This window comes from Sitophilus oryzae, unplaced genomic scaffold (genome assembly GCF_002938485.1).
Source record: "Sitophilus oryzae breed Bouriz unplaced genomic scaffold, Soryzae_2.0 scaffold_169_pilon_pilon, whole genome shotgun sequence".
Taxonomy (NCBI): Eukaryota; Metazoa; Arthropoda; class Insecta; order Coleoptera; family Curculionidae; genus Sitophilus; species Sitophilus oryzae.
The window spans coordinates 624,265-757,809 of NW_022146390.1; the positions used below are offsets into that span (position 1 = coordinate 624,265).

General features: G+C 33.5%; 5 protein-coding genes and 1 pseudogene across 6 annotated transcripts; 2 read left to right on the forward strand and 4 right to left on the reverse strand.

Annotated features, from left to right (window-relative positions):
* Positions 1 to 5,213: 5,213 nt before the first annotated feature.
* Positions 5,214 to 5,981, reverse strand: LOC115881147 (annotated as a pseudogene).
* Positions 5,982 to 13,835: 7,854 nt separating this feature from the next.
* On the forward strand, positions 13,836 to 15,518 carry LOC115881148. Its single transcript, XM_030898525.1, has one exon. It carries the CDS (start codon positions 13,836 to 13,838, stop codon positions 15,516 to 15,518), a length of 1,683 nt encoding a protein of 560 aa, XP_030754385.1.
* Positions 15,519 to 17,251: 1,733 nt separating this feature from the next.
* Positions 17,252 to 17,698, forward strand: LOC115881149. Its single transcript, XM_030898526.1, has one exon. The coding sequence runs from the start codon at positions 17,252 to 17,254 to the stop codon at positions 17,696 to 17,698; it is 447 nt and encodes a 148-aa protein (XP_030754386.1).
* A 15,882-nt stretch (positions 17,699 to 33,580) lies between these two features.
* On the reverse strand, positions 33,581 to 43,672 carry LOC115881169. The gene is made up of 2 exons (XM_030898551.1): positions 43,544 to 43,672; positions 33,581 to 35,011 (listed from the first exon to the last, which is right to left on the reverse strand). Exons 1-2 carry the CDS (start codon positions 43,559 to 43,561, stop codon positions 34,628 to 34,630), a joined length of 402 nt encoding a protein of 133 aa, XP_030754411.1. The 5' UTR covers positions 43,562 to 43,672; the 3' UTR covers positions 33,581 to 34,627.
* Positions 43,673 to 49,751: 6,079 nt separating this feature from the next.
* On the reverse strand, positions 49,752 to 67,225 carry LOC115881166 (uncharacterized protein YMR317W-like). 2 transcript variants are annotated; one of them, XM_030898548.1, is made up of 4 exons: positions 67,067 to 67,225; positions 58,346 to 58,901; positions 58,189 to 58,237; positions 49,752 to 51,046 (listed from the first exon to the last, which is right to left on the reverse strand). In XM_030898548.1, the coding sequence occupies exons 2-4, from the start codon at positions 58,899 to 58,901 to the stop codon at positions 50,872 to 50,874; spliced, it is 780 nt and encodes a 259-aa protein (XP_030754408.1). In that variant the 5' UTR covers positions 67,067 to 67,225; the 3' UTR covers positions 49,752 to 50,871. The 2 variants fall into 2 exon arrangements, with proteins under 2 accessions (XP_030754408.1, XP_030754407.1); XM_030898547.1 differs by having other exon boundaries at positions 49,753 to 51,046; positions 58,189 to 58,901.
* A 7,415-nt stretch (positions 67,226 to 74,640) lies between these two features.
* LOC115881124 lies at positions 74,641 to 121,256 on the reverse strand. The gene is made up of 6 exons (XM_030898506.1): positions 121,121 to 121,256; positions 106,586 to 107,268; positions 102,971 to 103,171; positions 99,835 to 100,323; positions 95,698 to 96,277; positions 74,641 to 75,601 (listed from the first exon to the last, which is right to left on the reverse strand). Exons 2-6 carry the CDS (start codon positions 107,142 to 107,144, stop codon positions 75,592 to 75,594), a joined length of 1,839 nt encoding a protein of 612 aa, XP_030754366.1. The 5' UTR covers positions 107,145 to 107,268; positions 121,121 to 121,256; the 3' UTR covers positions 74,641 to 75,591.
* Positions 121,257 to 133,545: the final 12,289 nt, after the last annotated feature.

Genomic DNA, 133,545 nt, shown 5'->3' on the forward strand with positions numbered 1-133,545 from the left:
CTTAACATTTTACATTTAACCGGTTAAGTACTTGCCTTCAGCATTACTTTAACCTTTAATTTATAAAATTTAACGTTCTGTTATATTTTATATTTTTTTAACACTTTAAGTATTTGCCTTCAGCATTGCTTAATTTTTACTTGTATTTGATTATTAAAATAATCATGTTATATTGATTGATTATTCAGATTTAACATCTATTTATGTTAACCTTTTATAACATTACGATCTTTGACCTGTAAGGGCAATCTTGGATACAGCTTTTAAACTTTTTCCCTTAACTACATATAAACAAAAAGGTTTATGAATCTTCGTATTAAGTCAATTAAAATTTAGATAATTAATATTCGAATATAACCAAGACCGTCTCTAAAAGTATTCCTTTTATATTATAATTGTTTGAATAATATTTGAAAATATATAATTTAATTTTATACAAGTTTTAAGATAGAGTTTCTTAAATATAATTCTTGTATATTAATGTACATTACTGCTATGCTGAATAGGTACCAAATATTTCTAACAAGTAATAAATCTTATCTTTTTGGGTATTTCAATTGGTTGATCCAGTCTCTCAAAATATTTAATAGCTATACTAATTTTAGTTTCTATTCAATTAATACACTTGTACAAATTTTCTTATTTCAGTTTGTACTATCCTTTGTAAGTATTAGCATCTTTTTGAAATAAGTGGCGCCCTTTGGTATGCAGTGTAAGGTATAGGTAGGTATCATATTTTTAGCCAAGTGCAGAAGCAAAAGCTTGTTCCCACCGTCTCCGATATAAGAGTAGCCGTTCGCAATATTTTGACTTAAATTTTCAATAAAAGGAAAGTTTTTGTCACGGTATTAGAAAAAAATGGAGTTTTATTAAGGGAAAAGATATCATATTTAAAAGAAAAAATTAAATATTTGGAAAACAAGAGCGAAAAAAACATTGTAACCAATCGTAGAATAAATAATAGTACTCCGAAATCTCCTGAGAAAACGATGAGGTATAGCTTGGCTGTAGCGAACACTGTAGTCGGACAGGCAAATAACATATCTAGTATATCACAGATGGCGTCCAGTTCGTCAAATAATGAATAATGAAGAAATAAAAATAAAGAACAGAGTGAATCTTTTTTAGAGAAAACAAACCGAATAGGTTCACAGGATTAACACAGCGAAGTGAAAATTCAACATCTGAAAACACCATAAAATTAGTTCATCAAAATATGCAGTCAGTAAGAAATAAACTCGATGATAACATATCAATTCTTCACTTGAACATACAGAGCATTAACCAGAAGATCCTTGAGCTGGAGGTATTACTCTCTGATATATCCCCTAGTCTGGTATGTCTTTCAAAGCACTGGTTGCAGGATCTTGGCATGGAGAAGATCAGTTTAACAGGATATCAACTGGTGAGCTACAATTCAAGAAGTAATTTTCGTAGGGGAGGTACAGCTATCCTCTCAAAAAATCCTCTCATATCCTGCTATTCTTCTAAACCGAAAGACAAAGATAGGTGGTATACAATTTAAAGTCGGTGGGGAGTACGTTAAACCAACTAATACAGTAAAATACCTCGGAATAACACTAGATAGAGGGCTAACTTACAGTCAACATATAAAGGATGCTTGCGGAAAAGCCAACAGAACTGTCAAAGCTATATGTGGACTACTTCCGAATTTAAAAGGACCGTCCTCAAAAAAAAAGAAAAGTTCTTGCGGTATCAATGCAAAATATAATTCTATACGGCGCTCCTGTATGGGTCGAGGCACTAAAATTCCAACGGACGAAAAATATATTGCTTTCCACATCGAGAAAAATGGCCCTAAGGATCTGTTCAGCGTATCGTACGATATCAACAGATGCCGTGTTGGTTATAGCTGGGCTGATCCCGCTGCATTTAGCAGCTGAGGAAAAGCGACAGTTATATGTCAAAGCAGAAATTAACGATGAGGTGAAAAACCATCAACGACGAGGTACCTATCAAAAATGGCAAGAGGAGTGGGATGCATCCGACAAGGGAAGGTGGACTAGAAAGTTAATACACAACGTGGAGGACTGGACAAGTAGGAAACATGGAGACGTGGACTATTACATTACGCAGTTTCTTTCCGGGCATGGAGTCTTCATGGACTTCTTGCACAGAATAAAGAAAATACCAAATAGCAACTGTATGTACTGCGACAAAATCGACGATGCCGAGCACACCTTGTTCTGTTGTCCGAGATGGGAAAACGGGAGGTCTGCCTTATTTTCGGATGTAGGAATGTTAACTTTGGACACCTTGATTATGAAAATGACCAAAACTAGCGAAATATGGGGAAAGGTAGGGGCATTTATGAAAGAAATAATAATAGAGAAAGGAAAAGATGAAAAGGCAAGAAATGTGGAAGTATCCTAAAAATAAATAGAATAGAATATAGATAAAAAATAACATAGATGAGATATAAACCCCAAGATCACGTATGAACCCGAAGTAATGCCATGCGGCGGTTCCGGGTAAGGGGAGAGGAGGAGCTGACTCCTCGGAGGTGACAATTCGACTCCTACACTGTTTGGAGTTCGTCTCTATGATCGTCTCTCTCGAGATGGTGATGGGAACGAACACCACTCGCCTATAAAAGGTTTTTTACCACCCCCTCAAAAAAAATCCTCTCAAAGTAAGAATACCAATTTACTGGTCTGGACTTGGGCGTATCGTCAATGGAGAAAGTCTGTGAATACTCAGCTTGTGAAATTGCAATACAGAATATTAAATATGTAATTGTTACTTTGTATAGGTCACCAAATGGTGACTTTAACACATTTATTAGTATGCTTGATATAATTTTGAATTGTATATACTCGCCAAATAATTTTATTGTTGTGTGTGGAGATTTCAACACCGATTTTTCTGTCACTGGGGATAATAGTAATTCCTTGGCTCAACTTTTCCGCAGCTTTGGCATGGGGCCCTTGGTGAATTGGATGACCAGGGTAACGGCGAACTCTGCTAGCAGAATTGATAACGTTTTTACCTACATAGACCAGAGTCATTTAATGTGTAGGAATGTGACGACATTCATATCTTACCATTATGGTCAATTAACAACTATCCAAACTCCTACTTCCCACTCCAAGGTAAATTATAAGCGGAAGAGATTCTTCAATGATACCAACATTTTCGGTTTCTGTTCATATCTGGAACAAGAGAGCTGGGCCGATTTGGAAGAGTACTTGGATGTAAATTCTTCTTCTTCTTCGTGGTCTCTTCATGTCTGAAGAATCGTGACATTATGGCTATGTGCAGTTGGTTATTTTGATCTTCCATCGTTGGCGATCTTCCGCCTATCGGAGATTTGATTGAAATGGATGACCTGTAATATGTGCTATTTGGTCAAGTCATCTCGATGGTGATCGTCCTCTGGGTCTTCGACCTTCTACTTTGCCTTGTACTATGATTTTTTCAAGGTTGTCTTCACCTCTGCGAGTGACATGACCGAAGTATTGCAGGATGCGTCTACGGCAGATGGTGGATAGTCGATCTGTGATGCCGAGTTCATTAAGAATTGACTGGTTCGTTCTTCGAGCTGTCCATGGGATACGGAGCATTCTCCGCCAGCACCACATCTCAAATGCATCTATACGGTGTCTATCAGCGCTTTTGACGGTCCATGACTCAGACCCGTATAGGAATATGGAGAACACCAAAAATCGAACAAGGGTTTTTTTGGTGTTTTTAGTAATGCTCCTATCTGTCCATATTTTTCTTAGGCTCATCATAGCCGTCCGTGCCATAGCTATACGCCTTCTTATCTCTGCTTCACAGCCCCCTTTATTTGTTATTAAAGACCCTAAGTATATAAATTGATCTAGTCTTTCTATATTAGGGAGGAGGTTGTGTAATCGAACTGCACCACTTCTATCAATCAGCATGAGTTTGGTTTTATCAGTGTTTATTTCTAGACCAAGATTATTGCTTTCGATGGTAACTCTTTCCAGTAACCGGGCCATTTCTTCCTCACTTTTCGCTATCAGGGTGGTATCATCCGCGTACCTGAGGTTGTTTAGGATTTTATCGTTGATTAGGATTCCTCCTTCCCCGCCCTCAAACAATCTGGGTGACAGTATACAGCCCTGGCGTACCCCTTTTCTAGGTTTGAAAGGTTCCGACGTTTTGTTATCTAGGTTGACAATTGCCGTATTATTGTCATATAAATTGTTAATAAGAGCCACTAGATGATTCGGAACTCCCATTTAGCTCAGAACCCTCCATAGGCTTTTCCACCTCACACAATTGAAAGCCTTCTTGTAGTCTATAAAACACAAGAACCTAGGCGAATTAAATTCTCGGGATTTCTCTATGAGCTGACGTATGTTAAATATTTGATCTCTTGTGCCTCTTCCTTTCACGAATCCGGCTTGTTCAGGAGGTATTTCAGGCGTCAAGTACCTCTGAAGTCTTCGGTCAATTATCCTAAGTAAGATCTTGCTTGTATGTGACGTTAGGGATATTGTTCGATAATTCTGGCATTTTTGTGTGGATCCTTTTTTGTGAATTGTCTAATCTTTAGGCCAACGTCGAGACTGCCATACTTTATTGCAGATGTTATGTACTATTTTCACACCTTCCTCCCCTATCAACTTTATCATTTCAGCTGAGACACCGTCTGTTCCTGGGGTTTTGTTTAATTTGAGGTGAGTTATGGCCTCTTCCACTTCACTCTTCAATATATTTGGTTCCAGTTCGTTTATTATGTGAGGTACTTGAACTTCGTTTACTATGTCTACTTCGTCCTTGTATAGTTCTTCGCAATATTGTTTCCATCGTTGCAATATGTCCTCGTTGTTCCACAATACTTCTCTATTTTCGTCCTCGATAGCAGTTGTTTTAGGTTTGAATTTCCGAGTGAGTAGTTACTTTCTTGTATAAATCTCGTGTTTGGTTTGAATTTTGGTGTTCTTCAATTTCACTGCAGATTTTCCTTACGTAATTAATTTTATCTTGCCTGTATTGTTCCTGGATCTTCTTGCATAATCTTCTGTAGGTTTCTTTCGAATTTTGTGTTGTTAACCCTTTCCTTCCGAAAAACTTCCGTTCCTCGATTGTGTCGAGAGTTCTTAGTGTTATCCAGTGTTTATTGGGTCATTTTGTGTTATATAACTGAATCTGCTGTTTCTTTCATGAGACTTTTAATGTTTTCCCATTCTAGGTCTGGGTCTTGTATATTCATGATGTTATTAACATAATTTTTGCTGTATTTGCCGTTGGAACGCCTCTTTAGTAGCGTCCGTAATTGCAGCTTTTGTTTGTGGTTTACGGATATTCTTTAGACGTAATCTAAATTGCATTACTAGCAGTTGGTGATCCGACCCGCATTCAGCACCAGGGTATGTTTTGCAGTTTAGTATGGACGACTTCCAGCGAGATCTAACCATGATATAGTCAATTCGATTTCTGTATGGAGACTTCCAAGTGTACAGTCGCCTGACATGGTGATGAAATAGGGTGTTTGTTACCGTTAGATTGTGTTCCTGGCAGAACTGGAGCATTCGTTCTCCTCGCTCATTTCTGCTGCCCAAGCCGAAGCGGCCAGCCACGTCTCTAAATTGCTGATCTATGGCGGTTGTTCCGTCAACTTTCGCATTCATATCTCCCTGCACAATAAGAACTTCATTCGTGGGCAGATCATTGATAGTAGTCTTTAGTTGCTCGTTGAATGATTCAATGATTTCCTCCGGTGATTCTGAAGTCGAGGCGGACAATTGTATAATATTAATGTTGAATGGGTGTGCATTTATTTTAAGGACCATAATCCTGTCATTGACAGCCCTGTACCCCAGAACAGATCTACTAGCCGCCCTGGGCATCATAAATGCCACTCCATTGCGACTATCCGAGTCATTCCCCGCAAAGAATATGGCGTTTCCCATGGCTGTAACAAAATGCCCATTTCTCTTCCAGTGCGTTTCGCATAATCCTATTATATCCAACTTGTAGGATTGCATTTCTCTCTCAATTATGTGTAATTTTCCATTTTGTAGAATTCCCCGGGCATTCCAGGTACCAAACTGAATTTTCTTGCGCAGATGAGTCTTGTCTCGTATGGTATTATTCAAAGCAGCTCCCCTGGAGATCCGATTGGGGAGCTATTTATAACTCCGGAATATTTTACATTGAACAAAGCCATAATGTTCTCTTGGGAAGTGTAGTGGAGGTGGTTTCCCGTTTCCTTCCTCCTCGCAGTGCTGAAGCCGTTAAAGCAGTTCTTGCCACGCCTTCAACTGTTGTAAATAGTAATTTAAAAAAAATAAATTAAATAGTAATTAACTGGATGTAAATAGTAAGTACGAATGTTTTTTCCGAATTTTCTCTTATTATTTTGAACAAGGCTTTCCTTTGTGTAACGCTAGGGCGAAGGCGATCCCAGATTGGGTGAATAACGAAATTAAGCACTACTCCGGCACATATTAAAGATCTTTACGTTACATACAAACAAACCAATAGTCCAATAATTTACTCTCGTTATAAACAAGAAAGAAATATAGAAGGTATGTATCTAATTAGAAAAAAAGTCTTAATGAGAACAAAATTTTAAATGCAAAAAATAAATCAAAAACTGCATGGAATATTATAAATAAGCAAACTAATAAACCAAATTCGCATAAAGATATTTCAATAAAGTACAAGGACACTGAGGTTCGTGAGCCGAAGGCGGTGGCGGAACTGTTTAGTAAACACTTTAACCTCCCCTTTTCTTACAACGATACTTATGTGGATGTTGGTGAATCCACTACACCCACAATTTTTCTCAACGACAAAGGTGACAAGGTAGCAGGTATATTCTTTGATTTATCCAAGGCTTTCGACACCTTGAATCATGGCGTTCTGTTAAATAAGTTGAATATATATGGAATAAGGGGAGTTGCCGCGCGGTTGCTCGAATCGTATTTATCTGATCGTCAACAACAAATTTGTGTCACTCATGATAAGTCAGAATACTTCTCTCAGTCCGTCACAGTAAGCCAGGGAGTTCCACAGGGCTCTAAATTGGGACCGCTTTTGTTCCTACTGTATGTGAATGATCTTCATGGGGAGTTTGTTTCGGGGCTGGTTTGCCAGTATGCAGACAACACCTCTCTGGTGTTGACAGACCGAGTTTTGCGGGGGCTCTCTGGACCTTGTTCGCAGGCAGTGGGGGCGATGCGGGAGTGGTGTAGGAAAAATAGCCTACAATTGAACACTTCCAAGACCGGACTTCTTACTTTTGGTAAAACCAGAGATAACAAGTCCTTGTATGTCAGCTGTGATAACAAGTTTATACCACTGGCCGATTTGTATAGTTTCTCGGTGTTTACATTGATCCTACGCTTCACTGGACAAAGCATATAGGCATTTTGACTTCTAAGTTAAACAGTAACTGCGCGATAATACGAAGATTAAGGGACCAATTGTCTCTGGACACCATTCGAACTCGCCACTTCACAATCCTTAATTATGTATAGCGTTATGTTTTAGGGATCTTCGGCTCTAGCAGAGCAGATCTTCAGGGCCTAAAAGAGAATGATCAGGTGTATGTTCGGCTTACATCCGAGGACATCTTGTAGGCCATATTTTGGAAAAATTCATGTCTTGACTGTGCCCTCTTTGTATTTTTTGTCCCTGGTGACGTTCGTTAAAAAGCATTCCGCCCTTTTTGCTACAAATTCGAGTCACTATGGTCCAGATATGGAACGGATTACCAGGGGGCGGGATGATTTAAGCATACCTCTGCATAGCTCGTCTTTTTTTCGGAGGGGCCCAGGCTACAGGGCGGTCAAGGCCTTTGAAATGCTCCCAGCAAATATTAGGGCTTACAATAATATAATTAGGGGCAAATATTAGCGATTACCACTTTAGGGGGCCGGTGTTGGAATTTTTACACACACGCGGTTTTTATAGCTTTAACTTTGAATTCTAATTATGTCCTTTGTCTGAATATTGTTGAATTTTTATTATTGTTATATTTGTGTAATTATTACTATGTTTTAATGTTCTAAGATAATATACCCTGTAATGGGATAATATACTCTGTTCTGTGACGTTGCTTTGTGTTCGGGAAGATCATTTTGTCAGCAATAAAGTATTTGTATTTGTATTTGACCGTAAAATGATATTTTAGGAAAATTTTTACACACGAAATTTATACAGGGTGATTTAAATCTGGGGTAAAAAAACAACTCGATTAACCCTGTATAATATTCCAAATACTAAAATTTGTAAAAAAGTGAGTTTACGAATTGAAACTGATATAATTATATACAGCTCGCTAAAAAAAATGAAAATAGGGCTAAAATTAACAAAAATATAACACTTTAAATTTGACCAAAAAGTTATCCTTTGCGTTTTTTGCATCTGAGTGTATGATCATTTAAAAGCTATTTTTTCAATATAAAACATTTATAAGGAATCATCAAATAAAATACGATGTTTAATCGATGATTTATCTAGGCATTTAAAATCCATAAATGAACTAGGGCAATATATTTCTAAGTGGGACACAAGTTTAATATTTATGCTTAATTTAAAATTAGAACAGCCATGGATTGCGAGAGATTCTTAGCTAATATAGTCGCTCCTACTCTTGGGGATTTAACAGGATTCTTGAAAAATCGCGCAGATATCTTGGAAACTATTGAATATAGCAAACCCAGATTATAATAAGCCTCGCAAAAAAATTAGTAGGCGCGGATATTTTCTGGATCTTGCTAGGTAAAAATCGCATATCGTGTGGAAAACACATGCCACATCAGAATATTAACGAAAATAAAAAAAAACATTATGCTCCGAGGCAGCCTCGAACTCGGGCCTCCCAGTATACTAGCGGAATACTTCCGCGCACCGCTATCAAACCTTGCACGATATATGTTCAAGCCTAGCATTTAACATATTAAACTAAAAAAATAAATAGGGACTTCATTACAAGTTAAAGTCTGACAAGAAAAAAATCATAATCCTTGAATTATTGTTGGTACATTGATATACAGGGTGGCCGATCGAAAACGTTCCGCAAGGCATAACGGCCAGGGTAATTTTTTTTCAGAAAATTCAAAAACACGTCAATTTTGTTTGTGAGGGGGACAACTTTTGCCCCAAAAATGATTCCAAAATGTTCAACCCTCTAAGCGGGGGTGTCATCCCCCAATTTTTTTCAAATGGGAAGGGGGGTCAAGTGGTATCGCAATGAAAAGGGCTTTCTATTCTCTATACTTTCCCGCTTCGTTTTTGAAAATCGATCGTGTCATTGAGAAAATATGAAGGATTGAAATTTGAAAAGTTTTTTTAAATATTTATCAGAGTAAATGATATGGATAAATTCCTTCGACCAATTTACTGTTTTTTCTTATTATTTCTAGATGTTTACGCATTTTTTCACTTGCCACAAGGTTGAACGATCAGGTGCGGTAGTTGCTAGATAGCTGTTCTGTGACTTATGCGTTAAAGTTCTTCTCAATATCGTCAAACTTTTTAACAATTTTGGTGTACTCACTTGCAGAAAAAGTAGAAATAATCGAACTTTATTTTAAAAATAATGTATGTGGCAATAGGGTTGCGCAGATATTCAATGAACGCCATCCTGACAAACACCTTTATGGCAAACTTGTTCGCGAGTTAGTAGCAAAATTTCGCAAAACTGGTTCCTGTAGTAAATGAAGCTATGGAGGTATTCGTATTGGGCCAAGTTGCCATGGATAGTACAAGAAAATTAGCCAATGAGACCGGCGTAAATCGTACAAGTGTCTAAAGGATATTAAAAAAACACAAGTTACACGCGTAAAAAATTCAGTTGGTACAAGAAGTCAACGAAGACGATTTTGATCGTCGCTTGCAATTTTGTGAAACTATGAGTGAACGAGGGGCGAATGATAATAATTTCCTATTTAATGTTTGTTTTTCGGATGAGTGTACTTTCTTTTTGAAAGGTGTAGTTAATCGGTACAACTGTCGGTACTGGGCTGAGGACAATCCCAGGGATTTTCACGAGGTGCACACACAAAACCCTCAGAAATTGAACGTGTGGGCTGGTATTTTTGGAAATTCTATTGTGGGTCAGTTTAACTGAGATTGAGAAGAACTTCAACGCACAAGTTAACAGCTATCGAACAGCTAGCTACGCACAGGACAGCTATCTAGCAACTACCGCACCTGATCGTTCAACCTTGTGGCAAGTGAAAAAATGCGTAAACATCTAGAAATAATAAGAAAAAACCTCAAATTGGTGGAAGGAATTTATCCTTATCATTTACTCTGATAAATGTTTAAATAAACTTTTTAAATTTCAATCCTTCATATCTTCTCAATGACTCGATCGATTTTCCAAAACCAGGCGGGGAAATATAGAGAATAGAAAGCTGTTTTCATTGCGGCACCACTTGACTCTCCTTCCCATTTGAAAAAAGTTGGGGGATGACACCCCCGCTTAGAGGGTTGAAGATTTTGCAATCATTTTTGGGGCAAAAGTTGTCCCCCTCACAAACAAAATTGACGTGTTTTTGGATTTTTTGAAAAAAAAATACCCTAGCCGTTATGCCTTGCGGAACGTTTTCGATGGGCCACCCTGTATAAGTAAAATCAGAGACCGCTCCGAATAATTCTAGTTTTCTACCTTTTTCTCGACTGGAAAGCCAGTTACCGATAGCGGCTAGACAGCTAACTTTTAATCCATAAGGATATTTGGAGATTTTTCATTTTTTCCTTTGGTTATAAGCTTAAAGCTACCTAAAATTCTAAATTTGGAGTTTTTGACACATCTAGAAGTACCTTAGAATTTTGATGATCTGACCGAAGGCCGAAATAACAGTTTTGGTTATTGTGCCAGTGAGCATATACCTCAACCTCCTGATACAGTATTAAAAAATGTAAATAGAAAGTTCTCGTGCCTGTAACGTTAAGTAAATACGGTAATAAATAAGGTATTTTGAGGGATAAATTAGATTTCTGCGAATATGTCGTAAATATATCCGTTACCGTTATAACGTTAGGCATATTCTTGATTTCTTGTCCAACATTCTCTTTACTTATAAAAAATGGAATAAGTACGGGAAGTTGCTATTCTTGGAGATATAAATGGAGAGCTATGTAGATATATAGACGCTATTGAATATCTGCCTGAGTTTTACGGACATTTTAATTTATATAATACAGGGTGAGTCTCCTACGATGGTGTGAATAATTATTTGTGCTATACGTGGCAACTGCGCCGTCCCCATACATCGTCACATTGCGGCGGTAGCCGAAGAAGAGCGAGGCCCCCAGGCAGCAGTCGAGCACAACACGTTAGACCAAATGCGTCGTCTTTGTTTTTTAATTCGACTCGATGTTTTATAAGGAGACGATAATTTTTGTTTAGTTAGTTGTCTCAAAGTTTGTAATTTCAAGTGACAATAAACCGAAAGTATACAGTCCACTGAACATTTTATTTCGTCGATGGTTTATTTGTTTCCTTAAGCCAAGAGGAAACTACATTTGGTCACTTCGTCCGGATAATTGGATTGGAATTTCGTCGTCGACTTGCTGTGCTGCAAGAGCTGCCTGCCGCCATTTTGGATCGTTGAACTGGCGTTCGGTCGGTAAATAAGGTGGGTCCATTCCAAATTATTCCCTTTTTCTGCTTCCTAGTAGTTGGCAATTTTCGTTACTATCAATAGTGTAATTAGTTGTTTTTCGTCGTTTTACTCATTTCGGGGTAAATATTTTGTTATTATTTCGCCTATTGATAATTTTGATCGTTTCGTAAGCCCGATTTTTGATTTTCGTAACAATTATGAGTGTAGTAGTCGAAAATATGGATGTCCTTATTCGAAAACGCGGATCATTTAAGGCAAAGGTCACTCATTTTGAAAAATATGTCGCTAATTTGGAAAACACGTATCCAGACAAAATCGTGTCGGATCGCGTTGCATTTTTAGACTTGGAAACGCGTTATGAACGGTTTTCACAGGTTTTTGATGAATTTGAGTTAGTGCAAAACGAAATCAAAGAGTCTTGTGATCTTGCTTCGGTAAATTCGCAGTATGAGGAAATTTTAATGATGCTTATTTTAGGTTGATGGCCAAGGCTAAATAATTTCTTGCGGATGATAGTATAGATAACGTGAAAAGTAGTGGTAGGTCCGTTGCGGGCTCGGTAGCCACGCAAAATACAAATATTTTGCAAAATTTGGTTCAGGATTTTAAACGAGTTAAAGTTCCAACCATCGAGATTCGCACTTTCACAGGTGAATACGGTAAGTGGTTAGAGTTCCGTGATACCTATGTATCGTTAATTCACGAGAATGATGCCTTATCGGACATACAAAAATTTCATTATTTATGATCATTTTTGGCGCCTAAAGTGTTGGAAGTTATCGCGAGTTTAGGGTTTACAGGGGCAAATTACGAGGCTTAATTACGCTCGTTATTATAATACTTAATTTATGCTCGTTATAATAATAACAAAATTTTGATTCAGAATCATCTTTAGCGGTTTATTCACATTAGACAAGATTCAGGAAGAATCTCCTTCGGTGCTAAGAGACTTAACAGATAATGTGGATAAGCATATAAGATCTTTAAATGCTCTTGGGGAAGACACCACTAATTGGGACACCTTGTTAATTTATCTCGTTTCGTCTAAATTAGATTCCATGTCACTAAAAAAGTGAGAAAGTGCCAAAGGTGAGTCCAAAAAATCGTTGTTGCCAGATTTGACTAAATTTCTTCGAGATCGAGCCAATTTTTGGAGTCGTTAGAGCAGGCAAAGCCTGACAAAAAGTCAAATTCGAAATTTAGGGCAGGGATGGAATCCAAATATAATAAGCAAGGTAGGTCAAGGTCTTTTGTTGCGACAGGGCAATCGTGTTGCTATTGTAAAAAGGAGCATTTCATACAAAACTGTCCAGATTTTGTAAATTTAAGTGTGAATGAGAGAATTCAGGAAGCGAAAAAAATGCGTTTGTGTTTGAATTGTTTGAGAGCTGGGCATGTTTTAAAAGATTGTCGTTCGATTGTTGGTAAAATTTGTAAGTTTCGCCACAACGTGTTGTTGCACATAAATCGAGAAAAGGTGGCGGAAACGACCGCTGCTGCCGCTGCTACCAGTTCTTCTACTGCAGAAAAGGAGGAAACTGTGAATTGTAGCTTCGCTTCGCATAAAAATGATGGTGTTCTTTTGTCAACTGCGGTAGTTAGGGTTTTGGAAAAAAACAATAAATGGTTTACAGCACGCGCTTTATTGGATCCTGGATCGCAGAGTAGTTTTTTGTCAAGGTCATTTGTGGACAAGCTTTCAATACCTGTAACTAAAGTAAATATCAACATTTGTGGTTTGAACGAAACTGAGTCTGCGGTTTCTGCAAAGGTGAATATTAAGGTCCAATCCCGTATAAATGACTTTTCGTTGGAATTATCGTGTTTAGTCATCCCTCTCGTTACAGGGTCATTGCCCAATTTCAAGGTCGACAGTCAAAATTTGAATATTCCTGCAAATGTTTCGTTGGCAGATCCTACATTCTGCACAAGTGGTCCTATTGACATGCTGATTGGAGCCGATTCTTTCTGAGATTTGTTATGTGTAGGCCAGATCAAACTAGGGCCCAATGGACCATTTTTGCAGAAAAGCAAACTCGGATGGATAGTGTTAGGAAATGTGCCTCGGCTAAATAACTTGGAGGGTACAACAGTTTGCAATTTTGTTAAAACTGAGCAAATAGATAGGCAGTTATCGCGGTTTTGGAAATAGAGGAAGGCGTGGTTAGAAAACCACAATCTGTCGAGGAAATTGCCTGTGAGAAACATTTCGTCGATACGTTTTCTCGAGCGGCCAATGGAAGTTTCGTTGTTTCAATGCCTCTCAAGGGCAGCCTAAGCCAGCTCGGCGAATCGTATAATGCAGCCAAAAAGCAATTTCTATCCTTGGAACGAAAATTCGAGCGCGATCATGAGTATCGTGATTTGTATCGTGATTTTGTCAATGAGTATCGACGCCTAGGACATATGACAAAAGTGTCCGATCCTAGTGCATCTCAGTTTTCGTTTTACCTTCCTCACCATGGTGTTCTGAAGTTGTCCTCGTCTACTACCAAACTTCGAACTGTTTTTAATGCCAGTGCCAAAACCACCAGTGGTTGCTCGCTAAATGATCTTTTGATGGTTGGCCCAACCATTCAGTGTGAGCTTATCTCTATTTTGTTGCGCTTTCGTAAATTTCAGTACGTTTTGGCGGCTGATATTGAGAAAATGTATCGTATGGTGTGGATCGATCCTAGTCAGCGGTGCCTGTTACGAATCCTGTGGCGTGACAGTCCAGACGGAGATATCGAGGTGTACGAGTTGAACACTGTTACATATGGGACTTCAACGGCGGCTTTTCTCGCCACTAGGTGCTTGTACCAATTGGGAATCGAAGTTGAAGAAGTTTCTCCGTTAGTTGCCAACACAATAAAGAATCATTTTTATGTCGATGATGTGCTTACTGGTGGAGATACTATTGAAGACACCCTGAGTTTAGCTAACGAACTTTGTAAAGTTCTAAAAGGTGGTGGTTTTCTTCTTCGCAAGTGGGTGTCAAACGAGCCCTCTATACTTAAGGAAATCGAATCTGCAGATAACAATGGAGTAGTTGATATTGGTTGCATGGAAAACAACAAAACATTGGGTATGCGTTGGAACGGCGAAGGAGATAATTTTTTCTTTTCGGTTGGAAATCAGTCAAATTCCAAGGTCACCAAAAGAATCGTATTGTCAGAAATCTCCCAAATTTTCGACCCTCTTGGTCTCCTTAGTTGTTGCGTAATCTTGGTAAAGACTTTTCTTCGTGATCTTTGGTTGGAAAAGTTAGATTGGGACGATGCCCTTTCCCAGCAATTATATACAAGATACTTACAAATTCGTAATGATTTAAGATTTTTGAACAATTTGAAAATTGATAGGAAAGTCATTTGTAAGAATGCAAAGCTTGTAGAGCTTCATGTATTTTCGGACGCGTCGTCTTATGCTTTGGGAAGCTGTGTTTATATTCGAACGATCGATAATCATGGTAATATTTTTGTCAAGCTTTTGTGCGGTAAATCAAAGGTTGCTCCCTTAAAAGTACAGACAGTCCCGCGTCTCGAGCTTATGGCAGCTGTGTTCGCTGCACGTCTCTGTGAAAAGGTTCGGCAATCCATGGAAATTGAGTTTAATGGCATCACATTTTGGACCGACTCGACGATAGTTTTGGGCTGGATAAACACCTCTCCGCATTTATTGCAAGTTTTCGTCGCCAATAGAGTTAATTCAATCCAAGAGCTCACAAATATTGAAAATTGGAAACATGTGCGAACCCAGGACAATCCAGCTGATTGTGTGTCACGTGGCGTGAAGCCTCAGGAGTTGTTAGAGTTCGAAATGTATTGGTCAGGACCAGATTGGCTTCGAGAACCCATAGAAAGCTGGCCTGAGCCTCTTGTAGTGTCCAGATCTAACGAGTTGCCAGAATTAAAAAGGGTCGTTTTTGCAAATACATCTACGTTAGACACTGAGTTATAATCTGTGAAGACTTCAAAACAAGCGTTGGAATTGACAGGTAAGTATTCTGTCTTTTTTAGACTAACCTGAAGTCCCCATTTGCTATATTCTTGGTAAAGCCTCTTAGTCATGAACTCCAGATCGAAAGAGTCCTGCGCAATCACGACCTGATCGTCTGCAAAGCTCAGAGTAAACAGTTCCCCAATGGGTATTCCCATGCCTTGGCATCTCCTCTTCCATTCCCTAAGGGCTACTTCAACGTAAGCATTGAATATTAGAGGTGATAAGCTGCATCCTTGTCGCAACCCTTTTGTGGTATTTATTGGATTGGATAGCCTGTGTCCTATCTTAACTTACGCTTTATTTTCTTTATAGATCTCTTTTATTATCTTAAGTAGGGGTCTATCTACTTCTAAAATATTCAAGGCTTCCCATATCTTGTTGCGAGGAATAGAGTCGTACGCTTTCTCCAAATCAATAAACGCTAGATGGACTTCTTGATCTACTGCTATCTTTTTTTCCATCACCTGCTGTAGGACAAAGAGGTTATGTGTGCAAGATTTCCCCGGTGTGAATCCGTTTTGATCTTCCGAGATTTTGTCACCAATATTATCCCTGAGCTTAACCTGCAGAACTTTTCCAAAAAGCCTGCTCACTGAACTGTTAATGCTCAGGCCTCTATAACAACCGGGGTCGTTGCGATTTCCCTTTTTAAAGATAGACACTATATGAGCCACTCTCCATTCTTGGGGTAATTTATTTTGCAGACAGCACTGGTTGAACAGCTCTGCCAGGCGCCAGCGCAATTTCTCGATCCCACACTTTAACAATTCTACTGCAATGTTACCAGGACCTGGTGACCGTCCATTTTTCATTTTTTTGAGACTTAGATGTACTTCTCTTTCGCTGATCGTTAAAGTGCCCGCAAGGTTGTCTTCCTCTTCTGCAGATTGGAATTCTGGTCGGTTTTCTTTTAGTAATTCTGCATAGTAGTTGCGCCATTTTCCTATATCAATTTTATTCAAGAGCTTGTCCGTTTGATTGGTTTTCATTTGTCGGATTGTTCGCCAGACCTCAGTACTCCGTGCGCCCCCTAGTAGACTTTCCACTTGCTGACATCTTCTTTCCACATATCCGTTTTTCCTACCTTAATAGCGGCTCGTACCTCTCTGTTTTTTTGCTTGTAATGACCCCAGTTAGTCTCTGTTCTGTCTGAGAGCCATTTTTGTTAGAATTTTTGTTTTTCATTTATTAAGGTCTTTATGTTGTCAGTTATCCAGGCTAGTTCGTTTTATAAATAATTGTCGTAAAAAACAGGGCGAAAGATTATCGAGTTCTTTAAGTTGTGATGAAATAAGTCATGCGTCGTTAGTATTAGCTAGGTTATCACCACGTCAATCATTTTCCGAAGATCTTGTAACATTGTCCAAGCAAGGGCAAGTAACTAATAAAAGTAAATTAACAAAACTTCATCCATTTTTAGATGAAAACGGTTTAATTCGTGTCGGCGGACGTTAAACAACTCAGATTACGTATACGAGAAAAAACATCCTATTGTGTTGTGTTCAAAACATGATTTTACTAGGCTTTCATTCGCTCGTGAACACAAACAGCTACTGCATGCTGGCCCACAGCTCTTATTAGCTGTTATTCGGGAAAATTATTGGCCAATAGCAGGACGTAGTTTAGCTCGTAAAGTTTTCCATCAATGCGTAATTTGTTTTCGAAATTGTCCCAAAGAAATTAGCCCGGTGATGGGTGATTTACCAAAGCGGCGGGTCACACCATCTCCTCCATTTTACGTAACTGGCGTAGACTACGCTGGTCCCTTCCTAATCAAGGATAGACAGGGACGCGGCTGTCGCACTTCAAAGGCTTATATTGCGGTGTTTGTATGCTTTGCCACAAGGGCTCTGCATTTAGAGTTGGTAAGCGCTTTAACTACAGAAGCCTTTCTAGCTACTTTGAAACGCTTTGTAGGTCGGCGAGGAAAACCTGCACAAATGTACTCAGACAACGGTACAAATTTCAAAGGAGCTTATAATGAGTTATCTAAATTAGCGGATTTTTTGCAGAATAATGCAAATTCACTTGTCGAAGCTATCGAGAATAAAGGCATCTCATGGTCATTCATTCCAGCTAGTTCTCCACACTTTGGTGGGTTGTGGGAATCGGGCGTGCGAACGGTCAAATATCATTAGAAACGCGTTGCGGGAAACGCATTATTAACATTCGAGGATCTGAGTACGCTATTGATAGAAATTGAGGCTGTCCTCAACTCGCGTCCCATGTGTCCTTTATCTTGTGATCCCTGTGATTTGACACCTTTAACTCCGTCCCACTTTTTGATTGGCCGACCTATGGAATCCGTACCGGATAGAGATTACACAGCAGTACCAACCAATCGCTTATCCCACTTTCAACGAATTCAGCAAATGAAGGGGCATTTTTGGACCAGATGGTCGTTGGAATACATATCCGAATTGCAGAAAAGGCAGAAGTGGACAACGCAACAAGGCCTACTTGAGGCCAACGATTTGGTGTTAGTCAAGGAGGACCACCTGCCTCCCCTCCAATGGTTGCTTGGACGAATAGTGGAGACCCATCCAGGAAAGGACGGAGTAGCTCGTGTCGCCACCATCAGAACAAAGCAAGGCACTATCAGGCGTTCATTTGCTAAAATTTGTCCCTTACCTAAGTGTATTGGCTCTAGTAATACCTAGTTAAGTGTTGAAAGATGCTCTAGACTTTCAAGGCGGGGGGCAATATGAATAATTATTTGTGCTATACGTGGCAACTGCGCCGTCTCCATACATCGTCGCATTGCGGCGGTAGCCGAAGAAGAGCGAGGCCCCCAGGCAGCAGTCGAGCACAAGACGTTAGACCAAACGCGTCGTCTTTGTTTTTTAATTCGACTCGATGTTTTATAAGGAGACAATAATTTTTGTTTAGTTAGTTGTCTCAAAGTTTGTAATTTCAAGTGACAATAAACCGAAAGTATACAGTCCACTGAACATTTTATTTCGTCGATGGTTTATTTGTTTCCTTAAGCCAAGAGGAAACTACAGATGGTCTCTATGGGTATCTCGGGAACTACTGGAGATAGAGTCGGTTAAATGCGGAACGAATTACAGTTTTGTGGGGTCATAAATTTGCGCCTTTCAGGTTTTTGAAAAAGTTCATGGCTTAGATATTAAAAAAAAAACAAATTTTGTCTATTTTAAAAATTATTGTCCCTAATTCCATTATAATCTATTTAAAAAAAAAAAGATAAAAGTTGTAGATAATCACATCCCTAATGAGTTTGTGTTCTCCTATTTTTTCTAAAGCCTGTAATTTTTGACATATGACACAAACATATGTTTTTTTAAATGGAAACCATAGTTGGCCATGACTTCATAAAAAGCGCCTTTTTTAAGCTTTTCAGCGATATAAGCATAATATTTTTTTTCACAAAATTACGGAGTTATAGCCAATTCTTATCTTTCTTGAATAATTTCACTTAGATAGCCATGGAAACAAGTTCAATCGTCGTTGCTCTCAGAAATGTGAAACTGTCACATCCAAACTTAAAAAAATAATTAAAAATGTAAATTAAAATAAACAAAAATTGTAAATATGAATTTTTCAAATGAAGAAAAGCGTGTACGATTATTGGTTTAACTTTTCTTGGCTATACAGTTTCGAGGATACTTTGATCGATAAACGTCACTTACGGTTTTTAAAGGACGGTTTTCAAGACATGTTAGTAAACTTAAATTCATCACCTGACCTATCCATTTTATTTTTATATGCGGTATGGCTAACAACAAGGTTTACAAAAGAACTTCTGAATTAACAAAGGCACTCGAAGAGGCGGTATAGGAGAAGTTTAATTAAGTCGACCGGTCGTTCTGTGAAAATAGCTAGAAATTCAGTTTTAAAAAGATGCATTTATGTACTCAAAACAATGACGGATTTTTTCATAATTTTCTAAAATAACTTAAAGTGTATGTAGTGATTAAGCTTGAGTTTGTGTAATGTAAATTGTAAGGAGCCGTTTAATAATATTGTAAACACGCCTTTTATTTAAACTAACTAAGAACAATTTAAACGCCTAATAATAATAAAAAATATCACCAGTCCACGAGTCCACCAGTAAACCGCCAAAAAACACCCCGTCACCCGCCGATGCCGAACCATAGATCCTCCTTCAAGTCACCGCCCGCCAGTTCTTCTCTGTGGCTTGCAGCGTTGCCTATGCTACTTCGCCGTGTCCATCGCCACGTTGCCATTTTCCTTCGCCTTGGAAAATTACTGGTTACATTCGGCCATCCTGAAAAAGAGATTAATGCCCTCATTAATTTAACTCTCCAATAAATCAATCAGATCTTGGCGATCTACGCCAGCGCCATCGCCATCGCCATCACTATCATCATGCTCACTTTAATAGCCTCGCCATGCTACTATAATATCGCCTTAAAGAATCAACCGCCACAACAGCCTTAAATGCTTTATAACCCCTTACGCCTTTTACCGCCATTATGACATATCTGTCATTTCCTAATACTTTCACCACTTTATATGGACCATCGAACTTGTTAATCATTTTCCGATTTACACCTTTTTCCCCTGAACAAGTTCCAGCCTGTCGCCATAACACCAAATCACCCACCTTATAGGTATCGCCTACCTTGGAGGTGCCGCCTGCAGTTGCAACTTTACGCCTTCGATCGAATACCACCTTCATTTTACGCCCCGCCTTTGTCAGGTTTTCACTTGCTTTCTGTCGCCGTGAAAGAAGTTTAGACTTTATATCATCATAAGTCTCGCCTTTCGCCAGGGGTGCATTCGCCATTTGCACATCGCCAGACAGACTCGTATTAACACCATCATCGTGTGCAAACATCAGCTGGGTCGGGGAAAACCCACTGCTTTGATTAACGGTGTGATTGAGACCCCAAACAATTTCATTGAGCCCTTCATCCCAATCAACTTCAGATATTGCACTTGCCTCTATTGCATTTAATAAAGTACGATTCTGCCTTTCAACCTGACCATTCGCCCTTGGTGTAGCAATTGCATTCAACACGTGTTTTACACCTCGCCCCGCCAAAAATTCAGCAAACGCCTTGCTTGTAAACGCCAGCCCGCGGTCAGAAATAATACGCCTTGGATATCCAAATTCGCCAAACACCTCTCTTAATTTGAGAATCGCCTCTGAAGACCGTAATGTCTTCGTCGCCTTCGCCAGTGTATATTTAGTAAACCCATCAATCACCATAAGCACATACTGATTACCTTTTTTGCTTCGACAGAATGGCCCCACATGGTCAATGTGTACAGTGTCAAAAGGAATCGCCACCTTTTCGATAGGATGCAGAAGACCACTCGCCTTGCCATAATCACCTTTGCCGAAAGCACACCCTAAACACGCCTGAATATATTTCCTAACAAAACGCCCCATTTTAGGAAACCAATAGGTTTGCTTTAACAAACCCAAACACCTGTCAACGCCTGGATGACCAATGTCATCATGATGCTTACGTACCAAGCTAAATTTCGCCATTGCAGGTACATATAAACGATCTCCAAGTAAAGTTTTCCTATACAACCGCCCATTCGCCATTTTGTACACACTTTTTACGCCTTTATCAGCTGTACCTTCAGTCAAACCATTTACCAACGCCTGCGCCTTGGGATCTTGCATCTGGACCGTCAAAAACCAATCCTCCTCGCTCAAGTTCACCATAAGAACTTCAGCAACAGGATTTCGGCTCAAGGCATCCACATGTTGCATCTTGTGACCCGCCCGATACTCAACTGCCATGTCATATTCCTGTAGAGTCATCCACCATCGTGCAATTCGAGGAAGAAGATCCTTCTTCACCATAGTCGCCCTAACAGCTGAACAATCAGTTACCACCTTAAAGTGAATGCCAATTAAATAAACACGATAACGCCTTACAGACTCAACAATCGCCAATGTTTCTAATTCATAACTATGCCAAGACTGTTCAGTCGCCGTGGTAGCCCTGCTATAGTAAGATACCGGAATTAAGTCGCCATTCGCCTGCTTCTGCATTAGAATACCAGCCACGCCTAATTTACTAGCATCCGTATGCAGCTCAGTTTCCGCCTTGCTATCGTACAAACCCAATACTGGTCTACTCGTCAGCACCGCCTTAAGTTTTTCAAAAGCACCTTGTTCAGGATCGCCCCAACGCCATGAAGCATCTTTCCTGGTTAAATTTGTCAAGGGTCTTGCAAAGATAGCAAAATCCTTCACAAACTTCCGAAAGTAGCTTGCTAAACCTATAAACTGCCTTACGCCGTGGACATTAGTAGGAACTGGAAAATTTTCCACCGCCTGTGCTTTCTGCTTACCCGGCCGAATACCGGCAGCACTCACTTCATGCCCTAAATACTCCAATGAATTCGCCAAAAAGATACATTTCGCCAGATTCAACTTAAGCCCCGCCTTGGCTACAAGTTGAAGTACCTTTTCCAACAACACCAAACCTTCCTCTATAAATGCTGAAGGTATTAAAACATCATCCATATACGCCAGCACCAAATCAGATTGCATACCGCCAAGCATCTTGTTAACCACCCTTTGAAACACCGCCGGAGCATTCGCCAACCCAAATGGCACCTTCAGGTATTCATAATGTCCATCCGGAGTTACAAACGCCGTCTTTGCCACCGAATCGCCATGCATTGGAACCTGATGATAACCCTGGGTCAAATCTAAAGTAGTGTAATAATTTTTATTCGCCAATCTATCAAGTTGATCCTCTACCCTTGGCAGAGGGGATCTGTCCTTTAGAGTAATCGAATTCAACGCCCTGTAATCAACACACATCCGGACATCGCCATTTTTCTTGGGAATCAGTACAATAGGACTTGCATACTCCGATTCGCTCTCCCGTATAACACCTGAACACAACAAGGCTTGCACCTTTTCTCGAACCATAGCCCGTTCAGCAAAAGACAACCTATAAGGCCTATACACCACTGGCTTATCTGTCGTCAACTGTATTCTCATTTCCCCTAGAGTAGTCACGCCTAAATCATCATCGCCTACAGAGAAACAAACCGCCATCTTCTCTAACAACACATGCAATTTGTGTACATTATCTTTGCCTATATCGCCTACACGAATAGTATTCCAATCAAGTTTAAATAGCGAATTAGAACTTATTTGGCTTACCTTAACAGTAACTTCGCCCATAAGGGTGCATCTCGCCATGACGCATCCCGTCTTCCAAATCATCTGTTTTTCGCCTACATTCTTCACATGTAACTTGGAAGATTCACCGCCAGTCAGTACCTGTCCGCCTATTGCCAATACGGTGCCCTTCTTTTCAAACCGTTTGGCAGGTACCCAATACTTTTCGCCTTGTTTTCCGCCATACACCACCACCAATAGGTCTGCCTCTTCGCCAGGATCCATGCTTGTGTCCTCCAAGCATAGCACCTTGCGTAACGCCATCGCCTTGTCATCCTCCAAAGTGATCTGTTGGATCATCTCCACTGCTGGGTCAACCCGAGTGAGCTTCGCCTTGCCATCTGTGACCGTCAGTGTAACGCCTGGGGTAGCTAACGCCGGTTGACCTAAAAGAAGATCAGCGCCAGCAAGATCGCAGTCTGCAATTACCGCCTTAACATCTATTGCGATGCCGTCCACAATGATAGGTAATTTTACCTCGCCTTTCACTGTGCACGTACCGCCGCCAAAACCCTGTAAAACCACAGAGGATGGGTCAACTTTAATATCGCCACCAAGAGTGTCAAACATTTCACGCCTTATAATACTCCGTTCACTCCCAGTGTCAATATACGCCTTAAGTTTTACACCACCCTGTGTGACCGCCAGTTTTTTATATACATTGTCAACCACATCAACTAGTCTCACCTGACAATGCTTCGCCTTTGGACTCGCGCCAGATCCACCTCCTGACGGTCCTCTACTATGACTAGGGCAGCCAAACCTGTCATGTCCCGCCTTTCCACACCGCATGCACCTTTCCGCCTTAGGTTTGGGGCAATCGCGGCTTAAGTGGTCCCCCATTTGCTGACAGTTATAACACCGGATGCCAGCAGACGTACTCGCCACCGGTGTCGATCTTGCCTCTGGCCTCCTCACCTTCGATACCACTGCACTGTAGCTAGCTGGGCCGCCACGCCGTTTCAGTTCCCCACCACTAGCTGCAGGACGCCTGTACCTGTCAAAAGAAGACAGGAAACCAGTATACAAATCGCCAGGGGTTGAGCAAGCAAATGCCCGTGCATTCGCCTGCAGATCGAGAGGTAATCCATCAATCAAGCACGAAAGCGCCTTCGTGCCTGACAGTTCGCACCTCTCAATCAACGCCATTTTATCATGATAATAGTGGGTCATGGTTTCGCCATCCAATTTTCCCCTCGCTATCATATCTTTGATCAGTTGAGCAAAATCATGCTCTCGAGGGAACGCCTTCCTCAACGCCGCCTTCCAGTTCTCCCACGAGAGGTCATAATTCTCCAGCCGGTTATACCAGCCCCTTGCCGCGCCTTGCAATTTCGCCTGGGTGAAATATGCCCTCTCGTAATCGGACCAGCCATGGATGTCGCCCAACTGATCCACCTTACTTAACCACCTCACTACATTACAATCCTGGCTGTCAGGATCAAAGGGTTCAAGGATTTCACCGCCCGCCCTTGTCCTTGATCCCATACACCCAGAACTGCAAGCAGATCCCGCCCTATCGCTGCAAGCAGCTCCTAACGCCTGAGGAACGCTCTCACCTGATCTAACGCCTTTTCCCTTGCCCTTGGTACCGCCTGTACCAACAGCCACCTTTTGTTTTGACGCCTTTGCCATTTCGGCCGCCACAATCTGCTGGATGCTAGCTGCTAAACCGCCTTTTAGCAACTTCTGTACCATCGACGCAGATTCTCCATCTGAGACAGAATCGCGCTCGCCTTCGCTTGATTCTGGCTCATAGTCCAGCTCAGGAGTATTCTCCCGGCTGCCCGCCATAGGCTAAAAACACAAAAACAATACCGCCACTTGTTTTGTGCTTAATTAACCGTAAAAATAAAACTACGCCTTAATTTGTATCGCCCAAAAATCACTGTTTTCGCCTTTTGTTTACTCCACAACACAACACGTCGGTTACCCCGCTTCTGAACTGTAAACACGCCTTTTATTTAAACTAACTAAGAACAATTTAAACGCCTAATAATAATAAAAAATATCACCAGTCCACGAGTCCACCAGTAAACCGCCAAAAAACACCACGTCACCCGCCGATGCCGAACCATAGATCCTCCTTCAAGTCACCGCCCGCCAGTTCTTCTCTGTGGATTGCAGCGTTGCCGATGCTACTTCGCCGTGTCCATCGCCACGTTGCCATTTTCCTTCGCCTTGGAAAATTACTGGTTACAATATTAATAAGTTATGAAAATGAACGTCTTTGTTGTTATAAATAAGTAATTGTCAAAAAATGAAATATCATTATTAAGGTGTTAGTTTTTTTACCACACTGTCTAATACACATACATAATTCAGTTTTTTAGTATTTGGAGCAATTATTATTAATCAACTAATAATACAAATAATAATACAATTAATAAACACAAACAGTCAATTAATGTAGTTTGAATACTGGAATCATATTAATTGGTCCTCTTTAACAAATATTTAAACAGTTTTTTTTTTATTTTTTAATGAAATAAACGAACTATATCGACAATATTAGTATCTTCTGTACTCTTTAAAAATTTGGTACATCTTTAAAAATAATCTAAAATGTCAGTATTCCATGGGTATATTGATAAATGAGTTCTAAATTACAAGAAAATGCATTTTCTACGGAAACTTGAAGAGATAGGTAAAAATGGTATAATACAATTTGATAGACAATTAAATTGTGCATCTGATTCTCATAAAATATACAGGGTGTTCTATTTAAATTAAACAAGTTATTGCCGTTTAAAGCTAATAATTATTTAAAATAAATATTTAGACACTCTGTCTAAGGTAGTAAATTTTTTATTATTGCAACACAATAACTGATCAATAAATAAGCTTCAGTAAATTATTTAGTATTAAAAACTTTGATACCCTCTGAGAAATGAAGCCTTAAAATTTATACTGCAATTTCACAAAATTGAAAATATTTCAAAAACGGTAAGGTTTCAGTGTAATAAACCTTAATCAAATTTACCTTTATTTTAATCGTAGAAACTAAAAATGTAATAATATACAGTGTGTTCCATTTAAAAAAAATACAACTTTGATATTTTTTATTTATTTGGGACACTCTGTATCTTGTAAAAATATTTTTAAATTGTAGCTCTAATAGTCCTTTAACGAACCTAAAACTTACAATTTGTAAAAATCTAATCGTTTAGCTACAATATTCCGTGTCGTATGTGGTGAACAACCCTGTATAGAGATTTTAAATAAGTTCTAGATTCGTTATTAGAGAAATAAAACAACATTTTTCCAGTTTTAAGCAATATAATAATTCACATATACAATACGTAACAAATATCTTTTTGTCATATATCTAAGTCTATAAATAGTTGAACGTACTTAAGACAGGTACGTATATTACGTGGGATAATATTATAAACCATAAACACGCCTCTTTTTATTACTAAAGACTATAATATTAAACTCTACTAAACAGGATAGGTATCATTTATTCATACTTCTCAATTCTAAATGCAAAATCCGACAGAAAAACAGGAAAAAAATTTGTTGAAACCGTGAATACAATAATTAAAGAATATATTTTTATTAACCAAATACTCTGAATATAACAATAAGGTAATATAATACTGATATGTTTTTTCATAGAAAAAACAAAATAATTTTTTTCTTAACCTATATTACCAGCATAACAATACATTATCGTACACTCAGAATAGAAATTATATTAAAACAATACAGTAAAATCGCAAACACTAATTACATTTACGGCTAAAACATTTTCTAATCAGACATTTTAAACAGTGTTAACCAATAAAAAGGACAAATGGGTAGTCATAGATAACACTTCAGTTCGAGTTGCACTGAGTCTACAACTGTATCACTGAAGTTCTGAAGATAACAGTTAAACATTAAGCTTAATAATCTTAGTACCATATAAAATATAGAAAGGGATCCGAAAAACTGTTTTAGTTTGTAAAGTATGAGTACCAATATATTTTTTTTAGTTTTATCGCTGGACAAGTACTTAAAATATCTCTTGATCAGTTGCCGCTGTCATTGTAGAAAACTTCAGTGATATTCATTGTAAACTCGAATTCGAATTACGATTATTCATTCATACCGGGTCGCTTTTATATATGGAAACGGTCGAGTATTACATTTAGATTTACAATATACTAGGTGTTTATTTTTTAAATTTGGCGCTTGAAGTGAATATGAGGAAGGTACAAATTCTATGTTGATCTGATGCAAAAAGCAGCTGGTTAAGCTATATTTTCTTTTTGTATTTTATTTGTCAAATGTGACGACTATTTTATCCATAACCATATAACTTTTTTTTGTCATGATCAGAAAGAATATATTTTTTATATGTTCCATTTTTATATAAAATATTTTTCTAAGCTCCAAGATAGAGTACTACAGAATTGAAAAAATACAAATTTTTCAAATTTGTAGGTGCTAAACATACAGGAAAGACACAATCGCCAAATATTTCGGTTTTGTAGCTGCTGTAACAGTAAAGATAGAATTTTTTATACAAAAGATGGTTTCAATAAATGTGATTTTAATAATTAATGATAAAAATGTATGTATGGTTGCGAATAAACTAGATTTGATTAGTGGTTCTGGAATACTATGTAATAATTTTCCATTTTCTTGGATTACTTTTAAATGGCTATAACTTTTTTATTTTCGGAGTTAAAAGGCGTACTACTGAAAATGTAATTTGCTGTCAAATATCGCAGTTTTTGATATAAATTACATTTTTTAAATGGAACACTTTATACATGTATTAGAAAGTGTATTGGATAGTAAAGTTTATTATGATTTTACTAACCAAACCAAACCAAACAAAACATTTTTTAACATGTACTTTTGAAGTGTATTTTTTTAGCGCGCACAAAAGTATATGATAAAAAAATGATTTGCGCGGCGCGGCGCAGCCGTGTGAACGCACCTTAACAGCGCATGACATTTTTGCTAAAAATTCTGTATTGTATTGTAAAACCAGGTTAACGAGGCTGGTAAACTAAGATAAGGAGTGGATCTCGAAAAATATCGGTAAAACTGAGCGTTTGACAACGTACAATGTAGAAATGTCAAATATTGACGTTTCTTATTAAACTTCGATATTCTTTTTCTAGACTGTTATTTTACTCTTTCATCTGTTCAGTGGAGTTCAATGTTGAGAAACAAATTGTAAATGAACTGTTGAACCCGCCACTCCTCAGAAACTCACGTTTTTTTGTGTATGAGAATAAAAGAAAAATTGAACGATATTATGATAAAAAAAAACAGATAAACCAAACTTTCTGCGCTGGTTAATTTGGTGACAATAATGACCGCAATAAAACTTGATTAATAAACCTATAATTTACTTCTCGGTTGAATGTGTTTTTCTCTAAAAATAACAAAATTAAAGCGAGTTAAAGATGGAACCAAATAAACTAAAAGTACCGGGAGGTTTACTATACCGGGTGCGTCTTAAAAGTGCCTTACCCCTATAACTTTTTTATTTTTTCAGATAAAAAAACGAGATTTGGTATGTTAGTATATGACATAAATTAGGATTGACTGGTGGATTCAATTGATTTTGGTCACTTCCTGTTTCACCGGAAATGACTACAACTTGCTACAACTTTTGATTTTTAAATGGCACCCTCGGTATTTTTTTTTACTTTATTCGATAGAAACTGACATTCTGAATAGAATGACATACCATATGTCAACTTTTGACATTTTCGCTTAATAAAAAGTTTAAGTTAATAAAAAGTATTTTAAAATTCAATCTAGAGTGCCATGGCTGTGTTAAAGACATTAATTCTTCATCAAGGAGCCTTGGAAAAATAGATTTGATCGTCTAATGTTTTTAATGTCTTGTCCTGGCCAGTTAGAAAATGCTCAAATTGTATTTTTAATCATATGTCAATTTTTTCAAATGGAGCGAGGGTGGCTAATTAGCATATTTGGAAAAAGCTTTTTTTATAAATAATTTGATACCACACACTTGGTATTTCGAGTCAAATTGTCGTTATAAACAGCATGTTTCAATTTGAAATAAACCATATTTGAAAATATCAAAAATTGACATATGATATGTCATTCTATTCAGAGTGTCATTTACTATCGAATAACGTACCCGAAGTTCTCCGATGGTACCACGTAATCATGGTGGTACCAAGTGTCAAAAGTCCCAACCAGAACGATGAAGAGAATCGGCTTTTTTCGATACGTCAGATAGCGAGTCCGAGGAGAATACCATAGCAACAGTCATCACAAAACTAAGTTACCCAGTCAATGTCGGCTGAGGGTATCGTTGTGTGTTTTTTAAACGGTAGATGATGTATTTTCAAGTCAATTTTGTTTGGTTGTCCGGAATTTTAAAACTGTTAAGCAATATAGTACTGGAAGAACATGCTCAATCTCAAATGGCACTGGAATGAATTATGGAAACCCGAATATAGTATCTTCCGTTTTTCGATTGTCCATGAACAATTATAATGTTAAATTTGTGGTGAAAATAGTTGAAAAACATGGTTGTCAGATGTATTTCAAGATACAAATAGTAAAAAAACGGCATAGAGTCTGTCCAACAACTCAGGGAAGATTTCGACAGAAGACATTCTAAAAATGACAGAACATACCACTAGCCTATAAACTAAAATGGCAGACAGAACTGTCGCTGTTAGAGATCCTCTCTCACTGGATAGACTATACTCTACATCACCGAGGATATATATTAATAAGGATTTTTCGATATATTTCAGTACACTTTCAAGATTACTAATTTTTCCCTAAATTTACTGAGATATTTTCTAAATGTCAACGTCGTGAAGTTCTAATCGAAGTAGACACTCAAGATTTGAGGTAGTCAAATATTTTCCTTCAATATATCATTATCAGTGTATGATATTTTTCCTTTAGAAAAATTGTGTGTAAAGCTGCCATTTGTTCTTGATATTTCTTTGATTTTACGTGTTTTTTTTTGTACAATTTTCGCAATATAACCAAATGATTAATACGATTTCCGTTGATCAACTCCCTTTCTATTTAGAGTTGAAGGTATTCTAGAGTAAAAAAAAATGTTGTTAATAGTTTTTGATGAAATTTTTGAGAAATTGTTGCCTATACAGTTTTTTTTTTGGTATATATGCAGTTCTTTTCTAGCTGAATCTCTTTTAAAAGATCAATATAATAGAAAAATATGCCGTATTTTTGTACAATTTATTTTTGCAGCTAATTCATAGTGATTTTATATAAATATAAGTAGATAATAAACATATAAAGCTTTAATCATTTATATTTGTTTTTAAAATTTGTCAAAAAGAGGGCGTTTTGAAGAGAACAACTTAAAAAATTCCAAAACGTTTTTGTATTTATTATAACGTAATTAATATAGAAAAAATACACTTTTGAATCTCATTGTATATAAATCATTTTAAATTATTTTTTTATTAAGCCTTGTGTAATTTTAAGTGATCAAAATATTATTTTAAATGTGATTTTAATGAAATACAAACCAACAAACATTCCGTCGTATGTGAAACGCTTTAAGGTATTTAGACTTTAAATTTATTTTTTGTATTTTTCCTACAAAAAATATTTTTTTATTTTTACAATGTACAAAATAAGAGAACTTGATGATTTTTGTCTTTCGTTTAGATTTTTAAGTTTGAGAGGACTGGTATACTTTTTAATTGTACCTCGTACAAACGTTTTGAACATTCCATATTATTGTTTGTCTCCTATTGATGGTTAATGTCACCTTGTTGGATTTAAAAAAAAATTGAATTATGATTAAAAATACGATTTGGGCATCTTTTAACTGGCCAGAAGACACGAAAAACATTTGACGGTCCAGTATATTTTTCCAAAGCTCCTTGATTACCAATTAACTGTTTTAACTCCGCCATTGCACTCTAGATTGAAATTTAAACTATTTAAGCTATTTTTTCTTAATTGAAAATATCAAAAGTTGACATTACGATACGTCATTCTATTCAGAATGTAATTTTCTATCAAATAAAGTAAAAAAATACCGAGATTACCATTTAAAAATCAAAAGTTGTAGAAACAGAGTGACCAAAACTAATTAAACACGTCAATCAATTCCAATTTATGACATATTTTTTTATCTGAAAAAAAAAACAAGGAAGTTAGAGAGGTGATAATCCAATAAAATTGTCATTTGAAAAAAAAATTACGGGCAAGCTGATTTTTTCAGAGTTTATCAGCGACTGTCTTCTGAGTGTAAAATAAACAATATCGGAAATTTTCCCCTTGCGGTTTTTGAGCAATTTTTTTTGTACCTTGATTATTTTTGGAGATAGCGTCTAGTTCATGAATAAATTAGGGTAGTTTTCAATGTTACTCTTTTTTCGGCAAATTCACCCTAGGAATCTCGTTCAAAATAAGAGTACATGTACCTTTGCCTTATGAACTTATTTTGTAACTTGACTATTTTTGGAGATAGCGCCCAGATCATGAACAAGTGGTGGTAGCTTTAAATGTCTTTTTTTTTAATTTCATGTTTCATTTTGGGGAAATAAATACATATCATAGGGAAGTTTGCATGTAATTTAAATATGGACACCTTTAAGTTGGTAAATTTATAGAACTAAACAAAAATTATGAAACTACCCCAATTTGTTCATGAACTGGACGCTATCTCCAAAAATAATAAAGCTATAAAAAAAATCACGAAGAAAAGTTGCTTGTCAATTTATTATGAACAACATTCATACAGGTCAATTTGCTGTAGAAGAAACTTTTTGAAAACCACCCCAAGTCCGGAAATAATAAACTTATAAAAACAATTCAGTAGGCGAACTTATAGAAAATGTTTTTATGTAGAATTTGCGTCTAATTATTTTGTTGTAGTACAGTTTATCAATCGCAAGAAGAAAATTTCCGATTTTGTTAATTTTACACTCAGAAGACAGTCGCTGACAAACTCTGAAAAAATCAGCTTGCCCGTAATTTTTTTTTCGCTCTCTATAGGGCGATACAATTTTACTGAATTATGAGTCACTTTTGAAAAACACCCAGTATTATGTTAGTACCATAATATTACTATTTCGTTTTAAGCATTGCTTTTTGCATAGTTACATAGGTACATGTTTAAGTTGGAATAAGATAGAATGTACTAACTGAGTACACTGTAAATCCATTCAAAAAATATTTCGTTGGTTCTAGTAATATCAATCTAGAATACGAGTATTCTCTTCGTTAAAAAATGGGGGACGTAACAAACAAAAAAATAATAATCTTGCCTCCCCTAAACCAGTGGCGTGCAGTGTAAATCACAGCAGGGTAGGCAAAAATTGACAAAATAATATAATAAGAATAACATTAATATAATAATTATTTTTTATTATAAATTAGGGGATTTTTTTTAGATTTGGCATCACTGCACGGGACAGCGCTCGACGCCTAAGCGAATTTCGTACCTAATCACGCATTACTTTTTTATTCTGTCTCTTTCTTACACATTAGCCTTCTAATGACTGCGGTGTGTAGAGTACGTAGAAGATTGGCAGAGGCACAACCTTTATCATTTCATTAGAGACAATAATATAAAGTAAATTATGGTAAATTTTATATGGGAATTGCACGATAAGGCTCCGCGCGCACTGCATCGGATCGGACCGACCAGCAAAAGCGACTGCGACCATCGTACATATAGACGGCGCCGGCGTCCACTAAAACATTTCGGCCTGTAGATGCCAGATTCCTACCTCTACCTATCTACGATAGTCGAGTCACCGCCTTCGCCGTTTCTCGCCGGACTGATACCGATTCAGTGCGCGTACACCTTAAAGGTGCGTATTCATTATCCGAACGAACGAACGAATGTTCGCTAGTGGTATGGACGGGGACCGTACGGTAGAACCGCTCGAGAAGACCGGACCATAGACCGGACGCATTTCTTGGCGAACGCCTTTGATGTACCGACTCGAAACGGATGGTCGAGCGAACGAACGAACGAACGGCCGCATGCGTTCGGTCCCCGTCTAAATATACCGCACTTTCATTCGTTCGTTCGTTCGTTCGTTCGTTCGGATAATGAATACGCACCTTAACGCAGTAGTTATTTAAATACAGGGTGGCCTGTGGAGCCTCTCATACGCCGCGGAGGCTCCAAGGAGAACGATAGTTTTTATTGAAATGAAATTTTATGAGCGTAATTTAGGCTAATTTAGAGCATTTCTTAAAAATATATAGATAGTTCCCCCCAAAAAAAGTTACACATTAAAAGTTTGTTTTTTGTAATGGAACGCCCTATATATTAATTGATTTTCGGATTGTAGGAGAAAAAATAAAAGTGAGTTTCATTAGAGAAGTATAATATGATTAAAATGCAAGGTTTTTGGCATATTTAACATTTTCATCATATTATACTTCTCTAATGAAACTCACCTTTAGGTGACTATACAGGGTGAGACTTAAATAAGTGCAAATATTTTCAGGACTGGTATATCTCGATAAAAGAAACATATTTTCTCTTTACCATTCTTCAAATAAGTCCAAAATAACCGCGTTATTTAAGTTTGAAAATTTAAAAAAAATTGTTTTTTTTTTGGAAAAATTTTGAGAGCCACCGGCTTTTTCTGTATTTCCATGGGAAAATTTGCGGTGAACAGACAGTTCTAAAAAGTTTTCGAAAAATATACAGGGAAATTTAAAAGAAAATGCACGATTTTCAACATCTTTTTTTGCGAAAAAAACCTCATAGACGTGTTCCTGAGTCGAAATATACCACCCCTGAAAATATTTGCACTTATTTAAGACTCACCCTGTTTATATAGTGTTCCATTACAAAAAACCCAACTTTGATGCGTAACTTTTATTGGAGACATCCTGTAGAAGTCTCTATATTTTTAAAAAATGCTCTAAACTAACCTACATATGCCACTAAAATTTCATTTCGATTAAAGCACCGTTCTCCATGGAGCCTCCGCGTCGTATGAGAGGAGTCACCCTGTATTATCTTAGGTATAATCTCTAGAATAAAAAGTAAGATAAAAAATGCTTATTTGTTGGATTAGTAATGAATTATAATATATGAAAAAAAAATTATGATATTGTCTGGGGTAGGCAACGCTTTTTTGCTTATGTCATATATCGCTGTCCTAGAGCAATACTAGGATAACTTTAAAATGTCGATTTTGAGTTATCCTGGTCATTTTATTGTAAAAATCGAGCTCTTTCTATTGCAATAGTCAGATTTGTGAAATTCCTTAATTTGGGCCCAGTATACAATGTACCTTACTATTACAATATGTAAATTTTAAACGATTTGTGGGGAAATAGTAGGACATAATGAAAAGTCCTTTCTACTAAACTGGAATTATTCTCATTATTTAACTTGTTTGCTAGTGAAATAGTAAGATATTGAAAGATGTCCTGTTTTTTAAACTTGTCCTAGTATTACAATGGTAAAGATACCTTAGTGTTTCATAACAAAGAAAAAATATTGTAAAATATATCTTTTTTTTAAGTTGACTTCAAAAAAAAAGATAACTTTCCTTTTTCCCGAAAAAAAGTAAAACAATACACGGACAGGATCATTAAACAGGTAATCAGATATTTCAATACTAAGACAACTTAAAATAAAATAAGAACAATTTCGAAAATTATTGTGTTTTGTAGCGCAATTCAAAGACATCTTACAAAATGTTTTTTTATAATTTTTTGATGACATTTTAAGGTAATTATTATAATTACACCATGTTTCTGTACATAATAGCTAACTAATTACAAAGTATCAAAAACCTAACATATTTAATAATAAGGTATATAGTAACAATTTCAAACCTTAAAAGTCGATTTTCTCGAAATGACTTTTTTTAAGTTGTCCTAGTATGGTTCTAGCACAGCGATATGCACGCCACTGCTCCAAACCTGCTGATTCTTCTACACAGAGGTGTCGCTGTTTGCTTCTTCAGAGGAGCTCGCAGGGGCAACAATCATCCGATTCAGGATCAGAGTTTTCCCACTTTGGTGGTTTTTGCAGATTCCTAGTCGGGCCACATGTCTCTTCAATGCGTATCATATCGGCAATTGGTTGATCCACTTGGTATTTTAACATATCTTGGTAACCCGGCCGGAACACGTTCTGTTCATTAGTTTTTCGATATAGGTGCTCCTTGTCCGCGACGATGGGTATACGGAACAAGATCCGATTGAATTTGGTTCTCTTGTATCGTGCACTTGCGAGCAATTCTCCAGCCGTATTTTCTACAGTGATTTCAATTTTGTCTTCCTCTTCTTCAAGAGTCGTTCCGCATGGACATAATGCTTGAAGTAAACGTCGAATCGGGCCGGGCTAAAATAAATCAGAAAACAATAATTAGAAAATTAGGGTGCTACAAATTCGAGGTACGAGCATTGGTATCTCGGAAACCGTAATAGAAACCGTAATAGATAGATGGTTAAATTGGGGCAAAGTTACGCTTTGGGATGTTCACTAAGATGCCTTGCAAAAAGTTTTAAAATTTCAAGGATTGCTGAGTTTTTTGGAAAAAACGGATTTTTTTGAAAATCAATTTTATTTTTTCCTGGCGTTATTAGGTAATGTAAATTATTTATAATTATATATTTTTCAATAATTAATGGGCTTTATACGGCGCCGGCGTGTTTTTGACCGAGACTACAGGTTGAACTTGAACGATACCGTACATAATGCAAGACTGCGCGCTCACCGCCCTTTATCTCAAAACCGGTTTAAAAAAAACAACGCTTTATTGTACAGGGTGAGTCAACGATAGAGTAAAGTCCATTATCTCATTTGTTTCGAGGTTTACAAAAAAATGTTAAATATAAAAGTTATAGGGAAGGTTAGGATACACATATTAAAATTATTATAGAGTATACAGGGTGCTTCAAAAAAGTGTGGAGGATATAACATATGCTTTTTAAAGCAACACCCTATTTTTATTATATTTTTAGATTCTGTCTAAAATTTCATAACTTTTTATATATAACGTTATATACTTAAAATTAATAGTTAATATTTAAATTTGTTTAAACAAATGTCAAATTGCAGTGTGATAAAAAATTGTCAGTGGTACCATTGTTTCTGAAGTTGGAATACCAAAATTTGGTATGAGAGTTTTATAAAGATGAAAAAAAAGATATATGTAAAGATATTTTAGTTAAATGCTACAGGGTGTTCAAAATATACTTATAAATTTCAACTACTTAAAATTAAAAAATCTCAAATTTTTCAAATGGTACACCCTATTTATTTTCATTTTTTTCTGATAGATTTTGCAAAGCTCTTCAACTTTTATTAAGTATGTCATATACCTATTTTTAATAGTTTGCGATTTATTCCATTTTTTTCTATTTTTACCATATCTTTAATACAATTAGGTACCCTATAACATCATAGTTGCCATGACAAAAAATAATAATGATCAAAATTTCATATGTCTGTTAAGCAAGTTAAGAACAAACCGTGAATTTTAGTTTACTTTGTTGTGATAAGTATAAATGGTAGAGGTAAAGATAATAGTTTTACAGATTTTCCTGAAAATGAATTAGTCAATGTGACAGATATACACGAACAAGCCAAGATAAACATATTTTTTTGGCTCAGTACTATATATTACATAGTACTTTGCTAAGTACTATAAGAATAGATGTAGATTATCTAGAAAACATTTTCATATTATATTATATTATTTTCAGTGTGTAATGGGACGGTTTCGCAGCTGTAATATTGGCTTTATGAAATGAATTATAAACCAGAATTACTACGAGAAAAAAACTTTACTGTATGACTGTATGTCGAAAAAAATTCCTATATCGGTAGTCGTCAACAATTAGATAATCTAGTTAGTATTACCCTAATCTGTGACTATTAGCCCCGACGGAAAATCCAAGTGTTATCTTTCATAGTATAGAAATACACCAAGAAATTCACGATTACGATTTTAGTTGATTTGAGTAAATTTAATTAATTTTAACTAATAATAACAATTATTGCAATTAATTATTAAACTACTTGTTAAAGATAAGTAGTAAATACTTTCGTTTTGCCACGGCAACTATGATGTTATAGCGTAATTGTATTAAAAATTAGTGTAAAAATAGAAAAAATTGGAATAAATCGCAAACTATTAAAAATAGGTATATGACATACTTAATAAAAGTTGAGCTAAAAGAGCTTTGCAAAATCTATCAGAAAAAAATGAAAATATATAGGGTGTACCATTTGAAAAATTTGAGATTTTTTAATTTTAAGTAGTTGAAATTCATAAATATATTTTGAACACCCTGTAGCATTTAACTAAAATATCTTTACATATATCCTTTTTTTCATCTTTATAAAACTCTCATACCAAATTTTGGTATTGCAACTTTAGAAACAATGGTACCACTGACAATTTTTTATCACACTGCAATTTACCATTTGTTTAAACAAATTTAAATATTACAAAAACGATTAATTTTAGGTATATAACATTATATATAAAAAAGTTATGGAATTTTACGCAGAATCTAAAAATAAAATAAAAAATAGGGTGTTGCATTTAAAAAAATATATGTTATATCCGCCACCCTTTTTTGAAGCACCCTGTATACTCTACAATAATTTTAAAATGTGTATCTTAACCTTCCCTATAACTTTTATATTAAACATTTTTTTGTAAACCTCGAAACAAATGAGATAATGGACTTTACTCTATCGTTGACTCACCCTGTACAAAAAGCCAAAACAGCTTCATCGACAAAGCATTCATAAAACAAAAAAGCACAAAAACAAATATACAAATAATAAAAAAAAATGTCATACAATACAAATCAATTCAAAAAAATTTACGTCATAAAATTACAAATAAAACATATATGGACATTGCAGAACACAGGCGTATCTAGAAAATTTTACAAAAGGAAAACTGTAAATGGATAAAATCATATTATATATCATAAAATCAAGAGTTATAAAATATTAAATATTAAATACTAGACCTTTAACCAGTGTGTGAGATGATCAAAATTTTAAAATTCAAAATTGTTCATGATTAAACATCAACAAAAAAGTCGTTTACCGCATATAGGGCTCTCTCCAGTAAATATGATTTCAGAGCTTTGCGAAATGCGGGAAAGAATGAAAGTGACTTGATATTCGAAGGCAAATGATTGTACATTTTCTTGGCATTGTACAGTATTGAGCCCTTAACTAGTTGTGAGCTCGGGGTTTGCAGATAAATATCATGCTCCGCATTCCTAAGTGGATAGTTGTGAGAAGGCCTTTCCGGAATAGAGAATATGTGCTTGCGGATTAAGCAAACGGAATCAAAAATGAATAAGGAAGGAAGAGTCAGTATTTTAAAATTTTTAAAGAAATTCTGGCAGTTTAGTCTTTGATTCTACTGTTTAGTCCCAATAAGTATCGATCTGCTCTCTTTTGAAGTTTGAAAATACGATCAAATTTTGTAGCGCAGCAAGTACCCCAGAATGGAAGGGCATAACGAAGATGCGACTCAAAAAGGGCATAATAGACCATTCTAGAGGTTGATGAGTTAAGTTCCTTAGAAACTGATCTTAGCGCAAAACAGGCAGAGCTTAGTTTCTTTGATAAGGCTTCGATGTGCAAGTCCCATTTTAACGAGTTGTCTGCAACAAGTCCTAAGAATCTCACAGAGTCCACGACGTCAATAGTGGTGTTATTAAGTACAAAAGGTTGTATAGTACTTTTATATGACAAAACTTTAGTTTTTGAAAGGTTGAGGCATAGGAGATTAGAATCGCACCAAGATTTAATGGTGCGTAAGTCACTGGATATAGTATTATATAGTGCCGTAACATCTGGGCCGCTCCAAGTGAAACTAGTATCGTCCGCAAAGAGGCAGATTTTACCGCTAATGTCTAGATTTGCAATGTCGTTCCACCAGAAAAAAAATTCGCAATACCAGAAATTCGCAACACCAGAAATAAAATAGGGCCAAGTACTGAACCCTGAGGGACACCACATTCTATAGGCTTACAAGAAGACATAGACGTTCAATCCTCACAAGCTGCCTTCTGTTGCCAAGACACGACTTAAGCCATTCGAGCGGCACTCCTCTGAATCCATAGTATTGCAATTTGTTAATTAAGATATTATGATTTACACAGTCGAAAGCCTTAGAGAAATCACAGAAAATTGTAGCTGTAGAGTGATGGTTATTCAGGCTAGAGTATACATTATTAAAAAGGTCGAACATAGCATCATTTGTGCTCCTTTATGCAGAGGAATAATTATTGCTGTCTTAAGGCAGTTTGGAAAAACTCCTTTTAGGAATGACTCATTAATTAGAGTAGTAAGATAGATTAATGTGCATTCCGGAAGTTCAGAGAACATTTTGAGAGTAAGCCCATCAGTCCCAGATGAGAATTTATTTTTAAAACTTTTAATTGTACTACGGAGCTCATCTAATGCTACGGGCGTGAAGAAGAAACTGTGTAAATTCTCATTTGCTTTATAGCCTAAGAGCTGACGACATATTTAGAGAACATATTTTAGGCAAGCTAGAATAACTAAAAATGTATAGTTTATTAACTGGTGAACCCAGAATCCTAAGTCTGGCTGGGGGGTTGGGGGTATTTCGCTACTGCGCAACCCATAACATTTGCAAAAAAATAAATCCAAAAAACATTCTTTAGGCAACTTGAAATTTGTTTATTCTCAAATTTTAGCATCTATTTAACCTAGAAATAAGTATGCCAGACTGTTTTTTAGGGTTTAAACTGTAACCCGACCATTCCAAATATGTTTAATTATTATACCTGGAAAACATACTTTAGGCATTCTAAAATTTTTACAGCGTGTTTATTAGATGATAGGTATTAAAAAATATGTGTTAATTGCCAGACAAATTCAATGGGATTTAATACTTGCCAGACGCGAATAAAGATTTTAAATGAGCGCGATAAGAAAGTCTTATGAGTATCTATAAGCGCGAAAAAGATAGTTTATTGAGACCCGGTCGGCAGCTGATGCGGCTGACGTAGCAGCATTTTGGAGTCGTAAAAACTTAAAAAAAACTAACTAATATTAAATAAATAAAAAGAAACATTTTTTAATAAAAATGTATGATTGAAATCCTTTCAATAAGAAGACTTTTTAATTTAAGTATTTTGTATCTGAAAGAATATAAAAAGACGAATAATTATTTAAAAATTAGCATAATATAAAATATTTTTTTTTCAAACGTCACAAAAGTATATATTATTATACTTTTGTGACATATTATATTATTATTCATTTTTGCGACCTGATTGACAATATAAAAAAGTCTTTTTAAATAACTATAATTTTAGTAATTTTAAAGCCTAAGCATAAAAGTAAAGCACTTTTACTTACTTTTGAATCTTAGAAAGATTAACAATGGTACTTTAATAAAATTCCAGAATACTTATTTTTTTAGCACTGTACATGGTACCCTTTCGTCGGGACTACGTTTTCTGGTAAAACCACTTCTTTAAATTTTAAACCATGTTGTTGGCGCACTTTTAAAAATTCTTTGCATTTTTGTAGTCTGCCTTCATCCAAAAAACAATAACTTTGTCACTAGAAACTTTTTTACAAACTACACAACTTAAATGTCTTTTATCCATTGTGATTTAGTAGTTAGTAGCGAAATTAGTAGTTACTTAAATATTTATTTGCAGTAATTATTCTAAACTATTTACACTATGCACGTCCAATATTTAATTTATAAATACATATTTGTACATGGTAACTTAATTCCAACAAAATAATCTCTGAATTAAAAGCTTGCAAATAATTGAAATGAAACCGAAAAAAAATTGTTTTTATGAAAATTTGAAGTACTCCAAAATACTGTTACGTCAGCCGCATCGGCTGCCTACGGGTCTCAATAAACTGTCTTTCTCGCGCTTATAAATACTCATAAGACTTTTTTGTCGCGCTCATTTAAAATCTTTATTCGCGTCTGGCAAGTATTAAAAACTATAAAAACCTCCATTGATTAATCACGATCCTGATTTTTGGAAAACGGATTGACTTTAGGGTGTAGGTTCGATAAAAAATGTTTTTTCGAAACTCGAATTCTAAGGGGGTAAAACCACCCCTCAAATATTAGAATATTTTTTATTTAAAAACCGGTGAGTTTTTCGGAAAAACTCTTAAACACGTATATTTCATTTTGTTGTTTTACATATTTTAAGATTTTTTAAAAATTTATACAGGTTTCATAAACTATGATCATTGAGTAATCACGATTCTGCTTAAACTACTGGACGTTTAAAGCTGATTTTTGGCAAACGAATTGACTGTGGGGTGTAGAGGTTCGATAAGGAGGGGTTCTCGAATCTCAAATTCCAAGAAGGTGAATACGCCCCTCAAAGATTACAATATTTGTTATTTAAAAAACGGTTAGTCTTTCAAGAAAACGCTTGGACACGCATAATTTATTTTGTTTTTTTACATATTTTGACATTTTTTAAAAAATCATACAGGGTGTTCCAAAAAGTTTGGTAATTGATTAACCACGATTCTGTTTAAACTGCTTGACGTAAAAAGCTTATTTTTGGCAAACGGATTTTTCGAAAGTCAAATTCCGAGATGAAACTACCCCTCAAATATTACCAAGTTATATAATAATATCGCCATATTGTTTTTTCTCAGGTTGACATAAATGTGAGAAAATTTTATTCAGTTTGTATGTTAATGGAAATTTTTGCTTTCTTTTATCATCACCAATACAAATAATGCACTGTTCGGTTTTTATATGATTCAAAATTAAAAATATATAAATGGTAAAATTAGTATTTTTTTAATGGTCACAATGCGTCCTTTCAAAACTATTTAACAACTAAATCATTTTCATAGATGCAGTGACGTATACCGTGATTTTAAACTTTCAGACCAAAAATTGACAATAATTTGCCAAAAAACTTATATTACAGCTATAGTTTCATTATTGCGCTTTATATTATTATCTCTTCGAGATAATTCCACTATCTATCATGGTTGGCCGCAAAATTTAATATTGCGCGTACGAGTTTTATCAGTTTGACAAGTGTCAACTTGATTGAAATGATATACTTAATTAGTATTTTACTTTTGTTGTTTAGTTATTTAGTAGTTTCTTTAGTGTTTTCTTCGGTTTAAATTAGATCAGATAGATAGTTTTTTCTCTTGTTCTGATTTACCAATCAAATTTTCAGGAAATATTAAGTTTACCACCACCATTACTGCTCAGATTTATCTGGTCTTCTATCATATATTTTGGAAATTAGAGAATTATCTGAAGATTTTCATGTAAAAATTGGCATTGATAGTGGTGGTGGATCACTTAAAGTTTGTCTGAATGTGCTCCCTGAAAATGATCCCGAATATTTCAAGAAATATAAAAGTGCTGGAATTAATAAACTATTCATGATTGGCTTAGGACCAAAGTTGTCTGAATCTTATGCTAATATTAAAAGTCTCTTTGAGACGTTAGATCTGCAGTCCATATGTGGAATTTGTTCCTATACTTTTGCAGCTGACTTTAAGCTTATTATGATTCTCCTTGGTCTTCAGTTAAATTCATCCACCCACCTTTGCCCGTGGCGTGATGTAAATGTAAAGGAAATGGAAATTAAAGGATCAATCAGAACTATAAAAAGTATTACAGAAAATACGAATTTATGGCAACAATCTGGAGGAAATATAACTAAATTCAAAGATTTTAGTAAGCGTTTTTGTTTGAAATATTTTTTTTTTATATTTTTAAACTGTTGTTCAATGAATGCCAATGGCCCCAAAAAATAATCCTATGGAGACCTAGGGGAACAACAAGGGAAATTATTTTTTAGAAAACTGTATAAACATTTAACCACCTTTAATCATTGGCGACAAAGAAACGACTGTCTTAAATTATATTCCCCCTCCTGAGCTGCACCTTTTGTTAGGTGTGGTTCAAAAACTATTTGATTGTCTTGAATCGGAGAATACCAATGTTGCAACAGAATGGATAAAAAAGCGGGATTGAAACTAGATCATTATGAAAAATTTAACGGAAATAACGCCAGACAACTTTTAAAGAAAGTGGATATTTTGAAGACGATATCGCCCGGTAAAGAATCCTATTCAAAGTTTTGACAAACAAAACCCGAAACATCTTTTTTTTAGGAAATAAATATATTGCAGTGTTTTCTGGATTCAATCAAGTAGTTTCGAGTTGTTTTGGTCAAGCACTAAACAAACATTTTGAACATGACATCGAACAATTTAGATTGGAAATACTCAACTTAGGTATTAAGATAACTTCAAAGATTCATGCAATTCTGCATCATGTGCCAGAGTTTATAAAAGAAAATCATAGAGCTCTAGGATTTTACTCGGAACAAGCATTTGAGCAGGTTCATTTTCCTTTAAATTATTTTCTAAAAAGTTTAACTTGAATCCTCGTTCAGAATAGAATGCTACCAAAATAGTTTTTTACGATGTATTTGTTGTTATAATAGCCAACGTATTTAAAATATTTAATTTAGCAATAAAACCAATTAGTTAGGGAAGAAATATAATTATTCTAACTTGTTAGTTAACATTTTTATGCAAAATAAAACATATAGCTGTAATATGATTTTTTTGACAAATTATTGTGTCAGTTTTTGGTCTCAAAATTCAAAGTCACGGTACGTCACTGGATCTATGGAAACGATTTAGTTGTTCGATTAATTTGAAAGAACGCATTATGGCCATTAAAAAATTACTAATTTTACAATTTATATATTTTTTATTTAGAATCATATAAAAACCGAACAGTGAATGATTAATTCGACGCGAACGAAGTCTCGTGTACACGCTAGTTATAATTACCTACACTCTTTATGGGAAATCTTCAAAATAACTTACCTCTTTTTCTGAAGACATTATTCTTGCAACACACAACAAGATTTTCAGATGACACGTGTCGTTTTGTCGTTTACTCGTTTCAAAAGCTTTAAAATAAATAAAAATTATATATGGAACCGCTAATGTCAACAGTTTTAAAGGGACTGTCTAGGTATTCTTATTAATTTTTATGGCAAAAAATTGTTTTGTTCAGATTCTGTATAAAAAGGAATGTTTCTTCAAGTAAAAATTCCACATTTTATAGTTTCTTTCTTTTAATCAATAATTCTTTACATGTGGTCATATTTATGAAAATTTATAAAATATAACAAATACAATATTAATTTATAAATATAACTAGCAAGTACCAGCGAGTTCGTTCGCGTCGAATTAATCATTTGTAATGGTGATAATATAGCAAAGCAAGAATTTCCATTAACATTCAAACTGGATAAAATTTTCTCACATTTATGTCAGCATGAGAAAAAACAATATGGCGATATTATTATATAACTTGGTAATATTTGAGGGGTAGTTTCATCTCGATGGAATTTGACTTTCGAAAAATCCGTTTGCCAAAAATAAGCTTCTTACGTCAAGCAGTTTAAGCAGAATAGTGGTTAAGAAATTACCCAACTTTTTGTAACACCCTGTATGATTTTTTAAAAAATTTCAAATTATGTAGAAAAACCAAATAAATTATGCTTGTCCAAGCGTTTTCCCGAAAGACTAACCGTTTTTTATATAACAAATATTGTAATATGTGAGGGGCGTTTTCACCCTCTTCGAAATTGAGATTCGAGAAACCCCTCCTTATCGAACCTCTACACCCCACAGTCAATCCGTTTGCCAAAAATCAGCTTTAAACGTCAAGCAATTTAAGCAGAATCGTGATTACTCAATGGTAATATTTTATGAAATAGGTACCCTGTATAAATTTATAAAAAATCTTAAAATATGTAAAACAACAAAATAAAATATACGCGCTTAAGAGTTTTTCCGAAAAACTCACCGGTTTTTAAATAAAAAATATTTTAATATTTGAGGGATAGTTTCACCCCCTTAGAATTCGAGTTTCGAAAAATCCCTTCTTATCGAGCCTCTACACCCTAAAGTCAATCGGTTTTCCAAAAATCAGCTTTTTACTGCAAGCGCTTTAAGCAGGATCGTGATTAATCAATGGCCAGATTTTTCGAAACACCCTGTATACATTTTTAAAAAATCTTAAAATATGTAAAAAAACAAAATAAGATATACGTTTCTAAGCGTTTTTTCGGAAACTTGACCGTTTTTTAAATAAAAAATATTGTAACATTTGAGGGGTGGTTTCACCCTCTTGGAACTGGAATTTTGAAAAATCCCTTCTTATCGAACCTCTACACCCTAGAATCAACCTGTATGCCAAAATTGAGCTTCTTACGTTGAGTGGTTTGAGCAGGATGGTGATTAATCAGTATGTCAGGATTTTATATATTAGTATAGATAATTAATGAGCAAAAACTAGGTCAAAACCAAGAGTCTTTTGGTTTTCGGCCTTACAGCGTCCCGTGACTAAACTCAATTAAGATAAAAATTTACTGTAAAAATGCAAGACCGCAAGAGACTTGCATGCTTGGTCTTGTTTTTTGGTCAATTTTCTGTGTTGGCTCCAATTGGAAGGTATTTCGTTTTTTTCTGTATTTACTGTGAGACCCCATTTAGCATATTCTTCAATTATTTTCCGCACCATATATTCCATGTCATCTTTGTGGTTTGCAATTATGGCCTGGTCGGGGTATGCAAATTGCAAGGTGTATAATCATTTAGTTATCTATACCCATTCCGTTACATTTTCTTCTCCATAGATGTAAGACCTTGGCAGTATAAATTTTAAATAGTGTCGTGATAGCAATTTCTTCTAAGAGACCGATGACCGTTTTTATTTGTGATTATTCTCCATGGTAAAGATTTTGTACAGCTTTTATCAGCTGGGTGCAATAATTTTATTATTGGCACTGTGTCATAATGTTTTTTGTAGATCGATGAATGTTATATGAACTTCCTGGTTCATTGCAGATTTCTTCTCGATGATCTGTTTCAATGCAAAGATATTATCTGTACAGGGTGAGTCAACGATAGAGTAAAGTCCATTATCTCATTTGTTTCGAGGTTTACAAAAAATGTTACATACAAAAGTTATAGGGAAGATTAAGATACACATTTTAAAGTTATTATAGAGTATACAGGGTGCTTCAAAAAAGTGTGGCGGATATAACATATGTTTTTTTAAAGGCAACACCCTATTTTTTATTTTATTTTTAGATTCTGCGTAAAATTCTATAACTTTTTTATACATAACGTTATATACCTAAAATTAATAGTTTTTGTAATATTTAAATTTGTTTATACAACTGTTAAATTGCAGTGTGGCAAAAAATTGTCAGTAGTACCATTGTTTCTGAAGCTGGAATGCCAAAATTTGGTATGAGAGTTCTATAGAGATTAAAAAGAAGATATATGTTAAGATATTTTAGTTAAATGCTACATGGTGTTTAAAATATATTTATCAATTTATACATATTTATCATATTTATACAAATCAAACCCTATATATTTTGATTTTTTCTGATAGATTTTGCAAAGCTCTTCAACTTTTATTAAGTATGTCATATACCTATTTTTAATAATTTGCGATTTATTCCCATTTTTTCTATTTTTACCCATATCCTTAATACAATTACGCTATAACATCATAGTTACCACGACAAAAAAAATAATTATTATCAAAATTTCATGTGTCTGTTAAGCAAGTTAAGAACAAAAAGTGAATTTTAGTATAATTTGTATAAATGGTAGAGGTAGAGGTAATAGTTTCAGATTTTCCTAAAAATGGATTAGTCAATGTGACTGATATACACGAACAAGCCAAAATAAACATAGTTTGTGGTTCAGTACTATATATTATATAGTACTTTGCTAAGTACTATAAGAATATAGATGTAGATTATCTAGAAAACATTTTCATATTATATTATATTATAATATTTTCAGTGTGTAATGGGACGGTTTTGTGGCAGTAGGAATATTGGTTTTACGAAATGAATTATAAACCAGAATTACTACGAGAAAAAAAAATTACTGTATGTCGGAGAAAATTTCAATATCAGTAGTCGTCAATAATTAGGTAATCTAGTTAGTATTACCCTAATCTGCGGCTATTCGGCCCGACGGAAAATCCAAATGTCATCTTTCATAATATAGAAATACACCAAGAAATTCACGACTACGAGTTTAGTTTATTTGAGTAAAGTTAGTTAATTTTGACTAATAATAACAATTGTAACTAATTATTAAACTACTTGTTAAAAATAAGTAATAAATATGTTTGTTTTGTCACGGCAACTGTGATGTTATAGCGTAATTGTATTAAAAATTAGGGTAAAAATAGAAAAAATTGGAATAAGTCGCAAACTATTAAAAATAGGTATATGACATACTTAATAAAAGTTGAAGAGCTTTGCAAAATCTATCAGAAAAAATGAAAATATATAGGGTGTACCATTTGAAAAATTTGAGATTTTATAATTTTAAGTAGTTGAAATTCATAAATATATTTTAAACACCCTGTAGCATTTAACTAAAATATCTTAACATATATCTTCTTTTTAATCTCTATAGAACTTTCATACCAAATTTTGGTATTCCAACTTCAGAAACAATGGTACAACTGACAATTTTTTACCACACTGCAATTTAACATTTGTATAAACAAATTTAAATATTACAAAAACCATTAATTTTAGGTATATAACATTATATACAAAAAAGTTATACAATTTTACGCAGAATCTAAAAATAAAATAAAAAATAGGGTGTTGCATTTAAAAAAACATATGTTATATCCGCCACACATTTTTGAAGGACCCTGTATACTGTATAATAATTTTAAAATGTGTATCTTAACATTCCCCATAACTTTTGTATTTAACATTTTTTTGTAAACCTCGAAACAAATGAGATAATGGACTTTACTCTATCGTTGACTCACCCTGTACATGATCTTTCGCCTCTCAAACCATTCTGCTCTTCTTCTTCTTCGTAGCTGGAGTATATGTATAGCTGTCGAAATATACCACCTCTAAAAATATTTGGACTTATTTAAGACTCACCTTGTATAGATTTTAATAACTATTAGATGAATAATTAAATAAAGAAATAAAACAATTTATTCAATTTCAAATTATATAATAATTTTGCGTTCTCTTAATATTGAATGTACGTCATCATATTACCAAGCTTATAAAAGTATACATTACATTATTACATGAAGCAACAAAATCTCACAAATAGACACATTATTTTTATTTTAAAAACATCAAGAATATGAAATATTTTATAAATATTACAGGCACAGGCTATCAATTATCAATCATTTTTCTCTACAAACTATAGAGACAAAAGATCTGGAGAAAAGTTTAACTGCATTTTCTGGTATTTTATTTTATTACAATTATTAATAAAAAATATCAAAAAATGCGTTTAATTCAGTATCAAAATCCTAATTCTCAGAAACATTAATATTTTTTAAATTGTGATTGTTTAAAAGAATGAATTAATGGCTTAAAGCGAATAGTTTGATTATAATCATAAGGCATTATATTTTTCAAATAAAAAAATACATATATGCTAGATCTAATATCTTTAGTATAACAATATATTATGTTATTTAGAAATCCCTTAATATCACATATCTTATTGGAATATAATGTTAAAACATAAAATAAAATCACGAACATTAATTACATTTAAGAATACTAAAATATTTAATCAAAATGTCTAATCAGACTTATACATGTTAGCCAGTAAAAACGACTAAACAGCCAGTCATTGATATGACACTTCAGTTGTAATTTCACTGCCTACCACTGCAGTTCGAACAATTAAACACTAAAATTATCATTCGAAACAGACATAGATACTAAAGCATGTGTTTATGTTTGTAAACTATGAATACCCATTATTTATTGCGGTCCTGTCACATATACTTAAAAACTTCAGAGATAGAAATAGTCAAATATAATCCTTCATGACGGTTAAAATTTGACCTCTTGGCCTAATAATAAGGAAACTGTAACCTTCTGATAAAATTCTGATGGGATCTGTAAGGAACAGCAAAATAAAACGCTAAAAGGCAACGACAATACACCAAAACGTTTTACTTATAAAAAAGTGTTATCTATATGTGAGTGATGTCTAACACTGGACGCGCGTTTTGATTACCATGTCGAAAAGCGCTTCCAGTGTTAGAAATAAAGTGTTTTGGTGTATTGTAGTGATTTAGTGTATTATTTTACTGTTGTAAAACGTTCCAAACACTAATAGACCGAGAGAGCTGGCTACATAAAAAACCTTATCATCGTTACATGGCTAATTTTTTGTATGGAGTATCCTTCTGTGTAGCCATTGTGAAATAGTCATGTCTGCCAGCGCGATTCCGGGGCTTAAAGCGGGGGCAGCCAATCGAAAGGGTGAAATTTTGATATTAAAAATATTATAAGGTACACGAGTTATAATTGCCAAATAACTTTTAATTATTATTAGGAAACCTGTAAAATTGTTGACAGACATTTTTCTCGTGGCTGCAATTCCGACAGATAACGCGAAAGAGGCATAGAATTTTGATAAAAGAAAATCATCGCATACATGCATGTCGGTTGGTGGAATGTCATGTTTATTGTTAATTAATTTAAAAAGGCGTATATGCAAAAGGGCAGACAAAAAATCGCTATTGAAGTAATAAAAAAATATATTTATAATATAATTGTATATTATATGACTTGTCTATACTTAAATGGATGAGGCGGCCAGCGTTCCCTGAATAAAGCTCTAGAGTAATATCGCGCTTTTGATAACTGTCTGCAGCTGATTGAGCCACGATTTTTGTCTACCCTTTCGCATACGGCTTTTAAAATAAACAAATATGACATTTCACCAATCGGCATGCAAATATGCCATAAATTTTTTCATTCTTCAAATTTCATTTTTTAATAATTTTTAAAATTTCATGCCTCTTTCGCGTTGTCTGTCGGCATTTTAGCGACTAGAAAAATGTCTGCCAACAATTTTCCACGTTTCTTAATAATAAATAAAAGCTATTTTTGCAATTATAATTCATGTATCTTATAATATTTTTAGCGTCAAAATTTCACCCTTTCGATTGGCCGCCCCCGCTTTAAGCCCCGGGATCGCGCTGGCAGGCATGACTATTTCATAATGGCTACACAATAGTATACTTCACACAAAAAATTAGCCATGTAACGATGATAAGGTTTTTTATGTTCCTTTGACTATAATTGTATTCTGAAAGGGACTGGTTAATGTATAGTTTTTTTTTGACTTTTTTTAATGTTTTGAATATGTCGATATCAAAATAATTCTATCTGCATATATCGACATCTTTAAAAAAATACATAAAAGTTATTAAGATCATAAAAAAATATACCTTGACCAGTCATTTCAACTTTGAATTACAGTTTTGAATAGTATATATTATAAGACAAGAAATAATTAATAATATATGTTTACCCATAATATTGCTACAAGGGGTCCAAAACGAAATGCAAAAAACTTTAAAGGGGATTCCTTGTAAAAATTACAAGGTCAACCCCCAGCCCCTGATTTATATTTTTTTTTAAACCGAGGTAGAAACTTGATAGTAGCGCCCCCTTTCTCGAGCGTTTGAAAAGAAAAATACTTATGGGAAAATTAAAACAACTTTGGGTGCACGTCACAAGGTGGCCACCAGCAATTTGCATATAAATGCGCTTGGTGTCATTGATGACGCGCACCCAAAGTTGTTTTAATTTTTCCATAAATAACATACAAATATACAGGGTGGTCCGAACTGTATGCCGGAAACATCGGCAGCATATTTTGCAGATAAAAATAAGTAAAAAAGTTCGTATGAATGTATGTTCTAAAATGCTTAGATTCGGAGATACAGGGTGTTGAAGTTTCATTTTTATATCGATTATTTAAGATAAAAAAATAAAAACGTTTTGTTTCCGCCATCTTTGAAACAAAATATCTTACTAATTATTACATACATTACAAACTAAACTTAATTTTTTCCAAAGAATCACCCATTAAAGCTTTGCGCATTTTTTAACCCCCTGCCCCTTCCCGTATATTTATGCCTAATACTGAGCAATTACACTGTAAATTCATTTAAAATAAATTATGTTGTATCAAGTAACGTCAATTTAGAACAAGAATATTGTTTTCGTTGAAAATGATGCATGTAACGTACAAAAAAGAATCCTGCCTAACCCAAATTCTCTCATTCTTATACTCAGAGATTGCTGATTGCTTCACAGTTTATCGCTTTTTGTGGTCCTTAAGCGACTCGCTAATGAACTTTCGTCTGGCCAGAGCAAAGGCGGATCATAGTCATGTCTTGTCTGCGTTGCCAAGGTTGAACCCTGGGGTGATGTCTGCGTGGTTGACGATGACGCGTCCGTTGACAACTGCTGCTTGCTTGGCACACTGAAAAAAATATAAGTAATTTTACAAAAAAAATATTGATAAGTATACAGGGTGGTCCAAACTGTATTCCGGAACGTTCGGCAGCATATTCTGCAGATAAAAATGAGTAAAAAAGTTCGTATACATGTATATCCTAAAATGCCTATATAGTTTCGGATACAGGGTGTAGAAATTTCATTTTTATTTCGAGTTTTTCTAAATAATTTCTGAAGTAACGTCAATATTTGGATGAAAACTGATATCTGGGAGTTTTTTAACACGAGAAATTTGATTTTGATGTCAATATGACTCCTAACTCTAGAGAGCGCCACCGACATGTTTTTTGACTAGTTTGAAGAGTAATAACTTTTCGTCCGTACCTGTATAAAACTACTCAGTAAAAAAATATACGTTTGTGACGTTTTTTTACGTAAAAAAAGTCTCTTGGTAGAAATCACTACGAGTAATGGTTCTCGAGATTGGAATCGAACTTCTCAATACCTGACATCAATGATATAAATTAAACATGTTGACTAAATAGTTAATTAGACTGAAATCATAAATTTTAAATGTTTTTGTGCCAAAAGTTCAACAGAAACTTTTATCATAATTTTTTCGAAGAAAAATTTATGATTAAAAAAAATAAAAAGTTCCGAAATTTATCATTTCAGTCAAATAACTCTCTACTCAATATATTTATTTTTTATCAATAACTAGCGTGTGTACCAGCGACTTTGTTCGCGTCGAATTAATCATTTGTAATGGTGATGATAAAGCAAAGCAAGAATTTCCATTAACATACAAACTGGATAAAATTTTCTCACATTTATGTCAGCATGAGAAAAAACAATATGGCGATATTATTATATAACTAACTGTATACATTTTTAAAAAATCTTAAAATATGTAAAAAAACAAAATATAGTATACGTCTTTAAGCGTTTTTTCGGAAACTTGACCGTTTTTTAAATAAAAAAATATTCTAATATTTCAGAGGTGGTTTCACCCTCTTGGAACTGGAATTTCGAAAAATCCCTTCTTATCGAACCTCTACACCCTAGAATCAACCTGTATGCCAAAATTGAGCTTCTTACGTTGAGTGGTTTGAGCAGGATCGTGATTAATCCGTATGTCAGTCACTTAAGGATTTTATATATTAGTATAGATTTACATACATGCCACAAATAATTAGCCATACAGGTATTTTACAAACGAGTTGTAAAACTAAAGGACGGATGGTAAATTTACAGATCGGGGAAGTTATCTACTCATTGAAAGCAGGAATTATAAAATACGATCCTGCTTTATCCTGCTTCATATCCCAACCCAGCCACACCTACTAATTTTGAGCTATAGGTTTCATGATTTATCGTTATACTGGTTGCTAACTTCCCACTTGGCAACACATGAGAAGCAGGATCGCCAAAACTGGTTCCTGCTTGCTCTTCTATATACTCCTGTTGCATCCTGCTCTAAATTTCATCCCAGCAACACTTGCTGTTTTTAAGATACAGCAAGTTTAAGTCTGATTGGTGACGTCCAGGGGTGGATGGGGAAGTGGAAAATGACCATAACGAAGAAACATATTTTATTTATTAATACAAGGTGTCCCAGAAATAAGTGCAAGTATTTTAACTGGCAATATAGTTGAACCGCAGAAATACGCCTATGAGATTTTTTTTTCGCAAAAAAACTTTTGAAAATTCGGAATTTTTTGAAAAATGTTTCGGAATTTTTTTTAGTTTTTAGTTAAAAACATAATTTCTTGATAATAATGCAACATAGGTAGTAGATTAAATTTACAAGAAAGAAAATCCAGAAAAGATCCGGTGGTTCTCAAAATTTGAGCAAAAAATTTTTTTTTTTTTAAATTTTCAAAGTAAAATAACGGTGTTATTTTGGACTTATTTGAAAAACGATGAAAAGAAAATATGTTTCTTTTATCGAGATCTACCACTCCTTAATATACTTGCACTTATTTCTGGGACAACCTGTATATAAGTAAGGGTGTTTTTCGCTCGTGCGAAAAAGCTCTTTTGCCTCCGGTTTAAAAAAAAATAAATTGTATTGATCAAAATTTTCGTAAAGACCAATATTGCGTCGGACATCTGAATTTCTACTACAAAATGGCTCACTTTTACAGGGTTCTACTGGGCTATTTCCATTATCGATAAAGGTAATTTGATCTTGAATAGGCTACGATTCTGAGTCACGATTTTGAGAAACTTTAAGAAAAGGAGAAAAAAATTTGAGAAACTTCCTGATTCAGTTCAGCTGACCCAATCCTCTGTGAAATACATTACTTTTAGCTTTTCGGGTACATACTTTCTTACACATTGTAGAAAGAAATTCTCTCTTTTCTGCTTCAGCAGCAGCCACCTCGTATACAGGGTGGGTCAAATTCGGCGCTTTTAAATGGAAACACCCTTTTCTATAGGAGATAGACAAAAAATAATATCGGTGTCTGTAGCTCAATTTTTGTCAAAAACATGATGGTGAAAACCGCATATCGATATCTGTTAACGTTTCGGAGTTACGGGGTGTTTTTCAAAAATATGCATTTTTAACAAATCGCTGTAACTTTTTTGCTATGGAAAATTTCGTATTTTTATGAAAACATTTCCAAAGCACCTTTTTACGTAGAATTTAATGGTTTAAGTATATTTTTTTTTAAATTAATAATATAAGAGTTATCAACAGAAAATTTGATTTTTTACATCAGAAACCCTGTATATTTTTAATTTATTGAAAAGAATTTAAAATTACCTTTCTAAAAATATAACACACTTGATATTTTGCTCGATTCCTCTTCGAGATATAGAGCATATAAAAATTCGCCCGCTTTAAATAAGTAGGCTTTGAACGGCACCGGCTGTAATGCAAAAAAAATCTGGCTGTGAGCATCAATTAAAACGAAAATAATATTTGCTATGAGAGATGCAGAATTTTATAACAATTTCAAATATATTTAACCAACATCAACAACATTTAAACTATATCTAATAACAATAAAAATAAATAGCAAACTAAGACATAAGAAGTTTCTGAGGGCTTATGATCAAGAAAAATCACAGATCTTCCTGGGTCTGAGTAAGAACAATCTTCGGATTGTCACGGGGTTTTTAACAGGACACTGTCTCCTCAATGAACACCCCAGTAGATTGAAACTAAGAAGAAACGGCGAATGCAGATTCTGTGGGGAAGATGGTGAAACACCAGTACACCTCATCACTGAGTGCCGAGACGACAACCATTCGTGCCATGAATTTTGGTACGACTGATATTGGAGATGGAGAACTACCCTCTATAAACCGTCCCAGATACTGGCTTTTGTCAAAGCCCTGGGACTGTATGATGAGTTATGATTCAAGAAAGGGGGACACAATGGATCTGTAAGGTCGAAGTGATTAACCCCCCTCCCACTCATTCTAATTCTAAATTCTAAAAGACATGAGATTTTGCTACAGGTGTTCGACATATCGACCGTCTTCTGTTATGGACAGACGGGGCAGTTTTTGAACATTTCTCGCGGAATTCATTAACTCAGTGGGGGTGAAAGATACCCTCTCATAACTGCTAAGTATTTCTAATTCTTATTTAGATTATATGGAAGAATAAGGAACCTTTATTCTTCCGCAAATATATCCATAGGATTAGATCCATGGGCACTAAGCCAGGCGGCCTCGACGGCCAACGGCTGGGATCTTGGTTAGCTATTCAATTATTCTTGTAATTGGCTACAAAAATTTGCTGATAACTTCAGCGTTCAGAGGCGGTACGTCCGTCGTCTTGCTGGAAAAATATGTTTTCGGGTTCCATTAAGAGCATATCCAACAATAAGGGGTCCAAAGCCTACTAGTTAAAAGTGGCAAACTTTTAAAAATTCTGTATTTCGAAGGGGATTATAACAAAATATCAAGTGTGCTATATTTTTGGAAAGGTAATTTTAAATTCTTTTCAGTTGATTAAAAATATAGAGGGTGTCCCAAATAAAAAATCAATTATTCTGTTGATAACTCTTAAATTATTAATTTTTAAAAAAATATACTTAAACCATTAAATTCTACTAAATGTTTTCATAGAAATACAAAATTTTCCATTGCAAATAAGTAACAGCGATTTGTTAAAAATGCACATTTTACTTACCCCGTAACTCCGAAACGGTAACAGATATTGATGTACGGTTTTCACCATCATGTTTTTGATGAAAATTGACCTCCAGACACCGATATTAGTTTTCGTCTATCTTCTATAGAAAAGGGTGTTTCCATCTAAAAGCGTCGAATTTGACCTACCCTGTACACGTGTTTTTAACTGAATGAACCGCGGTCACCATTAAAACTGCAGCATTTTTTAGGTTATTATAACGATATATCACGAAACTTTTCCTCTATACTTTTGTACATTTGGCATCTTGTATGATAATGCCATGACTCAAACGATAAAACCTAGGCAATACCTAGGCAGTGGATATAAATGTGTTCTGATGTAATGTTATGTAACAGTCCATAATAAGAATATTTGGATTTTCGAGACATATTAATATGTTATTATCTCTAATCTAGTTTAAACCTTATTTAACTCTTCTCTGCTGTCTGAGTCATTTTTAGCAAATTCACAACAACATTTTAGACTTGGCTTTTAGTTCTCAGAGTTGGCTTTTAGTCCGTCCCCAATTCAAGCCAAACATAGATATGTTTTCTTCGCCAACCGCAGAGTTCGCGTCAAATTCGTCTACCTTCTTACAAAGGGGAGCTCGAAAAATATTGCACCGAGGCCCCCAGTTGTCAATCTACGCTACCGTATTCTTAGTATACATTTAGATCGAGACTATTAGTCTCGATCTAAATGTTAGTTTAGTTAGTTAGTCAGTAGGTTAAGTATGAGTGGCTCATAGAGCCAGACTTCGCCTCTTAATAAGGGAATATGTATGTATTTTTCTTGTTAATAAAGTTCTTTATTATTATTATTATTATTATTATTATTTAAATTTACCTAATGCTATTCATTCTTTTTTTTTGCTACCAGTCACTCATATTTATTAGTTATTAATAAAAGAATATTGGGTAAAACTATACAGGGTGAGTGTTAAATAAGTGCAAATAGGGGTGCTAATTTTTAGGGGTGGTATATTTCGACCTCAGGATAGAAACACGTCTATGAGTTTTTTTTGCAAAAAAAGATGTTAAAAATCGATCATTTTCTTTTAAATTTTCCTGTATATTTTTGTTTCAAAAGAATATTGGGGCTTTCAAAAGAATATTGGGTAAAACTATACAGGGTGAGTGTTAAATAAGTGCAAATAGGGGTGGTAATTTTCAGGGGTGGTATATTTCGACCCCAGGATAGGAACACGTCTATGGTTTTTTTTTGCAAAAAAAGATGTTAAAAATTGATCATTTTCTTTTAAATTTTCCTGTATATTTTAGAAAACTTTTTAGAACTTCCTGTTCAGCGCAAATTTTCCCAAGGTATAGTTTCTTAATCTCTGATATTAAGCACTAAAAGAGATGCAAATACCGAAAAAATGAGGTGGCTCAAATTAAAAAAAAAATCTATTTTTTTTAAAGTTCCATACTTTAATAACTCGATTGGACTTTTTTGAAACTCGATAAAGACAATATATTATGTTTATTTTATTGAGATCTACCAGCCCTGAAAATATTTGCTCTTATAGATCACCTAGTATAATAAAAATTTTCAAACCGAACAAACAACAGATTATTATTAAAATTATAAGTGTTCCAGAGAAAGACTCTTGCAAGAAATACAAGACAAGACTTTCAAAATTTCTTGTCTTGAATTTCAAGACAAGACAAGACTTTAATATGCAAGAAATTTCAAGAGTCTTGCAAGATTTCTTGAATTCAAGATTTCTTGAAAGTTAAAAATGATACATTTTTTTAAGTAATAATTAGGTCTTTGCGCAAGTTATGCCAGGTTTATACAACATTTACATAGTCGTAATCACAATCATAGTCATAATCATAAAAGTTAAACTATCCACTTCTTATAAACCTGTTGACATCTACCATGAACTTAGCCTTTACTTATGTTACTTATATAAAAATTATGATTATGAAAATGTTCTATAAACGCACATTAAAATTGCGTTGTGATTATGACGATGATTAAGACTGTGATTATGATTACTACTTATGCAAATGTTGTATAAACCCGGCATTAATATTGACCAGTGTTCATTTTTTTCTATCATAGCCAGTGTTTTAGAGTTGATAATGAAATGAAATAAAGTCGAGGCAACAAACCGTATATTGGTAATTGGTATTATTTTAGTTAACGCACAAGGTTAGGTCCGAAATAATAACCCAAAACCCATAAATCGAACTTAACGTTGCTTATTCTTATTCAGCTTTTATTTGGTAATGGCTCCTGTTTCGTCAAACGAGCGAGTTGACGTAGTTTGTTTGCGGTCCGTTAAGATTTTTTTGCCAAAATTAGCATCGTCATTTTTCCGTATTACATTTTGTATACAACGCTTTCTATGAAATAAAACTCTAGAAATATTATTACCTTTTTGTTAGAATGTAAAATTTTTCAAGGCAAGAAATTTCAAAAGTCTTGCAAGACAAGACAAGACTTTGCCATTCAAGAAATCTGCAAGACAAGACTTTGAAAATTTCTTGTCTTGAATTTCAAGACAAGACAAGAAATTGATTTTCAAGACAAGAATTCTTGTCTTGTGCAACACTAGTATGTATGTATTTCCCGCGGCTTTTGGATTGTTTTTTTTTGAATTGGCGGTATCGATTGTTTTTGATAAATAGTAAAATTGTCACGTGATGGTCATCTTTCATGATTTATAGTTTTTGTGTTTAGTAGAAATTTCATAGATCCTGCTTCTTATGTGTTGCAAATGGGAAATTAGCAACCAAAATAAAAGTAACTATAGCTCAAATTTGGCAGGTGTGGCTGGATTGGGATTTGAAGCAGGATAAAGCAGGATTGTAGCAGCCCAAGCAGGATCGTATTTTATAATTCCTGCTTTCAATGTGTTGCTAACTTCCCCGATCTTAAATTTACTACAATAATCTGTGGCAATAAATAACCATCAATACTGTGATTAAATTCACAAATGAATCTTTTCAGTGCGGTAACTCGTGCGTTAACGATTGCTGAGTACCTGAAGATGACACACGTACCTTAACTGCGTGCCTGACGATGGTGCGTGCGTTGAATCCTGCTGCGTGCCTGACGATAACGCGTGCGTTGAATACAGCTGCGTGCCTGACGATGATGCGTGCGTTGAATACTGCTGCGTGCCTGACGATGGTGCGTGCGTTGAATACTGCTGTGTGCCTGACGATGATGCATGCGCTGGATACTGCTGCGTGCCTGACGATAACGCGTGCGTTGAATACTGCTGCGTGCCTGACGATGACGCATACGATGAATACAGCTGCGTGCCTGACGATGATGCTTGCGATGAATACTGCTGCGTGCCTGACGATGATGCGTGCGATGAATACTGCTGCGTGCCTGACGTGGATGGCTGACAACGATACGTGCCCTTATAACCTGAATCTGATGCACTCGGCGTATCAGGCTGTTCCGATATTCTTGGCTGAATTATTTCCTTGTATGACGGATTCCATAAATTTTCGTAGTCCGGATTGAAGACGAGCCGTTTGTAATCTCCCTCCATTAGTGTTTGGACGGGCATAATGAAGCGTATTTTCCTAAATTTGTTTGTATTAAATTCGAATTTTTCCAGCGTTCTTCCATATCCATTTTCGACGCAGACGCTGGCATATTTACTGCGCATACAGCATCCAAATAAGTTCCAACATGAGTCAGTAGGAGGATCTTCTAGAGTAGAATCGTCGTGTCCATTCACATCTCTATCATCAGCCATCTAAAATGAACCAGGGAAAAATTAAATTTAAATATTTGTATTTACAGGGTGATTCAAACTTGGTGCGTTGATAAATAAAAAAGATTTTTATTTAGCTTTGAGAGCTTTCTAATTACTAAATCTGTTACTATGTCTGAATGATATGTCAACTTTTGATATTTTCGCTTAGAACAAAATTGTAAAAAATTTTAAATTGTTAAATTTCAATCTAGTTTTAATCTTTCAATGGAATAAATAATTTAATTTTTTAATCTTTCAATGGAACGAGGGTGGCTCATTAACATATTTGGAAAAAGCATTTTTTTACGAATAATTTGGTACCACCATAGACTTAAAATAAAATATAGACTGAGCATCCCATTCATAAATAGCTGGAACTTGCGGTCAAACACTGTCTTGTTATTGTTGTGTTATTGTTTTAGGTTATAACGAGTGCGACACGAGCGATAGATAGGTTGTCTCTGTCGTAACGGTCGTTCCCTGACGACTCTGCCGAGAAACACAACACTGTCTTTCGTTTCTCAAGTACACCTGAACTCTCCGTATCATAGCCGGGTAATTTTTTTATTTTAATGAAGCTATAAGTAAATTAAAAATATATCGTATTTAAACGTTTTTATATTTTATTAAGATTTAGGACAGGTTTTTTACATAAAAGTTTAGAAAAAACGTCTTAGAGTCCGAAAAGGATAAACATAATAAAATACACGTTATAGAAGAAATTTTATAATCGAAATTACGTAATTTTTGAAATTAATAATAAATTATTAATTTTAGTCAAACATTTACAACCCCTAATATTAATCAAAACCGGATCTATTCCACAGATATAATAGAATCGGCGACAGGGAGAGAAAAAAAAATGATTGTTGTAATTTTTTTTCTAGTTAAGTGATGTCTTATTATGTAAATTAGAGAAAACATAAATCTGTTCCATTAAAGCAAGGAAGGTGATAGGAAGTGGATAAAATAAAAACTACATTTATTTAACTCGGTACTGTCTTTATTATACCGGGTGCGGCTCAAAAGTGGCTCATCCCCATAATTTTTTTATATTTTCAAATAAAAAAACAAGATTTAGTATGTTAGTATATGAAATAAATTAGGATTGATTGACGCATTCAATTGTTTTTGGTCACTTCCTGTGTCACCGGAAATGACTATAACTTTTAATTTTTAAACGGCACCCTCGGTATATTTCTACTTTATTCGATAGAAAATGACACTCTGAATAGAATGACATATCATATGTCAACTTTTGACATTTTCGCATATGGTTTAATTGTAATTGTAACACGCGGTTCATAACGACAATTTGACTCGAAATACCAAGTGTGTGGTATCAATATATTCATAAAAAAATGCTTTTTCCAAATATGCTAATGAGTCACCCTTGTTATTAATTAAAAATATGATTTGTACATCTTTTAACCGGCCTAGACAAGACACGAAACCTATTAGACGATCAAAACTATTTTTCCAAGGCTCCTTGATTAAAACTTAGTGGATTGAAAAAAACTGGATTGAAATTTAAAATAGGATATGTTTTTAAGCGACAATGTCAAAAGTTGACATATGATATGTCATTCTATTCAGAGTGTCATTTTTTATCGAATAAAGTAGCAATATACCGAGGGTGCCTTTAAAAATCAAAAGATGTAATCATTTCGGTGAAACTGGAAGAGGCCAAAAACAATTGAATACGTCAATAAATCCTAATTTATGTCATATACCTACTAACATACAAATCTGTTTTTTTTATCTGAAAAAATAAAAAAAGTTATAGGGTTGAGCCACTTTTGAGACGACCCGGTATATTAAAAAATATTGTTTCATAATGTAATATCATTTTAAAATTCTTGTATGTTATTTTAGATTCTGAAGATAATTTTAGAATAAACCGGAATATATTTTTAATAAAAACATTATTAATTATTAACAGGGTTATAATTATGATTTTGTTACAATGTAAGTAAGTAAATAATGTAATGTAAGAGAAAAAATTCAGATTTTACATTTTACTAAAATATTATCTAAATAAGCGCCTTTCTACAACAACGCCACTGACTCCCAATGGGTAAATTGAGAGTTGCCTACCGGTCAAAAGTCGTTTCAAGACTTAAATGGATTATTTAAGTCAAATTTCTTGCAAATTTGGCACTGGCGAACCATATTTTATAGTTCTTGAACAGAAAAAGTCAATAAAATAAACACTTAAGCACTACAAGCTAAGAAAATGCGTTAATACAGCCGGGGAGATAGCGGCAACAAAGCTTTACCGCACACGTGCGACACGTACTACAAGGTAATAAATGAATGAATAGGCTCCCTCGCCTCTAATCGGTGTTGTCATATTGTAAAGAACTTATCCTTTTTAAACAGTATCCGACTTATAATTTAGTAGTATAAGGACTATTTAATACATCTCTGGAATATTAAAACCTACTTTATTAAACTGTAGTATTAATATCTCAATATATGTGTATAACAAGAAAAAAAATATTGATAATATTAAAGACGTGACAACATAGGCTGGATGAGGAAGGCTCGGTCGACTGTACCCAGAAGTAAACATGTGTACAAAAAAGGTTGTTTGTCCGCGTTGAGATGTAAATAGTGTAGTCTATATTTTATTTTAAGTCTATGGGTACCACACACTTTGTATTTCGAGTCACATTGTCGTTATGAATCGCATGTTGGAATTTCAAATAAACCGTATATGAAAATGTCAAAAGTTGACATAGAGTATGTCATTTTAATCAGAGTGTCATTTTCTATCGAATAAAGTAACAAAATACCGAGGGTGTCATTAAAAAATCAAAAGCTGTAGTCATTTCCGGTGAAGCAGGAAATGACCGAAAACAATTGGATACGTCAATCAATTCTAATTTATGTCATATGCTAACATACCGAATCTTGTTTTTTTATCTAAAAAAATAAAAAAAGTTATAGGACACTTTTGTGTGGTCTGTAACATATATATTTATTGGACAAGAGTTTGACAAGTTTCAAGTTCTTACGAATCTGTGTCCGTGCGTCGCGTCGTACATCGTTCCGTCACTCCAATCCAACTCCAATCGTATTGAAATATGATCTGTCATATGTAACATGTAAATGTTGCTAAATACAGGCTCAGTGGCCGACTAAGCCTGTCGGGGGCCCGGAGCGCATTTTGTAAACAACATACGATATCGCAAATCCGTCTAGTAAATAGCATACATGATTCCAAAATTTAACTGCCTTAACATCTCTTATAAACAACAGACGATATCGCAAAATTTGTTAATGGGTTGCCTGTAATCAGCATTCAGGATCGCAAATTTTCCATAAATCTTAATATAAATATCTAATACCTAATTGTTCTTAAAACAAGATTTGTCCTTGTAACTACAAAAAATTAATATCAAGAGGGAACTATGTTACAATCTTCTTGTACTAGAAAAAGACAAATGTTATGTGCAAAGAAACTACACAAAGTGTAATTTTTGTAGTAAAGCTGGTTATTCTCTAAACATTGGGTAAAATGTTCTGGAAATTTAAAACATTCTGTACATTTATTCATTCTAGCATTCGTTTTTGGTTTCGATTGAAAATCTTATTTTTTTAAGTTAATTTGTTTTTGATAAAGGTGCTATAATATTTTCTTTATTTATTAACTTATACAGGGTGCTACAAATTCGAGGTACGAGCATTGGTATCTCGGAAACCTTAAGAGATACGAAGATGATTGAATTGGGGCAAAGTTGCGCTTTAGGATGTTCACCAAGATACCATCAAAAAAGTTTTAAAAATTTCAAGGATTGCTGAGTTTTTTGGAAAAAACGATTTTTTTTTGAAAATCAATTTTATTTTTTCCTGGCGTTACTTTTTAGAAAATCAAAATACTAATTGCATATTCTCATGGCTACTTTATTAGGGCTATCTGATAATATTTCTAGATTTTCAAATTAGCTGATAATTTGTGAGATACAGAGGACAACTTAATTTTTTTAAATACGGACCTGCATTTTTTTATTTCAGATTTCGAAAGAACTCGGTCTCCTGAGTACAATGATATGCCACACTTAATTTTTTTTTGTTTCGAACATTTGAACACAATTTAATTAAACTAATGTTAAATCCGGCTCTGTTTTTTTTTTAAATATTTAATCTATTCATCGTTACAATATTGGTAAGCTTTCAAACTTAACAATGACGTGGAGTAAAACATTGAATACGGATAATCAAATGCAATTAAATAATAAAAAAGATAATAAAATTATTGGGCATTACTTGACGTCATTTTTAAAAGTGAGAATACATTTCAACATTACAATAAAGAGTACAGAATGCATTCGGAAGTATAAGAAGAAGATATGTTCAGAGAGCTATAAATAAGATTGAACGAAAAATACATTAATTTGTGCATGGTGGTAACCCTTTCGAACCTGTAGGGCACTACTGGTTTTAGAAAAACTAGTTTGTAGAAGTTGATTTATTTATAATAACTACAATAAAAATCACAATAAAAAAAATAAATAATATTTTTAAATTGCTGACCTGGGTATTATTTGTTTGAATCTTTCAATTGGCTCTCGATTCAATGTTAATTAGCGCTAATCCATATTGTTGCGATGAATATAATCAGATTAAATAATTTAAAAAACCAGAGAGTGGGACTTGAAATTATTTTAAATAATAATTAAATAGTTTTGTTATTGTTAAGGTACCTAAAACAAAAAAAAAAGTATCAAGTGTGGCATATCATTGTACTCGGGAGATCGAGTTCTTTCAAAACTTCAAATAAAAAATGCATGACCGTATTTAAAAAAATTAAGTTGGCAAATTGTATTTCACAAACTATCAGCTAATTTGAAAATCTAAAAATACTATCAGATAACCCTAATAAAGTAGCCATGAGAATGTGTAATTAATTTTTTGATTTTGTAAAAAATAACGCCAGGAAAAAATAAAATTGATTTTCAAAAAAAATCGTTTTTTCCAAAAAACTCAGCAATCCTTGAAATTTTTAAAACTTTTTTGATGGTATCTTGGTGAACATCCTAAAGCGCAACTTTGCCCCAATTCAATCATCTTCGTATCTCTTAAGGTTTCCGAGATACCAATGCTCGTACCTCGAATTTGTAGCACCCTGTATAAGTTAATAAATAAAGAAAATATTATAGCACCTTTATCAAAAAACAAATTAACTTAAAAAAATAAGATTTTCAATCGAAACCAAAAAACGAATGCTAGAATGAATAAATGTACAGAATGTTTTAAATTTCCAGAACATTTTACCCAATGTTTAGAGAATAACCAGCTTTACTACAAAAATTACACTTTGTGTAGTTTCTTTGCACATAACATTTGTCTTTTTCTAGTACAAGAAGATTGTAACATAGTTCCCTCTTGATATTAATTTTTTGTAGTTACAAGGACAAATCTTGTTTTAAGAACAATTAGGTATTAGATATTTATATTAAGATTTATGGAAAATTTGATTTTCAATAAAATTGATTTTCAAAAAAATCCGTTTTTTCCAAAAAACTCAGCAATGCTCGTACCTCGAATTTGTAGCACCCTGTATACTCGTGGTTTGGGGGCAAATTAATTTTTTGCAAAATAATATTTAGTATTGTTTAGTTATATTTTTTATCCACGACTCGTCTATAATTTGATTATTATACATGAGTTTATGAAATAATAATTATATTCATTATTCACCGCTTCCACGGATATCTCGATCCAAACTCCAAACAAGAGCTATTTGAAGTTTTCAATGTCACTTTTTGCACTCATCTATGGGGTGTTTCAAAAGTTGTTTTTCTAGTCACGAGATTTTTAAAATATTTTTTGTTCCTTAAACATTCTCTTATATTATATCTCGCCATGTAAACAAATCGGTCGATTTAAAAATTTGAAGTTTTTAATGGCACTTTTTGCATTCATCTATGGGGTGTTTCAAAAGTTGTTTTTTCTTATTACGAGATTTTTAAAATATATATTTTTTGCTTTTTAATAAGTCTCTTTTGTCATATCTCGACATGTTTGAAATTATTAAACACCATTATGAAGAAACAATGTTAAAATTCCATAATTTTCTACTCTAAAATTCGATTTAAAAATTTGAAGTTCTAAATGTCACTTTTTGCATTCTAAAAATGTTCTAAAAGTTTTCAATGTTATTTTTTGCATTCATCGGTGGGGGAGGTTTCAAAAGTTGTTTTTTAAAAATAAAAACTTATATTAATATTATCAGTGGCGGACTAAGGGGGGGCGAAAGGGGCGGTCCGCCCCGGACCCCGTCTTTTAGGGGGCCTCCGAATCTTAATAAGTAATTTTTTACAAAAACAGTATAAATGGAAGCAGATATTTACTTAATTATCAATTATCAGGCCCCAATAATTGTGAATGGCATTTTCTATTTAGGAAATTAAATCAAAGAGTAATTTTCTTTGTTTAAAATATCGAATAATTATTATTTTTTATATATTTTGAGACTGAATTTATTTATTTTAGCTTTTAAGTTATTTTTCAATGGTTTCATTATTTATTTTTACTGAATAAACATTTTAAATTACAACCAATGCACAGCATAACTTGTATTCTAGCTTCATTTTCCTTTAGTATAACGGGGGCCACGGGCGTGAGACAGCGAAGGGGCCCCTCGGATCTTGGAGGACTTACAAAATCGCGGTATTTCCCTGTAAGCATGTTTAAGAAAAAAATATTTAATTTTTGGACGAAAAAAACTACCTGTCAAAAAAATTTGTACAGCCTAAAAGTCAAATTTAGTGATTATCACAGCCCCTGTGACATAAAGAAAAGACATGTGGCTATCTATTTCAAAAATTAAATTGTTCAAATGTCATATAATAATGGCGGTAGTTGTCATGGAATTGAGCGATTAAAAAATTATCATAAATAATTTTTTTTCAAATGGAAACCCACTTTTTTTATTTCACTAGTGAAAAGGTTTTCCAATTCGTTACGTTTTAACTAGACATATTCCTATACCTAAAATAAATCGTTTTTAAGATATTTAAGATTTAGTTTGAAAACGTATATATTTTTCTTGATTTTATCTAGCTTCCTTTGACATTAAGTGTCAAACAGTCGGACAATTTATTTCCATCGGTCAGAAAATAAATTATTTCAATTTCCTATATTATAAGTATACAGCTGCTTAAAAGTTTAAAAAGTGTATTTATATAAATAATATATCTCGTATTTTCGTTCTTTAGTGATATCTAATAGTTGATATTTTAATAATATACCGTAAGATCGAAAAAAAAACAGTGCAAAGTTAGCTTGGAAATGATGATCGATAATATACTGTCATAGGCTTCTGGAAAATCAAGAAACATATACGTTTTAAAGCTAAATCTTAAGTAACTCAAAAAAAGATTGATTTTAGGTACAGGAACATGTATAGTCAAAAAGTAACAAATTTTAAAAACGCCTTTTCACGAGTGAAATAAAAAAAGTGGATTTCCATTTGAAAAAAAAATGATTTGTGATAATTTTTTAATCGTTCAATTCCATGACAGCTGCGGCCATTATTATATGACATTCGGACAATTTAATTTTTGACATAGCTAGCTACATGTCTTCTTTTTATGGTACAGTGGCTGTGGCAATCACTAAATTTGACGTTTAAGCTATATATATATATTTTTGACAGGCAGTTTTTTTCCTCCAAAAACTATAAATATTTTTGTTTTCTCAAAAACGGTTAACGTTAGGTATAGAGTGTTTAATATCAAAATTCATAAAATTTTACAGAGAACTTAAGTATGTAATAAAAAATGGGGTCACCCATTTAAAATAAGAAAGTTGCTGTCAACTTCCGGTACTTCCGAAAGTGCCGCCATATTGAAAATACTTTTAATCGATAGATCTCATTGTGAAACAATGATATGCACAAAATCTCATATCTAGATATTGTAGTTCTCTAGAAACTTCTAACGCAGGCTCAGCCTGGGACACCCTGTATAAATACTTGAATTTTGTTAACCATTATACATACGTCATTCAATTTTTACAAAATGTGCATTAGAAGTATATCATTATCTAAACAGACCGGGGGCCACATTTAGCTTCGCCGCCCCGGGCCCCCGACAGGCTTAGTCCGCCACTGTTGCTGATTCCCTTAATTGTCGGCAATGTTAAAAATAACTTACTCTTAATTCACAGACTACGAAATATTTCAGTTGACACGTGTTGACACAGACACTTGATTGATTCTTGTAGATCGTTTTAAAATTTTTAAATCAGTCAAAAATTGTGCCGAACAACAGAACTATTGTCGATAGTTTTAACAGGACTATCTTGATATTCTGATTATTTTTTAGGACAAAAAATTGTTTTGTTGCTATCTATCGGCATTTTGCATAAAAAATATGTTTTTTTTTCAAGTAAAATACAACATTCCAGATTATTGAGGCTCCAAAACGTAACATTATACATAATTTTATTAAAAATAAATTTGGGTATATCATTAAATAAATAATCATTAAAATGGAACGAAACAAACAAAAAATTTTATTTTCCAGGGAGCAACGGTAACTCAGCCGTTGTTTCGCCAAATGACAATATAGACTTGTTTTATTCTATGTAACCGAACTATTATGATTAAGTATAAAAATTTAAGTACATAATTATTGTACCTATGCATTATTATTATTCATTATTTTCACTATTTTCTTGTATATTAATTAAAATTAAAATTTTTATTATTTTTTAGTTTTATGTTATACAGGGTGAGTCTAAAATAAGTGCAAATATTTCTAGAGGTAGTATATTTCGCCAATAGAAACACGATTATGAGTTTTTTTCTCGCGAAGAAAAATTGAAAATTTGGCATTTTCTTTTGAAGTCCATAATTTCTTGATAATATGGCAACATAGGGAGTAGATTAAATTTACAAGAAAGAAAACCCAGAAAAGATCCAGTGGTTCTCAAAATGTACCAAATTAAGGCTTTGAAATAAATTTAAACATAATACAGAGAGCTTTAATAAGTACAAATACTTTCAGGGCTGGTAGATCTCGATGAGAGAAACATATTTTTTCTTTACTACATTTTTTATATACCGGGTGCGTCTCAAAAGTGGCTCACCCCTATAACTTTTTTATTTTTTTCAGATAAAAAATCGAGATTTGGTATGTTAGTATATGACATAAATTAGGCTTGATTGACGTATTCAATTGTTTTTGGTCACTTCCTGTTTCACCGGAAATTACTACAACTTTTCCATATTTGGAAAAAGCATTTTTTTGCGAATAATTTGGTACCACACACTTGATATTTCGAGTCAAATTGTCGTTATGAACCACATGTTACAATTTCAAATAAACCATATGCGAAAATGGCAAGTTGACATATGATATGTCATTCTACTCAGAGTGTCATTTTCTATAGAAAGTAAAAATATACCGAGGGTGCCAATTAAAAATCAAAAGTTGTAGTCATTTCCGGTGAAACAGGAAGTGGCCAAAAATAATTTGAATACGTCGATCAATCCTAATTTATGTCGTATACTAACATACCAAATCTCGTTTTATTATCTAATAAAATAAAAGTTTTAGGGGTGAGCCACTTTTGAGACGCACCCGGTATATTATGTAAAGTACAAAATACCCAGTTATTTGACTTTTAAATTTTAAAAAATATATTTTTCGCTTTAATTTTGAGAACGTCTACTCATATGTTGCCATATATTTCCAATACATATTTTAACCAAAAAATAGATAGGGTCGAAAGTCGAAATATACCACCTCTAAAAATATTTATTATTTACACTTACTCTATTTTGACTCACCTTGTATAGTCTTTTCTTTCTTATTTTCATTTTTCTTCTATTAAAAGTAGTTCAATGCTAGTTTTTTTCTTTATACAGTTTTTATATCTACTAGGAAAAATAAAACAATTTGTTTAATTTTAAATTCTATAATTATTTCGCATTCTCTCAATATTGAATGTACGTAAAAGCAATCTTAAGTAAAATACTTGTGGTAATATCTATCTTATTATTTACCTAGTCTATAAAAATATACCTATAACGTATAATAATTTTCTTATATTATTACGTGAAATAATAATACATATAAACATATTTTTTTAATATAAAATCATCATGAATATGATATATGACTAAAATAAAAAGACAGAATTAAATGTAAATATCACAGGATAACTTAATCAGTATTTTATTTAATTACAATTACTAATAAAAAATATCAAATATTTTGAGTTAATCCAAGATTATATTCCTAATTCTTAGAAACATTAATATTGACTGAATACTTTGATATATAGTAATAAGGCACGTATTTATTATATTTTTCAAAGAAAAATAAAATAAATTTATATGCTAACCTTATATCAATAGTATGACAGTAGCTTATGTTACTCAAAAATACCTTAATATTACAATAATAAATGTAACTAAAATAATGTGAAAAAATACAATAAAATCAGAAACATATAATATAAATTTTAACCAATAAAAATGACTAATAAATGGGGGACTAACAGTAGTTAAAGAAATGACATTTCATTTCGAATTTTACCGCCTATATCTCTTGAACAGATGTCACTGTCATTGTCAAAATCTTCAGAGATAAACATATTAAACTCGAACTGATATGTCATTTTGACGTCTAGTTTGTTCGATTATATGGCAATCAAAATAAAGATGTACAGAACTCCTTGAGCTTATACTAAGAAAATGGAAAGTAAAAATGCAATATTGATCGATAGCAATGGAAGAATAATACTAATTTTTTATACGTTTTATATAAAATGTTTTTTCCATGTATGCGGATTTTGCAACTACAAAGTCAAGTTGATGAATAGATAAAATACACGATATCACAGTGGTCATTTAAAAGAACATTAACAATGGCTATTAAAAATATACCTTAACCGGTCCATTTTGAATCCCATCAATCAATTTTCCATTTTCATTCATCAATTTTCTCGGCACCAAGTTTGATCACCCTGTACATATCAGATGAGAAATAACTAATAAAACATATAAACAAGTTACCCTTACAACAATTGCTGGTAGAATTCCTAAGTACTACTATATCTCTGGTCCTGGGCATTGGACACATACCAAATTTTAGTGAGTGGGCTTAGAGCATACGAGGAACGTCTTTGTATTATGAAAATCAAGTTTTTTTTTATTGTTTTTTGTCATATTTCATCGAAAAATTTTAAACATTGTCAAGGGAATCACAGTGAATGAAATTGCGTACATTTTTAATCTTCTGACTAAATAAAAAAGAAATAATAAAATTAATATAATATACAGGGTGGCGCCTCTCATGTGCCACGGAGGCTCCAAGGAGAACGACCGTTTGTATTGAAATTAAATTTTGTGAGCATATGTAGGTTAATTCAGAGCACTTTTTAAAAATATAGAGAGTTCTACAGGGTGCCCTCAAAAGAGTTACATATCAAAGTTGCGTTTTTTGTAATGGAACACCCTATATATTAATTGATTTTCGAATTCGGAAAGAAAGCATTTTGTGTATTTGATTTCATGTAGCTAATTTTTCTCCCATAATTATAGGTTTATATCTAGTTTTAATTCTGTAAATTAAAATATGTTTTAAACGTGTATCTTTTTATTACCCTTGAGTATTTTACTCTACAATGTTTAATTTATGTTAAATTAACAAAAGGTATATCACAGAGCCACCTAGATTTTTTCAAATAATAAAGATATACTGAAGCAAAATCATAAAAATTTAAATATCTGGGAAACTCTTTGTCCGAGGGGTAAGTAACCTTAATAATATTTTGAAGATATATAAATTCCCCATTGAACACCGGAAAAATATACTGGGTGTTCCATTTAAAATAAAGGAGCAACTCGCTTTTAAAAGTGACTAATGTTCCATATTAATTTTGTCTCACCCTGTATAACTTTTCGGGTCCAATTTCAATTTGGTTTAACATACAATGGTTACTGTAATTAAATATCAGGCTATACAAGGTCAACTAAAATTTAGATAGCTCTTATGGAAATCTAAAATTTACCTCTTCATTTTCACAAAATGTGAAATATGTCAAAATCCTTAGATTTTAGGTATATGCATCTTTAATAAAACTCACCTTTATTTTTTCCTAGAATCCGAAAATCAATTAATATATAGGGTGTTCCATTAAAAAAACACAACTTTGTTGTGTAACTTTTTTTGGGGACACCCTGTATAATTTTATATATTTTTATAAAATGCTTTCAGTTAACCCACATATGCTGCCAAAATTTCATTTCGATATAAATTACCGTTCTCCTTAGAGCTTCCGCGGCGTATGAGACGCGTCACCCTGTATACATTTTTCGGTAAAATGTCATCCAAAAAAAATAAATACAAAATTAATTTTAGATTTTAAAAAAGTTGCGTTGGGGATGCACAGATAAAAAAGAAAATTGAAATTGTTTTTCACAGTATAAAAATAAGTTAATAAAATTTGGTGTGGGTCCCAAGTCCAAAACCAGAAAATTACAATCAATTAGATGCTGCTGACCTATAATATTACTATTGCATTTTAGGCATTGCTTTATACTCTAGTTTATTTATATACCTACTTATGATAACCTATTATTTATCGATAACACATTAAATTTTGCTAGAAAAGCTTACGTTGTCAAAAAGGAATAATATCAATTTAGAATACAAACACAGGGTGGCGCACCTCATTTGTCTCGGTTGATTATACGAAAACGGAAAGATGTAGAAATAAAATATTTAATGGGTGTATGTGGGAAGGCAATTTGCATAATTTAAAATTATTTTTAAATATACAGGGTGTGTCAGAACTAAGATCCATACCAAAGTTATATTTTTTCTTATAGAACGCCAGGTATTTTATTTCATTTTTGGATTCTTGGACATAAAATAAGGCATTTATTATAAGGGTTTAATATGTTTAAAAGCTTTGGTTTTTGAGATGTTTAAAGATATTTAAATATGCATGCTATAATAAAAAAGTTGTTAACACCCTGTACATTTACTTTTCAGAATTAACTCCTGTGCTGACTTTCAAGCCAGAGAAATAAACTTTCCTAAAAAAAATGATTGCTTCCTTAAATGTATACAGGGGCATCAAAAGGCATGCTGGTCTATTTTAAATATTTATTTTACATAAAAACTTTGTTAATTCAAACGCAACAGTATGTATTTTTTTAAATAAGTCGAAGCAGTTTTAAATGCTCTTTCAAAACTGTATTAGGGTTTCATAAACCTATCTGGCTCAGATTTTGAATAAAAAGCGATTTTTCAATAAAATTGTAATCAAGATGGCTGGTGTCGTCATGGCAATTTTCTAGTGACAATTAGTAGCTATGGAATGGATATGTCCTAGTGATTTTATTTTGTAGGTCTATTGCTTGTTGGCCAGAAAGTTTTATGCTCAAAGATATCCAAATAGGAATTTTCTTGACAAGCGTTCCTTTGAACTTTTCCTATTTCGCAGAGCTGATAGTGTAGTATATGAAAAACCGATTAGGCAGAACCATGTCGTTGGAAGTGAAGAAAATAAATTAGCGTTAATTGTTTTTTTTTATATAAAATCCAATATATCTACAAGTCATCATAATATAAATCAACTTCTTTATTTTTCTTAATAAAATAATAAATACTTGCTTATTAAACAATTGTAGGCAAATTAAATAGAAGTAAACTGTTATAAATTTATATAAAGTCCGTAAACTAATGTCGATTTTGAAAATAGCTACTAAATGTCACTAGTAAATAGCCATGGCGACACCCGCCGACTTGATTTCCATTTCATTGAAGAATTGCTTTTTATTCAAAATCTGAGCCAGATAGGTATAGAAAACCCTAATATAGTTTGAAATGCCATTTAAATCTGCTTCGACTTATTTAAAAAAATACATAGAGTTGTATTTGAAATAACGATGTTTTTATGTAAAATAAATATTTAAAACAGACGAGCAATTTGTGATGATTGATGAGAGATTTCTCTGGCTTCAAAGTCAGCACAAGAATTAACTCTGAAAAGTAATGTACAGGGTGGGTCAAATTCGACGCTTTTAAATGGAAACGCCCTTTTCTATAGGAGATAGACGAAAACTAATATCGGTGTCTGGAGCTCAATTTTCATCAAAAACATGATGGTGAAAACCGCACATCAATATCTGTTACCGTTTCGGAGTTACGGGGTGTTTTTCAAAAATGTGCATTTTTAACAAATCGCTGTAACTTTTTCCTATGGAAAATTTTGTATTTCTATGAAAACATTTCCAAAGCACCTTTTACGTAGAATTTAATGGTTTAAGTATATTTTTTTAAAATTAATAATTTAAGAGTTATAAACAGAAAAAATGATTTTTTATTTGGGACACCCTCTATATTTTTAACTAACAAAAAAAATTAAAATTACCTTTCCAAAAATATAGCACACTTGATATTTTGTTATAATCCCCTTCGAAATACAGAATTTTTATAAGTTCGTCACTTTTAACTACTAGGCTTTGGACCCCGATATGCCCTTAATGGAATTCGAAAACCTATTTTTCCAGCAAAACAACGCACCGCCTCTGAACGCTGAAGTTATCAGCAAATTTTTGCAGCCAATTTTAAGAATAATTGGATAGCTAACCAAGACCCCAGCCGTTGGCCGTAGAGGCCGCCTGACTTAGTGCCCATGGATCTAATCCTATGGATATATTTGCGGAAGAATAAAGGTTCCTTATTCTTCCGTATAATCTAGACAAGAATTAAAAATACTTAGCAGTTATAAGAGGGTTATATATAACCCCCACTGAGTTAATGAATTCCGCGAGAAATTTTCAAAAACTACCCCGTCTGTCCATAACAGAAGACGGTCGATATGTCGAACACCTATAGCAAAATCTCATGTCTTGGTTTGCTATTTATTTTTATTGTTATTAGATATAGTTTAAATGTGTTGACGTTGGTCAAATATATTTTAAATTGTTATAAAATTCTGCATCTCTCATAGCAAATATTATTTTCGTTTTAACTGATGCTCACAGCTAGAATTTTTTTGCATTACAGCCGGTGCCGTTCAAAGCCTACTTATTTAAAGCACACGAATTTTTATATACTCTATATCTCGAAGAGGAATCGAGCAAAATATCAAGTGTGTTATACTTTTGGAAAGGTAATTTTAAATTCTTTTCAATAAATTAAAAATATACAGAGTGTCCCATATAAAAAATCAAATTTTCTGTTGATAATTCTTAAATTATTAATTTTAAAAAAATTATACTTAAACCATTAAATTCTACGTAAAAGGGTGCTTTGGAAATGTTTTCATAAAAATACAAAATTTTCCATAGCAAAAAAGTTACAGCAACATTTGTTAAAAATGCATATTTTTGAAAAACACCCCGTAACTCCGAAACGGTAACAGATATCGATATGCGGTTTTCACCATCATGTTTTTGACAAAAATTGAGCTCCAGACACCGATATTAGTTTTTGACAAACTGTTTGATTATAGCATGCCTATTTAAATACCGTATGATCGAAAAAAAAATGGCGTCCAGTTGGCTTGGAAATGACGATCGATGACATTTCCCATATAATTTTACATATAAAATGACAGAGATCTTCATTTCATAGCCCTCGCTGACGCCGTTTTTATTCGATCATACGGTATCTCAAAAACCAAAGCATTTAAACATATTAAACCCTTAGAATAAATGCCTTATTTTATGCCCAAGAATCCAAAAATGAAATAAAATACCGGGTGTTCCATACGAAAATATATAACTTTGTTATGGACCTTAGTTCTGACCACACCCTGTACATTTGAAAATAATTTTAATTTATGCACATTGCCTCTCTACATATACCCATAAAATTTTTTGTTTCTACACCTTTTAGTTTTCGTATAATCAACCGAGGCGAATGAGGTGCGCCACCCTGTATTATTTCCGTTGAAAAGTGATTGACGTAACACACAAAAAATTAAACGTTAGTTTCTGCACAATCATGGCCTCTAGTTTTCGTTTGTTGGGAACCCTGATCTTGCCTAGCTAGATTAACCAATTCTAAGTTCTGAGGCCTCCGACCCGTGCCACTCACTTTAGGACCGGAAGGAACTGTTTTGCCGTGCTCAGGGCCCCCAGAACTTACCCCAGACCCGGAAGCTTGATCTTCCAAGTTGTGAGGCCCCCGACCCGAGCCACTCACTTTAGAACCGGAAGGAACTGTTTTGCCGTGCTCAGGGCCCCGAGAACTTACCCCAGACCCGGAAGCTTGATCTTCCGGCAATGGCTGAACGTTATCTGGAGGCATCCCTTCGCCAGGCCCTCTACGAACATAATTTTGATTAGCCACGGTCATATTCATCAGTGCCAGATATTCGGCCACGCCCCTCGCCGGACCCGGATCCGAGCTTGCCACTGGCTGACCATCTAAGTTCATCGAAGATAGCCTGGGAGCCTCCACAATGGCGGGCTGGTGTTTAAACGGATTCCAGTATTTTGGGTCGAACGTGACAGGCGAATCAGAGTTCGCTGGATAGCCTCTGGACATGACTGATGGCATAACGACTACGATCTTGTTAAATGACCTTTCTTTCCATTCTGGGACTCTTTCTTGGTGAGGTGGCTGGATTGTGATTTTCTGGTCGAAATTAACGATTTCGATAGTATGCTCGCCTGTACAACAAGGAAAGCATCCATTCATGTTTCTGATTAGGCCGATCTAAAAAAAGTAGACAAGTATTAATAGTATATTACATACCGCGGAGGGAAGTGTTTCATTACTGTCGAGAGATTAACTAAATCTCCAGACAATAATGAAAACTTTCCTCCAAGGTTTGTATACTATTTTATTTACAACCACATAATTAATTAAAAAATAGAGACATAATTTGTTTTGAAAAAAAATGAATATGGGAAAATTTGTCGTTTTCTGTTTTGGCATTTCCATATCTATAGTTACCGGTACCAGTGGTTGTTATGGCGCAAACCTTCAACAGCCAAACGAACAACTAAGTGACAGTTTTGAATTTCTCGTTCGCTTTTTCGAATGTATGTGTCCCTTATATTTGACCGCCCAAGCAGCATTTGGACGTCGGGACAACGTTGTGTCACGCGACCAAACGTCGGGGCGCAACGTCGGCACAGCCTCGTGCCAACCCTAGTCTGCACTAGTTTGGAGAATAATTTTTGGGTCGAAACGACGTTGGATACCGACGTTGGCTAGAAGCCTAATTTAGTATAAACTGCAAAGTTGTTTAAAATCCTAATTCACAGAAATACAAAACTAATATGGCGTCTAAGTCGCGTTTTATCCTAAATTGGGATAATTATAGTAAAAATATTATTTTTATGATTTAGTTAGAGACATATGTCAGATGGCAATGAAGGAAAACAAAACAAAAGTATTTAAGTGTGGAGGATGTTTGAAGATCATAATTATTGAAACACTTTAACCGACTCTGTAACTCGTTACCCAAGGCAAAAAAGTTAAACGCAAACAACTTTATTGATAAATGTATTGTGTCTACTTTGAAAAATACTAACGGGCCTTAAAATTAAAGAAGTTTTAAAAAAAAAATTGATTTTTTTTTTAGTAAAATGAGAATAATTTATTCGCAGTCGAAAAAATTGTTTCCGCGTGTTTTTTAGGGTCAAATATTTCAGGTTAATGTATTCAAAAAGCAGGAATTGCTATTTTAGGAACGAAACATTTTCTTATTTAACAACATGGCGGCTTTCACTTTGTTGTTTTGAAGATTAAGATGGAGTAGTTCGAGTAGTCGCAAACTGGACTAATAAAGTCGCAGTTCGGCCTTAACAGGTAGTATACTAGTCGCAAGATTGCCTAATTTAGTCATCCTAGAGTCTAGTTTGTGCCGCCCTCTATAATCTAAATAAACGAGAGAGTGGATAAACTATCGGTAATATATGTCGATGTATATTTAAATATAGTTTTATATGTACCTTTCTTATGTCCCATTTTAATTAAGTTTTTTTTATAAAAACAAAAACAGCACTGAACTGTCTGACTGAACAGAACAATGAAGTGAAAATTTAAGATTTAAGGTTATGGTTCAACACAGTTGCAAAAAGGTAGTGACTCGACGTCCTACCAACGTAAGAATAAGGAAATCTAAACAACGTTGGAATTAGTAAAACAGACGACGTTTGCATAACGTTGGAATAGGTCCTGAAACTGACGTCGGAAAACTCTATATTGTCCAACGTTGTAACTACGTTGTCCGAATCACCTAAAGATCACTTAAGCAAAAAAGGTTGCAAGACAACGTTTATTCGACGTCGCAGAAGCTTCTACTTTGCTGTAGTACTAGTCCAACGTCGGCACAACGTTATAAAAACGTTTAAATTTATTTTAATACCTAAGGTAGGGAGCTAACTATTTTTTGTAACTAATCCAACGTTGTATTTAGTAAACATGTGGTCGCAAGTCGTGAAAATGGTACTTGGGCGGGCTTTTCCCGTGCGCTTGATTAAGAAGAAAAAAAATAAAGAATGCAATCGTTGACGTGCTAAAGGTCTAAGGATTTCAGCTACTAACCTTCGATCTTTAAACTATCTAAAAAAATATAGTAATGGCCCTAAATTCATAACCTTTGTTAATAAGTATCATAGTTTGTATAGAAAACTTATCAAGGCTGCTAAAAATATGTACTATAAAAATAGACTTAACAAAGCCAAAAACAAACAAAAAGAATGTTTGGCTATAATTAATGATTTTCGCAAAAAATCACCTAATGTCAAGTCTGAGATAGACCCTGATCACCTTAATTAGTTTTACTGCAACATGGCGGGTTACCTGACCAAGAATTTATTCTCTAAGTCTGACCCTCTCTCTTACCTAAGTAATTTTAATTATCAAAATTCATTTTGTTTTTTTAATACAGATAAGTTCGAAATAAAAAAAGTTATTGCTGAAATAAAAAATAAGAAATTCAGTGGAGATGAAGACATATCTGCTGAAGTACTGTTAAAGCTACCGGATAAAGCCTTAGAAGCCTTATCCAACTGCATAAACGAGTCCTGGCAGCAAGGAGTTTTTCCTTCCTGCCTAAAATCTTCAACAGTGGTTCCTCTCTTCAAGAGAGGCGATACTAAGGAGCCTTCTAACTTTCGCCCAATTTCTTTGCTTCCCACTTTGGCCAAGGTCATTGAAAAGTTAGTAAAAAATAGGATGTGTAACTATCTACAATCTCTTAACATTATTACTGATAAGCAGTTTGGGTTCCGGGAGGCCAAGAGCACACACGATGCTGTCTGCAGTTTCCTTGAGGAAGTCTATGTTGGGCTGATTCAGGGGGGAGTAATGGCGGCTGTGTTCTATGATCTATGCAAGGCTTTTGATTGCGTGGATCACGAAATTCTCTTACTGAAGCTCGAGAGGTATGGTGGACGTGCTCTTGCCTGGTTTAGATCATATCTTGAGGGTAGATATCAGTGTGTCATGTGCTCGGGAAAAAAATCCTCACCGTTAAATGTCTGTTCCGGTACCCAATATTGTTACCCGCCAAACCCTGAATCTGCCCTTGCCACTTCCAAATAGCACCTTGGTCGAAAGATCTATAATATATGAGGGCCGAAAGGTCTTTAATCATCTGCCGGTTGCTTTAAGATTGGTTAATTCCATAAAAACCTTCCGGAGGCCACTGAAAAAAGAACTTTTGAGTAGGGCATTTTACAGAGTTGACGAATTCTACCGGGACACCCTTGATATTAGTGTGTAGAATTTAGAATTTTTTTTATCTTATATTTGTTCTGTATATTGTATGTTATTTTACTTAGTTGTTTAAACCTATTTTGCTGATTGTTCAATCTTATATTTACGCAAATTTTTTCTTTTTTGTTTTTATATTTGCACGCATTTGTTTACTTTTCATGAAACTGTTTTTTGATGTTGGAATTGCTGGCAATAAATGTTTTAGGTTTAGATTTAGGAATATTATGCATTGTTAACAAAAATTTATATATTTTTTAACAATAAAGTATTTTTTTAATTGAATTGAATTGAATATGTAACATAGAAAGCCAGAATGGTGTCGGAAAGTTCTGATAATGAAGACTACTTTAATATTGGTACTCCACCGAACTTACAGAAGCTGCAAAAAGAGCAGAAGCCAGTTTACTTCCAGAGAAAAGTAGGGGGCGATATGAAATAGCATTGAAAGTATACGAAAAATGGTGTGCCGAAAGAAATGCTAAGAATATTGCTTCGGAGCCATCTTGATGGCATATTTTAGTGACATGGCAAGGCAGAAAAAGCCATCTACTCTTTGGGCTACGTACAGCATGATACGGACAATGCTAGAATTAAGGGAAAAAAGACTGACATATCAAAATATCACAAACTCGTCGCTTTTTTAAAACGCCAGAATGTAGGTTTTAAGCCAATACGCCAGGGCAGTTAGCAAAAATAGGGGAAGTTTTTGCAACCAACCTGATTTTTTCACAGATGATAGTACTCATTAGCAGTACTCTGTAAAAAAAAGTTACACCTCCTAGAGTGCTTGCTTCCTCCGCCATGTTGAATTAAAGATGGCGCGTCTGATTCTATTCTTTAAAAAATCGTAACTTTCTTATTTATTAACCGATTTTCGTCAAGTAAAAATCATTACCTTTGTTTTGGCCTAAAGAATGAAATAAAAATACAAAACTATTTTGACAGGTTGTTTTTCTGTCAAAAATAAAAAAAAGGAAAAATAATAAAAGAAATCGACTTGCTTTTCTTCATTTTTCGACTCTGTGTGTATTTAGACAGGCTTGATTGCATTTTTTACACAAAATGCTGCATTTCCGATTATAAGAAGCACAAACACAGTTTGCTGTGCAAAGATCTTTGCATTTGCAAAAAAAAGTTGCCATTATAGGTGTTCGGGCCCTGGAGGTTTGGTGTAAGTCACTGGGAAAAGCTCATTGCCACTGGCAAACCACCCCCACTCAAGTGGATCTAACTCGTTTCCTCTCCTTGTACCTGTAAATATACACTAAAAACGTGTTGATTACTGGAGTCTTCTGTGGGAGGAAGATTTGTCAAATCAAAATTAGATCCCAAACCTTGTGTTCTCAACGTTCAATTTTGGCCTCAATTTTTTTTGGAAATTTTCCTTTTTTGCCCTTTTTTAAAATATCTCCCATATCCTTCATTTGTCTGTAATGAGTTATACATTGTTGGATAGAGCATAGGTGGTTTGGTTTGGTTTGAACCCATCTAAAACGAATAGTTTTTGAGATATTTCGAATAAAAGTTTTCAATTGTCGACTTCCTGAGAATATCCCTTTGAAAAAAATCGATTTTTGAATTTTTAAATTTTTTGTACTTTTTTCACCTGAAACGTCTAAAGTGCGTTAAAATATGAATATTAATAGCATTTTTATCATTTTTTTGCATTATCATGTATTTTAAAAAATTCCCGAAAATTAAAAATTCGGTTTTTATTTTTTTTTCTCGCCCTGTATACGACATTTTGACAAACTTTGTTATAAAAATAGCTTCTCTTCCTCCTTATTATGGAGTTTGTTTGAGGTAAATTGGTTAAAAAATAAGAAATATGACATAAACTTTCCTTTTATTGAAAATTTAAATCAAAATATTGCGAACGGCTACTCTTATATCGGAGGCGGTGGGAATAAGCTTTTGCTTCTGCACTTGGCTAAAAATATGATGCCCACCTATACCTTACACTGCATACCAAAGGGCGCCACTTATTTCAAAAAGATGCTAAGCTAATACTTACAAAGGATAGTACAAACTGAAATAAGAAAATTTGTACAAGTGTATTAATTGAATAGAAACTAAAATTAGTATAGCTATTAAATATTTTGAAAGACTGGATCAACCAATGAAACAATTCAAACACCCAAAAAAAATAAGATTTATTACTTGTTAGAAATATTCGGTACCTAGTCGGCAAAGCAGTTATGTACATTAATATACAAGAAATATGTTTAAGAAACTCTATCTTAAAACTTGTTTAAAATCAAATTATGTCTTTTCAGATATTATTCAAACAATTATAATATAAAAAGAATACTTATAGAGACGGTCTTGGTTTTATTCGAATATTAAATATCTAAATTTCAATTGACTTATTACGAAGATTCATGAACCTTTTTGTTTATATATAGTTAAGGGGAAAAAGACTAAAATCTGTACCCAAAGACTAAAATCTGTACCTTACAGGTCAAAGATCGTAATGATATAAAAGGTTAAAATAAATAGATGTTAAATATGAATAATCAATCAATATAACATGATTATTTTAATAATCAAATACAAGTAAAATTTAAGCAATGCTGAAGGCAAATACTTAAAGTGTTAAAAAAAATAATAAAATGTAACAGAACGTTAAATTTTATAAATTAAGGGTTAAAGCACAGAATATCTAGCTACGCAACAGAAGCCTCGTTACATGTATAAAATTGTAGGTAGCAAAAGGAGACAGGCTTTAAAAGTCTGTCTCCAAATCAGATATTTTGATGTGGTAGTTTCGCTACTACATAATAGAGGGCAATAAATTTAAAAGAAAACAGTTTTCTACAAACAAAATTTAAAAGAATTTTGTGCAGTGTTGCCATTGTGTAATTCATATCGTAATACTTCCTGATAAAGCCTACCTTCAAATTTGCTACATCATTTAAACATATTAAAATAGATCAGAGCTGTTTTTTTCAGTTTGCCATGTTAGTTGGAATTAAATCTTATCAGCTAAATTACAATCACTTCCTGGCGTTTGATTGTATAATTGAATCCTGAATTTTCATTGTAATTCGGCGACAACATAATAAGTATTGTTCTACTATTATGATACCACTTCCTGACGTTCGATTGTATTCATACCAAGTTCATATTGTATAATCGGTAAAAAACGGCGTTAGCGATAGCTATGAAATGAATATCACTGTCATTTTATATGTAAATTTATATGGGAAATGTCATCGATCGTCCTTTTCCTTCCAACTGGACGCCGTTTTTTTCAGAAGCATATCAAGTGATACCATAATATAGTACTATATTACGATACATGGCGTTCGATTGGGTTTAAACTTGGTATACTATATCTTCAGTGACATTGTAATATCATGGTACCATGGAGCATATAAAGTGGTACCTTCTATAGTACCATATTTGATGACATAGCAATATTAGGTACATATCGGCAATAGGGATTAAACTTGGTATACTACGTATTTTCGGTGATATTGTAATATGATGGTACTATGATGCATATCATCTGGTACCATAATATAGTACCATATTATGTACATGGCGTTCGATTGGGCTTAAATATGGGATACAACGTATCTTGGGTGATATTGTAATATTATGGTACCATGGAGCATAATAAGAGGTACCATAAGATAGTACCATATTACGATACCATTTCCTGGCGTTCGATTGGACTTAAACTTGTTATACTACGTATCTTCGGCTACATTGTAATATGATGGTACTATGATGCATATAAAGTGGTACCTGAATATAGTACCATATTTCAATACCATTTCCTGGCGTTCGATTGAGCTCATATTTGATATATACTTGCGTATTTTTGATGACATTGCATTATTATGGTACCATGAAGCATATCAACTGGTACCATAATATAGTACTATATTACGTACATGGCGTTCGATTGGGCTTAAACTTGGTATACTACGTATCTTCGGTTACATTGTAATATGATTGTACTATGATGTATATAAAGTGGTACCTTAATATAGTACCATATTACGATACCATTTCATGGCGTTCGATTGTTCTTAAATTTGGTATATTACGGATCTTCTGTGACATTGCAATATTATGGTACCTTAAAGCATATCAAGTGGTACCATAATATAGTACACTATTATGATATAATTTCCTGGAGTTCGATTGGGCCCAAATTTGGTATACTTGCGTTTCTTTATAAAGATTTCTTTAATTAATAATTTTAATTTATTTTACGAATTTTAATTTATTGTTCGATGTCGTGACAGCAACTTTTATGCCGAACTAATATATTATTAATTGTACCTGTGTCACTTTTTAAAATCTACCTAGATCTATATAAATAACGTGGCAAACGGAAGAAATTTGTTATTATAGTATATTTTAGTGAGTTAACACTTTTTGTACTGCATTTTAATAAATTATTTCCATTATTATTAAACTTATATTTCATTACTAACGTTCCAGCATTAATAAATATCACTATCAATCGCCCTGTATATTATTAATTTTAAAGGTAATTAAAGGTATTTTCTTAGTTAACATTATAAGGTAGTGTATATTAAAAATGTATATGTTTTGTAATAATATACTTAAAACTATTTTAATAGCCAAAGGAATAATTAATATAAGTGTATCTGACAAGAAAAGAAGAATAGAAAGAAACACATACTGCATTATACACAATAAAAAGAATGGGATGCCAATTCAAGTCTTTTTGAATCTGGCAACTGTGCATATTTAGCCGAGCTATAAGGCCGTCGACGAGCCGTCGATCCAAAACCGAAAGTTCAAAATTTCTAATTATATTCTGATTATGATATTGTCGCGCCATCTAGTATTCTATTTGTGCAATTTTAGCTCTTTCATTTCGAGTATTTTTCTGTTGCGTAGCTAGATATTCTGTGGTTAAAGTAATGCTGAAGGCAAGTACTTAACCAGTTAAATGTAAAATGTTAAGAATAGTTAATTTCTTAACACACTAATGATTATTTAAAATCAAATTAATAACATTTTAGTTTACTATAAAAAAATATACTGGCCTTGTATACCAAATTATACCAAAAAAAAGGATCTTCTTAATGGTAAAAAAACATCACAGCATCCAACTTCTTCTCAGAGGGGTGCAGGGCTGAAATCTAACCAAACAGGCTGCTACTGATTACTTCGGTGACTGAACACGTAAGAAAACTTGTGGAAAAACTTGGCACAAACTTCTAGAAAAATATGCAGAACAACTTGCAGAAAAACGTCTAGAAAAATGTCTAGAAATACTTGAAGAAAGATACGTGGAAAAATGCTGAGAAAAATACGTAGAAAATTGTGAAGGCACACAATCAATAATTATTTAACATTTCTTCTCAAATAAGGGCTGGACACTTCTCATCAAAAAAACTGGAATCTAAAAGAAAGGCATGTGAAGGTTTTTTCTACCGAATGGAATGTCAAAGAAAATCTTACCAAAACTATAGATCCGCTAAAATCTCAATAATCAAAAGCCATATGGGACCTTCAACCATCTATAGGATAACAAAATCACAATATTTTCCCCATATTGTGAAAAATACCAGCCAAATAAATTTAATTCTCAAAATGGCAGTGACTTCGGTAACGGCCAAATCCGAGGTGGCGATTTTGACGTTTCCCGTCTTGTCGATACACCAGGGTGCGATCCAATATTTTCGATAGAGAGCGTTCCGAAATTTAAGCGTTGTAGAAATGTAAAAATATCGATACAATAATAAAACACCGTTTGTAATAAAACAAAGTAGCATTTGGAAAATAAAAATGCTACAGTAAGTTTCAGTATTTAAAAAAATATTGTGTCGGCCATCTTTAATTCAACATGGCGGAAAAAGCAAGCCTCCAGAAGGTGTAACTTTTTTTACAGAGTACTATTGATGGGTACTATCATCTGTGAAAATATTAGCTTGATTGCAAGAACTTCTCCTAAAGGCCATTATTTCACCTAACTGCCCTGGCCTACAAGAAGTCTAGCATTTTTACCAGGCAAAACTTGGAGGATTTTCTCACGAATGCACCTCAAGAATTCCTTCCTATTAAAGTAAGGATTTTTTTAAATGTTTCCTTTTTCTGTTTTTAAATATTTTATTTAATTGTTTTAGGTTGCGCTTATAGTAGGTGTGTCTGGGGCAGGTCGAAGTGATGAGCTACTGAACATGAAAACTACGCATATTGATATTTTAGAAAACAAAATTTGTATAGAAATTCCCGATACAAAAACTTATAATAGCAGATCATTTATGATAACTAACACAAGTTGGATAGGAATTGTGAAAGAATTTATATAGTTACGAAAAGATATTAAAAATTAGAGATTTTTTAAAAACCGAAGAAATGAGTGAGGGAAATGGATGAGGGCAATGCGGTGGGGGAAATATGGAAGAGGGAAGAAATGTAGACAATTTGACACTTTCAATTTTTTTAAAAGTCAGTAATGTCAGTAGTACATATTATGTGGTTGTAAATAAAAAAAATAATTCTTTTATAGAGGGCCCGGCAATAGTGCGTTGGGCATCTGTAGCTCCTAGTATAAAAAACTTGATAATTTTGTTTATGTACAGGGTGTCCCACTAAGAAAAGCTCTCGGCTGTATCTCGGAAAGTATTAGCCGTAGCGGCTGCGGAAAAAAATATTTATAACTAAAAAGGCTATGAAAAATTGCTGGAAATTATTTTCAAGTTTGTAGAACGACCGCTAGGGGGCGCAACTGCAACAAAAAATAAAAAAAACGGAGTTTTTACAAAATTTTGCCTAGATAAGGTGTATTATAAGTAACAGTTTCACAATCTCCAGTAAATTTTGAATATTTTTTGTTAGAGCCATTTTCCCCTATCTATCAAAATAAAGTGGTGGGGGAGGGTTAGATCTGTTTTCATTTGAATATTAATAACTCTGGACTGGATGATCGGAATCCAACAAGCGGGGGCTCGTTTAAAAGAGCGTTTCTTACTCTATATTGTACCATATAAACAATAATAATTAACTTTTGAACGTAGACGCTAGGGGGCGTTGTCTTACAATTTAACAAACATTGCGCGTTTTTTCAAAAAAATTAAATGCAATAGTATATGTAATTATAGCTGATAGTAAAGAGTAGAAAAAGCTTAAAAAGTCAACGAAAACCGCATGTTGAGAGAAAAATCCTAGGGTGGCTTTGATAAAAATTTACTGTGGAAAATGTCATATGAAATATAAAACCGCAAATATTTGCAAAACCGTTTAAAATTTTGAAATACTCTAAATACAGAAAATGTTAATTTTTTAATGTGTTCCATTTAAAAAAACGAAGAAAAATTATTTTATATTTTAGAAAGTTAGGCGTAGAATTTTAATTAACTCCTACAGATACGAAACCAAGCAGAATCGGACCTAATATTGTTATGAAAAGTAAATCTTATTTTACGTCAGGAATTTCCTCACAAAAGATGGTATATGTTTTTTAAAACACCCTGTATAATTAAATAATTTAGCAGGATTTTTAAAAATTTATCTTTAAAAAATCACCTCATTTGTTCACATCATCTACTCCATGTATATTGCCCAAAAAAATACACCTTAAGGGAACAACAGCGCTCGGTAGAAAAGTATACAGGGTGTCCCAGGCTGAGCGTGCATTAGAAGTTTCTAGAGAACCACAATATCTAGATCCGAGATTTTTCGCACATCATTCTTCTACAATGAGATCTATCGATTAAAAATATTTTCAATATGGCGGCACTTCCGGAAATACCGGAAGTTGACAGCAACTTTCTTATTTTAAATGGGTGCCCCCATTTTTTATTACATACTTAAATTCTCTGTAAAATTCTATGAATATTGATGTTAAACACCCTATATCTAACGTTAACCGTTTTTGAGAAAAAAATTATTTAAAATTTTTGGACGAAAAAAACTACCTGTCAAGAAAATTTGTATAGCCTAAAAGTCAAATTTATTGATTACCACAGCCACTGTGACATAAAGAGAAGACATGTGGCTATCTATTTCAAAAATTAGATTGTTCAAGTGCCATATAATAATGGCGGTAGCTGTCATGGAATTGAGCGATTAAAAAATTATCATAAATAATTTCTTTCAAATGGAAACCCACTTTTTTCAGTCCACTAATGAAACGGCTTTTTAATTTGTTACTTTTTACCTATACATGTTCCTATACCTAAAATAAATCGTTTTTAAGTTATTTAAGATTGAATTTTAAAACGTAAATTTTTCTTGATTTTATATTTATTATGATATACTATATATATTTTCGCTCCTTTAGTATGATATCTAAAGCGGCCCATACATTATCAAACAAATTGCGCAACAAAGCGATGCGCAACGCTGCGTTGCACAACTGATTCAGCGGTCCATACACTATCAAACTAGTTGCACAACAAAGCGATGCGCAACGTTCCGTTGTACAACTGCATCACCCATGCACTTAGTAAAATTTTGATCAAACTTTTTATTAAAAGTTGTGCATTGTTTGAGATGCATGTGTGCATGTCCTCAATTGCCATTGCGTCAATTATTATCGTATATACCCTAGATGATGTCGATGATACCAAAAACGAAAAAGAAAACAGAGAATTTGGAACTAAAATATTGCACAACTAAGCGCAACACACACATACACTACACAACGCGTTGCGCAAACAGTCCTGTTGCACAAAAGAATTCAAACATTCTTGAAACTCACAAACAATTGCGCAACGCATCAAACACTATCATACATTGGCAACTCTACGTTATTAGTATTCCGTATGATAAAAAAAACAGCGCGAAGGTGGCTCGAAAATGATGCTGCTTTTTGAACAAAGCGTCGCAATATGACATGGCCAGATCTAGTGTTTTACATCACTTGACGTTTAGAGTCATAGGCTACTGGTTAAAATCAAGAAAAATATACGACTTAAAACTAAATCTTAAATAACCCAAAAACTATTTATTTTAGGTATAGGAACATGTATAGTTAAAAAGTAACGAATTGAAAAACCTTTTCACTAGTGAAATAAAAAAAGTGGGTTTCCATTTGAAAAAAATGATTTATGATAATTTTTTAATCGCTCAATTCTATGACAGCTGCGGCCATTATTACATGACATTCGAACAATTTAATTTTCGAAATAGATAGCCACATGTTTTCTCTTAATGGCACAGTGGCTGTGGTAATCACTAAATTTGACGTATAGGCTAGCCGCATATTTTTGATAGGCAGATTTTTTCCTTCAAAAATTTTAGTGTTTAATATCAAAATTCATAAAATTTTACAGAGAACTTAAGTACATAATAAAAAACGGGGGCACCCATTTAAAATAAGAAAGATGCTGTCAACTTCCGGTATTTTCGGAAGTGCCGCCATTATTGAAAATATTTTTAATCGATAGATTTCGTTGTAGAACATGATATGCAAAAAATCTCGAATGTAGATATTGTGGTTCTCTAGAAACTTCTAATGCACGCTCAGCCTGGGACACCCTGTAAAAAATAATATTATTAGGAGTACTTCTGATAAATTAATATAAAAATGGCCACATGTTCTCTCAAAAACGATTAATGTTAATGAATTTTACAGAGAATGTATGTAATAAAAAATGGGTTCACCCATTCAAAATAAGAAAGTTGTTGTCAACTTCCGGATTTCCGGAAGTGCGGCCATGTTGAAAATATTTTTAATCGATGGATCTCGTAGTAAAACAATGATGTGCAAAAAAATCCGATCTAGATATTGTGGTTCTCTAGAAACTTCTAATGCACGCTCAGCCTGGGACACCCTGTATAAATAATTATTGTCTAATATAGATTTATATTTTTAGCATATACAGGGTGACGCACCTCATTCGCCTCGGTTGATTATACGAAAACGGAAAGATGTAGAAACAAATTTTTTTATGGGTATATGCAGAGAGGCAATATGCATAATTTAAAATTATTTTCAAATGTACAGGGTGTGTCAGAACTAAGATTCATATCAAAGTTATATTTTTTCTTATGGAACACCTTGTATTTTATTTAATTTTTGGATTCTTGGGCATAAAATGAGGCATTTATTATAAGGGTTTATTATGTTTAAATGCTTTGGTTTTTGAGGTATTTAAAGATATTTAAATATGCATGCTATAATAAAAAAAAATGTCAACACCCTGTACATTACTTTTCAGAGTTAATTCTTGTGCTAACTAGTAGTGGGAACTATCGAATGAATACTATCGAAACATTCGATAGTTGCAATTCATTCGAATAATTCGATAGCTAGTAAAAAAACATTCGTTGAAAACTATTCGAATAAAAATTATCGAATAGATGCGTCATCTGCCTTGAAATATTGTATTCTAGTAATTCGGCAGCAAAAACCATTCATTTATAAAATTCATTCATTTATGAAATTGATTTATTCGTCAGGATCGATTATAATAAAATATTAACTGGATTTTAGTTGTCGCCCGGCGACGTAGGTTTCTTTCCGAGAGACCCGACAGCGGTCGGTGGCAATGCTATGAAAGAAGCCGGCATCTTTGATTTTGCGGAGTCGTATAAAGATAAGGACACATTATTTTTTTTATTGAGGTGCTAGTATTTACACAGAAAATACATTATGAAGGGCGCTGTTGCCATATATTGCTATTAGTTGATATTAGCAAAGAATATTATTGTTTGGCTTTAGTTAGTTAGGGATAGTATGTCTATATATTTGCATTTTTTTTATTAATATTCTGTTGTTACACTGCAATAATACTTGTTATTTTGGATGTAGGAAAATTATTTTTAATATTTTTAAGCAAAGACTGGTTTAATAAAAATAATAATAACAGTAATAATTTGTTATACCTAGTAGCAAAATATAAACAACAAATTAGATGTCAAAATTATTTATATTAGATCCTATTTAAAAATAATATAGTCTTTAAATTTTTTGTGTGGCAACGTTGGTTTATTAAATAATAATAATTACAGAATTAATTTGTTATATTAACAACAAACTTTAAAATAATAAGCATGCAGTGTAATGGAAGGAAAATATAAATAAAAAATTAGAAATCAAAATTATTTATATTAGGTACTTTATATTACTATTTAAAAATAATATTTACTTTTACTGGCATTTACTTTAAAAAATAAATGAAATATTTCTTCGCAAAAAACTACACCTAAGAGAATTAGCATAAACAAAATACAAACATCGTTAACTTTTTTTAAATTGGCACGTGTAAAACTTTCAATTTAATTTTCTCACCCCATAGTTTGAGTTCGATAACCCCCATTTACTTAACCACATTACTTAAATATGATTATTAAATTCAACTAATTCATATTATTAAAACATCTAAAATACAAATATGTATTTTTAAAACTAATTCTAAGTTCATCTCATCTCTCTTAAAAATTGCTACTTCTCAAAATTTCCCATTAAAAAATAGACCATATATCCCATATAAAATAAAATAATTGAAAGATCGGACTACGGAAAATCACACAAATTTTCGGAAAAATTTTGACACCTGCACTGACACACGCACACAATCGTCAATTAAAAAAAACTACTATTTCAGTATTTTAAATATTTTAATAAACCCAAAATTGGCACAGTATTTATAAGGTGAAGTTATACAAATTTGGAAGAACTAATAATGCACTGACGCACACAAAAATCAAACGAATACTAAATTTCATTTATCAAAAGCATTCGATAGTCATGGCTCAACGATAACCATTTAGTTGCACGGCGAGGTTGTCACATATGCTTTAGTATACAAATGAATGAATTATTTTATTCGAATAAAACCATTCGATAGTTGAAATCATTCATTCAGTAACCATTCGATAGTCTAATTCATTCGATAGTTCCCATCGCTAGTGCTAACTTTGAAGCCAGAGAAAGAAACTTTACTAAAAATGTTATTGCTTTCTTAAATGTATACAGGGGTATCAAAAATTGCTGGGCTATTTTAAATATTTATTTTACATAAAAACTTCGATATTTCAAATACAACACTATGTATTTTTTTTAAATAAGTCGAAGCAGATCTAAATGCTCTTTCAAATTATATTAGGGTTTTTAAAAACGATTTTTTTTTAAAAACGATTTTTCAATATAATGGCATCAAGATGGCTGGTGTCGCCATGGCAATTTGCTAGTGACAATTAGTAACTATTTTCAAAATCGACATTACTTGATGGACTTTATGTAAATTTATAACCAGTTTACTTCTTATTAAATGTATTTAATTTACCTACAATAGTTTAATAAGTAAGTATTTATTATTTTATCAAGAAAAATAAAGAAGTAGTTCTTTGATTTATATTACGATGACTTGTAGATATATTGGATTTTCTATAAAAGAACCAATTAAGGCAAATTCATTTTCTTCACTTCCAACTACAGGTTTCTGCCTAATAGGTTTTTCAGATACCACACTATCAGCTCTGCGAAATAGGAAATGTAGTATTTCAAAAAAACTCTTGTCAAGGAAATTTCTATTTGGATATCTTTCAGCATATACCCTTCAGGCCAACAAGCAAGTAGTGTTCTCACAAAATAAAATCACTAGTAACATATCCATTCCTGCAGATATTGCTTCATTCTTCTTGATAAAATAATAAATACTCAATTATTAACCTTATTGTAGGTAAATTAAGTAAAAATAACCTGTTATAAATTTAAATAAAGTCCATACACTAATGTCGATTTTGAAAATAACTACTAAGTGTCACTAGAAAATTGCCATGGCTACATCAGCCATCTTGATTAAAATTTTATTGAAAAATCGCTTTTTATTCAAAATCTGAGCTAGATAGGTATAGGAAACCCTAATATAGTTTGAAAGAGCATTTAAATCTGCTTCGACTTATCTAAAAAAATACATAGTGTTGCATTTAAAATAACGAAGTTTTTATGTAAAATAAATAGTTAAAATAGACCAGCAATTTTTGATACCCCTGTATACATTTTAGGAAGCAATACAGTTTTTTAGTAAAGTTTATTTCTCTGGCCTGAAACTCAGCACAAGAATTAATTCTGAAAAGCAATGTATAAGGTGTTGACAAACTTTTTTATTATGGCACGCATATTTAAATATCTCAAAAACGAAAGCTTTTAAACATATTAAACCCTTATAATAAATGCCTTATTTTATGTCCAAGAATCCAAAAATGAAATAAAATACCTGGCGTTCTATAAGAAAAAATATAACTTTGGTATAGATCTTAGTTCTGACACACCCTGTACATTTCAAAATAATTTTAAATGATGCAAATTACCTTCCCACATATACCCATAAAATGTTTTGTTTCTACATCTTTTCGTTTTCGTATAATCAACCGAGGCGAATGAGGTGCGCCACCCTGTATATGCAAATATAAATTGCTTAAGTAAAGCGATGTTTTCGTTAAATTCCCAGTTAATTGACTTCCTTGATCGTCGGTAATATTAAAAATAACTTACTCCTGTTTTAACACAAAACAAAACTGTCAGAAGACACGTGTACGCACAGACTTTTGACAAAAAAAAACAACTGCTATGTATAGGCCGGCCGTTTTAGAATTTCGAAAATAGTTCAAAATTGTATCCAACAACTACTGTCAGCAGTTTTAAAATAACTCAGTCTTGGGCATTCTTGTTATTTGGGGCAAAAAATTGTTTTGTTACTATCTATGGCTATTCTCCATAAAAAAGTAGATATGTATATTTCAAGGAAAATACAGAATTCTGTAGTGTTATTTGAAGTTTTAATTTCATACAATTGAAATTCCGGCTTATCTTGAGAATCTTAAATATATCCATATTACAGGGTAAAATAAAAATTTATGAGATATAATTTAGGTAATTTAAATTAAATCAATATGAATATATGGTGTGATACTAAACTTTAAAAAAATAATAGACAATTGCAAATAAAAAAAATCCAGAAGGTTTTATTTTCTTAAAAAATTAACTGTTGACAATTTATGTTTAATGATGATCACAAGTACAGGGTGGCGCTGGCGCCTCTCATACCCCGCGGAGGCTCCAAGGAGAACGACAGTTTGTATTGAAATTAAATTTTGTGAGCATATGTAGTTTAATTCAGAGCACTTTTTAAAAATATAGAAAGTTCTACAGGGTATCCTCAAAAAAAGTTACATATCAAAGTTGTGTTTTTTTGTAATGGAACACCCTATATATTAATTGATTTTCGGATTCTGGGATAAAAATAAAGGTGAGTTTTATAAGAGAAGTATATGACTAAAATATAAGGTTTTTGACATATTTGACATTTCCTAGAAATAAAGAACAATTTTTAAATTACAATAAAAGCTACCTAAATTGGAATTTACCCGGTATAGCCTAATATGTAGTTAAATTAACTATTGTACTTTAAACCAAATTAAAACTTGATCCAAAAAGTTATACAGGGTGAGACAAAATTAATATTGAACATTGGTCACTTTTAAAGGCAAGTTACTCTTTTATTTTTAGTTTTAGATTATTGTGTTTTAACTTGTGTTTTATAGATTAGATTGATGTGTTTTAACAGAAGAAGTATACCAAAAAACAAAAGAACTAAACATAAGACAATTAATAATATATCATAATATATTACTTCTACATAAAATCAAAAATAAATTAATAAAAACAAACATTTCTTTAAAAACTAACAAACAAATACACACTTACGAAACTAGAAGAAAATCAGACATCAGAACAGCCAAAAGAACACAAAAAAAACTCTCACAAAAACTAACAACAGAGACTACCACAATATATAATATGTTACCAAATGAATTAACAAAATTAAATTATAAAAATTGACTCAAAGGAAAAAAAAAATTAAAACATGATCTTTGAGGAGAGCGTATAAACGTAGACGACAGACCAATTTATAGAAAAAAAGAACAATGCCTTCGATACCACCTGCCCAGGGAGAGTCCTAAAAGACTTGAAACTGTTGCAGATGAAGAAGGACGCAACCAACAACTGCCACGAAGTTAAAGCTTAATAATATTATTGAATTGTTTACTTTAAACAGTTGTATATATTTAGATAATAAATCCCAAGCAGCATTTGGACGTCGGGACAACGTTGTGTCACGCGACCAAACGTCGGGGCGCAACGTCGGTACAACCTCGTGCCAACCCTAGTCTGCACTAGTTTGGAGAATAATTTTTGGGTCGAAACGACGTTGGATACCGACGTTGGCTAGAAGCCTAATTTAGTACAAACTGCAACGTTGTTTAAAATCCTAATTTACAGAAATACAAAACTAATATGGCGTCTAAGTCGCGTTTTATCCTAACTTGGGATAATTATAGTAAAAATATTATTTTTATGATTTAGTTAGAGACATATGTCAGATGACAGTGAAGGAAAACAAAACAAAAGTATTTAAGTGTGGAGGGTGTGATAATTATTGAAACATAATCATTGAAACACCTTAACCGACTCTGTAACTCGTTACCCAAGGCAAAAAAGTTAAACGCAAACAACTTTATTGATAAATGTATTGTTTCTACTTTGAAAAATACTAATGGGCCTTAAAATTAAAGAAGTTTTAAAAATTTTCTTGAATTTTTTTTTAGTAAAATGAGAATAATTTATTCGCAGTAGAAAAAATTGTTCGCGTGTTTTTAGGGTCAAATATTTCAAGTTAATGTATTCAAAAGCAGGAATTGCTATTTTAGGTTTATTTAACAACATGGCGGCTTTCGCTTTGTTGTTTTGGAGATTAAGATGGAGTAGTTCCAGTAGTCGCATACTTTACTAATAAAGTCGCAGTTCGGTCTTAACAGGTAGTATACTAGTCGCAAAATTGCCTAATTTAGTCATCCTAGAGTCTAGCTTGTGCCGCCCTCTATAATCTAAATAAACGAGGGAGTGGATAAACTATCGGTAATATATGTCGATGTATATTTAAATTTAGTTTTATATGTACCTTTCTTATGTCCCATTTTAATTAAGTTTTTTTTTATTAAAACAAAAACAGCACTGAACTGTCTGACTGAACAGAACAATGAAGTGAAAATTTAAGATTTAAGGTTATGGTTCAATACAGTTATTAAAAGGTAGTGACTCGACGTCCTACCAACGGTAAGAATAAGGAAATCTAAACAACGTTGGAATTAGTAAACCAGACGACGTTTGCATAACGTTGGAATAGGTTCTGAAACTGACGTCGGAAAACTCTATATTGTCCAACGTTGTAACTACGTTGTCCGAATCACCTAAAGATCACTTAAGCAAAAAAGGTTACAAGACAACGTTTATTCGACGTCGCAGAAGCTTCTACTTTGCTGTAGTATTAGTCCAACGTCGGCACAACGTTATAAAAACGTTTAAATTTATTTTAATACCAAAGGTAGGGAGCTAACTATTTTTTGTAACTAATCCAACGTTGTGTTTAGTAAACATGTGGTCGCAAGTCGTGAAAATGCTACTTGGGATATTATTTATTATTATTAAAAAATGGAACACCTTCAAAATACTATTAAGGCTGCCTACTTCTCAAACAAAGATTTTCCTAGATATTTTCATTTACATGATTTGATCTGATTAGATCTTTATTATTTGATAAAATCTAGGTTGCTGTGATATGTCTGACGTTACTTCAACACAGCTGTCTAATTATAGTCCAACTTTAACAACTAGTTATCATTTTGTGTCAGTTAAAAAAAATTCTCAGAAATTTGCCGAAAATGCAAACTTATCCTACATGAGAGAGAATTGATATGATTCTGTTAGTTGGTAAATGCAGTGTGCATTCACCAATTAATGAAATACTTAAGTGCACCTGATTTTATCTAGTCTGTTTTTTTATGGGGATATGTTAAAGACAGTGTTTACAAAACTCGACCAACTATTGTCGACAATATGAGAGAATTTATTGTAGCTGCTTTTCGAGGTAGAACTCAACACATATGCCTTTTAAAACTGATCCTTTTGAAACGACAATCGTTTTATGCAGTTTTCAGGAAAGGAAGCATGTTGAGCATTTGATTTCATCTAGCTAATTTTTTATATAATAAAACATAATTAAAGGTTGAAAATTAAATTAAATTTTGGTTACCTAAATTACAAAATCACTAGCATAAATTTCCAGGATAAAACTTACCTTTGAATAAGCCCATGCTTCTTGGCGATAAACTCCACTTGCTCTTCTAAAATATTTCTCAATATCAACTCGTTCTTCCTTACTCTACTATCAAGAGCATCCGCTACCGTTTTTAAAATCATCAATAGTTCAGATTTGCCCATATCCTCGCCAGAAAAACCAGCATTAATATCGTTAAGCTCCACGAGATACTTCGCCAATTTTTTGTCAATTTTCAAATACTTGTCATCGTATTTGAAACCTTTAAAGGCATCGACTGTTTCCTTGATTTTGAATATTTCTTGCAAGAAACCTTTAACAATATCTTTGTCTTCGGAATCTACGCTGCTCTCTTTGTCAGCTTCTTTTTGATTTTTATCCGAATTTCTAACAATAATGTTCTCGTATATGTTCTCGCTAGGCAAGTTTTGAATAGAGTCCGTGCTAGATCTGAACGTTGAAAAAGATATCCTGTTAGGTGAGGGTTCAGGCGTGGCAGATCTTGAGTCGTTTCTTATGGAAATTATGTCTTCGGAAGAATGTTTTTTCGAATTGAGGCTCTTGTTCAAGGTGTACTTCGACAATGGTTCTATTTTGGGATCTGAAATTTAGAACAAAATGAATCACTGAATGTTAGCAAAATTAAACTAAAAAGTTCATCTTGTCCTTCGTTCCGGCTATGTTTTGCACGTATTAAACTCCAAATGCCGCGGCTCGTAACGCCAACAAGATAAGGTATACTACGTATAGAAACCATAACGGGTTAAGGTGCGATAGATATAGTTTATACTAAGGACTGGCAAAGGTTAGTCTTGGGTCCAGATTTCCATATGTAAGAAGAGTACAAAGCGTTTATAATGTACTGAACAAAGAGAGGACAGTAAACACGTTGCCAAACGTATGAAGTAAACTGAGAAACTGTGCACATCGCTAAGAGACGTGGAAGGGGATATAGCAGATTTGTCGCAGTTGACCGGTCGACCCAATCAATACCTCTGTCAGTACTTAAAGTTCTAGGGAAAGGTGTAAGTCATGCGTTCAGCTTCACGATTTAATTACGTCTCGTGATACTTAATTTGTTTATTTATTAACGAGTCGTTGTAATTTTCCCTATAGCTTGAATTTTTTTAAGTGCAAGCTAGAAACACTTGCATTTTTGGTAAAAATAAGTGGAATTGAGGGTGTTCGATAGTGGTCGCGCTATTAGAACTCGATATCTCAAAATCGATATCTCGAAATCTATTAGAAATAATAGATTGTAGTTTTTTCAAGAACTTTGTTAATATTTCTGCTGTATTTTCTTTGTAGACGGTATGTGAAAATCTTTATTAATAAAATAATTACACGATTGCTGAAAATTGCTATGCTCTAAAAGTAAATGGATGGATTGTTTACAATTTTTGAATGGAAAAAACAACCTTATCGAATTTTTCTTATGTAAACATATTGTAAAATATCCGATCTTGAAAATAAGAAAAAACATTAAATATCTCAAATGGTTATTCAGTTATAGCCTGTTATGTGTTAAAAAGTTGAGTTTTTAAATTATCGCGATTACTGACGTTTTCTCGTTATAAAAAAAATGACACCCTAACGATATCCTTATAATTCCAGAAACATGTCTAATGATTTTATCTAGTTATCTCTTGAAAAAAAGTCTTTTAAAAATAAGCGGTTTGCGATCGTGATTTTACTTTACTTGATAGGGAAAGGTGTATCGGCAACGCCGCAACAGCACACCGTCGCACGTCGCGTCGGTCGGTCGCATTTCGCTCACTCTGGCTTAATAAGATCCCTATGCGATTTACTTCCACACATGTAAATGCCGACCCAAAAGTAACAGTTGCCAGCACGGTATTGGCCATTGACCCCGCCATTCATAAAACGATTTCAGTCGTTGGAAAAATTCCGTTTGGGCAGTTTGGGTTTTTATAAAAACTCAAATTATAAAACAATATATTTATAGGTTTTTGTATCGTTTATCGCGTGTAATGTTTGGTTTAGTCAATATAAAGCAATATTTAAATTTTTAATATCGAAAGAAATCCCATCTAGTTTTAGGTGTAGCGCGAAATGTGTACAGGCAATCATTCATAATTTTCTGGTTATGGATAAATAATGATGAACTGTGGTTGACTGATTCTGGAATAGATATTATAAAATAGACAACATGGTGTTTAGTTTGTGATATCGTGCGGTTAAAAGAAAACAATTGCTTAAATTTCGAAAAGCGTTTAGAGAAAGAACGCCGCATTGATTTAAAATATAAAAAAATGTGAAATAAAATTTTTAAAATTGTGTATGTGTATTATATGCATTTATATTTTTGTGACATTATCATGATTTGTGACATATTATACGATGTGTATTTTAAATCCTACCGTGGAAAATTTGAGTAAAGAATATTGACTGGATTTTTAGTGAAATGACACTAGACCACCTGTTTAAAAATGTAAAGGTAGGTTCCAATTTAACAGAAGGAAACCAATTAAATTTGGGTGCGTCTTAAAAAAAACCGACGCAATATTTTTAGATATTGACCTCCCTACAATAATGATCACGAGCCGCCACTGGGAGGTGTGCACATTCCTTCCATAACATATCTTCAGGATGGATTAACCTGATATACAATGTCAAAGGCCATACAACAATACCTATCAAAGACCGCTGACAGGATAATAGTTGATTATAGGTTCGTTCCAACCAGCATTTCGGGATCGTTTCGAAATCGTACCCGAATCGGTTTTCTTGCACTTGCGCATGCGCGGACTTAGACTAGCGAATAGTTTCGTGACGGTGCAAAAAGTATCAACGTTGGAACGCTTTGTGCATTGTTTTCGGGACTGTCAAAAGTGTCAGGCGTGCGTATATCGATCGGTTTTTGTTTTTGTGTAGAATTTCATAACATAACCTTATTATTTTTGTTTGCAATTTGCAATAATAATAATTATTATTATTCTTGAAATGGAGAATCAGAATCCAGTAATTGTTGGCAAGTGTTGTTTCAACTGTATACTCACTATAACTCACTTACCTATCCTCTCTTTTATGATCCTGTTATGCGTAGTTTCCTGTTATTTCATTGCAGTGGTAGAATCTTTGAACATTATTTTATAAATAAAAGATTAATTAAAATTTCCGAACGATTTACTCCACACAAACTCACAAGCAAAAGTATAACGCACACGTATTCGAATTCGTAAAAAATAACCAAGACAGAATGGCATGACCCGGACGCCGGACCAGAATCAGCTGTTAATGCTGTTAAGAATCGATAATCCCTGCCAATTTGCTTTAATGCGCAAGTCAACCCAAACAGTTCTCAATTTGGACCATGTACCGAAATTACCGTTCTGCAATCGTAACTAAACGATCCCAAGGTAGGTTGGTACGCAAATAGGATCGTCCGATAACCGTCAAATCTCGATTGGAACACATTTGAATTATTGCGCACGAGCGTGATCGTTCGGTGACGGTTCTGCGGCGGTTTGGAACAAGCCTTATGTTGAGAAAAATTAAAGTATATTTTGATATCAATTAAACTTTTAGTTACGTAATCCAGGGCGCGATTTTTAAATTCATTGTTGCCAACCACGGACATATTCGGCGCCAGATTGACTAACTGGAATTTAAATTTCGCGCTGGGAATTCAGGTGGTAGCTCTGCTGTAAAAATGTCAAGTTGCCAGATTTATTTATATATTTCCTGACGTTGTCACTCGTTTTGACACTTTAGTTTTGTATTACGAGTTTTTGGTTTAAATAAACAGTGTTGTGATACTTTAAGCAGAAAAATGTTTACTAGCAGACCTTGCAGTCGAACATTGTTCCTTTTGGAACGTGTGTGTTAGTGCGAAAGGTGTGCTTAATAGCCGTAAAAAACTCATCGCAACTTTATTAGAATATGTTGAAAGGGAAAGCAGTAGTAATGGCCCTTTATGTCCCTGAAGTGCTGTTAAGAAGGTGAGTTTTGTTGATATAAATAATAACTGTTTATACATCATATTTATAATTAATTTATTTTTGTTTCCTAAAATATTTTGATTAAAAAAAATATGTAAAAGTGGGCATCGCTGTGCCGGTCAAGCTTAATCACGTCACTAAAAGTTTATTTGGTTTGAACTGTTGTTAAATACTACGTAACACCATATTTACTTACTTTCAATAATTGGTGTCTTCCTATCAGCTTGAATTGTTACTGAATCGCTGATACGATGCGGCATAATATTTTCTTCAGCAGGTTTTTCCTGTCTATCTGGCATCTTAGTCCTTGGAGAAACGATGGGTTTCTTTCTGTTATTCCTTAATTCGATGTTTTCATTAACACCACTAGGCAGTTTAGGACTAGCAACATTGATAGCTTGTTTCCGAGGACTTTTATTCAGATTAAGACTATTTTCAACGACGTTTTCCTCGTTTTTACGAAACTCCATGTATCTTTCTGAAAACTGTGTTGGTTTCAGTTTGAATCCTTTCAGTTGCTGTTCGAATGGACTGTTAAATTCCCCTGTCAAATCTTCGATGGAGCCCTTGTTAGCCGAGGACGAGGAAACGCAAGAATTGAAAAGTTTCCTTATAGGTATGGGTGTTCTTTGCGAGTTAGACTTGAACGAATTCGATTGAGATACTGAAGAGTTGAATGCTTGACCTGAAAATTAAAAAGTGTTGTCAGTATTTTGATAATTTTGAACGACTATATATCTATTATTTAACATCGATGTTTGGGATCACAGCCTATCCATAACCAGCCTGACGATTTACAATCATTTGCATAAAAATCTGCGTAGGTACCTATCTATATTCGTACCAATTACACTTTTAGTTACTTAACCGAGGAGGGCGATTTCTAAATTCGTTGTTGCCAACCATTGACATATTCGGCGCTGGGCTGACTAACTGGAATTTAAATTTCCCGCTGGGAATTCCGATGCTCTGCTGTAAAAAATGTCAAGTTGCCACATTTATTTATTTGTTTAGAATAGGCAATTACTTAGAACTTCCCGTTCAATCTCAAATGATAGTTTAGGTTTTAGTTTTACCTTTTTTGATCTTAAAAAGAACTTTTCAAAATTAGTAATTAGTAACGATCTAGTTAGTTCGCAATCGATAGATAGATTGCTTTATTTGACCACATTTTGTACAAACAAGATATAATTGTGGCATGTCATAAAAACAGTTAAATCTATATAAACTAAAATAAAAATTAAAACAACATGTAAGTAAAATACAAATAGAGTGTATAAACAATGAATACAACATTTAAGTTAGGTCGGTGGTTAAGTTCATAATATTAAAATATTCCGCCACGTATTTAGCTTCCTGTGAAGTACTGTGTAATAGTTGTTTAATCTTGTATTATTAATAACTTCCTATACCTAAAATCAATATTTATTTTAATGAGAAAATTGTGTTTTTTTGAAAATATAAGACAAGATTTGACTTTCGGTCTTCTTCTTGTATTATGATGGCTCTGATACGAGGCAATTATCTTTTAGTCTCTCAATAAAGGGCATTTATCATTAAAAGTATCAAATCTGTGTGTTACAGTATGGGATTTCTATTGCATAATAATGAATATTATGTTTATTTACAAATCCATTACTTAGGTAGCTTAATCAGACAATCAAATTTTAGTTAAACGTCCCAATCTTTATATTAATATTTCCTGACATTGTCATTCGTTTTGACACTTTAATTTTGTATTACGAGTGTTTGGTTTAAATAAATAGTGTTGTAATGCTTTAAGCTTAAAAATGTTTACTAGCAGACCTTGCAGTCGAACATTGTTCTTTTTAGAACCTCTTTTAGATAGCTTAATAGCCGTAAAAAACTCATCGCAACTATATTAGAATATTTTGATAGTTTAAGCTTAAAAATGTTTACTAGCAGACGCAAATTTGCGATTCTAGGGAAGCAATCCCGCAAATGCTGGATCCCGCAAATGCGGGATCCCTCTGAGATTCCGCGGGATCAAAGTTGCGAAACTTACCGTGCGGGATCTGCGGGATCGACACATTACTACTGGGTAGCCGAATCGATCTCGATCAAGATCAAACCCCTTCGTTCCGGGCCGATGCGTCGACGCTCAGAACCCCGGGGATTCCCCTTACGGCTTAGCCATTAAAAATAAGTGAAATAAACAGGTTAATTGTTAGATTTCTTTCTGGCGTATGTGCGTAAGTGAAGAAAAGAGTTTAACTAGTACTTGTGGACAATTTCGTCAAATAAACTGCCGGACATAATTATCGGGACAAGCAAAATTTTAGGGTAAATTTAAAGTTGAATATCTCTTGAACTAAAAAAGATTTTGGGATGCGGTTTGGACCAGGTTGTATATACATCTATTGTGATTAAGATGCTATGTGGTTTTTTCGAAAATATATTTAGTGAATTCTCGTATACAGGGTGTTTTATAAGAGTGTGAAAATTTGGTCAAGAATCTTTTTTACCGCAAATTTACAGTTTTTAAAAAGTCGAAATTTTTACCATGTACGACTAATCTGTATTAAATTAAATGAGAAAAACAATTTGATCGATTTTTTATTTTTTTTTGTTTTAAGGAAAATACGACATTTTTTCCAAAAATATGCATTTTTACTCCTAAATGGTATAAAAAGCTTTGTACATTCTGCATATGCCAAAAAATTATTGATATAGAGTGTATGTAAAAGCAGATAACTAACACAAGTTAAAAAAACTTCAACATCAGAATAATATTTTTATTTATAAAATAAGTAGATAAATTATAATAAAATTTAAGTCTATTTGATATTAAATATATTTTTTGAACACTCTGTATACATCGGTCCAAATTTCTGTACAGCTAGTTTAAGATACACGCTTTATCATTATATGGGCTTATGCAAAATATACAATGCCTTTTGTACCATTTAGGACCAAATGTATGACTATTATTGTTTACAGTTTCGCAATTTTGCGGATCCGCGGGATTGATTGCTTTAATCCCGCGGGTTTGCGGAATTGAGATTTTGGGGCGGGATAGCATTCCCTACTTCTAACCCTTGTTTTGAATGCTGGGATGAAAATAAAGCGCTTTATATAAGTACTCATGTTCCATGTTGAATACTATAGTTGTATTGAAAATTAGTAATTTTTTTCATTGAAAAATACGTGAACTTTGCAAATAATAAAATCAAAACTTGTAAGAGTAAAAAAAAGTAAAAAAATGATGTCAATAAAATGACATATTGTTATGTGTTTCACAAAGATCCAACCACAGGTTCGGATATTATATTGGAAATTGCTATTCCCAAGAGACTTTGAGCAATTTATACCTGAAGATCTGTGTTCAGCTTTGAATCCTGAGAAACTCTCCGACTTGGCATTTGCTACAGATGTTGTACTTGGCGACTGGTTAAGGCTCTCCATCAGTTCTGTACGTTTCTGTCTAATTTGCATAAGTTTTTCCTGCATCTCATTTGTTGGCATAGGACAATCTGTAGTATTTTCCGTCTTCTCGCTTTTTGATTGTGGTCCTAAAATATTAAAAAATAATTTAAAATTAAAAAAATGTACAACATTCAATTCAGTAGGCATTCGAATATATAGTATGTAGGTTAGTACCTCCATATTCGATTCATCATGAAACTCATACATCTTGATTGAGAAGTACTCTGTAAGTCTGAAATTAATGTTTGAATTTGATGTGAATGAATTTTAAATTCTTAGACAAGTAGAGCACTCAAAGCTACTATAGAACTGGTAAAGAATACTGTACTGTTATAGAAAAATTCTTCATATGTTATGAACCAAACATTAGAGACAACCAGACAAGTACATTCAATAAGAAGGAACTTCTAAAGTAACTGAAAGTAAGTCTCTCAAATAAAATCCACTTACAATTAACAACTAAACCCTTGGCAGTAAAATTATATTTTGGTAATGCATGCACATTTTTACCCTCAAATGAGACTCCTCGACTGACCCCTGATTGATGACAATAATGGGCTCTTTCACTATATTTTGGAATTAGCATAATTGAATAAAGCAGTTAATTTTAGAATTTTCTGCTATCTCACTTTCGAAAAATTTGAAGTCGTTCTTAAGAAAATAAATAAAAACAAAAACCCCAGAATAAAAATCCGCACTTTATTTTTAATACGGCACACCTGGCATGTTGAAAAGCGGCAACACGGCCGGGCCACCATCCTGACCCACCACCACCTCCACACAAGGCCATTCAACCTTTTCCAATATGGCGGAGATAGAAGTGTTTTATTTGGCGCGTATTTTAAAACCTGTTTTATTTCCAAATAGACATGTTTCACACAAATGTCGGGTTAGATTACGTAATATATCACTATTTTTTTAATATACAGGGAGTCTAAAGGTCTCCACATAAGTATGGAATTTTTTGTATTATTACTTTTACGAAAACATCAGTTAGTAACTTTTTATAAAAAGGTCTGCTTTCTCAGAAAATCGGTAGTGTTAAAATATTCAAACATGAGGTAGCATATATAGGGTGTTCAAAATCGTCGGAAAAAGAAATAACCAGAAATATATGACAGAAAATAGCAATATAAACTAAATATTCAATTGCAAACACTTACCTACCATAGTTTAGAATTTACTGAACGTTTGATAAATATATACTATTATGGACAGTATAGAAAGTTACTTGTCTTAGTAAAAGCCTTGTTTATATATATACAAGGGTAAAAGCCTTGGTAAATGCTCTTGGAATTATAAACTACACTGGCTTGGGTCAAAAAATATGGAATATTTTTTCTATATTTTGCAGCATTACACAAATGGGAATAAATTTAAACTATAATAGGTGAGGATAACTAAAAAATATAATATGTGTTTCAAGATTTTATATAGAAAAAAAAACTAAATACCTTTTTGGGGGTTTGTAAGTAAAACTTACGCTTAGCTTAGTTTTCTTTACTCTTTCTCTTTACATAGGGCATTGTCTTTTTGGTAAAGACGTCATTCCTTTTTTTTTGCATAGTTCTTCAATAAAATATTGGATATTCTGAACAAGATGGATTTAATAATAAATCCTGACGTATGTGAGGGGCAATTGTGACCTAAAAAAAGACTTACATCCAGGCCATTTATATTTTCAAATGTCAATGTTGTCAATATCTTTCTGTGATCTTTTTGATGTAAAAAGCTTGATTCTTCTTCCAATATTTTACTTATAGTGAGGTAAGTGTAAGCAGTAGTCATAACTACCTCCTCACTAGGGTAACAGAGGCTTTGGCCTTTGGCCTTTTTGAAGCATATTTAATGCACTTCTTACCCGAGAACTACTACTAGGAGTGAAAGTATCTCTTTTAATAGCAGTCAACCATTTTTTACGAAGCTCGTCATTTTTGAGGAATATAAAAGCAGAAACCTTGGGACCCCCTCTATAATTCCCGTGACAATTTGGAACAAAGCATGTAAAAGGCATGCTACAATAAAATGTTGTTGTCAGTAACCATTATAAAGTACTATGCAGACTGGAGGTGAAGGCTTTTTACTCATTTAGGGGTAATATCTTGATAAATACTTCCAGTTCTTACCTTAAAATAATTAATAATAGAGGAGTACGACAAGCACAAAAGTTTGAAGTTCCCTATGTAGAATGTCTGGTTTGGATTTTTATTACACTGTTATTTTATCATAATTTTCTGATCACACCATGCACTGAACACTAAGAACTAAACAAACGTGTTTCAGAAGCACAACAAACTAGAGATAATTAATTATTTCAGGTATGCAATCGGAACGAGAAACCACTACCGGCTTTTCAGGTTAAAGGTAAACAATTTAATAATGCCTTAAGCCTTCGCCGCCATATTTGCCTTGCCCATATCACGTTGATTGACCTTGAGTTGAGGTGGTGCTGGTCAAATCAAATCGCAATGTTGCCAGTTGTTGGCTGGCGCACGAGCACGGTTCTGCAATGTGATTGGGCGTATTTTATATACGTCATCAATTGGCACTTTAAAATTATTTCAAATTAAAGCAATTTTGAGGGCCTATAAAAAATTATTCAATGTCATGAAACTATTTTTTTTGGATAAATATACTGAAAATAGTCTTCTATTTCAGATTTTGTCCTTGAATTGGGTATTTTATTTTTTATGAAAGAGCCCATTATTTCGCATGAATGATGAAATATGAAATAGTTCTGTCATAAGCAGTTTTATTGCTTATGGCCAATGCTTTACTAAAACATCTCAAGAGATATATTCAAGAAGTATGAAAATGCGATAAAACACGGCTTTTGACATTATCAAGTTGAGTGAAAAATGTGTAGTACCTATAAATAATCCAAGTTAATCCGTTTGAACGAATAACTATAAATAAATAAAGAATAATTTTAATTAAAGGGTATAAAGTATATAGTAAATAATATATATATATATATATATATATATATATATATATATATATATATATATATATATATATATATATATATATATATATATATATATATATATATATATATTATTAAATATGTCACTCACTAAAAATCGCCAGAAAATGTTTTTGATACTCGTTTACACTCAGGAATTTTTTGAAGTGGTGGAACAATATTAAAAAAATAAAAAAAATTGGAAAAATATCAACGAGATTAACCATTTTGGAACAAGAAAAAATGTTTATGAGGAATGCATTTTTCTCAAAATTTCAATAATAAAAAAGTTTTTCCTCTTGTAAAGACAATCCGGGAACGTACTGTAGAAATAAAGGTGTCTTAGACATATTTATACGGTAAATATAAATGTAGATAGGTTAGGATTTAGAATTAGATAACAATTTATAACAAAATTATTGAATAGGTGGTTCCATCTGACACCAACTAAAAAAACTAACTTGGTCGCGAAAAGACATGGTATTTTTTAAATGTTATGTTTTAAATATAACTAGGAAACTAAGTAGCTTACCAAATAATTTAGAGAATTCCATCTGGGAAATAGGTCTGCTGATCCTCGCCGAATTAAAATGAGCTCGAACAGTACCATACAACGCCTCGTATTGAGCAATTATTAACTTCAGTTGTTCCGAGGCAGTACCATTTATCACCTCCGGTAAGTTTTTGATCACTTGCATTAGCCTATCGATCCTCTCCGCCAAAAGTCGTAGCTCTTCAGCATCGTCTTTCTCAATGACAGCCACACTAAACTCCTTTATATCATCCTGTTGCTTTTTCAGCTTTTCCAGTATCTCCTTTGACACCGGTTTGATGATTTTCACCAAACACTTCTCGAAATTACCAATTAAGTTTGCGCGTCTCTCTTCGATGGTGTCGTCGTCTTCGATTTTCAGAGATCGCAAATCGGTTAGGTGATGATTAATTTCCTCTACCAGTTCTTTCAGTTTTTTCTCGTTATTTTCTTTCATGATCTCGTTGGTTATGGCTCTTAAACTCACGCATTTGTATTCCTTTTCGTTCAGTGCGTTTATTACGTCTTTGTTCTTCGATTTCTTCTTTAGAACGTTCATTTTTATGGTGTAATTCCGCACCTTTCGTTATGACACACTACTCACCAAAAGTGAGAGAAAATGCTTGCTAGTTCTTATCTGTTTCGTGATTAGATAAGGATATTTCTATTGCGGCTGTGTTAATCTAAAAATAATGTAACAAAATTAATAAACTATCCTGGAAAAATAACCTTAAAAAATACCGTATGATCGAAAAAAAAAATGGCGTCCAGTTGGCTTGGAAATGACGACTGATGACATTTCCAATATAATCTATATATATAAATCTGACTGTCCTGACTGATACTGACTCATCAACGCCCAGACCAAACCCTTGACCCTAGAAAGCTGAAATTTTGCACAGGGGTTCCTTTTATGATGTTTACGTAAGATAAGAAAGGATTTTTAAAAATTCATCCCCTAAGGGGGTAAAAAGGGGGGGTGGAATATTACAATATTTTTTATTTAAAAAACGGTCAAGTTTCCGAAAAAACGCTGAAACACGTATATTTTATTTTCTTTTTTTACATATTTTCAGATTTTTTAAAAATGTATACAGGGTGTTTCGAAAAATCTGGTCATTGATTAATCACGATCCTGCTTAAAGCGCTTGACGTAAAAAGCTGATTTTTGGAAAACGGATTGACTTTAGGGTGTAGAGGTTCGATAAGAAGGGATTTTTCGAAACTCGAATTCTAAGGGTGTGAAACCGCCCCTCAAATATTAGAATATTTTTTATTTAAAAAACGGTCAAGTTTCCGAAAAAACGCTTAAACACGTATATTTTATTTTCTTTTTTACATATTTTAAGATTTTTTAAAAATGTATACAGGGTGTTTCGAAAAATCTGGTCATTGATTAATCACGATCCTGCTTAAAGCGCTTGACGTAAAAAGCTGATTTTTGGAAAACGGATTGACTTTAGGGTGTAGAGGTTCGATAAGAAGGATTTTTCGAAACTCGAATTCTAAGGGGTGAAACCGCCCCTCAAATATTAGAATATTTTTATTTAAAAAACGGTCAAGTTTCCGAAAAAACGCTTGAACACGTATATTTTATTTTCTTTTTTTACATATTTTAAGATTTTTTAAAAATGTATATAGGGTGTTTCGAAAAATTGATTAATTGGTCATTGATTAATCACGATTCTGCTTAAAGCGCTTGACGTAAAAAGCTGATTTTTGGAAAACGGATTGACTTTAGGGTGTAGAGGTTCGATAAGAAGGGATTTTTCGAAACTCGAATTCTTGGGGGTGAAACCACCCCTCAAATATTAGAATATTTTTTATTTAAAAACCGGTGAGTTTTTCGGAAAAACTCTTAAACATGTATATTTTATTTTGTTGTTTTACATATTTTAAGGTTTTTTAAAAATTTATACAGGGTGTTTCATAAAATATAACCATTGAGTAATCACGATTCTACTTAAACTGCTTGACGTTTAAAGCTGATTTTTTGGCAAACGGATTGACTGTGGGGTGTAGAGGTTCGATAAAGAGGGGGTTTTCGAATTTCAAATTCCAAGCGGGTGAAAACGACCCACAAATATTACAATATTTGTTTTTTAAATACGGCGAGCCTTTCGGGAAAACACTTGGACACGCATAATTGATTTTGTTTTTTACATATTTTGAAATTTTTTAAAAAATCATACAGGGTGTTCCAAAAAGTTGGGTAATTGATTAATCACGATTCTGCTTAAACTGCTTGACGTAAAAAGCTTATTTTTGGCAAACGGATTTTCGAAAGTCAAATTCCAACGAGATGAAACTACCCCTCAAATATTATACCAAGTTATATAATAATATCGCCATATTGTTTTTTCTCATGCTGACATAAATGTAAGAAAATTTTATCTTAGTTTGTATGTTAATGGAAATTCTTGCTTTGCTTGATCATCACCATTACAAATGATTAATCCGACGCGAACGAAGTCGCGGGTACACACTAGTTTTACATATAAAATGACAGCAATCTTCATTTCATAGCCATCGCTGACGCCGTTTTTATCGATCATACGGTAATTTAGTAAAGTTAGATGCTTAAAGTAACCTTTAGCTCATGGCGTCACAGAAAATGAGTAAAGCGTTTTATATAATTTATATACCATCTAAGATTCGCTAGTGACATAGTCCTAATTGCTCAAAATGAATTTAGCAAAAATTAAAATAATGTACAGGGTGGGCCTAATTGGACGCTTTTAAAGGGAAACACCCTTTTCTATAGAAGATAGATGAAAACTAACATCGGTGTCTGGGGCTCAGTTTTTGTCAAAAACATGATGGTGAAAACCGCACGTCGATATCTGTTAGCGTTTCCAAGTAACCGTTTTTCAAGAATGTGCATTTTTAACAAATCGCTGTAATTTTTTTGTTATGAAAAATTTTGTATTTCTATGAAAATATTTCCAAAGCACCCTTTTACATAGAATTTAATGGTTTAAGTACAGTACGTCGGCTGGATCTGTGTCTATGAAAGGAATGCGGACAAAAAACATTTAAATAAACAGCAATATATTTTATACGTCGACTTGACGAGTACGTCACCCCAAATCGCTCCGCCCACTCATTTTATTGGCTACTTGCAAATTTGTCGAATTTTTATTGATGGGACGGGTCGTTTAATTTTTTACGAAAAACATCGAGAGAATATCGTTTCCCCTCTCACGGATACCCCGTAGTTACAGAACGGACAGACGTACTGTATAATTTATTTAAAATTAATAATTTATGAATTATCAACAGAAAATTTGATTTTTTATATGGGACACCCTGAATATTTTTAATTAATTGAAAATAATTTAAAATTACCTTTTCAAAAATATAGCACACTTGAAAATTTGCTCGATTCCTCTTCGAGATATAGAATTTATAAAATTTTGGAAAGATAATTTTAAGTTATTTTCAGTATAATTAAAAATATACAGGGTGTCCCAAATAAAAATCATTTTTTCTGTTGATAACTCTTAATTTATTAATTTGAAAAAAAATATACGTAGCCTACGCAAGTCTACGTAAAAAGGTTTTTTGGAAATGTTTTCATAGAAATACTAAATTTTCCGCAGCAAAAAAGTTACAGCAATTTGTTAAAAATTCACATTTTTGAACCTAACTTCGAAACAGTAAAAAAAAATAAACAGTATCGATGTGCGGTTTCCACCATCATATTTTTGATAAAATTTGAGCTTCAGACACCGATATTAGTTTTCGTCTATCTCCTAGAGAAAAGGGCGTCTCCCTTTAAAAGCGTCCAATTTAACCCATCCTGTACAATAAACTGGTAGACAGAAAAGACATTTTAATAAATAATACAAAACTCCGCCCAGACATATATCTCAGTAAAGTCTATCCAACAGTTCAGGAAAGGTTTCTACAGAAGACATCCAGAAATGACAAAAAATACTATTTCGTATGCATTAAAATGACATACTCAAATGTCATTGTCATGTATCTTCCCGTTAGACAGACTGTAGTTAATCATGTTACGGACTCTTAGCATATAAGGACACGTGAAAAAAAAAAGAAATAAAATATTTCAAAAATATTTAATAATAAAAAATACAAAACACAATTTAAAAATATTTCATATATTAATAGTGAATATTAAAAACAAGAAAACAAAATGTTTAAAAAAGTTAAAAATACAAATAATAATCTTATTACTGGTGGCCTCTCTCTGTATTATCAGATAAATGTGACGTCATAGTAGGCACCGAAATAAATGTTTTCTATTTATTACAGATCTTTTGTCTGTTGTACACATTTTGCGTCTGAATAATTCGAGCCTAAGCAAAAGTATTTTTTTGCACAAATTTTGAATCACTGGGTGTGCATTTTTTGCACACCCAGTCTCGCCAGACAGACACTAAAGTCTGTCTGGCGAGAGGGTAAATGACTGACAAGTGTTGTATGTCATTTCAATTTATAAGAAAACTGTATTTTCTGTTATTTTTTGATGACTTCTGTCAAATTTTTTCTTCATTAGCTAGACAGACTGTAGTTCGGAGTTTTTTTTGATAAAAAAAAACAAGGTCTTTGTCCGTCGTTGAACTTCCTGCAGTGACATATTTATGACCGTGAATTATTTAAATTATTATTTATAAACATAGAAAAAATAGTTTCGAAAGAAAATAAGACATTTTAAAAAAATATTTATATTTTTATATCGTAATACTGTAATAGTGTAGACCTTTCAATAAAAAGATTAAGGAAGCATTATCGAAAAAGACTAAAATAGTTGATTGTGTAGCTTGCGGTAGATCTCGGTCAAAAATCCCGGGAAATAATGGAATAACTTTTCGCCAGTAAGTGACTATACTAAGGGCTGGCAAAGGTTAGTCTTGGGTCGAGATTTCCCAAAGTTAAATAGTTTTAAAATTTAGGGAGAGGTGTACATCATGCGTTCAGCTTTACGATTTAATTACGTCTCGTGATACTTTATTTGTTTATTTATTAACGAGTCGTTGTAATTTTCCCTATAGCTTGAAATTTTTTAAGTGCAAGCTAGAAACACTTGCATTTTTGGTAAAAATAAGTGGAATTGAGTTGGTTTTCGACAGTGGTCGGGCTATTAAAACTCTGAATTCAAAAATCGATATCTCGAAATCTATTAGAAATAATTGATTGTAGTTTTTTCAAAAACTTTCTTAATATTTCTGCTGCATTTTCTTTGTAGACAGAAAGTGAAAATCGTTATCAATAAAAAAATTACACGACTGCTGAAAACTATGCTCTAAAAGTAAATAGATGGTTTGTTTACAATTTTTGAATGGAAAAAAATAACCTTATCGATTTTTTTCTTATGTAAACATATTGTAAAAGATACTATCTTCAAAATAAAAAAAAAAGTTTCAATATCTAAAGTGTTTCTTGAGTTATGGCGTGTTATGTGTTAAAAAGTTAAGTTTTTAAATTATCGCGAGTACTGACGTTTTCTCGTTATAAAAAAATGACACCTTAAAGATATCCTTATAATTCCATTTCAGATGCTCAGAAAAATTTCTAATGATTTTATCTAGTTATCTTTTCGAAAAAAAGTTTTTTCAAAATATGCGGTTTGCGATCGTGATTTTACTTTACTTGATAGGGACAGGCGTACCGGCAACGCCGCAACAGCACTCCGTCGCTTTTCTTTCAATCTAACTTAGTAAGGTCCCTATGCGACTTACTTCCACACATGTAAATACCGACCCAAGGGTAACAGTTGCCAGCACGGTATAATATACATACGTGTAGTAAATCGATCATTTATGAAATTCACTTAAAATTAACTAATTATACAGGGTGTTTCAAAACAAATGCGAAAAACTTCAGGGGGTGATTCCTTGTTCAAAATAAAGGGTAGTTTGCTTCATAAACGTTGGGTCAAAAGTCAACCATTAGGGAGATATTGCGGTACAAAGATGGCGGAAAAATAATGTTTTTATTTTTTATCTTGAAAACGAAAAGAGATAGACTAATGAAATTTTATGGAAGCATTACTGTTATGAAAACACACTTTCATGTAATTTTTTTACTTTTTTAAAATGAGGGGAAGGGGTTGAAATAAACTACCGCTATCATTCTTGTTAACGAAATTTAACGAAAAATCTTATCAAACACATGCAAATGCTTTAATTCGGATAGTTTAGTTTGTTTAGAAACTTTTTTACCTCTTGTGTTTTTTTGATAAAACTCACCGATTGGAAATTAAAAAATAAAATGTAAAGCATTACATGTCAGGACAAAAAACATTTTTAGATTAAGAATCTAGTGATAATAACGATAATAATAATCATCTAGATAATAACGTATTGCAGTACTGTATTACGTATTGGAGTAATGTCAAATAAAATAATATTAGGAACATCCTAAAAAGTAACAGCGGCCGACTAGATTTTTTCTTAAAAAAATTACAGCAGCCCACTAGATTCTTTATCAGAAAATGTTTTTTGTCCTGACATGTAATGCTTTACATTTTATTTTTTAATTTCAAATCGGTGAGTTTTATCAAAAAAATACAAGAGATAAAAAAGTTTCTAAACAAACTAAACTATCCAAATTAATTTTGCATGTGTTTGATAAGATTTTTCTTTAAATTTCGTTAACAAAAATGATAGGGGTAGTTTATTTCAACCCCTTCCACTCATTTTAAAAAAGTGAAAAAATTACTAATGCTTTCATAAAATTTTATTAGTCTATCTCTTTTCATTTTCAAGATAAAAAATAAAAACATTATTTTTTCGCCATCTTTGTACCGCAATATCTCCCTAATGGTTGACTTTTGACCCAACGTTTATGAAGCAAACTACCCTTTATTTTGAACAAGGAATCACCCCCTGAAGTTTTTCGCATTTGTTTTGAAACACCCTGTATATTTTTTCTTGCATTTTTGCTTTCATTTACTGCTTGTCAAAGATTAGATGTCAAAGAATTTTGATACGTCAATTTGACTTATCCGCTTCAGTAGCGTATCGGATGTTCGTGTTAATAAATAATTATTATAACTTATCTAGTTTTATTAGAATTATATATTTTTATAACAATTTTACTAACTACCAAAATTTATTGACAACGTAAAATAAAACAAGTTAATAAGTCTACATCTTTACATGTTTTATATAAAATTAGAACGGCACTGATAAACCAGAATTTAAGTCGGCCATTTTAAGAGCCCGTCGCGGTCGATCTAAGAGTTTTGGTATGCTCCTTCCTTAATCTTTTTATTCAAAGCTATAGACCCTAAAATAATTTACTGTCACTCTCACTGACAAAAACTTCAGCGGGAGAGAAAGTGAAGCTTGAACTGAAGTGTTACGTCCTTCTATGCCTACTGTGACATCATTTTTGGCCTATCACACCACGCCTATCATTTATACATTTTCTAGGCTAAAAATAAAAATACTAATTTTAAAATAATATCACTTTACAAAATTTTAAAATCCCATTTCAAGAACCTCTCGTAATGTATTCAGTAAAGTTTGTGATCGATCAATTGCGTTTGTGATTTTCACTTGATCACTAATAGGTAAAAGTTCCTCCTTCATTATCGCCAATGTGGCACTATGGTCAATTATTTTCTGAAACAGCAGTTTCATAGTCGCTTGATCTCCGTGCGACAGCACCTTGTCGATTTCTGAATCCAATTCTTCTAAATTCGATTCGATTATTTGGATTTCTTCGCGAATAGTTTGCAATTCAACTTCTGAGATTTTCAAGGATACACAACTGCCCATATCAACCAAACCAAACTCGAATCAGTTATCTATAGTTAAAAAAAGTAGTAAATAAAAATTACATTATAGGGTTAGTTAATACTTGATGTTATAAATTATGTATACTGAGTGACAGAAAAAAGAGAAAAAACTCCTATATACAGGGTGTCCCAGAAATAAGTGCAAGTATTTTAACTGGTAGTATAATAGAGATCCCAGAAACAACGCCCATGATTTTTTTTGAAAAAAAATGCTAAAATTTTTATATTTTTCTTGAAATTTTTCGGAAAATATTGGAAAACTTCTGAATGCCGCTTATTAGTTTCCAGAAATTTATTTATAGTGCTTCGAGAGAATTCAAAGTTGCCACCTCCTACGTTATCCACATTCTGTATGTTTATAAGTTATAAGTTGACATTTTTAAATTTCGACAAAAGAAAACAAAAAAATAATTTTATTTACTGTAGATTTTTTAATTATTGTAGATTACTAAGTATTGCGCAACGTCTACTATAATTTAAATGCCTTTTTTACAGTTTAGTAAACTGAAATAATTTAATATAATACATGGTTTCTCAGAAATAAGTGCAAGTATTTTAAAGGGTGGTAGATCTCGATAAAAGAAACATTTTCTCTTTATCGCTTTTCAAAAGAGTCCAAAGTAACGGAGTTATTTTACTTTGAAAATTTCCAAAAAAAAAATATTTTTTGCTAAAATTTTGAGAACCACTGGATATTTTCCGGATTTTCTTTCTTGTAAATTTATTCTAATACCTATGTTGCCATATTATCATGAAATTATGTTTTTTAACTAAAAACTAAAAAAAATACCAAAAAAATTCGAATTTTCAAAATTTTTTTTTCGCGAAAAAATCTCATAGGCGTGTTTCTGGGGTTGAACTATACTACCAGTTAAAATACTTGCACTTATTTCTGGGACACTCTGTATAATAATAAATTTTGAGCGGGAAAGCGGTAGTAATGGCCATTTATGTCCCTTAAGTGCTGTTGTAAGGAGGTGAGTTTTGTTGATGTAAATAATAACTGTTTATATATTTATAATCAATTTATTTCTGTTTCCTAAAATATTTTGATTAAAAGAAAATATGTAAAAGTGGGCAACGCTGTGCCAGTCAAGCTTAATCACGTGACTAAAAGTTTATTTCCTATAAACTATAGATTTAGTGGGCACTTCACAAAAGAAGTATAAATATATTTTTAAAAAATGAAGCAAAACAAATATGTTAAATCTGTATAAAAAAAATTATAACAAGACCTTTTACACATAAAATTAATACACAGTAAATCAAAAATGCTGAAAATATAATTCATGCTACAACAAATAACAGAGGACCCTTACAGTATTCTATGTCTTCTAATAAATAAAGAATATGATTCATAGATAGATCTTTATAATATACAAAATGATACAGATATACAAAACTTATACAAAATAAATTCTTTAAAAATACTCGAAGTGATAAAATATATTAAAAGTTAATTAAATGTTAAAACTGAACAAACCCGATTCTGGTAAAACGGGATTAGACGCTATCTCATCTGCGTTCTCCAGATTTTTTTTTTGAATGTAAACAATATCATTTATGTATTTCGGACAGCAATTATACTGTAAATAGGACCTAACGAACATATATCATAATATATTTTATTTCATACTATATCCTAATGAGAATATTTTTAGTATAAATATGTACCTTATGTATTTATATTTCTTCTAACAATATCTAAGTCCACGATCACATTGCTAGGCAAATAAAACTTAACCGGCTGTGATAATTTAATCTGTACCTACTAAGTACTTGCAAATTACTAATATAAGAAACAATATAACCCGCACACAGTTATGAAATAAAACATAAATAAAACTACTGAATTTTTAACACCACACATCAATATTACTTACTTATTTCTGTTACTAGTGAAAATGTTGACGCAGAACGTTCGTACTGATATAACTAATCACATTAATCTGTTAGCTAAAGCCTCGTTCCCACAACTACGGTGTTTCACATCCGACACATAAAAATACCAATGAGAACTTGCATAATTGCTGTTAAACTGTTTGAATTTTGTACAACCCTGATTGATTCTTTACTGGTGTCGTCAGAGTCACAACGTAATTCCGAGAACCAGATTTAATCTCTGATTTAATCACGTCTTATCTTTTTTGGTACACAAAAATATATGAAAATTAAAGTACCTTAAAAAGTACTATAAATTTGGTGCATTTTCTAAAATCATATACCGGATACGTCTTAAAAGTGGTTCACCCCTTTAACTTTTTTATTTTTCCAGATAAAAAAAATGAAATTTGGTATGTTAGTATATGACATAAATTAGGATTGATTGACGTATTCAATTGTTTTCGGTCACTTCCTATTTCACCGGAAATGACTACAACTTTTGATTTTTAAATGGCCTCCTCGGTATTTGTTTATTTTATTCTTATATATAGTATATTATATTTCAATCCATGGCTTAAACACTAACTGCAGCTGAATTAATGTGAAAAACACTAATTTTTTTTATAAAGGAACCTTGGAAAAATAGATTTGATTGTCTAATATTTTTATTGTCTTTTCCTGGTCGGCTAAAAGATGCCCAAATTGTATTTTAAGTCATATTTCAATTTTTTCAAATGGAACGAGGGTGGCTCATTAGCGTATTTGGAAAAAGCATTTTTTGCGAATAATTTGCTGCCACACACTTGGCATTTCGAGTCAAATTACCATTATGAACCGCATGTTGCAATTTCAAATAAACCATATGCGAAAATGTCAAAAGTTGACATATAATATGTCATTCTTCTCAGAGTGTCATTTTCTATCGAATGAAGTAAAAATATACCGAGGGTGCCAATTAAAAATAAAAAAAAAAAGTTTACATATATTATGTTATTCTCTTCACAGTGTCATTTTCTATCGAATAAAATAAAAAAAAACGAGGGTATCATTTAAAAATCAAAAGTTGTAGTCATTTCCGGTGAAACAGGAAGTGACCGAATGTATGTAGAATGTTTAGGAGGGGAGTTATAGTCACCGCGACCTTAAAGATCTATTGTGTGTTCCCCTTTCTTGAGTTATAACGAGTTATAACTCATCATACAGTCTCAAGGCTTTAACAAAAGCCAGTATCTGAGACGGCTCCACAGAGGCCAGCTCTCCATCCTTGACATCAGCCGTACCAAAGTTCATGGCACGAATGGCCGTCGTCTCGGCGCACTCAGTGATGCGGTGTTCTGATGTTTCCCCATATTCCCCACAGAATCTGCATTCGCCGTTGTTTCTCAGCTTCAGCCTACTGAGGTGTTGAGGTGTTGAGGAGACAGTGTCCTGTTAGAAACCCCGTGATAATCCGAAGATTGTTTTTACTTAAATCAAGGAAAACCTTTGATTTTTCTCGGTCGTAGGTTCTAAGGAACTTTTTCGAGTGTCTTAGACTGTTGGAGGGCACTCATTCTAAGTTGCAGTTGGAGTCTTCCAGATTCTTCAGTTCCGGTTTCAGTTTGTTTCCGCTTGGAAAACAGAACGGTTCTGGTGCAGTTAGTGGAGTGTTCGCTCCTTTCCTAGCTAGATCATTTACTTTTTCATTGCCTTCTATCCCTTGGTGAGCAGGCAGCCAGAGTAGGAGGACTTTTTTTTGCCCAACTTGTTGAGCTTCTCTAGGCATTCTTTGACCAACTTCGAATTGATGGTTACTGAGTTGATCGCGTTTAGTGCTGCATGACTATCGGATAGGATGGCAATTTCCTGTTTTCGATAGTTCCTAAGATAAATTGTACACATCTTTCGATAGCGTAAATTTCTGCCTGAAGGATACTGGGGTAGGTGCCCATTGGTTCGGAGTATTTGGTTTTCGGCCCAAATACTCCTATCCCTGTCCCTGCTTTGGTTTTGGAAGCATCAGTATACCTCGTTATGGTATGGTCTTTTATATGCTGAGTAAGCGTTTCTTCCTTCCAATCCTTTTTATTACTCAATACTACAGTGAGGTGTTTCTCAAAGTTGTAAATTCTTGGTATATCCACTGGGAGTTGGAGAAGTGGAATTTTCTTTTTGAGGGTGTTCCAAGCCTCTGACCTAAAAATTCTCCTAGTACTTTTTCCGTCAATGACCATTCTAATCATTGTCGCATTGGCATAACTACTGACGACAATGTGCAGTGGTGTTTGGTCTAAAATGACCTCCATTGCAGCTGTTGGACATGTTCTCATGGCACCTGTGATACAGATACATGCCAGTCTCTGTACTTTGTACAGGTTTTGCCTTGCTGTACGTTGCTCTAGTTTTGTATACCAAGCAACTGCTCCATATGTAATCATGGGTCTTACTATCATGGTATACATCCAGCGCAAAATTTTAGGGGCGCAGCCCCACCTATTTCCCGCCAGTCTTCTGCATATCATGAGAGCCTTTGTGGCTTTGCTGGTAATGTTCTTAATATGCCTGTTCCAGAGAAGTTTACTATCCAGGGCTATTCCCGAAAGAGTGACCGAAACAATTAAATACGTCAATCAATCCTAATTTATGTCATATACACAAAAACGAAACACATAGATGTATATGCAAAACTAATATTCAGGGAAGGGCATTACCTAATAGACAGTCTAAGTCGTTACGTCATATCAAAGAGGGGTGCTTATCAACCTTTTTTGGAAGAATAAATTGTGATTTTCCTATGTGATATGATACAGCCAATAACAATTCAGGAATGCGTAATGATATTCTCTGAGTATACCTACTGTAACCACGTTTTCGGAAATCACAGGGTATACCTATTAAATCTGCATCTGCATATTAGAATTTTCTTCAATTTGTATTATATATACTTACCTAAAAGTCTCATTTTTGAATACTAACAGAGTATACAGGGTGAGTCTTAAATAAATGCAAATAATTTTAGGGGTAGTATATTTCGATCCCAAAAACACGATTATGAGTTTTTTTCGCGAAAAAAAAATTGAAAATTTAGAATTTTTTGAAAATTTGTTTAATTTTTAGTTAAAAAACATAATTTCTTGATAATATAGCAACATAAGTAGGAGGTTTAATTTGCAAGAAAGATCCAGTGGTTCTTAAAATTTTAGCAAAAAATTATGTTTTTGAAAATTTTTAAAGTAAAAAAAACTCGGTAATTTGGGATTTATTTGAAAATTGGGAAAGAGAAAATATATTTCTTTTATAGAGATCTACCAGCCCTGAAAATATTTGCATTTATTTAAGACCCACCCTGTATAATTTTTAATATTCTATCTCTAACATTAAATTTTTGCAATGTCCATTCGAGATACACTGCACTAAATTTAATCCAGAATGCGAACTTATTACAACTCCTTAAATAAGAATTTTAAGTAATATAAAAAATTAATAATGTAGAAATAAATAATTCTTGGTAAAAACTAAATATCAAAAAGTATAAAAACGTAGTCAACTAAAAAAAAAAAAATAACCCCCACAGGTCTTGAAAAATCTTGTAAATTGAGTTTTTTTCTCGTCTACATACCATACGATCGCAAAAAAAACTGCGTCAGAGACGGCTGTGGAATAACAATCCATGTTAATTTTGGCGAGGTTAAACGTACTCTTCTCTATTTTTTAATGGCGCTTACTGCCAGTTGGATTTTAAGAAGGTCGTTATAGTGAGTAAAATATTTTTTAATGGTTTAGTTTAAAATTCCAGAATTTTTTTTTTTTGGAAATAGATTTGTATAATATATGGAAATATTCTATTCTTTTTTAATCTTTTTATAATTAGTGTAAATTTTTGACAAGTTTTTTGTCATTTTTTTGTAAATTACGCTTAGAGATCGACCTTGCCAAAATTATCATCGATTGTCATTTCCCAGCCGTTTTTTTTTCAATCATACGGTTGTATACCGGGTGCGTCTCAAAAGTGGCTCACGTCTATAACTTTTATATTTTTTCAGATAGAAAAATGAGATTTGGAATGTTAGTATATGACATAAAATAGGATTGATTGACGTATTCAGTTGTTTTTGGCCACTTCCTGTTTCACCGGAAATGACTAGAACTTTTATACATATGTCATTATATTCAGAGTGTTATTTTCTATCTAATAAAGTAAAAAATACCGGGGGTGCTATTTAAAAATCAAAAGTTGTACAGTACGTCTGCTGGATCTGTGTCTATGAAAGGAATGCGGACAAAAAATATTTAAATAAACAGCAATGTATTTTATACGTCGACTTAACGAGTACGTCACCGCAAATCGCTCCGCCTACTCATTTTATTGGCTACTTGCAAATTTGTTGAATTTTTATTGATGGTACGCGTCGTCTATTTTTTTACGAAAAACATCGAGAGAATATCGTTTCCCCTCTCACGGATACCCCGTAGCTACAGAACGAACAGACGTACTGTAGTCAGTTCCGGTGAAACAGGAAGTGACAAAAAACATGAAACAGGGATTAACCACAAAAACTGAATTCGTCAATCAATCCTAATTTATGTCATATACTAATATACCAAATCTCGTTTTTTTATCTGAAAAAATAAATAACTTATAGGAGATGATCCACTTTCGAGACGCACCCGGTATATATACAAAAAGTCCCAATTATTTTACCCACCCCGTATGTATTAAAAGATCCTATTTAACCACATGTACTGTAGTAAATAGATAAGTTGACGCAATTTACGTAGTATTTTTATAACTAAATAAATAAATATATAACACAACCTTTCGAAATTTCATTATAGTATTTCTATATTTCTATTACAATCTGCCATAGTATTATTTTGATATTAATATCGAAATGCTGTACCTGTGCATGGTTTTGTAGATTTTATAATAACGTGCACAAACACTGTTACATATCACTTGTCTTGTAGGTGAATGTCGACTTGCCATTAAAACTAAAACAGATATTTCATAAAATTGTGGTTTTCACAGTAAGACCGCTGCCGCCAATAGTTAATATAACAACTATTATATAAACAGAATTAATAGAAAAACACTCCAATAAAACTTCAAACGACCACTTTTAAAACCAATTATATTTTTAACACGATCCGATGACGATACAGATCTTGCTAAGACTAAACTAAGACTATCCTTATTTTTCTTTTTCATTTCAATATTTCTTTTAACTCTCTATCTACATATAATAAAGAGCTCTTTCTAATCTAAGTTATTACTTTTTTTTAAAACAACACTTTCAGTTAAACTTAAAGTCTACTCATATTTCATGCCGCTCCGAAAACAAGACCGTGGGTCTTGCAACCTCAGCTCGTTCCTTAATATCCTAATATATCGTCATCGGCCTTCGTCTGTTTCTTACAGTCGGCCACAGCTACCCTGTTCATCGTCCTCGTGAACCTGTAACTGACAAAAACCAAATATAAATTTAAAGCTATAAGTTTCCAAATAAATAACACCAAGAAAAATTAGCCAACAATCAGCCAGTAGAACCAAGCCCTACTTCAGCTTCCTGGCAGCCATTTTTCTACGTGTTATTATTTGCCTTAAATCTACCGCAGCGTTCTGCGTTCGAGGAACGTCTTCCTCTAGGGAAACGTTTTCCCTACGAGCAACGTATTGCTCCTGAGGAACGTCTTCCTCTAGGGAAACGTTTTCCCTACGAGCAACGTATTGCTCCTGAGGAACGTCTTCCTTCAGGAAAACGTTTTTCCTACGAGCAACGTATTGCTCCTGAGGAACGTCTTCCTCTAGGGAAACGTTTTCCCTACGAGCAACGTGTTGCTCCTGAGGAACGTTTTCCTCCAGGGAAACGGTTTCCCTACGAGCAACGTATTGCTCCTGAGGAACGTCTTCCTCCAGGGAAACGTTTTCCCTACGAGCAACGTATTGCTCCTGAGGAACGTCTTCCTCTAGGGAAACGTTTTCCCTACGAGCAACGTATTGCTCCTGAGGAACGTCTTCCTCCAGGAAAACGTTTCCCTACGAGCAACGTATTGCTCCTGAGGAACGTCTTCCTCTAGGGAAACGTTTTCCTACGAGCAACGTATTGCTCTGAGGAACGTCTTCCTCTAGGGAAACGTTTTCCCCTACGAGCAACGTATTGCTCCTGAGGAACGTCTTCCTCTAGGGAAACGTTTTCCCTACGAGCAACGTATTGCTCCTGAGGAACGTCTTCCTCTAGGGAAACGTTTTCCCTACGAGCAACGTATTGCTCCTGAGGAACGTCTTCCTCCAAGGAAACGTTTTCCCTACGAGCAACGTGTTGCTCCTGAGGAACGTTTTCCCTACGAGCAACGTATTGCTCCTGAGGAACGTCTTCCTCTAGGGAAACGTTTTCCCTACGAGCAACGTATTGCTCCTGAGGAACGTCTTCCTCTAGGGAAACGTTTTCCCTACGAGCAACGTATTGCTCCTGAGGAACGTCTTCCTCCAGGGAAACGTTTTCCCTACGAGCAACGTGTTGCTCCTGAGGAACGTTTTCCCTACGAGCAACGTGTTGCTCCTGAGGAACGTTTTATTCCAGGGAAACGTTTTCCCTACGAGCAACGTTTTGCTCCTGAGGAACGTTTTCCTCTTGGGACACATCAGAATCACTGTCACATCTAATATTAAACGGCTTAAGTTTATCTATAGCACATATGCCTTCGTACTTCTTTTGACTTCTCTCTGACCCAGGCAAATCTTTGACTACATATCGGTCATTGTCTAATACAGCAGTAATAATGTATGGTCCAGCATATTTAGGCAGAAGCTTTTTACTTTTTCCGTCATTTATGCCCACATTTCTTTTAATCAGAACTTGGTCTCCAACTTTGTAGTTTACATTTGCTAGTCGTCTTAAGTCATATCTTTCTTTTTGTAAAGCTTGAGTCTTTTCAATATGACACTTAGCTTGGTCTCTACGTTCTGACAAAGTGTTCTTATATATTGAAGTTCCCACAAGGGAAGACAAAAAGGAGTCGTTTGGTCCTCTTGGACGATATCCGAACATAAGTTCATGTGGAGTTTTTCCTGTACCCTTGCATACAGAGGAATTGATTCCAAATTTAATTCGTGATAAATTTTGGTCCCATTTTGCTTCGTCATCGGTCGTAGTGCTTAATCCAGTTAGTAAAGTTCTATTGTACCTCTCCACTTGTCCGTTACTACGAGGTGTTGCGGTGGCATTCTGTATGTGTTTGATATTTAATTTAGCCGTGTAATCTTTGAAAATTTTACTCGTATAACATGTACCCTGGTCACTTATTATTCTTCGTGGTGTTCCGAAGACTTCTGTAATTTCGTCAATAAATTTGATCAAAGGTCCCACTTTGGTACTAGTAACAGCTTTGGCAAATAGGTATTTGGTAAAACTGTCAACAGCTACTATGAGATACATATTTCCTTTTGTGCTCTTTACAAATGGCCCAAGATGATCAATATGTACTGTGTCCATAGGTGTAGCAACTTTCTCTATAGGGTGTAACAAACCAGGTCGTTTACCTGCAGGTTCTTTATTGTATGCGCACATAAGACAAGTGTGTATGTATTGCTTAATGTATTTCCTCATCAGAGGAAACCAGTAGTATTGTGATACTAGTGACAACGTTTTGTCCAAAGCAAAGTGTCCAGCCATGTCATGATGATAAGCAGTAACGGCATGTCGTGCATTTTTCGGGACCATCCATTTTAGTCCATCATCCGTGATTTTATATATACGGTTATTCTTTAACACATAATCTTTATGAATGGCTTCTTCTTCCTTGTCTTTTGGATGTTCAGACAAGACTTGATGTAAATATTTACAACGAGTATCCATCAATTGTGCTGACAATACCCAATCGTCTTCAGTGATGCTTATTGTAAAAACATCGATGTCCATTTCTTCATTAGTTGGCTCTTCCACAGGGTTTCTGCTCAGTGCATCAACGTGTGACATTCGAGGACCTGGCCTATATTCAACCTTAAAATTAAATTCTAAGGTAACTAACCACCAACGTGCTATTCTAGGAATCAAATCCTTCTTTGAAAAAGTACTTCGCACGGAACTGCAGTCAGTAATTACTTTGAACTCAAGGCCTAACAAGTAAATTCGGAATCTCTGTAGACAACTCACGACAGCCAATGTTTCTAGCTCATAAGAGTGGTATCGTTGCTCTTCTTTGCTGGTTTGTCGACTGAAATATTGAACAGGAGTTAACTTTCCATTCTTTTGTTTCTGAAGAAGAATTCCTCCTATTCCCAATTTTGATGCATCTGTATGCAGCTCTGTTTCTAATTCTGGGTCATAAATAGTCAATACTGGTCTCGTACATAAAATATGTTTAAGTTGTTGAAATGATTTCTGTTGTTCATCTCCCCATTTAAACTCTTGATTTTTTCTTGTCAGCATTGTTAAAGGTCTTGCAACTTGGGCAAAATTTTTGACAAACTTTCGGAAGTAACTAGCTAACCCTATAAACTGTCGTACTTCGTGAGGATTTTTCGGTGTTCTGAATTTCTCTACTGCTATAATCTTTGCTTTTCCAGGCCTTATGCCCTCTGAAGAAATCTCATGGCCTAAATATTCTAAGTTTCGTCTGAAATAATAGCATTTATTTGGTCTTAGCGTAATTCCTGCATCTTGAAAAACTTTTAGTATTGTTTCTAAGGCTTCATATCCCTTTTCAAAGGTTGATGATGGCAACAAAATATCATCCATATAAGCCAAAGCAGTTGTGAAACGTAATGAGCCTAAAATTTGGTTAATACTGCGTTGAAATACTGCAGGAGCATTGGCTAACCCAAAAGGCATTCTTAGGTATTCGTAATGTCCATCAGGAGTGACGAATGCTGTCTTGGCGATAGATTCTTTGGACATGGGTATTTGATGGTACCCCGAAGCCATATCTAGTGTTGTAAAATACTTGCTACCCTTTAAACGTTCCAGACAGTCCTCGATTCTTGGTAAGGGGTAACAGTCCTTGATTGTTTTCGCATTTAATGCCCTATAGTCTACGCACATTCTTGTTTCACCTGTTTTCTTCTTTACTAAAATAATGGGACTAGCATATGGGGAAAATGATTCTTGGATTATATGGTTATCTAATAAATCTCGTATTATTTCGCGCACTTTTTCCCTTTCTAAGAATGACAAACGATATGGCCTATACGTTACAGGTTTTGAATCTGATAAAGTGATTTCCATTTTGTTATTATGTATACAACCCAATTCACTTATGTCTTGGGCAAAACAATCGCGATATTTATTAAGAAGGTCGAGAAGACGTTTCTTCTCTGTTTCGTTCAAGGTAAGATCACAATTGATGTCAGACATTAATAGTGGCTTAGATAATTTTACATTAACTTTTAGAACACTTACCCCTTTGGGTGAGGTCTCAGGAACACATGGAAGTCCTCTTGCTATCGTATCCATCACCTTAAACTGCAAAGGGTTGTTGGATATATTTAATATGGGCAAAATACCAGCTGTAGTCGAGGCGACACATCGCGGCACTACGTATTCATTACGTGGCTTTTGTCGTGCGTGGAAGTCTATAAATAAATCACCATTATAGTCACTTGCGGTACTAAACTTTACATGTCCAATATTGTTAGGCGGAATAACCACATCTTCACTAACACTCATCTTTATTTTTGATGGTGGTAACTGATCAACTTCAGGTAGGTCCAACATTTGTGAGCTGAACAGTCTAATCTGATCTCCTTTCACAACCAAAACAACGTTTGTTTTGTTAATGAACGGTTGACCAATCATCACAGCTACCTCTTGAAGCTCATCTGGCACAATCAATGCAGACACTATGGCATCAGCTAAATCAACTTCTAATTTGATTGAACATTGGCCAATTGCTTTGGATTGTCCTCCAGCATAGCCGTTAATGAGCACATTGCACGGCTCCCATTGGACTCCACATTGTTTTGCCTCAGTGTATCTTAGTGTTACAGCAGCACATCCGGTATCTATAAGGCCACTGCAAATAAGTCCATTAACCTTGCACGATACTACGTATTTATTTATTGATGTTTTTTCTGGTAAGGCCATTGCCATTACTTGTTTTGAAGTACCTGGTTGTTCCGCAGGTTTATTTTTGAAACAATTTCTTTCCATATGTCCCAAACGATGGCATTTTCTGCACTCTATACGTGGTTTGGAACAAGTAGTGGAAATGTGCCCTAAAGTTCCGCAATTGAAACATTTTGGACGGTGTTGATTTTCTTTAGGGGTGCCGTAGCTTTGTTTTGAAAATTTGTAAACAGGTTTACGATGCCTATTATCAACAAACGTTTTGTTGTATTTTTCCCGCACTGGGACCTGCGGACGTTCCACTGGACCCAACGCGGCTAAATATTCTTTGTATAAAACTTCTGGAGTTTCGTATCGCCCAGCTTTGGCACCATTTTGTATTACAGGGTCACTAATTCCATCGATAATCATGGAAACAGCATTTTTCTCAACTATACTGCACGATCTAAGAAGTTCATTTTTAGCAAAATAATATTCGGTCCAAGATTCCTCATTCAATTTTTTCCTCGAAATCATTTTCTTTAAAGTTGTTGGAAAGTCGCGGTGTTCAGGGAAAGCGTCCAAAATCATCTGCTTCCACTGTTTCCAAGAATTGTCGTAATTGTTCAAACTATTGTACCAGGATTTAGCTAATCCAGAGAGCCTTGCTTGCATGTGATATATAATCGTTGGCTCATCCCATCCATTAATCTTTGCCAGTTGGTCGATTTTGTCAATCCACATAGCCGATGTCAAATGGGGCATATCTGGGCTGAACTCAGGAATACAATCCGATTTTATAGTGATACGAGGGCTTTTAGCTACCCGTGTATCCATTAAGTCTTTGACCAGTTGTTCTAGTTGATTAATTTTTTGATTGGCTTCCTCCAAACCTGAAAACTGTACACTTGATGGTGTGGCTAGGCCATCTGTATCAACAACAACCGGCATAGACGAACGTGGAGGAGTATGTGATTCAGGTGTTGGTGAAACGCGCCTTTTTCGTTGACGGCGAGATCTTCGATTCCTTTCATAACGGCCGTAATCAGAACTGTCGCTCGAACTTGAACTTGACGAACTATGACGTTTGCGAGACGTTCTTGGCATTTTAAAATAGCTTAAAGTATACTCCTACCTTTAAACAATGTCAAATATAATCCAAAATAAACTTTCTCACACCACTAAATCACAATCCAGCCAACTTATTTCTGGAACACCCTGTAGTTTTAATCAAACCACAAAAAGTATATAAACGTTCACAGTATAGCACGTGTACTATCCCACCGCTGCACTAATAGAAAGACACTCCAATAAAACTTCAAACGACCACTTTTAAAACCAATTATATTTTTAACACGATCCGATGACGATACAGATCTTGCTAAGACTAAACTGAGACTGTCCTTATTTTTCTTTTTCATTCCAATATTTCTTTTAACTCTCTATCTACATATAATAAAGAGCTCTTTCTAATCTAAGTTATTACTTTTTTTAAAACAACACTTTCAGTTAAACTTAAAGTCTACTCATATTTCATGCCGCTCCGAAAACAAGACCGTGGGTCTTGCAACCTCAGCTCGTTCCTTAATATCCTAATATATCGTCATCGGCCTTCGTCTGTTTCTTACAGAATATTTAAACGGTTCTAAATGCACTGGTAAAAATTGTCAACCAATAAGATTTCTCCGTACGCGAACAAACTTGAATATAAATTTATCTATTACTGTTTCAAATACAGGGTGTCCCAGTATTCCGTGGACATATAGAACTACTACGTATTGTTGGAATCAAAATTAGTTCATTGGAAACAATTTACCTCTGTACAAAAGTGCTTCGTTTGTCCGCTAGAGGGCATCAGCATAGCGGACTAACGAAGCACTTTTGTAGCGGTACCCAAGTAGCATTTTCACGACTTGCGACCACATGTTTACTAAACACAACGTTGGATTAGTTACAAAAAATGGTTAGTTCCGTACCTTGGGTATTAAAATAAATGTAAACGTTATAGTAACGTTGTGCCGACGTTGAACTAGTACTACAACAAAGTAAAAGCTTCTGCGACGTCGAATAAACGTTGTCTTGTAACCTTTTTTGCTTAAGTGATCTTTAGGTGATTCGGACAACGTAGTTACAATGTTGGGCAATAAAGAGTTGTCCGACGTCACTTTCAGGACCTATTCCGACGTTATGCAAACGTCGTCTGTTTTACTAACTCCGACGTTGTTTAGATTTCCTTATTCTTACGTTGGTAGGACGTCGAGCCACTACCTTTTTGCAACTGTATTGAACCATAACCTTAAATCTTAAATTTTCATTTCATTGTTCAGTCAGACAGTTCAGTGCTGTTTTTGTTTTTTATAAAAAAAACTTAATTAAAATGCTACATAAGAAAGGTACATATCAAATTAAATTTAAATATACATCGACATATTACCGATACTTTATCCATTCCCTCGTTTATTTAGATTATAGAGGGCGGCACAAGCTAGACTCTAGGATGACTAAATTAGGCAATCTTGCGACTAGTATACTACCTGTTAAGACTAAACTGCGACTTTATTAGTCCAGTATGCGACTACTCGAACTACTCCATCTTAATCTCCAAAACAACAAAGTAAAAGCCGCCATGTTGTTGAATAAGAAAATGTTTCGTTCCTAAAATAGCAATTCCTGCTTTTTGAATACATTAACTTGAAATATTTGACCCTAAAAAACACGCGGAAGCAATTTTTTCGACTGCGAATAAATTATTCTCATTTTACTTAAAAAAATTCAAGAATTTTTTTAAAACTTCTTTAATTTTGAAGCCCATTAGTATTTTTCAATGTAGAAACAATACATTTATCAATAAAGTTGTTTGCGTTTAACTTTTTTGCCTTGGGTAACGAGTTACAGAGTCGGTTAAAGTGTTTCAATAATTATGATCTTCAAACATCCTCCACACTTAAATACTTTTGTTTTGTTTTCCTTTACTGCCATCTGGCATATGTCTCTAACTAAATCATAAAAATAATATGTTTACTATAATTATGCCAATTTAGGATAAAACGCGACTTAGACGCCATATTATTATAGTTTTGTATTTCTGTGAATTAGGATTTTAAACAACGTTGCAGTTTGTACTAAATTAGGCTGCTAGCCAACGTCGGTATCCAACGTCGTTTCGACCCAAAAATTATTCTACAAACTAGTGCAGATTAGGGTTGGCACGAGGTTGTGCCGACATTGCGCCCCGACGTTTGGTCGCGTGACACAACGTTGTCCCGACGTCCAAATGCTGCTTGGGTAAATTGTGTCTAATGAACATATTTTTATTCCAAAAGTACGTAGTAGTTCTATGTCTACGGAATATTGGGACACCCTGTATATACAGTATACAGCGTGCATTATTTTGCAATCACTATATTATTTAGTTTACAATGAAATAAATTTAAGTTTCTTGTATTTATTTTCTTTTGAATGCGACCTTTGTCTATTTTTTATATCACTGTGTAGTGTATAGTAGGTATATATATATTCTACATTTATTTCTTATTTCTCATAAAATAGCACAATGCAAGATGTGACAGAAGACATCAATAATTGACAAACAAATTATTATGGACCACCATTGCAGTTATTATCTAAAAAGTCAACATATTTTGAGAGTTTACACAATTTTCAAAACTTTTTAACTTTCTGTTAAGAAATGGTGCTTACAACTATACAGGGTGTCTCCTAAATAAGTATTATAAGGAGTAGTAAATCTTAAAAAACTTAAAAAAAATTAAGCGCGTGTTAAAAAATAAGTACAGTGTATTACTCTAGAATTACTATATACAGTATGTCCCCGGATTGTCTATACAAGAGGAAAAACTTTTTTATTATAGATATTTTCAGAAAAATGCGCTTCTTCATAAAACATTTTGCTTGTTCTAAAATGATTAATCCCGTTTATATTTTCCAAAATTTCCACACCGTTTTAGAGAAAATTAAAAAAATATATAAAAATCTAGTTGAATTTTTTAAGTTTTAAAAATAAAAACGCGTTTCTATGGTAATATAATTTCGTTTTCATTCATTGATAGATTGTTATTGATAGAATTTTAATTAACGTCATATTTTTTGCTGTTTTAAAATGTTAAAGAAACAAAATTTATATAGTTCAATGCTACGGGAAGGGTATTAATAGTATTAGAAAATGTGATACTTTTAACAACAGCAAAATATGATGTTAATCAGAATTAATAATAACAATCGATTAAAGAATGAAATCGAAATTATATTACCATAGAGACGCGTTTTGATTTTTAGGACTTCCTAAAAGGAAAAATTCAGCCATATTTTCATACTTTCTTAATTTTCACAAAACGGTATGGAAATTTGGAAAAATATAAACGGAATTCACCATTTTAGAACAAGCAAATTTTTTTATGAAGAATGCATTTTTCAGAAAATGTCAAGAATAAAAAAGTTTTTTCTCTTGTTAAGCCAATCCGGGGACATACTGTAGTTTAGTGGCTAACGGCCTCTCCTATTGCGACTTTTTCAGATCTAGTGTGATCCTCTTCTGATTTCTAAGTTATATTCTCCAGTTCTATCCTTTTCGCAAGTTTCAAGTTTTCGCAAGTTTCGTAAGTTTTGGAGATTCAACCCGTATAGCCTTTGTTAATGGCCTATCACTGTCTAGTACAAAGAACCTCACATTTTCCAGACATGTGTTCTGTCGTTTCTTCTTCGGATTGGCAAAATTTGCACATGCTTCATCCATCAACATAATTAAAATTAATTTTTGTGATCTATTGTGTAGAAAATTAAAATTACTATGGACTTATGCAAGGCTCCCACCAAGCAAAAAACCTCACATTACATTTGCAACATTGCAGTCAATCCCCAAACAGTTTGCTTTGTAATGTTGATTTCTAAACGTTGTGTCGTGATTGATGAAACCTTGCTACAGAAGCATTGTTTTTGAATGGTGATTGCAGAAAACGTTTTTTCTGCAACATTGCAACAAAGATTCAAATGAAAGATCCGCGCAAGTTAATATTAATTAATAATATAACAAATATACCATAGAGGATCGAAAAAAAACGGCGTCTAGTTGGCTTGGAAATGAATATCGATGACATTCCTCATATAAAATGATACCGATTTTCTTTTCATAGCCATCGCTGACGTTTTTTTATCAATCATACGGTATAAGAAGTTAGGTTAGTTAACGCACTTGTTTTTTTTTACGTTTTTGGTATCACATTTTATGCTGTTCGAATGAGATTTTAATGAATCTAAATGTAAGTATAATTTTATTATATGTTTGTTTTAATAGTACTTAGCCATGAATAAGTATAAAATTTTTTTGTTTAGTTTAGTTTGTTTTTAAGCTAAATTTTATGTTTTAAGTTAGCTTTTACCCAACTGAAAATTGAAGTAGATAAAATCAGGATACGAGTATATCTAATGATAAAATTACAAATAATATTCAGTATTAATTATTCTCAATAATATTTTTTTAGTGATGTTATAATCATTTGAAATTTTTAAAATAAGGACATAAAGGGGCCTCGAAGATTACTGTCACAAGAGGTAAGTTTCTCATTGCTTTATTTATTACAACTGATTGTTTTTATTTTTACTACTTTAGAAACGATTCGATACAGATTTCAAAACTTTACCGAAGAGGAATTTGAAACCATGAATAAGGCAATTCAACATGCGAAAACAAAATATGAAAGGTCCAAAAAATCAATTAAATGTAAGTTTGCTTTTCCTTCTACATACATTTAATGTTATACCTTCCTTTTGTATTTTTGAATAAGAAATATAAAATAATGTTTATACTGTACCCTATATATTTTGTATTATTTCAGACATTCGACTTTAAGATTTTTTTTAAAAATTCGACTCGGAGGTCAGAGTCGAGTAATTCCTTATTTAATGAACAGCCGAAAAGATCAGTATAAGTTCTCAGTACTTGACAGTATTTTTGATATTTTTGAAAGAAGTGATAAATTTCTAATTTTTATTTGTTTTTTTTTTCAATTTGTTTGACAAATTCGACTTTCTTGGTAGGGATATATTTACCGAGCATTTTTAATTTTTCTAAGTCAATGGATATACAGATATACCTGCATATTTTTATAAATATATTGTTTATGTTGTTCGTCAATACAATATTAGTAAAAGTATTTTATACCTATCTGAAAGTCTACAATTTAATACCCATTATAATGTTTCTGTTGATTATAACCTTATTACTGATGTATTATTGTTAACATAAAATTGCAAATGTTCGCAAGAAAAAACTGTTTCATTAATAGATAAGTACCTAAATATTAAAAAATAATTTTTATATTTTTCCTCTGATGAACGAAATGGTTTTTTAATGCAAATATTATCTATTTTTTGCTATATTATTTTAGCAATAAGTCAGTTAATTATAATTAATAATATAATTTTAGCAATATTGTTAATTTTATGTCAATACAATAATACATCCCAAATTAGTACTTTCTTGAACGTTACATTAGCAACGTTTCAATAATAATGTGAAATGCAACCTTGCACTGCAATGTTATTTGGCGGAAGATAAAGCTACCCTGAAACTTTGCATAAACCTCCCTACAATGAAAAAAGCAATGTTACACCTTGCTTTGCGAAGTTTTGGCAATGTTCCAGCAATAAATTTTGCTTGTTGGGATATAGCCCTTTGTTAATGGCCTATCACTGTCTAGTACAAAGAACCTCACATTTTCCAGGCATGTGTTCTGTCGTTTCTTCTTCAGATTAGCAAAATCTGCACATGCTTCGTCCATCAATATAATTAAAATTTAATTTTTGTGATCTATTGTGTAGAAAATTAAAATTACCATGGACTTATGCAAGGCTTCTATTACCGTCAAGAAATTTCAGGTAGATGTACCTGCAGCACAACTTTTTTTAAAGTTCTCAAGTAAAATATAAAACTTTCTAAAATTTGTTTACAAAAAACTTAGGTTGTTTGTGTATAGGGCACCCTCTATATAAAAATTGAATTAAAAACTAAAAAGTTAATTTAATGTTCTGTTTATTTCCTGGTAAACATTCACTAAAATTGAGCTTTTATTTTTCTATAATTTGTTAAAAATAGAGGACGTGAATCATACCAGTATATAATTTCGTGTTTTAATCTTAAATTCGGTTAAACAATTTTAGGAAGTGAAAACTAAATAAGATTAGATAACTAGATAAAGAGTTGATAAGGGTCACACTTCTGTTTCAATTTATTATGAATTGAATAATATACCTATAATAAATTTCATATA

Bases quoted from the DNA above. Each gene is read 5' to 3' on its own strand.
- LOC115881148 (XM_030898525.1), top strand. From the start codon at position 13,836: ATGCCTCTCAAGGGCAGCCTAAGCCAGCTCGGCGAATCGTATAATGCA.
- LOC115881149 (XM_030898526.1), top strand. From the start codon at position 17,252: ATGGGTGATTTACCAAAGCGGCGGGTCACACCATCTCCTCCATTTTAC.
- LOC115881166 (XM_030898547.1), bottom strand. From the start codon at position 58,901: ATGGCTGATGATAGAGATGTGAATGGACACGACGATTCTACTCTAGAA. The intron at 51,047-58,188 runs GTACGTGTGTCA...TATTTTTTTCAG, and splicing joins TCGTCAGGCACGCAGTTAAG to TGTGCCAAGCAAGCAGCAGT.
- LOC115881124 (XM_030898506.1), bottom strand. From the start codon at position 107,144: ATGAACGTTCTAAAGAAGAAATCGAAGAACAAAGACGTAATAAACGCA. The intron at 103,172-106,585 runs GTAAGCTACTTA...TTAATATTTTAG, and splicing joins GGAATTCTCTAAATTATTTG to GACCACAATCAAAAAGCGAG. The intron at 96,278-99,834 runs GTAAGTAAATAT...TCTAAATTTCAG, and splicing joins GAAGACACCAATTATTGAAA to ATCCCAAAATAGAACCATTG.